Source organism: Calypte anna, chromosome 17 (genome assembly GCF_003957555.1).
Source record: "Calypte anna isolate BGI_N300 chromosome 17, bCalAnn1_v1.p, whole genome shotgun sequence".
In the NCBI taxonomy this organism is placed as follows: Eukaryota; Metazoa; Chordata; class Aves; order Apodiformes; family Trochilidae; genus Calypte; species Calypte anna.
The window spans coordinates 3,333,299-3,477,171 of record NC_044262.1 but is presented as its reverse complement, the minus strand read 5'-3'; the positions used below and the strand labels follow the sequence as shown (position 1 = coordinate 3,477,171).

At 44.3% G+C, this 143,873-nt stretch overlaps 1 protein-coding gene across 1 annotated transcript; it reads left to right on the top strand.

Annotated features, from left to right (window-relative positions):
• Positions 1-55,722: 55,722 nt before the first annotated feature.
• Positions 55,723-136,850, top strand: BRINP1 (BMP/retinoic acid inducible neural specific 1). Its single transcript, XM_008491411.2, has 8 exons — positions 55,723-56,150; positions 82,837-83,104; positions 112,682-112,872; positions 117,461-117,630; positions 118,902-119,007; positions 124,363-124,599; positions 129,367-129,589; positions 135,134-136,850. Exons 2-8 carry the CDS (start codon positions 82,887-82,889, stop codon positions 136,272-136,274), a joined length of 2,286 nt encoding a protein of 761 aa, XP_008489633.1. The 5' UTR covers positions 55,723-56,150; positions 82,837-82,886; the 3' UTR covers positions 136,275-136,850.
• The last annotated feature ends 7,023 nt before the right edge of the window (positions 136,851-143,873 follow it).

The window sequence follows — 143,873 nt, the reverse complement described above, 5'->3', positions numbered from 1 at the left end:
GGTTCAGGGCTATAATAACAGGCCTGGAGAACCAGGCCAGAAGCTGTCAGTGTGGAGAAAATAAAAAAAATTAAAAAAAAATGAGTGCTTACAGCAAGGTTAAAGCAAACAGGATTATGTGTTCAAAGCACTCCAGAGTGCTGATGCTCTCAAAACAAAGGACAGGGCAGGAGCCTCAGCCATCAGCTGTGCTCAGCTGGGGAGGAAGCTGATCAGGAGCTCTTGCTTCATTAATGATTGATTAAGGGAATGGTGCTGGGGTGGAGGAATCCTGCATGTGGTGAGCACTGCTCTGCTCCAGGTGCTTTGCTCTCCTGGGAAGCAGAGGCTGTGAGGTGAAGGCTCTGAGACCACTGACCTGTTCAACAGAGGCTGGGCTTGGGGATCTGGAGGAGAAAGTCTCACTTAGGAAGAAAGTAGGAAATGGATTAATTTTTTGTGGGTTTTTTTGGTTTTGTTGTTTTCCTTTCTTTCAACATGAACATTTTGGGGTTTTATGCTCAACTCCAGAAAAAGAGATCTATATGAAAGTATTCCACTCAGCTAAATACTGAAAACCTTCCCTTTATCAGAAAAAAACAACCCTACAACCCTTTTATGACTAACCTATGTGTTTTGCCACTCTAAGGTATATTTAGCATGCTTTAGGCGTGTACCCTTTCCCAATAAATGAAGATATAAGTTGATGACAGCTGTGACATCAATAGAATCCACATTGTGAGCTCCAATATAACTGTAATTTGCTGTTTGTTTAACATTTATGATCACTCTGCTTGCTGACATTGTCATGTGTGGCAGCCTCTATTCCTTCTCCCACACTCTTGTTTACAAGCCTAACGTGAGTAGTGCTCCCTGGCTAGACCTCCTCAGCATATTTAATTTCCTGTGTATTGTTCCCAAGTCCTTTAATGCCTGGAACAGGTAGGACTGTTTCCATGTGAATGCTGCTGCCTCCCATTTCTCTGTTACAAGTGTTCCCAGAAGAAAGCTTTGCTGACCTTCACTATCAGCCCAGAGCATGGGTTCAGGTTGTTTTCTGTGCAGTTCCTCTAATGTAGGACTTCTAGTCACTGAAAAGCATTAGAAACCCACACATCATCATTTATAGGTGCAATCCAAAACTCATCTCCTTTTATAGGCCCTGGCTTAATAATTGTGGCTGCAGAATGGCCGCCAGTATTATTCTCAGAATAAGAACTACTGAACTTAAACAAGTGTAATGCAATAAGGGGAGATGGAAGTACCAAAGCTTTTATGTACAGAAACGATGCCAGATTGTAAAAATGTGAATGCTGTAAAATAATGTCTTTAATTATATAGGTAGGAAGAAGGTTTTCAGCAGCAGATGCCTAAAGATGGCTCTTGAAACACAGACCCGTCAGTGAACTCTATGGGAAAAAAAAAAAATGGAGAAGATGTTTAGAGATGGACTGACAGGGACTGTGTCAGTTTTCCTTAGATGAATGTGTGTGCCTGTGTATGTGTTCATCCAGAACAGGGGTCTTAATTGCAGTAATTGTAACTGGGAAGAAGATTTAAAAGATTTGATACAAGAGCAGGAAGAATGGACCATGATGCCCAGGGGTAATCCTGAACTCTGCTCTCCCCTTTTGTTTTACACAGTGACAAGGACAGCCCCCCAAAACCAGAGGAGACTGATGCCAAGGCTGCACCCTCTGGATACAACCCTGAACAGTGCAGGTAAGGGCTGATCCACCCCTTGTCCTACAACCTGGGTTCATTCCGTAGCATTCACCCTGAGCAGAGGTGAAAATAGGGGATGGGGACCTTGAGACAGTGGCGGTTGTAGGTCCATTATCAGTAGATGTTAAAGGGATGACAAGCTGGGAAGCAGTGAAGATTTTCTGATGAGGTTAAGACATCTAAAACTGTCTTTAATGAGTGTGTCCTAATTGTCTGTCTTGTGGTATATGATGAGATTCCTTTGGTACAAACTGGAAGACAATGATCCTAACAGAGACCAGGCTGGTGGCCCTTGGGACAGGCTGGGTCTGGGGCTTTCCCAGATGTCTCCCACATATTAAGGAGAACTCAGCTGAGCTCTTTAACAGTGGGATTCAACACATCTCCCATGACAAAATTTGAGGGCACAAAAGCAACCTAAATACAGTCCTAGATTACTTTTTCCTGATTTTTTTTTGGGTCTCTATCACACCTGAACAAAAGTACTTATGTCCAAGGTTTTTCAGTAATTGGAGATGTATGGGAAGTTTCACCCAGCACTTAAATCAGAACAATTGCCATATTTTAAAAATATTATCCTAATGTTGAGCTTTCTTTTTTTTAATGTTTTATAATAAAGTCACAGAAATAAGGGCTGCAGTGTAGTTGTAACAGAATTTGCATTAGCATATTTGGAGAGTTTTTTGATCATTTTTGCATGAATTAGAATGAAATATTCTGTAAAAATTAGACATTATATGCAAATGAGTGCAACAAACCTACATTTTTATTAATAATAATTCATTATTCTGCTCTAATATATGTAAGTGGCTTCCTCTTATTTTTTTTTTAAAAAGAAAATGCACTGTAGACATTAATTCAGCACAGCAGAAGTTTACAGAGGAGATCCACTGAAATTATAATAGAATACATTCCTCATTTGCATAAATCCCAGAATCCCACCTGCCAAAACCCTCCAGCTATTAATAGGTGATATGAATGTCACTTGATGCTCATTTATAATATTGTCGCTGTAATATAATGCATATTTAGGGCAGATTTTAAGAATCATTGTAATTAACAAAGCACACTATTACCAGCAAGTGTTTATTTGTGTTATAGGATAAAGATGTTGCATTTGGAAACAATTATCACTCTAGAGGTGCTGAATTACCCCCTTTGGAAGTGTTGCCTTCTCTTAGTGAGTGCAGTAGATTTCCACAGGCTAGCTGCATGTAAAAAAAAAAATGGTTTAAAACCTGGCACGTCTGTGTATCTGCAATGATAACATCATTTGTGTGCCAAGCCATGTCTGCATGACATGTATTTATTCTTCACCTCAGGGCTGTCTGTGTTTGAAAGCTTTTTTTTTCTCCCATCACAGTTCTTTGTGGGGAAACTGAGTTAGCAATCTGTGTGACAAGGCTCTTTGAAATAGCTTACCAGTGCTAAATGCACGTTTACAGGGTGAGTTACTGTGTGTTCTTTCATGTTCTCGCTGTTTTGAGTCCTCTTATCATATGGTAGATAAGTCTAGGACAGTGTGTGACTTGGGCAAAACTTTCTGGAAGCAGATTGGGTTTCTAATAGAAATTATACAGAAGGATTGCCTTGGTATGGTTGATACTGAATTCTCCAGCTTGTTCCAGCATGAATAAGGCCACACTAAATGCTTTACAATTTGGCCAAATATAGGTTACTTAAAATTTGGTTACCTGCATCCTGTAGCAGATACAACCAACATCAGAGCAGGCTGATGAGGAGCTTCCTGCAGCTTCTGCATCCCTAGACACCAGCAGTGATCCCTCCAGATCTCACCCTGGCTAGGGAGGTGGTGGGAGGCAGAACAAGAAATAAATGCTCTCAAACCTCAAGAAAGGACCCAAACTTTCAGCTTAGTTCTTGCCAGTGAGGCTGTGTGCCTGGGGTTTGCATTGCCATGTGTGTGTGCAGGGGATGGATTTAATGATCTGAGCCTGGGAGTCCTGAAAACTGCTCCAGAAGGGTAAATAACCATCAGTCCCTGTGCTCAGCCTTGCTGTATGGTCTTTCTCCTGGTATCCAGTGGGATTTTTGGCCTTTGTTTACATCAGGGCACCACTGTTCCCTCTACCAGAGGCTCCTGGGGACACAAGTCCCTCTTCTGCTGGTACAGATGTTGTGACAATTCCCACCTAGAGCAACAGCCCCCATGCCCTGGCTGAGGAGTCCTAGAATAAAATCTATTCCAGCAAGAGCTGAGCTCTAGAGAGGAGGCAAAATTCTCATATCTTTTATGCAAGTGGATCTATTAATTCAAATTTGAATTTTTAATGCAAATCTCTTTAAAATTTCAGCTTTTTGAACATTTCTACCTCTTTATAAAACTGGTTTTATTCCTCCTACAGTGCAGGGCTGATTGAGGCAGACAGCCACAGATTTAGTAGTCTCCAGATTCTGCTTGGGACAGATTTCAGTTTAGATTTTAACTGATATGGTAAGAAAATACTGTGACTTTTCCCTGCCCTCCTTTTCTCTCTTTCTTTCTCTCTTCTGAAATATTTCAACAACACTGAAAAATAATCTTCAGCATTTTCTGCAGGGGAAAAAAAAAAAGTTGGATTTTTTTTTTTTGTCAGAAAAACTTAACCAAATTTGATAGAGATACATCTGTTTGGAGACTCCAGAAAAAAAAAAAGAAAAGACAAATGGAAACTCTCCCATCGCTTGCTGGAGCACTGCTGAGAACAGAGACTTGTTGATCCTCAGGCTTTCTGGTTGCCTGAGGAAAAGAAATAATTAAAAACATTAAGTGAACAAAACACTCTCTTAAAAGGAGAGCCAATCTCTTAGCTGAAAACCCATATTGCCTTTTAAAGACCTCCAGATGTCAATCAGCTGGCCAGCACCCACACTTGGGTCGTGGTGAGGACCCTTCCAGCGTTTCACCCCTGCAATGATTTTGGAGTCCCTGCTCCTCCTGCTGCAGCTCCTTTTTCATGTGTCACCCTCTGCTTAGGGAGAGCAGAGTATTATGTGAAAGCAGCAGTTTGATATGATCAAATCCATTTCAGTTTATGCTCCTTCTCAGCTCAGCTGTGGCAATCCTTTGTAACGGATGTTACAAGTCACAATCATTGGAAAGTCACCCCGGGTCATCTGTGGGTTCAGCCGCACTTCATCAGGCTCCTGTCACTCCTTTTCCTTGCCACATCCTCCAGCAGCTTTCTTGTTTTGATGCCTTCATCTAAGTTCCCCACCAGAGCTCACCCGCCTCCGGAAGGGCTGGAGGGAAAATATCCTTCTGTAAGAGTGATCAGTAGCAGAAGAAAATCCTTTGAGCTTTCTGTGTTCTCCATGAAGTGGCTTGTGAAGCAGTCACAGCACTTTAGCCTTGTGCCTGCCCTGGTATCCTGAAGGCTCCCCCCTCCCGACTACCAGGCATGACTTGGAAAAAAAGGGAATTATATTGGGGGAAAAAAAAAAAAAAAAAAAAAAAGAAGAAAGGAATCAAACAGCATAACGGGCTGTCCCCTAGAGAACTGCAGTCTGACTTGGCCAGGAATTAGGCACACGGGCTGCCAGGGGCAAGTCCAGCTCAGGTAGGACAGCAATGCTTTGCAGAGGAGGCATTATTCCATCACAGGTATTTTGTTATTGTAGGTATATTCCTGCTCTTGGGCAGCTTTAACACCTGAAGGCAGAGCCTCAGAGCTGGCTCTTTCTCCCCACGGCAGCTTTCCCCAGGTCTGGGTGCTGCTGGGTTCTTGCCCAGTGCCCACCCAGACGTGGTAGCAAAGGGGCTGTGATGGCAGCAGCAAAGCAGAGCTCCTGCCCCTTCCTTGTGCCTTCCTCTGTCACGTGTGAAAAATGCAGATGCTTGCCTCTAGATCTGCCAACCTGTGCACACCCACCCCTCATGGCTTTGCAGGGAAAGAGAAATCCAGGCTGTACCCACCCATGGACCCAGGCACACACAGGTGTTGCACACCCTTGGTGCAGGGCTGGTGCTCAGCTTTCCCCTGCTGCACCTAAGATCCCATTGCCTGTAAATAAACACCCCAGTACAACTCCAGGCTCAGTGTCAGCTCCCCTCAGCCCTTCCATTTAAATATAGGCGTTGGCTCTCCTCCAGGAGGAGGTACAAGTGGTTTCAGACTCAAACAAATTGTTCTGAATCCCATTTGCAGTGTGGATATGCTTAGTGAATGTTTCTTTCTGCAATGAGACCAAAATAGCAATTAGCAGGAGCCCCAGTGCTACAGTTCCTGAGAAATATACACATTTGTATTTTTATCCTTAAAGTTAATTCTCATCTGGCTTCAAATGCAGAAGCCATCTTGGCTAAACATGTATGTCCCACATCACACCTGTATCTGCACCTTTCTCTTTCACATGAACCACGGTCAGGCCAGGATGTGCAGAGGAAAAATATTAGCTTTGAATCATGGCAGATCCAAGTCCTCATTGCTGGTAAATCTCTGCACCTTTTTTCTTTCCTCTCTGTGTTTTTCTTCTCTTGAAGATGATACAGAAGCTGAGCTTTTTCTCACTGCTTCTTTGCTTGCTGCATTCAGGCTTTCCTATCAAGGTTTTCTTTTTTTTTTTTTTTTTTTTTTTTTTTTTTCCTTTCCCTACAGCCAACAGAGTGGTTGGTGAATACAAAATTAGCCAATTCAGACAGAGGCCAAACATCCCGAGAGAGCAAGAGAGAGAGAGAGAGCAAGAGAGAGAAACATGATCAGCCCCTGCCAAAGAGACTCTCTCAACTCCACTGTGCATTTCTCCCACTCTCTGAAAAATCACATGGAACAAATGAGAATGATGGGGAATGGAAATTCCCAGTCTACTCTGGGACTGGGCACCAGTGACCTTCCCACCTGCATCCTTTCTACCCAGGTGCTGCTGCAGTACAGAGTGTTTACAGCCCAGGCAGCCTTCTGCCTGCTGCTGCCTGCCCTCAAACACCTGCAGACAAAAGGGCAATTTTTATCTTTTCTATAGGAAGTAGCAAGTCTGGCCAAAGCCCTCTGGGATCAAGGGATGGAGAGAAACACTCCTCCTGCTAATTCCACTAATTTACCCTGTGTGTAGGTCTTGTTCGTCATTTACAGGGGGATGCTTGGATCTGAAGTCCTGGTGGGATGGACACTTGAGATCACCCCTGGGGTATGGCAGCAGGAACTGCCAGGTTGTGTCCATGCTGTGGGGCAGTGGTGATTTTTTGATGCTTCCTACCCTCCTGGCTTCCAGCCTGTCCACACTAAGCACCTGCTGTAGAGTATTAATGAAAATCATGAGGTTCAGAGCCAGGTTTTATCCCAGTTGAGAGCTTGGACACATCCTGGAGCTTCCAGCTCCAATTGCAAAGTGAAACCCATCCATGCCCCAGAGGAGGCAATGTTTCTAATGCCAGTGTGATGGGGCTGCATTTGCATCCCCTGAGAGCTTCACTGTGGCACACTGCTTCTCTGAAGAGCTAGGGAATGGTTTGTTCTCCTTAGCTCATTAATATTTGCTTTGTGCTTTGGGGACATGAGATACACTGAAAGTCTCTGTGGTGGCACAAAAGGTGATTCCACTTTGCTTGCCTGTTCCTTGTTTTGGGGGGAACTGGTGATGCCTATTTTGAATAATGGCCTCCAGAAAGTGGTCAGTCAGTGGGGAAACATCAGGACTGCTCTGGAATATTCTTTTTGTGTGTTGCATCTTTCAAGTAGGGGGAGCAAAGAACTTTAAATTGGAGGGGCATCCCAAGGAGACCATCTCCATTGACTTTTTGCAATAACCTTTCAAGGTTCCCATAAATGCCAGGGCATCCAGTACCCTGTAAGGCCAAGTCAACAACATTATGCACTAGTATCAGAATAAGCTCCTCAGGTGTGTAGAGCTGGGACTTTGGTGTAAAAAAAGGGAAATAAATCCATCCTAAGCAGATATCTGCAGCAGCACATCTAGAATAACAGTTCTGTTAGTGCAGAGGTGCAAGGCTACCAGACACCACTGGAATGGGCTTTTAGCTGGACTGGTTTCCAGTTACCTGTTGAGTGAACTTGTTTAGCCTTACCAGAGACCTTGACTTTTCCCATCAACCCTTCATTCCCATTTCTTCTCTCTCCTTTCACCATTCCTAATCCAGCTACATCTCCCAAGAATGGCTGATTTCCAAAGTGCCAGCGAGTGCCTGAGAATTGCGTAATTGCAATATAATTAATGAATTAAAAGAATGAGATGTTTTAAGTGCTTTCAATATGCCAGTCCCTATAATTATCTTCAGAAAATGTGTTCATTAACAATCTTGGAGTGTGAGGCTGTGGCTCCTGCTTCTGAGTGCTTCTTTTTCTGGTGGGGTTGGAGGTGGAGGTGGGAGCAGGGAAAAAGGGCTTTTGCAAACCTCTAGAAAGCTTTGTTTTCTCCCTGGGTTTAAAGCAAGCCAGAAGAGGAGCAAGAATCTGCAGAGTATCTGACAGTTCCCAGCAGATATGGATCTGCTAAGCCAGGGTCATAGGACCTGCATCCAAATCCTGGGTGTCCTATGCATAAACTCAGATGTGTGCATTTTAGAAGCAGAGCTTTAACCCCCTGCCCCAGGCAGCTTTGTGCCATGGATGGGAATTGCAGCCACTTCTGCAAGAACAGAAGATGTTTATGTATGGAATTCAAAAATTGTTTTGCTTGGAAAAGAATTTTAAGATCAAGTCCAACCAAAAATGCAGCACTGCCAAGGCCACCATTAAACCATGTCCCTTAGCACTGCTCCTTCATGGCTTTTAAATACCTCCAGGGATGGCAACTCCACCACTGCCTTGGGCAGCCTGCTCCAGTGCCTAACAACCCTTCCAGTGAAAAAATTTTTCCTAATATTCAATCTAAGCCTCCCCTGGCCCAACTGGAAGCCATTTCCTCTTGTCCTATACTTGGCAGAACAGACCAACCTCCTGTCAGGGAGTTGTAGGAAGCAAGGAGGTCTCCCCTCAGCTTTCTTTTTTCCAGGCTAAGCAACCTCATTTCCCTCAGCCACTCCTCTTAAGACTTGTGCTCTGAGATAAAACATATATAAAATACATATATTAAGTATAAGTAACTTGTACTAATACTACTAATAATATATACATATTAAGTATAAATAATGTTCCCTGTTTTTCCATGTAATATTATGGCTAGTGCTGAGCTGATCAAGGGTACTGCCAGGTCTTGCTCTTACTGGTGAGAAAATATCAGGCATTACCTCTCCTGGGTTTGCTGGGCAGGGCTGAGGAGAGGGGAGTCTTGGTGCTGCTGGAGCCCTGATCAGAGGAAAGCTCTTGTTAGGGGATTTGCTGTGCTTTTAACCAGACATGGTGCTGTTCTTGAAGAGCTTGATTTTCCTTACATGGGTGTAAATCAAGTGCAATTCCTTTGATGCCAACTGAGTGGCTGACATAAATGAGAGGTGAGCATGGCCTGTTGGTATTGAAAGCACTTAAAACATCTCTGGAGGCCACTCTTATGAGGGAATTCACTCTGGGAGACTGATTGACAAGGTAAAGCTCTGCTCATTGTCTGTCCTTCCTGGGCTCCTAAATTGTAAATTAACTCAGCCATACATATGACTAACACATTTTCCATCCATTTCAGTTTCTAGTGGGCTGCAGGCTCCATCAGCTGCTTTCTGTTAAACCTGGGGGATAAATGGGCAGTTTTTTGGGAAGGGTTGAGAAGGCAGCACCCAGATACTGGCTCAGTGTCCAGTTTAGGAAAATGATGAAGGATGAATTACAAGGTTACCTCTGCACTTCTAACAAACCCCTGTGTTTCAATTACAATAACCTCTTCTTGCTGAAAAGGCAATATCCTCCTGCAGACTGGAGCAGCTGAGGAAGAAGCTGAAAGCACAGAACTACAGAGAGGGCAAGTGTTAATGAAAGAAGATCTTTGGTGGGAAAAAAAAAAGCAGCCCTGGGTTGACAGGTTGGGCTGTGGCAGGCAGCAAAGCCTTGATGTTTTCATCAGAGCCACCTATGTCCTGAGTCGTGCTCCTCTCCTTGGACAGAGCTTTCAGCATCCTTAAGAGCTGCCACCAAGGGAAGAGCCAAGATTTGGTGTGATTGTGCTTTTTAAGCTTAATGGGAGAGAATTAACTGAAGGAACACAATTACAGCAAGACTTGGTTTCTATTAGTGTTTTCACAGGGGAGTGGGCAGCAGGCAGCAGCAGCCCAGCTCTCTGCAATTAGCACTGCACATCTCACCCTCCAAAAAGATCTGATTTGACTTTCAAAGCTTGAGAGCCCAAGGAGGCTGCTCCTGTCCTGTATGTGAAGGATTAATCTGTCACTTAGTATTGTAGGAAGTACAACGTTGCAGTAGAACAGGGAGAAAATGTCTTGCAAAACCTTTTTCTTTTTCTTTTTTTTTTTTTTTTTCACCAGCCAGGATTGTGCAAATGTTCATGAAACTGAGCTCTGGAAAATATAATTTAAATAATTTTGAAAGATCGTGCTTTGATTTGGGCATTTTCTAAAAAAAAAACTACTCCAGTTTGTAACAGACAAGTAATTTTGAAGGGGAAATCCAGAAGGCTTTGTTTCAAAGTGAGAAAATGGAAATTTTGGCAATCTTAAAAGGAATAATGTTTTTGCTTCATGTAAAAAAAGTAATGAGAACTGTTTCTTTATGGAGAATATTTCAGTTTTTGACAGTTTGCTATTTTCCTACCAAAAGTGTTATTAGAAACCTCTGAAAATAAATACAGAAGGAAAGAACTGCTCTATTGTAGGAAAGACAGGTAAATTTCTATGAAATAAAATCAGTTTCTTCATGTCTGCTGAGTTCTGCTCTGAGACTAAATGACGAGCACAGGAAACACAGTTTATTGTTTTGTTTGTTTATTTCACCATATCAGGAAGTCAGGCCATATGTAGCATTTCAGTACTACCAAAAATTAATCAAATATATCCTGAATATAAAATGCTCATTAATGTGTAATGGGCACAGAGATCAAGTCCTGACTGTGCTGATTTACCCAGGGGATGAATCGAGTCCTCCGCCCTGACCCAGCTCTTCACCTTCTTTGCACCTTAATTGTATTTCCAGCTTTTGTGTCCATCTGCCAGCAAGGAGCCAACTGCTGGACCAGAGCTGCCAGTGCAGGGGCCCTGGCAGTGACAAGCCATCTGGCCACCCCTGTCCCCAGTGCTGGCAACCAGAGCAGTGTGAGCAGAAGCCAAGTTTGGCTTTTGCTGCAGCATAAGGCAGGAGTCGGCGGGTGGCTCGCAGCTGGACATTGGCTCTTCTTAAAATCTTCAGCCAGTCTGTGAGTTTTCAGGGTGATGAGCTGTGTCCTAAAAAAGCCAGGACATCATCTGAGAATTTCAGTGTGTATCAGAGAAATGCAGTTGTGTGGTTTGGATTTTTTGGTTCTCTCCTGCCATGGCTGTGACTGTTGTGTTTGTGGTAGTATCTGCAGGAAGAGCAGCTTGTGCAAAGGGAAAAGCTGGAGGATAATCCAGAGGAATTTAAGGGCAGACATTTTTACAATATAAAATATCTTCTATATCCAGTAGCATTTTTGATTCTGGATTAGCAAGAAAAAAAAAAAAAAAGACTATGCACAGGACATCTAGATCATATTTCTTCTGCTACAGTTTCAAAGCACAGCTTTGAAGAAGAATTCTAACCAAACCAGGTCTTGTTTCCTTATCTGGGGAATATAAATTATAACACTTTGCTTCCTGACATAGTTCTCAGCAAGCACAATTCATTAACTTTCCTGAAGTGCTTTTAAATCTCCTGTTTCAGGCACTACACAGGTATTCAAAATAGAGTTCACAGAGTTAGCTAAAACCACTTAAAATGAAATTAAAACACCACAATTCCAGCTCAAGCTAAATCACATTCAGAGAAATTCTGATGACAAGTTTGAATTTTTTTGTGTTTGAGGGGGCTGCAGAAGTCCTAGGAGATACAAAAAGCAATTTAAAAAAAAAAAATCATTCTCAGACTGAAAATTCCACAACGTTTTTAGAATTTAAAATTTCAGCTCACTGTTTCATCCAAAGATGGAGAAAAAAGGAAACGAGTGGTGTTCAGACTCTCCACCTCTCCTGCTGGCACTTTGAAATTCAGACCTAAAACTTTCCACAACAGAGTCTGCCCAGACACAAGAACTGAGGAGCTGTTCCTGCCCTGGGGCCCCAGGTGGGACTGTCCTGTGCTCCATCCCTAAAGCCACCAGGGGAAGGTATCTGAGGGGCACTGATCTGTAGGTGATCTGACAATCCACTGGTTAATACTGAGGGGATAGGTAAGCTGTTCTTTTACTATATGAGCATGTCTGACTCTCTCTCTTTCTGTTCTCCCTGTGTTCAATAATGTAAATAAAGTCTTTAAGAAGCCCGTTACTTTCATCTGCAGTTCTGAGAGAATTGCTCAGAGTCTCCCTTGGCAGTTCTGTTTGCCCATAATAACAATATTAATAACAAAACCTTGGGAAAACAACCAAACCAAACAAAAAAGTATAATAACAGTGAGAGTAGTAACAAAGTTTTGCTTTTCAAAGATGTTTTCTCCGTTTGAAAGAAAACAATCTGCAAAGACTTTGCTGGTCTCAAACTCCTCTGCACCTGTAAGTTTAATAAGGGGCAGCATTTGCCTTTCCAGAGACAGGGGACAGGGAATGTGTGACTGAGCTGGCCTCTGGGTGCCTCTGGCCCAGTCCCCAGCATCTGCAGCATCCCTGGGCCAGCTGGGGCAGGCTGCTTGTTCCCCAATTTCCATCTGCCTTTCAGATCTTGGCAGATTCTTTTTTACCTTTCACTCTTTAGGATTCTCTTCTCGCCTTTCATGCTGGTTCCTTTGCCACCTCATCCAGGCTCCACCTGCCATCTGTGTTCCTTTCATTTTGGCCTTGAGCTGGTCACTGGAGTCACAAGCAATGGAAATGAACTTCCCCACTGTGCACTTGTTCTCCCAAACAGTTCTGGAAGTACAAGGCTGGTGGTAGTGAGCTCCTTGTGATGCTGTCCCAAATAGATGAAGGAGACTGCTACGGTTTTTCCTCTCTTGAAAGGAGTCAGAAGGTGTCTGTCCCCATAAATGTAACCCCTGGAGTCCCACAGCAGTTCTTCAGGAGGTTCCTCATTGATGTTCCTCAAGGCTGACAAGAACAAATAGGAGGGACTTGGACTCATCTGGGTTAAGTTGAAACCTTTTCTGAAGTTGTGTAGCTTTGCTAAGATGTTATTTTGGAATGAGAACACAATACAGGAAAATTCAGGGAAATGAAGCAATGCCAAACGAGCTCTTTCCATATTTTCACTGTCTGATGTTTTTGTTAGAGTTTTAAAAACCTTTCCAGTTTGAAATGCATTGTTAGTGCACAGCTTTTGCTGATTGAAGAATAGAATCAAAACATTTTATGGAAATAAGATGTCCACCCAACTTCAGATACATTATTTGCTTGGGTGGGGTTTTTCCTTTGTTTTTTGTTGGGGTTTTTTTTTAGCACTTCTGCTGTAAGGTGAATTTTCAAACACTTATTATTTTCATGCAATTTTGCCCTATGTCAGGTTTTAAAATCTAGATTGAATTTGCAAAACCAAGTTTTCCCCATCCTTCACCAGTGTCCTGAGACCTTTCCTTGCCACCCCGAGAGGAAAAAAAAACCTCTACTCCCATAAATGATAAATGGTGTTCCTTCAACTCAATACCATGCTCCTGTTCTATCCTCACAGCCTTCTTTTTCCTCTGCCTGAACGTTATGTTTTTAAATGAGTCAATTTAAGGTTAGATTTGTTCTCTTACATTTTTTCTGTGTAAATTGAACCAATCTCATCGTGATCCTCACACTGCTTGCTCTCTGGTTTACTCAGCTCACCACTTTGGTCTCTCTTCCCCGGGACAACCTATTTCCTAGGGAAGGAACCTATAAATATTTTATTGTCCATCTTTTTGAGTCTGCCTTTGCTTTGATCAAATTCAGCAAGTTAAGGAACAACAAGCAAGCACTGTTGCAGGAGCAGGAAGCCAGGCAGGGGAGGGATGATCCATCCCCAGCTGCTGGGCTGAGCTCTCAGCAGAGACAGAGTGAAACTGAGGCCTGCCTGTCCCATTTGTGGACCCCTTTGGAGTCCCACTACTCATAACAGCAGGATCTGCAGAACTGGTTAGACAACATATCATCATTTCTGTCTTTGAACATCTATTGGAGTCACACAAGTTGCCAGGAAATAATAAGCCCTGCACAAGGTTGAAACCCCATCTCTGCAGGATCATGCTGCCTGCTGCTTCCACCCCCACCTCCTCTTTCCCCTGTGCATCATCTGCAGCAAGATTATTTAAGGTTTAGGAGAGTAGGTTTGGTCTGTAATTAAAAATAATAGGTTTTGGTTTGGGTTTTTTTCATTGTTCTGCTGAAACAAAAGTGTAATTCTATTGAAACAAAAGCATGTTTCAGTAATGCTTCAATTTCCATCACATTTTCAGCAAAAGAAAGCATCAGCAGAGTTTTGTTTTTCATTTTGTTGAAGTGAGGCATTTTTCTTTTGGCTGTGGTAAAAATATTCATTTTGATGATATTGTTAAAGTCATACTCTTTAAACACAGTGCTTACATTGAAACAGGGAACAAATATTATTTGATGTTTTCTGCTGTGCTAATTTTTAAATATAGTAGCTCAGCATTGTTGGAGTTGAAGATGCTCATAAAAATCAAGCATGATGGTGCTTCCCAGTAATATGTTGACATTTTTGATCTGGAGGAAATTTTGCATTTGCATTTTGATGTGTATCAAACCCAAGTGCTAACATTTCAGGGAATTAGCTCTGCCTGTTCTGACCGAGGGGGATGAAGGATTTCCTGGTGAGTGCATTTGGACAGTTGTTGTTGTGAGAAGCCCTTCTGCAACTGGTCTAGTAAAAGAGGATTTTTTTTGCTATAATTAAAGAGGGTTGGCATCTTAAACTTGTGATATTTAAGAATTAATTACTAACACAAATGAAATGCTTTATTAAAAGAAATATTTCAGAAAAAGAATCTTTGAGGGGAAGATTTTTTTTCAACTGTTCTCTCTCTGTTTAAATTAGAATGAATATCAGGGGAAGAGCCTCACATCCATCACTCAGCTTACCTAAAAATACAGACTTTTTTTAAAAAAAAACAAAACTCTGTCTTGTTTGTTAAATTAAGGTATTAGAACCTGTCTCTCTGCTCATCTCTTCTTCTCCAGGCCAGGATTATGTTTTGATTTGTAATAAAATTTGACACAAATCTGACAATATTTTGACCAGGCTCTGCATTCTGGAGATTAAAATAAGCACCTGGAAATGGCAGCATCCTTTGCAATTACATTCCCTGCCCTTCTCTCCTTCCCACTGCTTCCCTGGCAGGTCACCTCTGTCTCCTACAGCCCTGACACCTCTCTGCATGCCATGGCTTTTCCTTATTGCTCATCCCCAGGCTCTGAGGAGCCTTCTCAGTCCCTTCCCTCTGTCCCAGTCCTTTCTGTCACCTTGGTGAGCAGGACTTGGGCTGCAGTGTTGTGTGGGTCCCATCACTGTCCCTTACATTACCTCCCAAATTGAATTCATCATGAACGTCTGAATAAATCCCCAAGAGAATAAAAGTTCTCAGAGGTAATTGAATCACAAGAGTGATGGGGCTTGCTTTTTTTTATTATTTTTTTTTCTTTCCTTCTTCTTGACTCATTCCCAGCCGAGGTTCAATCAGCATTCATTACTCCCACCTCCCTCCATCTGAAACAGCAGAAGAATTGGGTGAAGGAGGACTCTTAGCCTTCTGATTAAATCTTCCAAACATGATGGCCTATCAAGCCCAGTAATTTGTGAGCCAGGACACATGATTTTAATTCAACACAGATAAAGAGGCACAACCTCTCAGAACCATCTGAGAAGAACAGGGAAAGAGACTCGTATGGAGAGCATCATGGTTTGAAATTTTCTCTTGGAAGGAAAATATTTTCAAGCGTGGAGCCACTTACGGTACAAAAATGCTGAAACAATTAGCAATCAAAAGAGGATCTTTTGATTTGACATTATTGCCCTCTTATTTGATTTTGCTTTAGTTTAAGAGAAATATTAGGAAAAGAAAACCCTAAAATTGAATGGAAGTAATAGCAATATTCTACACATGCATGCCACTTAATTAAACATTTAGATTGCAGTGTTTTGACATTCTCAAATGAAACATTTTGACAATATGAAATGGAATTTTTCAAAAAGCTTGTTTTGATCTTTCCAGATGAAAAATATCCTGAAATTCTCCATCAAAACAGTGTTTTGAGAATTCACTTCTCAGTCTGCTTTGCAGGAATGAGATCTCTGCTTTCTGAAGGCTCCAGCACAGGGAGGCTGCAGCCCTCCCATGTGTACCACCAAGGCTCTGATGTCCTCAGCTGGGATCTAACCTGTGGCCTTCAGCACTAAAACCACCAGACTTTGCCTCTTGAGCTAAAAAATAATCATCTGCAGCTGCAAGGAAATCCTGGGCTCTGCTGAGCTTTTGCCCACTAGAGGGAAGTGCGTTCCCATGCACACGGGGAGATTGCACAGCACTGCTCAGGCGATGGCTTCCTGAGCTTCATCACCACATCGGGACTGAGCTGGATCCAGCAGGAATGCTGCTGGAGCACTCGGCTGCCTGTTGTGATGTCTCTTCCACTGTGCTGATGGTAGCTGAAGAGGACACCAGACATCCAGTGGCCATACCCCACTCCCCATCCCTTGCCACTACACTCGCCCAGGCACAGCCCCACCACTGGCAGCTGAAAAAAAATCCAGTGTCAAAACTGGAGCCTTGCAGGGGGAGGATGGAGCTACGTGCCCACTTGAAGAATATCTATAAAGTTGGGCTTGAATTGGTGGAGGAACACTGAAGAGCTGGCCCGAAGCCATTTCAGCCCTTTCCTGTCTGCACTTGGAAAACTGTTAAATGCACAGATGTAATCCATGCAGATGGGTTCAAACATGAGCAGCCAAGGCAATGCAGGAAAGTGCAGGCAGAGACAGTGTGTGTGTGTGTCAGCAATCAAACACAGGCTGTGTGAAACTGTGTGTGTGTGACCAAACACACATGGAGCAGTCTGACTGTTTGTCCAGCCAGCAAGGTAAACATACATTCTCCTGAGCAGGTTGGCAGAGCTCCTACAAGCTGATGGAAATGTAAGAGAAGGTGTATGTCTGAACACAGGCAAGGTAAACATATTTGTGATATGCAGATTTAAGTGAGCTGCACAGACTTATGGATATAAGCTCCCCAAGTGCCTGGACAGAGCTGGGAATATGGATATGTGACTGTGCACAGAAACACTCACAGCACACCCCAGTTCTCTGAGGATGTTCTGCTCTGGATGCACCCAAAGATTGCTGCATGCAGGAGGGCACAACTCCTCTCTCCTTCTACAAATACACTCCAGGTGTGAACAGCCCCTAAAAAAGTCTACAGGCAAACCAAATGAATCTTTACAAATCCTACACAGGAGTGAAGAAGTAATGAACAAAGCAGGAGAGAGAGGATAGAGCTGAAGAGGAGATGGGAGATCACACAAAGGAAAGCTTCAAGTGGTCTGAGGAACCATGTCCTTCTCCTGGGATGCCCAACAGCAAGTCACAGCTGTGTCCCTCACTTCTTGTCACTTTGTGCTTTCCCTCTTGGAGACTCTGGCTCCCTGTGGCTCCATCTCCAAGGGGTCCAGTAGTGCTGCTGCTGAATCTGGTATTGCACAGAGATGGAGTCTATGAGGTTAAAAGCTTTGCACCTCCACTTTCAGCCTAAAATCCACTTTTGGGTAAGATTGGATATTATGGTGCTATTTCCTTCCTCTGCTGCTTTCCTCCCACCCCTACCCAAGTATTCAAACCTCTATGAATACTTCAGCTATTTTTTCTCTCTTCTGTCCAAAGGGCTGTCTCCATTCCTGGGGAAAGCCCCTTGCTACTTCCACTCCCCTTTTGGCATCTTGTTGCAAAACTTGATAAAACTTGCACCTTTTCCCTAGTTGACTCCAAGGGCTCTCAAGAGCAAATTCTTCAGCCAATTTAAATTTTTGATACCCTGCAGAAGGCAATAGAGATTTAATGAAGCTACTTTGTGTTAGAGCATCTGGCCCCAGATTCTCCAGGGAAGCAGAGTATCATGTACCAGATCAAAGGGCCAGGCTGATGTGTGCTACAAACAGGGAATGGGGAAATTTGTTGAGGTGGAAAATGATTTTGCCACCTGCTTCCTCACCTTAAGCAGGACCTAAAACAAAATCTCTGGCAGGGTTCCTAAATGGAGTTATATTGCAGTAATTAACAAGAATATCATTACTACTAGTAGTAATCTTTGATTTACAGTTTCATGCTTGTTCCTAACTTCTTTCATTCTTTCTTCACTTGAAGAAAGAAGTAGTAGAATATTATGAGACGAGGCTCTTTGATGTCATGTTTTAAATATGTTTGACAGCTAGAAGTACAGAAAACCCATAAAGCTATAGTGAAACTGTCCTGCTATAGTGAAACTGCCAGGGTAATTTTTTCATGTTTGCACACCTTGCTGAAAATTCAGCTCAGATTTGAGGTGTTTCTCCACCAAGAACATCCTAAGTTTGGATCTTATTTTTTGTCTCAGATACTACATTGTCTTTATATCCTGTATCTCTAGTGTAGGATCACTGCAAATCTTAAAACTGGAAGATGTTGTTTATCATTATGTTATTTCCACTCAATAATAGTATGAAGTAGAAACAACAGGGGACATAAGGACTGATTCCTCTGCCTGTACCTGAAGCTTTTTCAAACTGCCTACCCTCTATTAATCTGAAAAAACCCAAATGGATGGACAATATCAGGAGAGCAGGTTTTCTTCCTGATATTTTGTCATTTACTCTTTGTGTATGCTTCAGAAATGCTGCCAGATTTAGCTTCCTTGCTGGTGTTTCAGGACACCTGCATCTGATTCCAGGTGGAATCAAAATGATTGGAAAACATTGAAATGAAGAGTGAACTATTCTTTTAATGAAATGAAGACTCTTGGGTAGGAGTTGGAGGCTTATTTTATTTTCTTTTTGTCATTAATCTGTACCAAGGTTCTTCAACATCTTTATCCTAGCTGGGAAACATGTCTCAGGAGGTCTCCACTTTAGCAGTGCTTCTTACCTAAAGTCTGTCTGAAGTGGAGGAAAAGTGAGGGCATCTGTTTGTGTTTCTTGCTTCCCTTCCATTTTTACTTTATTCTTTTTGTTTACAAAGACTAATGATAAATTAATGGGCTAAACCAAAGGCTTTGCTGGAACAGCTGTAAATCAAAGCAGGAAGTCACTCAAAGCCTCTGAAACCTGGCTGGGTAATGCTGGAGGAGTTAATGATGAAGAACCAAATCCTCAGCTGGAGCAAATTGGCAGAGTTTGCTTGAAATCCATGGGTTTCACTGATTTGCAGCAGTTCAGGATAAGGCCTAAAGTGCCTCACTATTCTGCTTTGTTTGCATTTTAAAGTGATCTCTGCTGGTTCCTTAATGGTTTTGTCTCCTCCCGGTGCATTCACGGGATGCCAGTAACCAAGTTGGTCTCCAGCAAGTGCAGATGGTGAAGCATGGGGAAGAACAGGCTTGGTTTCCTGGGAAAATCTTTTTCTAAGAATTTCAGCATAGCACTGAGGCTGTTCCTATTCCTGCAAAGGTTTCTATGGGCTGACAGCTGGTACTGCCTCAAGATCTAGGAGCTGAGTTTTGTCTGTGCTCTTCTAAACACGAGGCAGTTTAATTCTGGAGTGGCTCGAAGATGGTCTTATGTTAGAGAGGATATTTAGATTAGCTTTCTGACACTATTGAGAGTGAAGTGCTGGAAAAAAATAGCCCAGGAAGAGTGTGGAATCCTGATGATGAGAGTTTGAAGGACAGACTGGAGAACACCCTTTGAGTACAGAATCATCAGTGTTGATCCTCCCTTGGACAAGTGGGATTGACTTGAAATGACGGTTGTGTTCCTTTATAATCTTACATTTTCTAATACTAAAATTAACTCAGTTTGAAACACTGCTAAATTTACCAAGAGAAAAAATGACTAAGAAATGAGTTACACATTTGTTCTTTGGCAGAGCCAGAGCTTTGTCAGTCAGCCTAACCAAGGGATAGTCTGTCTTCTGCTGGCCATGTCATCTGATGGTCTCATCATCATCTGACTCTTCAGTCTGTGAGCAAAAAGTTGTTGGTAGTGACAGAGAATATCCTTTCAACACTTGTTATAAAGATGTTTTAGTGGAGGACACTGAGCATTTAGCTCTGCTTTTGCCTGAAAATGAAAGACTTAAAAATTGGAGGAAACAATCCTGTTGCAATTAAACAGAAACAGAATTGCCCACAGTTATTTGCAGCTACTAAACTGGGGGCCACTCTCCAAAAGCCAGGCTATCAGACAGAGCTGCTACTTCCAATTATATCCGACTGGAGGGGACTCCTAAGCTGCCAAGATTCATGGAGGAAAGCCATTCAGAAAAATCGTGACAAACTTCTCCCCATGGGAAAGAACACTGCTTCATCAAAGCCTAAACATTTCTTGGAAATATACCAAGTAAAATAATATTTCCATAAGGAAGATTTATGAGATCCAAAGAGAAATTTCAAAAAGTGTAAGAGAAAGAGAGACAGATAAATAAACAAACAAACAAACTGTGTGGCAGAGGCCAATTTTAAAAGTGGGAGTTTAGGGAATAGTGATGGTGTCATAGAGAACAAGGCTGAATCTCCAGACTGAAGCTGAAATTTCTGCATTTCTTAATCTCTCCCCTTTATCCAGCAGGGATAAAGGATCTGTCTACTCTTCCTGTTTTTCATAACCCATGTTCAACATCAGCTAGGACATCACCTCAGTCTCTGTTACCCATTGCATGTAGTGTGCAACAGTGCAGTCCTCAGAAGGGGATTAGCATGGCCTCAGTCACCTTGTTTAACATCTATATAACTCGAGGAACCCCCATGGCCTGTCCAGGGGAGGAGATGGCCAAGTGCCTTGCTGAGGACCTTGGGCTTTACTGGGAAATACGGAGTGTCTGGTCAAGGTGAGGCAGCTGGGTGGAGAGCAATAGGCATGCTGCAGTAGAGGAACTGGGGTGGGGTTTGTTTTAATTTTTTTTAGATGGTAATTCCCAAAGGGAAGGAAGACAAGATTTCTAGCATCTGGACCAAAGTCTGTGACCAGAGTTTGCTGTTTCTAAATTGCTTTGGTTCAAAGAGAACTTTAATTTAGAAAATGAGATTTCTATATGGATATATTGTAAAAGGTGATAGCAAGGAGGGTAGGAAGCAAGAATTCAACAGGGAAATTAAATAGAAATCTTTTTAACAGATTGCTTTGTACAACCTGTTCTGATTTTTCCCCCAGATTATTTGTTCACACTGCCCTTAACATTTAGATTTTCATCTCTTGCTCCTTTTTGTGAGAGGAAAACTGTGCTAGGCATCTCATAAATGCTTATATGGAGATGTTTCCCATCTGCTTGCAGATGCACCATGCTTGCTTTCTGCTAAGGACCTGGCAGTTCCCAATGTTTAAATGAAACTGAACCCACTCCATTTGCTGGATGGGCAGAATGCAAGGAACAAAAATGAACATTTCTCAGTGCTGGTGACTGTTACAGCACGTTGAGCTCTTAAAATATTTCCCAACTTCTGCTTCAGGTTTCTTTCTTAAGGAAGAACAGTTAAGACCAAGAATTAGGACATCTGAAGCCATTCAAGAAGCACACATTTGTATTTTCTGCATAAACAAAACTATTATTTCAATTTCCTGGGCCTTCTTCCAGCTAATATTCTTCCTTCACCATACAACATATGTGTCTCTTCCTAACCACAGGACTTGGCCATACATTTCTCAGCACGGGCTGCCTCCATCCCAGGTTGGTTTCACTTCAACAGCACATGGGAGGCACCCTGTTCCCTGTGTTCCCTGAGGTTTTGCTGGGCATTGTTCTGCACTGCTTTTGATACACATGGAAACGCTCAGGTGTTTCGGGCTCTGCTCTACCCTCTTCTCTATAGGTAACCCAACCAACATCCAGCAGTGCCATCCAAACACCCCAAACTTTCCCAGTTCTCTGCTTGTGTGAATCTCAGCTGTCTCTTTCTCTTTTGACTCTCCTGCCTCTGGAAGCTTTGTGCATTTTGCAGCCAGCACTGGAGGCGGAGGGCGGGGGTGGCAGGGAAGATGAAGAACTCAGTGATATACTGAGTGTATAGAACAGTGTATAATGTTCTGAGTGATGTAACAGTGAGAGAGCTAAGTGAATGCTACTGCCTTGTGATTTACTGCTTGCAAATGGCTTCTCTACTTCTGAAATGCTGTTAATTTAATAGACAAACATCCTAGGATAAAGCCTCACCAGAGATGCAACTGATGGGATAAACATCAAGAGATTAAAGACCTGTGGGCAAAGTGTATAATTCTGTTATTAAAATCCCAAAGTGCTCCCTTAAAATTAGACCCTAGTAAAGGAAGAGGAGTGGAAAACCTATGCTTAAAAGGGAGAGTTATTGTGTTGAGCACTTCAGAATCATTTGCTAAGCAAAGTTAAAAGGAATAATAGCACTGAGCTGGGTCTTCTGCTTGTTTTCCTCCCGCTGTCCCTAACTAACAAAGAAAACTACTTATTAGCTATGTGTTGAGAACATTTTCCAAAGGCAGCCTGAAAGCCATCACTGACAGCATTTCTGTGACCTCCTAATTGCACCTTGCACAATGTGGCTGCTGTTAGGCCCAGAAGACAGATGCATTTGCAAAGTGTGTCCCATGTCATTATATCCCAGCCCACGAGCTGGGCTGTGCTGAGCTGTGTCTGTCAGGCTTCATTGTTTTGCAATAGAGAGGGATTCCAGCTGAGACCCAGACTATATCTAAAGAGCACAATCCCTCCAGAGAGACTCTGGAGAACTCAGAGGAGTTGTCACCACTAAACTGGACTCAGAGGAAGCTGAGGCATAGACATCCCAATCCTCTGGATAAACCCAGCCTGTCCAAACCTATCTCTTCTTTCTGTCTTTAGACAATCCCCAACACTACTTTATTTTAATATATGAGAAGGTTAACACCCATTTAGGGAAAGAAAAGTTCTTTAAACTGAAAAAAAAAAATCAAAATATTCTGTTATGACAGACTAAACAGCTGTCTTCTGTTGAAATTTTACTGAAATTATTGTTTGTTCCTGTAGCATGTTTTGATTTTGACAAATCGATGTTTTCCAGTGGGAGAACATCCCATCCAGATGCCAGCAACTTCTGTGATGGGTGGAAATGAAGCTTGTTTTCCATGAATATGTATCCTGTGCTTGAGTTCCTGGGTGTGTAACTAATTAGGAACTCAAACAGAATCAGCTTCCTTGTGAAACTTGTGAGAATTTAATATTTTTGAGGCTCTTAATCTCTCTATCACATTTGATTACAACTGTTCAATTAGTTCAAGAGCTACTGGATAGGACTGTGTAGTGAAGGAGGTAGATCTGGGTATCCTGAAGTGGTGGATCTGGGTATTCTCATACTTTTGCACACCCAAACACAATGATTTTGGTAGGAAATTAGGCCACTAGTGCACTTTCTAATGGTTAATTTTAGCTCTGTCATGTTTTCCAGCTGGATGCTAGAGACATGAAAGGTTTTCCCACTTGGCATCTCCCTTATTCCCCAGCTGCTTCCAGAGACCTCAGGCACACGTGGGGGGATCAGTGCCATAAACCATCCCATACTGACCCATCCTATGGGTCTCTCCATGAGTGGATCACTCCACTCCTGGGTTTGTGCAGGGACATTGTACAAGGACACAGCAATAACAAGTCTCCCTCCAGACACATCTTTTGGAACTGCTTTAGGAGAGAGTGAAAGAGAACCCCCCAGATTAACCATTGTCAGTGACAAATTGCACTGAAATCAGCCATTCATGGCAAAATGCACTTTACTGTGTATTAGTCACATATCACTGATAGCAATATTAGAGTTCATAAACATGCTTTTAATGATCAAATATTATTTAATGTATGCTGAATCTCACAGTAAGTGGAAATTAAATGGACAATTTAGTGTATCCTCTCTATGCATAGGCTCAGAAGCATTTCTCCAGTGGATAAACACTGACAATAAAGCTGTTGTTCAACAGAATAGTACAGCTGCCAGATGTTAAAGGTTTTGGCCTTTGAATGTGCTGTCCCAGAGAAAAAGGTTGACATTTGCCGTTGTATTGACATACATTTTGTGGTGGAAAAGAAAAGGAATTCCAGTTCTGTTCTGAAGGCTGTAGGGTCTGGTGAGTAAGGGAAGGGACCTGAAAGCCCTAAAAGATCCCCATTTCCAAGCCTGTAGTTGGTCACTTGAGTAGCCATGTCATGTTCATCTGCTCTTTCTTTTTTTTTCCACCACCTTTGTCTTCTGTGCAACAACTTACACACTTCTGTATCTGCAGTAAATTATGTCAGCAACTCAGCCAGGTACCAGCTCTGACATTGAGACCAAGTCACAGCAAGGAGAGGAATGATTTATTTACATTTCCTTGGCAAGACTCTGTCTTTTAGTAGTCATACAACCCCTTTCCCACTTCAGAAGAGAAGGTTTCTATCCATTTGCTGCTTCTCACCTGTATTAGTCCTGCAGAGCAACACAGCAATAAAAAGTATTAAGTTAATTTGGCATGCAAGACAGAGAGCACCTGTTAACTTTCTGGTACCATACTGCACTTGCAGAGGTGGCTGTTAAGAAAACAAATTTCTTTTTTGATTTGTAGACTGAACAAATTTAAACTGCAGTCCTTGAACACAGTCACTGAACTTCATTGTGCTTTTTGTTTAAAGACAAAAAAAGGAGACACTCTTCTCAAGAAAATATTTAAATACAATCAACTCTCTGAAATTCTACAGTGCTTTCAGACTCCAGCACATTGCAAAAATACTGTTAAATTCACAGAGTCCCAGAAAAATGCAGGTTGAGTAGCCAGGTCCTGGTATACCTCTTCACTTTGAGGGAAATCAAGGAAAAAAAGGTAGGTTGGGAGAAAAATGAACAATACACCCAGTCAACAGTGCCAGGAATGTCCTGAGAGAGGCTGCATTCACATCAGGATTCCTTCTCCTTAAGTGGTTTGGATGAACACTTGCATTTAAAACTAAACCACACTAAAGATCTTTGTCAGGTCTCCCACGTGAATGGAGATTTCAGTCCCCCTGTACCTCCCTTTGCTGTCTGTGCTGTGATACCAATGTATTATCAAAACCAGAGATTCCAGTGGAAAAAAAATGTTGCAAAAGAATTCCTGCAGACACAAGGAGTGAGGGGTTCTCCTCTGGGGACAATATTTACAACCCAAAATCAAAATAACTGTCTTGCACCATAAAACCCCCTGACTCAAGCTTCACCTTCAACCCTACAAAAGCTGAGGGTGGCACATGATGTATTTCCCACTCTCCCGCTTTCAGAAAACCCATTTAAGATTCTTTGAATAAATATCCAAAGAGGGGACACCACAAGCAACTCCTCGAGCACTGTGATGGCACCTGTGTGAGAAGATGGCCCAGGGCTGCTCATGGGAGGGTGATGATATCCTTCTGATAACCTGCTCTGAAAAAACCCTCTCAGGAGCTTCCCCACTGTTTGCTCAGACAAATCCCCAGTTTATCCATAAAACCACAATGATGAGCCAGGGAGAAAAACCTGAATTTTTGTGCCTCCCATCTCAATATTTTAGTTTGTCCCTTTGCACAGACTTGCCTTTGTGCACAGGAGCCATAAATCTAGCTTGTCACTTTTATGATTATTAGTGGTTAGACCTGATGAATATTGATATGTGGCAAGTGCTCTTTCGACATTAAATACATTTGCCAATTTTCCTCCTCCAAGCTCCACCCGTTAATGCTTCATCCAATATGAATCAATATTGGTTTAATAATTAACATGTTTAAACATTTTTTAATGTATATTTCATGATGAGAAGATCTATGTTTATTTTATGATGATAAAATATTTAGTGCCCAGGGAATTTTACTGTGCTGTCATCACAACGTTCGTCGGGCCCTTCTCACTCTGCCTCAGGGAGCATCTCCCTGTCTCTTCTCGGCAAAGCCAAGGCTGGAAATGCTTCAGCTCCTTGTGCAGAAGGTCTGTTTATGTGGCTCTGAAGTTATCTGAAATATGTGGCAGGGCTGGAAGGGAAGATTGCTGCAGAGGGAGAGTGCCCAGTGTCAGCAGCGGGATGGGGACAGGCAGGGATCTGACCTGGAGAGACTTGTAACACATTCAGTTCAAAAGCTTATTCAGACTGTTGGAAAACATACACAAAAGTCAGCAAGGAAAAAGAGAGAGCCAGAGACTAAGCCCAGCACTGGGAAGGCTTTAAAGAGCCCTGTGTGAGGGCTGACTCTTCCTCTTGCAGGCGGCAGGTCTGAGTCTCTGCTGGGGTTTCTGTGTTGGCAACAGCAGGAGTTACACCAAATTCCCTGGAGCAAGAAGGTTTGGTGGGAGTTGCAACCCTCCCTACTTAAGTGAAGAGGTGAAGAATCACAGTGAAGAATCACTGAAGGGTGGAAAAGGCTTAAAACCCAGGGGTTGGTGCTCTGCTGCTTGGCCTTAGCAGTGTCTGACTCCTCAGACCCTACAGACCTCACCACCACAGAGCCTTGCAGAACACAGAGAGCACAGGCTGCAGATCCATGCCCAGGGTGTTCAGGTGGTGTTTTGGCTTTGCATTGGTTCTTACACAGGGGTGAATTCTGCTCTGGCTGCCCAAAGCCACCAGGGATCAGAGATAATGAACAAACTGGCTCTGAATTCACTAGAATCCAGGTGAAGGTTTCCTATGAGACTGTGATTAATATGATAAAGATGATTATGTTTATGTTTATTTCCTTGTACTTGTTGAAAATTATTCAACCAGTCACAGTCCAGCAGCTCCTGATGTTCCACTTCTGGGCAGCAGAACAAGTACCTGGTAATACATCTGATCTGGCTCTAATCAGGTACCAGCCCTGACACCAGGTCTCTCATGGCTGACTTGGAGGAGCTCTCCAAGATGTTTTCAGTAGGGCTGCTGATTGCAGGAAAAGACTTTTCTTGCAGGATTTGCTGTGGAAAATGTTTATACCCCAAATGGCTTTAAAAACCCAAACAAACACAAAAAATCCCAAATGTGTCAAAGTCATGATGTCTCCTGAGAGATTACCTTGTCAAGGTGTGTTTGTTTGATAGCACACCCAGAAGGTGGGAAACGTAGTGTGGTTTCACAGTTGACTTTGTGAACCCATGTAAACTTCTAGCATTCAGACAAAACAGAGTTCTACAGCTTAACTTTCCCTGGAGATATTTAAAAAGAGACTGGATGTGGCACTCAGTGCCATGGTCTGGTAACTGCAACAGTGGTTCAAGGGTGTGGACTCGATGATCTCTGAGGTCCCTTCCAACCCAGCCAATTCTGTGATTCTATGAACCATGCATTTTGTGGTGCTATTTGATACTTCATGGAAGAAAAAAATCCATCAAGGGCATTATACCCAAAGATAACAGCTCTAGCTCAGAGAGTCCCTGAGCTGCTACCGAGTGAGAAAGGAGAGAAACACGGCCACTCACCTGCCCTGTTTCATAGTTTTTCCTCGTGGCAACTTTTGACTACTGCTGAACATACAATACTGGTCTAGGTGGATTTTTCCTTTCATCTGACAAAACTCTTCTTTCATTCTTATGGAAGGAAACGTGAAACAGAAGGGAAAGTCAGTAGTATGTTGCTTTCTAAAAATACACTGGGTTTTGACTTGAGCTTGAAAACCTTCCTGAAAAATAGGGAGAAGTAGGTGAATGCTTGCATATCCTCTTTGACATCAGGGAACTTCCTGCAAGATTGCACAATTAAATGAATAAATTCTAAAAAGTAGAAGACCCTACCCCTGACAGGTTTCAGGGTTTTTTAACTTCATTGTGATTATTTTCCGCAGCTCTGGTTAGGAGTAGCAATTATATTAATCCTTCTCCTCCAGGTTGTTAATCCTAGTAAAGTAACCAGTTGCTTGGAAGATTGTATGTTGTTAAGGAGCTCCCTGAGAACATTTATTTATGCTTGGGGAGTGCATTCCTAAAGCACACACTTTTCATTGAGGCTGAAATTCTCCCCTAGGAAGGGGGGCTGTGCTTCGAGCCTGGGTATCACTTAATTCACACTTAAACTCTTCAAATCAGAGGATGAAATGAAATCCAATGGAAAACTCTGGTGCTGGGGTTAGACCTCAGTGCAGAAATCAGTGGGGCTTTGGGTGAGAAAAGGAAGCTCACTGAAATTAAAACCACTTCCTCTCATTCTGATGGGTCTGAGCTGGTGTGAGAGATGGGAGACAGAAGCAAGAGGCTTGCATGGTTATATGAGCTTGTATATTTATGCTCCAAACCTGAGTGCATAGTGTAAATCGGATAAGACAAGTAAATTGCACCCAATGAGCAGTGAAAGCAGGCAACAGCATTCATGCAGAATCTCAATTTACACCGCAGCTGGGGTCCAGAAGAGCTTCACTGAGAAAGCAAGGGTCTGAATCACAATCTGCTTTGCTTTTCCCCTCATTTTTCTCCCAGTTACTCAGCACATGGCAGGTATGCTCCAGTGAGACTGGCAGCACAGTGCTGGGAGGCTGTGAACCGTTCACCTGGGGCCTGCAAAGAAGTGTCCCACATCTGAGGATGCCTTCCACATACTGCTAATAGTCTAAGAAAGATTTGCATGGGCACCGTGCTCTGACACGGATTGCTGTCATTTCCATGTTAATATGCTGCTGTTCACCAGCCAGCAACCTTTGTCCTTGTAAAATGCTCCCGTGGCTTTGTCACAGCAGAGTGATTCAGGGGCTGAGCCAAGCAGACTTGCTGCCTAATGCTGATGGTGATATGTGCCCTGACTTCTTCCTTTAAACCTAGCAGGGAAAAATTCTCAATTTTGTTGCTCTGAGCATGTTTAAAACTATTCAGAGCATGGCTGGATCCCAAGCCCTTGCAGATATTTCTCCCACCTGCTTGCCATGAGATGCTCTCCAGCTTCCAGGGCATGACTGCCTGGGCTGAGGGCTGCTGTGGGTATGGGGTCAGCAAGGGGCTGAGAGCTGGAGATCTGCACATTGGGGCTGGGATTCATCTCTTCGGAGTCTCAGCCACTCCAGCACAACTGTCTTTAGCTGAGCAAGCTGGCTGGGCTCCCCTTATAGCTGGGAAAGAGAAATAAGCAATTCTACAGCACAATTCATCTGACTTGTTTTAGATGTCTGCCTTGGAAAGAGATGAATTGGGCTCTGGAAGTGACAGTTTCTCTGCCTTGCTTGGAAAGGGAGGCTCTGGGTATCTGTGCACAGCCAGATAAATCCCAGAGTACACTTCTCATACTGTTGTAGCCCAGGGACCCTCCTCTCTGGGGTGCCAAGCAGCACCCACACTTGTGCCCTCTCCCGAAACAGGATCTGCTCTGCCCTAGAAAGTGTGAGGTCCCAGCTCAGAAGCCTCATTTCTCTTGATCTTGGTGGTTTGCTATGACATATATTCTGGTCTGTCCCTGTATAAATCTCTTCTGAAAAGCTGTCAGGCCATGTAAGAAAGAAAGATGGAGCTCCTTTTTGCAAAGTGCTGACAGGGTGCTGCCACATACCAGCACAACAACCAGGCAATGTGCACAAGCCAGCCACTTCTCTTCCCCCACAAGGGGAATCTTGTCCCCTTGCTGAGCTCCTCCTGTCCATAGCTGAAGCATGAGAAAGCTTTCTGTGTTATTTTTTGGTTTTCCAGTCCAGCAATACAATGCAAATTGTTCCTCCTGATAGTCTTCTCATCATAATTAAATCAGTGCTTGATTCAATTCTGTTCTTGCCAGGTGTGTGTTTATTTTATCTTATCCCTGGCTGCAAATATACTGTTGTTCACACAAGTATTTCCAGGGAAGATTTTATTCAGTGGAAGCAGACACCTTCCCTTAGAAATGCAGGCATCCCCTCCCTTACTGATGCAGGCATCAAGTGCCAACTGTACTTGTGTGTTAGTAACATTTTAGCCCAGTTCTTTACAACCATATTTGTCCCCAACAAGCTCCACTCCAAGTTTCTGCTGCATTTTTCCCAGAAGTCTCATCATGCCCAGTCCCAGTGTCCTCAGTGCTGCCCCAGCACCATGCACACCTTTACCAGAGCTGTGTCACATCTGACAACATTCTCCTAAGGAATGAAGCAGAAGAAGAGAGAAAATATTATTAAACTTTCACTGCTAGATGTGCATTTTCTATGCACACCTCTTTCCACACCCCAGCTACGGTGCTCATGTGTCACTGAGGGCAGGAAGATGTAAGGGAAATAGGGAGATAGTTGAGTCACACCATTTGGGTGCTGTTGACCTCAAGGTGTGCAAGAAATCTTCCTCTCACAGGCACCTGTGAGCACACTGAGAAGGCTGAAATGAATCTTTTCTTTCAGGTGCCTGTCTTCAAAGTGGTGAACTTAGCCAACATCTGAGATTTTGATCATCAGTTGTACCCTTTACCTCCTTACTGATACCCATGGGCTGGGTGTGGTAAGCAATGAGGGATGTGCAGTCAGAAACCTCTTCCACACACATTTTTCCTGCTTTTCCTGCTCACATGCTCTCTACAGGCACACTGGCTCCAAAACCAAGCAAGGTCAATGCCAGACATATCCTGCCATACCTGCAGCATCAGCTGGACATTTCTCTAGGAAATGAATAAGCATCAAAGACACCCATGTAGCATGGGGACACACAAGGGAGGGAATTGTGTGCTCATACACACACCCACATATAAATGCAGTGAGACACAGGACATGAGCAACCATATTGTATTTATTTACTGGCAAGTAGTCCTGTTAAGATCTCCAGTAATCTTCTCTCCAAGTGCAGGTTTTTGTGCACAAACTCTTTTCCCTGGATTTTTGTGCTGTGCAGTCTTCAGGGGTGAATGTACCTGGTCTGTCTCCCAGATCTATCACATTCCAGGACTTTATCCAGACCCCTTCAATGAGGTTTTGAATGTTTCTGTGCATGTTTCAATCAGTTCAGGCATGTCAGACAAGTAAGTGCTGTGGAGGTACCTGCAAATTACACCATCTGGCTGCCTCAGTGAGCCAGACAGGAGGCAGACTGTAAGAAAGAGAGAATGCAGGCATTAAAGGAAGGAGGGGAATGTAACACTAACCATTTGCAGAGGAGGAACACTTTAAAAATCACTCCAAATAATCTTTCAGTAAAGGTTTACCCATTTCATTTTATTAACAAAATCTGATAAGTGTGAAAGAATTTTCTTTGGAGTGAACTCAGTCCAGTGGAAGATCATTTCCAGCTTAACCTTCATGCTTTGAGTAATGCCAGGAAATGTTCTGTGTGGCAGAACCTGCAGAGTCCCACATCTGGTCCTCTGGGGGTAAGAAATGGTTCATAATGGGATTCCAATGGGTTCAGTACAACTGTTACAGGTAACTCTAGAGCTGGGTAACAGATGGCTGGGACTTTTCCCCCCAGACCTGTTTAAAAAAGAAAACAGGTTAATTTTTTGTGCATTGAGTCTGCATGGTACAATGTAATTTCCAGCTAAAGAATGGGCTGTTCAGGCTTTTTGTCTTGTGTACAGCATTTAAGTTTTTCATTAAAAACGAAACTCCTCATACTACCTTTGCAAGGTTGCTTTAAATCAGAACTGGAGCCTTATTATGGGGGAAGAAGTATTTTCAAGGAAAATAAATCGTTTTCAGATAAAGTAGACTTTTTCTTTTGGAAAGTTTAAAAGGAGTGGGGGAAAAAAAGTTTTGTACTAGAAAAATAAAGAAAACCAGTTAAGCAGGTTCAGACTGGGTTCTTAGACTGGGATGGATGGATGGATGGATGGATAACCCTCTGGCTGGGAACAAGTGCTCAAAGGCAGACTCCATCACCCAAGGGACAGGAACAGACAGTGACACAACACCTTGTGTCACTATGATGCCAGCTGTACCTGTTCTGGAGGTAACTCAGAGCTGTTCATCTGCTGAGATGCTGATCTGGCAGTTTCCCTCAGCAAAAAGCTCCTAGTGAGAAAAACAAGGAGGGGAAATAGAAGTGTTTATTTGTTGAAAGGGAAGCATGGTTTTGTTGACTCAACCTTCATTAAATGGCTCTCATTATTGCCACAGTGTGAGCTGCTGGCACAAACCTCTGCTCTGCAACTAAACCCTAAAAGGAAGAGAATGGAAGAGGGGAGAAGAAGAGGCTGAGCACCCATCCCTCTTCCCACACTCCACCCCTGAGCTCACCCCAACTGAAAGAGAGATGCTGGGAGGTGCCAGGAGCCCCATGGCTGAGCTATAAATCTCACTCAGTCAGAGAGGAAGATTTATACTCAGAGCTTGGAAACAAGGCCTGTAGCATACACACACACACACATTCCCACCCAGCAAAAAGTGGCAGCTTTGCTAGAACTGAGACTGAAGACAAGATGCAGTCCCAAGAACAGCTAGATTGCTTTCATGACTTTCCAGCAGCAGTTTGAAGACAAATTGGGGGCTTGTGTTTTAAATGTATCTCCAATTTGCATTTTGATTGGCTAACAGGCCATGCAAATTCCACAGTAAAGTACTGATCTGTCAAAGGCATCTGACAGTTTTCAACAATTGCTGAAATGGCTTTAAAACAGACCTGGGAGAGCTGGGGAGAGAAAAAAAATAATCAAAAAAACCTCTGCCTGATGAGTGAGTTCTTTCATCTGTTAAAAGCTCTCCAAGCCCACAAGCCTGAGGCTGACTTTAAATAGAGTCAATGGAGAAATATCTTCTAGACAGGGGAATGATGAAGCCCTCCCGTAGTCTCTCTCTCTTTCATTCTCACTGTTTCTCTCTCTCATGTGTATTTACCTTTCCTCTCTCCAGAAAAAGTCCTACTCAGGCTGGTGCTGAGTACCCTCACTTCTGAAGGACTTCAGAGAGGTGTCTGCTGTTAAGCATCTCATGGGCTTCAACTTCAGGATGCTTCTGGAGCCACAAGGTCATAGGATCTTCTCCAGCTGGGAATCCTGCTGATGCTTTAAGGTAATTTTATGGCAAGGTAAGGGGATTCTTCAGTTTATAGTGTCTTTAAATGAGTCACAAGGGGTTTTGCCATTGGGTTACTGATCAAATGCAACAAAGTATTTCCTAAGGTCATGTCATGGGGAGGCATTAAACTGCCCTGAAATACCACTTGACAGGGTGAGACAAAGCTGATTACCTGCTCCCACAGCTGGGCACTGCACCAGCACCCAGCCAAGGCAAAAGAGGCATTGAGAGGCAGTGGCAAAGGGCCCATAGGGACTTTTCCCAATTTGCCACCACATTTTCGGAAGATACAAGGCAACAGAAAGAGTCTAGGATTTTCTAGGGTCATACAGTGGTCCTGGGTAATCTGTCTTGTAAGTTAGAAAAATGTTCATAACATGAAGTACGTTGCAAAACTAAAACTTTCAAGTCCTCTGCAAAGTTAAAATGAATTAAAGTCAAAATGAATTAAATAAGTACATTAACCTCATCTCTTTTGGTCAAGTGAAATATTCTCTTTCAGTAGGGTATAAACTTTTTATCTTTTATTTTGTCATGTAGTGACAAAGCAAACAAAAAGCCCTTTGATCCTGAAATTTGCTATGCTACAGAATGAGAAAGACATTGCAAACTGTAATTTTCCACTTTGCACTCCAAAAAACCTTCGTACAGTTTCTAACACACACCCCTGCCAAATCTTTGAGTGATTAAGATGTTGAAACTGGCCCTATCTCCTTCTTTAAAAGTTTTCATTTTGTGTTGAGAGAGTCCTGAGACAGTCACGTCCTGAGAAGCATTTCAAAGAATCATGGGTACTAAAAAATGGAGTTTCAGGCTAACAGGTCTCCAAGCTGTTTGTGACTCCAGAGATTTAAAGATCTCACCCACACCTTCCCTGTCTGAGAGAACTCAACTCATCTTTGGGTGCCTTTTCATGCGTCAGCCCGCCGACCTCCGCAGAGCCCTTAGGCCATCTCCATGCAGGGTGACATAATAATGATGGATAAGAACCATTTACCATTTTGGAGGAGAGGCAGAGCAAAAAACAAGGTTTCCCAGGCCTGCCCCAAACTGTGGAGCTTGGCTCTGCACCAACCTGTTCCCATTCCCAGAGCACTGTGCAGCTTCTCACCCTGACAGCACATTCCTCTCCCCGCCCTCCAGCTTAGCTCTGATACAGAGCACACCAAGATCCCCCAGCACCTCCTATACTTTTGACCTCACCAGCATTGCACAATCTGCCTCTGAGCCTGTTCCTCCTTCTGCTTCATCTCAGTGATGCAGCATCAGCCTTAGGCAAACTCAGCTGTGGAGAAATGACTTTGCCTTGAGGCTGCAGACCTGAGATAGGCATGCAGGCTCTACCAGCTCCAACAGGCACTTTAACCTACTCAGTCCACTTCTCTGGCTCTTCCTGGCTTTAGATGTTATTCAGTCCTTCTGCATGGTTCCTACCACACATCCTTCTGGATGCTGCTGTGTGTCACAAGGTGATGTGTAAATTCATGAATTTATGTAGGGTGGGAGAGATCAGTAATATCTCTGGATTAACCACGTTGAGAAAAGAGTGAGGTAATATGTTTGGGTCATATCTGCGTGTGAATTACAAAGGTGTGGGGACAACCCACACCCTACCTAGTTTGTAGCATGGTGTGATAGACAGGTGCTTCAGGACTTGGGACCTATGTGGCCTATGGGTATGGTGAATATTCCCCTCATGCTTGTTCCAGGTGAGATGATCCCACCAGGGTAAGGAGATTCTGGTGTGGAGGTGTAGAGGAGGAAGAGCTGCACTCACAGCTTCCACCCCAGAGTGATTATCCCTGAAGTGTCTCATTCTGACCCAGCTCTGCACAATGATCTATGGCTTTCCCAGCCTTGCATTAGCAGTGACTGATGAATCTCTGCACCACTTGTCTTTGCATGCTCTGGATGAGGCCTCAGCAAATTCCCTCCATCATCTGCTTCTCCCACCCACAGCTCTGGCCTCACAACATCTCTCCAACCACCTCCTGTTCAACATGCAGCCTTAATTCACTGGTTCCTTCCTCTAGCATTCTCACCCTGTTTAACCCAAGCACATTAGTGACTTGGCCATCTATTTAATCCTTAGCTAAGGCCACTGGAGTTCTATCCTTGAGAGAGGAAAGAGCATGCAAGGTGTTTTCCTCACTGCTTTCCCTCTTTGCCCAGGCCTTCCTCTAGGAGGTTTTCCCTTTGCCCTTAGTTAATCAAATGCTCCAGCTCAATGAGTGGGGGAGACCTGCCTCAGGACAAAGTTTGAGCCTTTTTCTCCTCAACAGCTTATTTGTGACTCAGCCTTTACCAGCACACAGTTATTAATTTTCCATCTTCATCAGGTGGAATGTGCACAGGGATGGCCGATCTTGGGGTTCAGAGGAATTTTCAGTTTGGGTACAATTTCTTTATGGTGCAACCTTTGCCACAAACTGGACATCTCAGTGTCCACAAAGTGTGGACACTTGTGTCTTGGTGTAAACACAAAGATGAGGAGGAGTTTGGAATGTATCTCCCATGTGCAACTCAGTGATCAGAACTAGATTGCTCTTTTCTTGTACTTTGCCACTCTCCCCCCATGCCTTGTAATGGTCATTGGTAGCAATATGTGTCATGCCATCCTGAGCTCTGAAATCCCACAAATCCATTCATTATGGCCCCCAGGAACAAATCCCATCAAATCACCAGTTTATAAACTGCATTTCAGATATGTTACATGAGCACTGATTGCAAATCTGAAGACATTTCCATTTTGCCTGAGGCCAAGATTTTTAATTTAAAGAAAAAAAAAAAAAAAAAGCCCCATCAGGGTCTGTGCAAAGGCTCTTTAGATATTCCAACCAGCACAGTTTATTTAAAAATTCAATAAGGCAATTTTCATGGCAGCAAGGAAAAAAAAGCTGTGCTGGGGTCTTCACACCCAGTAAGGAGGAAGCAGCCAGGACCTCCATCTCCTGGATTCACTCAAGCCAGACTATGCTGCTGCTTCATTTAACTCCAAACAGGCCACTGCTTCAAAACTGGGGTACTCTTTTGGCTTGACATTTTCTGCAGTGGTGGAACAAGTGGTCAGCTTTGCATAGACATAACTATAGGGAGTGGGAGGAAGGTGAGCAGGACGTGCATCACAAGTGGTTATTCTCTGCTGGTTGGGAAAGCAGAGACCAAACTGACTTGCTGTGTTTAGACCAGTGGTGAAACATCCCCAGCTGCTCCAGACCATGTAGCAAAAGCTAATTTTTGCTCCTTTATGGGGGCAAATCTGCTCCTCAGCTAGACAGAGACAACAGTCAAGATTTCTCCTTGCCTTGGCATGACACTGGGGCACAGCCATGCCCAGTCTTTGGAAGTCTGGGACATTCCTATCCTATTGGGGAAAAAAGCAGCCAGAAAGTAGTGGTGCTTACAGAGAACAACAAGACCTCTGTCACCCATCACTCTCCTCAGACCTCATCCCTAATACCCGCTCCAGCAGAGGAGCAGGGACACCTGGGTGACCTCCCCCATCAGAAGCACTCAGGTCTCAGCTGCATGGCAGAGGAGCTGAAGGACTTTCCCATCCTGCTACTAACGAGATCGTTAAGACAAACACAGCGATTACAGGAGCCTTTCCAGTCAGAAGGATGAGGTGGGGTTTTAATTAAGGCAATTATACTCAGCTGGAAAGGCTATTTGCAAAGGCATTTAAAGTCTCCAGGAAGGTGCTGTGCTGACAAACTGGGTTTAAAGATAGCAGTGGAACTTGCTGCTCATGTGGACCACTGGACTCCCAACACTGCTCCTGTCCTGCCCTAGGTACCTGAGGCTACATGTGAGAGGTAGGCAGTGCTTGGCCTGTGGCAATGTTGAGGATGAGTTTGTGCTAACTTGTGTCCATTATGGAGAGGATGATGCCTTCCCTCAGCTCAGGGGTCTTTTCAGAGTGTCAACACTTTTGTTTTTTTCTCCTCTCCAAAAGTGGATAAAGACTTCTAACTTTGGAAGTGTTCCCAGGTCAGTAATTTGTGGAAAGTGGCCAATATCTGTGTCAGGTCAGCTGGCATTTTATTCATAATTGAGTGTTTTGGGTTTGCTTTGTGGTTGATTTTTTTTTTTCTTTATCCCTTTGTGTGGCACTCTACAATTTCTATATGAAAAGCTATTTTGCCTTGAAATTGGGAACTTAATACTTTGACAGTGCCTCCCTTCTGATAACACAAAACTTTTATGAATTGTAGGAGATGGGTTGCAACTGACCCTGGCCTGTAAGGAGTTGAGGTTTTGACAAATCAATGCTTCCCTGGACAGGTCCCCATGGAAAATTTCTAATCAGCTCTGGTCGTGTCCACTTTGTTCCCTTTTTTTTCCCTCTCCCTTTTTCTGACTAAAAGCCATTTACAAACCTCTCCCCCCTTGTTAGAGCCCTGTTCTTTTCTTCCTTTCTAACAGCTTTGCTGAGCACTGGGGGTCTGTAGTGAGGACATCTCATTGTTTCCTTCTCCTGGGTAAGAAAGCCTGAGCAGATCAATGTGACTTACACTTCACCCTTTCCCATTCAGTGCCGCCTCTCATTTTGTTCTGCTTTTAATATCATCTTTATTGCAAGTCTGCTCTAATGCTGCTGTTTATTTATGGCTATTACTGAGACGATGCTTTAATTGTCGGTTCAGCGCCTCCAGTCCATCAGCAAAGGAGCAGGCAGCTCTTTATAAACATCATTTTTTATTTGGCTGTGCCACATGCACACACACATACAAAATCAGGAACAACAATGGTGTTATTCCCAACAAAACCTTGTACAGAGCTTTGTAATTTTAGCCTGTCTTGAAAAGGACAGTCTTGGAGTCTGTTTACTGTTCTTTCTGCACTAAGCTTTTTGCCTTGTAGATCTGGAAAAAGGAAATTTAATTAGAGTGGTATTCAGGATGGTTTTATATATATTTTCTCCCAATTAGCATTTCATTAAGGCAGTTAAATTGCATTTGCCAGAGATTGACACAACCCATTGCAGAGTATTATTTTAAGATCTCATTTCTTTTTTCTCATCTTGCAAGCTGAAAATGAAATCAGGTAGTGATTGATTAATTATTAATTCATTAATGGTGATTGGGTTGGGTTGGAACTGGTCAGGAGGGTGAGGAAGTGAGAGGTGAAAATGCTAAGGCACAATCTTGTTCTATTTCTTTGGACGACTTTCCAGAGGTTACTTGAGGTGGACAGAGTCCTAATGCCAAGCAGAGGTGCTGGGTTGCCTTGGATGCCCAGCACTGTCTGATCCCCAGTATTCCCTCCCCCTGACCTCCCTGCAGGATGGAGATGGTAGATAAAGAGTAGTAATATCTCATCCTTATCACTTCTAAAATCTGGGCAACAACTGCCCTACTCCTTAGTTAGTCCCCCCCCTTCTTCCTGATGATGCAGCCAGGCAGTTGGATGGGTGATAACTTTGCTGTTCTTTTTGGAGGGCTGGTGAAGTAGGACGTGTGCCCACGTGTGGCATGTTCCTGCAGGCTGACATCAGCTGTCCAAATGGCACCCTTGCCTTGCTCTAGAGGAGGGTTGAGCTCTGCCTTCTCTTTTGCTTCTGCTTGCACTGAAGGCTCCTCTCCATCCCTCCCTTGGTTTGCAACGTGGCTTTGTCTCTCTTCATTGCTCTCAAGGTCACCATTGATCAGACTGTGAGTACTTTACAGCTGCAGCCTGGGATGGGCTGAAAGAGAAATTGATTGCAGTCAATCCAGCAGCAGATTGAGCTGTATTGACTCATCCCCTATTCATACAGGCATGGAGCTTTACTACCTTTTAATTACCACAGCTACCCCTTCCCAGTGCAGTGGCTGGGAGTGTGCATGGGACGAGGGGGATGCTATGGCCTTCCAAGAAAGTCTCTGGAATTTTTTTTTTTTTTTTTTTTTTTAAGCCAGCCAGGACCATATGAGAGAGCAGAACTGGTGCTGGTTGGCTGATGAGGGAATCCCAGGGATAGGAAGTCCTCTTTCCTCTGTTTAAAGTGACTCTTCCTGGAGGTGTCTCTTGCCTCCAAAAGTGATTTATTTTCCACAGTAGAAGCCACCCATTTCAGAGAGTGGCCCTGCTGGAGATGTGGCAGCCCCAGGTGATGTCAGGGTGCTGCTCCTTTGAACAGGACACACTTAGCAAGAGGGGCAGAAGTTCCTCTGGCAGAAGTCACACCATGAGGAACATTGCTCCTTCCCTCTCCCTGTCTTTGAGCAGGAACATTCTGCTGCAGATTTTCTCTGAAAGCTGGATAAACCAGTCTCCTGCTCCTCTCCTTTGGCCAAATCCTGAATTCTCTTGTGGTTTTCCCACACCTGGGGATGAGGAGGAGCAGGGATGTGTTCAGCTGACCCCCTGTGGAATCATTTCCATGGAGATGCTCACCCAGGGGTCTGTGCTTGGCTCTGCTTGTGGGCTTGGCCAGCACTGGCACAGTAATTCCTCACTGTCATGGAAAGTGCAGTTGGCATTTTTGAAAGGTGCAGGATTGGCAGCTTTAGAAGACTGAAATCCTCTGTTCATCTACTGAATTGATGCCAGGAGCAATAGGAGCAAGAGAAAAGCAGCGATTCCAGCAGGGCTGGTGAATAACAGCTTTTTTCACCAAATTGAAAAGTAAAAAACCAAACCAGAACAACAAAATTACTTCCATTTAGGGTCAGAGAAGGTACAGCATTTTGATTTTTTTTTTTCCCACTAAAACTGAGTAAGACAGTAACATGAAAGGAAATTTCAAAAGAAAATAATTTTCAAATTGGAGCTAGAAACAATATTTTAAAGGCAAATGGGGCAAAAAAAACCCAAACCAAAACCCAACAATAACAACCCAAAAAGCCCAAAAATTTTTCCTCTGCTGCTCCTTTACCTCCATTCCCTCTTCTGTGCAGCATTCTGAAGTGACCAAATACACCATTTTAGCCTCCTCACTGGGACTTATGTCCAACATCTGTCTCCAGGACTGCCAGTGCTTACACCAGGCACTCTTTGTAAAGATGCTGACCCCAGACTCAGGTTTATTCAATATGTGTCCAGGCACTGGGAGCTGGGCTAAGACAATTAATTTTATGCAGATGATTAAAACACCATCAGCTGGACATGAGCACAGGCCACAGCTTCCCTGAGAGCCCAAACTGATAACCTGTAAAACTCTTTCCTAGAAACTTCCATATCACGTGGGGTGTTTTTCTTGACTGGGTAGGTGATGGTGCAGGGGTCCTGACATAGTGATCTCAGATGAAATAAGCAAAGGGGCTTCAACTTTTCAATTATCTGCCAAGGTTAATAATCTTTTATTATAATCTTGCAGCAGGGAAAGGTACTAAGATGAGATGTGCAATGTGCATGACTAGGCTTTTAACCCCTGCTTTCCACAAGGTCCTTGCATAGAAGTTATCCCCTGTCCTAAAAAAACCAAAACAAAACCAACAAAACCAAACAAAAAACACCAACACAAACTCTCTTGACTAACTAAAAGGGGCTCAGCCCCTTACTTCCCCTCTCTGTGGTGGAGAGATGGGGTGGTTATTGTTAGATATCCACTGACTATTGCAATCCAAACTGAAAGCTAACAGAGATCACCTGAATAGTCTGAAGCCCTCCCTCCTGTGCTGGTAGAGACCCTTTCTCTTTACAGCATCCCAAAGGGATGAAGTGAACTCCAGCAGTTTACAGCTCCCAGAGAGAGAATGTACTGTGATAGTGTCGTCCCCCCCCAGTTTCTAGCTGTTAAAATAAATTCTTCCCATGTTAGTAAGATTCCCCTAAGGCCTCAGGAGAACAGGTGCTCACTTGACCCAAGTGTCACCTGCACCTAATATATCACAGCAGCCTCGGGGGAGAAAAAATGCAGCCAAAGCTTTTCCTCCCCACACCCACCCAGGGGAGGCCTGGCTCAGCACAACCACAGATGGAGCCCTGTAAGTGCACTGGAAACAGCACAGAATGTGCTGAGAGAGAGGTGGGATTTGCTTATTGTGCTGCTGCCATCCCTCCAGTGATGAAGAGCTCATTGGAAAGCTTGGAGGACTCATCAGAGGCTCCTGTTTGTTCATTGCAATTTTCCAGGTGAGGCACGGATACCAAATGTCCTGCTGCCAGGTGGCCATCTGCTGACTTTTTGAAGAAGGCCTCAGGGTTCTTCTGGCTTTGTTGCATAGCTTGGTCATGGAGTTGAACAGATTCCCCTGGTTTTGGTGAATGAGCATTTCCTTCCCTCCTGTGCAAGGAAGTATAAAGTTTTCTTCCTGCTGTAGAAATCCCCAGGTCATCTGGTAACAACAACAACTCTTCTTCTGTCTTCTCCCACAAGGTTGTGTCACTTGGAGCAGTTTGGATGATGATGTTCCCAGAGAAAGACAACTTGGCTGGGGAAATCCAGGCCTGAGTTTGAGTCTAGGGAGAGAAATATTATGTTTCCAGTAACAGGACATGTGTGGTTCTGGCTGCCTACCATTGGGTTCTGGAGGGGGTTTTAAGAGAAAATGAAATCCTGTCTCTTGTAAAGAAGTTGTTTGGGACAGAGATGCCATAAAATGAAGCCAGAGAAGTTTGCCCTCTGTGTTAATCTGTAGAGAATGGTAGAAGAGAGATGTCATTTTATCTGAGTAGCATCAACACTCACTTTAAATTATTCCAACAGTTACCCTAAAGCCACAGCAGCCACGTAATGCAATGATGGGCTTAAAAAATAGTTTACATTCTGATCTTCTTCACTGCCACCCAAACTCAAAGAGCACACATACTTAGGCTCTGATTTTATTTATTTTTTTCCATATTTAATTGTCTGCTAATTATTTGGCAGCTTATTGATTATTTTGCTAATTATTTAGACTGCATGTCACTGGTCATTCCAAATGATGTACAACATGGGTTAATTTCACACTTCATGCCATGTTTATACCAAAGTCAAAAAGGTTTATTTTTTCACAGTTAGAGAGCAATGCAGAGAGGTGGTTGTGGAACAGTTGTCAAACACAAAGTTCCTGGCAACCTCAGCTGGAATTTCCAAGTAGCCAACTTGCTTTGTGCTTACTTCCAGGCTACATGAAGCTGGACAGTCCTATTTAGCTGAATGTAGTGTTGTGTGAGGAATTACAGAAACTTATTTGCAACTAGAGGCTCAAAGTTTGGGAGCCATCATCCAATATAGAAGTAGGTTCAACAGAATCTTAGTTTGAGTGACCAGTTGCTGCATAATTATGATCAGCTTGTGAACACTTCTGAGCATCTGTGACAAGAGGAGTCTGGGCTGTGCTTCTAATGGCTTTGCACAGCAAAGATGCTTCAGAAAATCTGTTCAGGGGATACTCTGGCAGCAGCAGAAGAGTTTATATGTCATGTGAATTCTTCACCAAGCTCTTAGAATAATATCAGCTCATGAGTAAATAGGAATTGGTTTATTTATTTGGGGTGACATGGTGAGCAAATGGAAGCAGATAAGAAACACACTTTAAATACTCTAAAAGACTTCCAAGGGCATTTTTGCTGAGGGGCTGTTAGGAATTTAATTTCTCTGCCTCACTTCCCACTCATTTAAAGATGAATATAGGTCCAGGGGGATGGGATGTGAAGGGAAAAGAGGAAGAACAGAGAAAGAAGATGCCCTTGTGTCCATGTCATGTCATCAGAGTGCTCATTGAGGAACTGGAGAAGACAGCCAGCTCCAGAGCACGGGTGAAAAGGGCATGGAGCAGCTCTTTCCTATGATTCTTATTTCACTCCATTACTAAGGCAGAGGAAAAATAGTCCTCAGCTGCAAAACTGAAAGTGTGTGTGTTCTAGTACCAGCCTTCTCCTGAGGGCCACCTGTAGAACAAAGCCTCCTCATTACAGCCCTCTGGGAGTCACTAGAGCCAGGCTGAGGATTGTTATTATTTATTTCTCTGTTTGCTGTAACCAATTAAACAAAAGCTTGCTCAGTCTATAAAGAGCAATAGCCTGGGGAGTGTGGGAGGCAGAGGCATTGCAGAGAGGCAGCTTCTCTTTGATGCACGCTCCTGGCAGAGGATTGAAGGTCAATGAGTACACATCATACTGGGCTAATTACAGTGTTGACAGCCATTCACTTAGTTTTATGAAATTATCAATTGATCTGTGATTGCAGAATCTAATCCATGCCTTGAAAATCCAGGGGGTGGAAGAGCCAGTGGGGCTGGGTTGTCCTGCTGGGAGAGTGGCCTCTGCAGAACCCCTGCAGGTTCCTGGGACAGGGGTTAATCCCCCTTTCCCTTTCACACTGGGGTTGTAGGGTAACTTTTCCTGTTGGATGCCCTGTGTCTTAGCTGACAGTCCATCCTCTTCTTTTGGGGTGCACAATTTTGCTCACCTGCTACTGAAATGACATAGAATTTGGATCATATTAACATTATGGAGCTACTCCACTTGGATTTGGCTCTAGGTGGATTGTTTGCACAACCCAAAAGGGATCTCTGACTACATTTTGGAGTAGCTAAAGATCTCTGGGCATTGGCAATTCCGTATCTCCAAGAAAGCAGTGCAGAGTTTCTCATGACAGTAATTCCTAAAGGACCTTCAAAAAAATTTTCCCAAAAAGGAACCCACAACCCCTGGCAATGCTCAGCAGGGTCTGCTGGAGCCCAACCATGGGGTCAGAAAGGAGGATGGAGCCTGTGCAGGGGAAAATGTGAACAGTTCTCAGAAATCTGAGAACTTTTTAGCTGGTTACTTAAAGGATCAAGTTTTCAAAGTTGAAGAGTTAGAAAATGTAGTTTGTGACCATTCTGAAGAATCAGAAAATAGAAGTAAAATAAAATGTCCTCTTCTGTTTAAGTTTGGTTTATATTTTACAAAGAGGACCTCACACAGATTGTAGAGGAAAAGGTTGTGGTTTTTTTTTTTTTTTTTTTTTAATGTTTAAACTTATCAGTATTGAGCAACATGGAGGTGGTGTCAATGCATGGATTTTCTCCTGGAGTTTTCCCTCCTGAAGGCTGAGCAGACCTGCTGTAGCACCATTTTTTTTTCTAGCAGGACACAGTATTTCCTATTTATCTATATTTTTTTGTAACTGCTTAATCTAAGTCCACAACATTTCCTTTTCAATTCCTTTGCACTGTCACTGGAAGGGCAGTGGTTAGAGAAATTATGCAGAAATTGAGGTCCAGCATTTTTCCATTATTAATGGCAAAAATATTACTTCTACACTTCAGCCTTCCAGGGCAGGTTAGCCTGACAAGAGCCAGTACCCCCTGTGGGACTGCAGTGATGTTGCCTTCTCTGCCTAACATTCAAAGGGCAGAAAAAAGCCCTGTTAAGAAGTTTTAGGAATATTCCCATTGTTTCATGTAGCAACTGATGAAATTACTCAAGGAAAACATGACCATTGGCTGTGGTATGAGCAATGCAGAACCCTGCAAAGATCAGGGCTCTGTTGTACCAGGGAGGTTCAGACACAAGTAGGGATGTGCCTACTTTCAGGTGCTTCAAGTCTGAATAGTCAAAGAATGTTTTAGAATCCTCAATATTCTAAAATGAAGAGTTTCTTCTCCAAGGTAACAATAATAACTTAAGAATACAAGGCTCTTACAAGTCAACAAAGGGATTTTGACCTATGGAGTGTGCCCTCCCTTTTGCTTAGTAAGATTATTTTATTTTTTTCTCCTGGTGGTGGGATGTCTGGGCTGTCCTTTCTTTGTCTAAAGAAAGAAGCAATTCTCATATGGTGAAAATTAAGCAAATAGACAAGGCCTTGACATTATGGAACCTCAGCTGAAGCTCTGTGTATACAGAGCTTATAATAACTCAGACCATAATAAAAGCCCTTCTCTGAAGTATAAGGGGGGAAAAATAGGAGTTTTTCCCAGTTCCCTACTTTGCAAAAGTGAAGGCAACTGTCCAGCCATACTGGAGGTTGCTCAAGTGATGGAGCTGTGACAACTTAAATTGGTACCTGTGGTCAAACACTTGTCAGAGTAGTTCTCAGGCTGGTGACTTCTAAGCCTCCCTGGTACCCTACCACCAGCTGGCAGAAAGCAGCTGTATCAGTGAAGTCCCACTGCTTTACTTCCAAGATTATGGTTCTTCTCAGAAGGCAACAGAGAAATTGGAGAGGTTGTTCCATGCCTTCTCTTGATCTAATTGAAGTGGCTCCAGCAAACAAACGTATTTCCACTCTCCTTTTAAAATGCTTTACAGCTTAATAAAAGGGAAAATCAAATTGCAAGAGAACAAAATGATTTTCATAAACTTTGGTGTGGGCCAAGGGGTCCTTTGGATAATAGCACTTTTATCTCTGTTTTTGAATCTCCAGGCTGCCCTAAATGCAGGTAATAACAGTAAGTCATTTACAACATGCACATTCTCACAGAATTACTGTATTAAACAACTGTGTTAAACTGGTGGGTAGGAAAGGTTTATCTTTTTTTACTATTATCCCTGCAAACAGGAAGAAGCTGATTGGTAGAAAGTGGTCTTGCTTCTTCGGGTAGGTAAGGTCTAAGGCTATGGGGCTCAGCTTGGACAGTCATAATTTACTACTCTGAGTTGTTTTTTAAGGTGCAGGTGGAGGGATGGAAATAAATGGTGACATCTGGGGAGCCACAGTGGTGGAAAGGGTTTTTTTTTAAATGGTAGAAATCTATACTTGTAGACTACAAGTCAAATTGGAGCAAAGGGGTGAGGTTTCCCTCTTCATCAGTATAACAACTCGAATCCTTAATCAACAGACTCTGCACAACCCTGTAGTGTTACTAAGGTCAGGCTTTGGCAAAAAAGGAAAATCTTTTTGTCCTCACAACTGAGTCACAGCACTGGAGAGCAGAATGAGCTGGTGATGATGGGGCAGGACTATTGTCCTGTCTTAGGTACTTCTGTAATATGTTGTCAGCAAGGGAAGTGCCAAGAAGGAGCACTGTCTCCTGTGGCTGTGGCATATTTGGGGATATCGTGGCTTTGATGGATTGGTCTCTGTGATCTCTGTTATTAAAGGTGCTTCCCCATTTGGACTCTAAGGGATGGAAAAAATTATCCTTACTAGCAGGAAGCAGAGACAGCTTCTTGTGGTGGAAATATTTCTCTCCAAGCTGTGGACACTTTAGCATTACTAAAATTTTGATTGAGAATAATTTAGAATTTTTACTTTAAATTGTAAAACCTTTGCTAGCAGAGCCTCAAAAGAAACTCTGGCAGAACTGGGATGGTGAAAATGAAACAGCCAATTGCCTTCTAGACTTCCTTTATACACAAAGCCATGAAAGTTTATAATTCATGGCATTTTATAAGTCATGGGGGTTTTTTCTGGTTTTTTTGTTTGTTTGTTTTTTGGTTTTTTTAACTGAAAGCTTCCATTAGAAGCAGGTTGATCCAGGGGTTAGGAAACAGGCTGTTATTTTTAAAGTAAAAGTTAAATTTACTGTCTGGACACATCTTTGCTAGGGTACTTCATGGATAAGTCTGTCAAGTTCTCATCTATAAAAATAAGAATATTTCTACCTTATCCTAAGTGTGTTTTGAAATAAATCTAGAAGATTGAGACTGTCTCCCCATGTTCACACAGACATTCCTGCACTCCCTCTCCTTTCTGCAGAGATGTTACTTCATTCTCACAGCAGATTCACAGCAGTTAAGAGGCAAAAGTGTTGCCTTGTCCCTGAATTTTCTTTTTACTGTGCAGAAAAACATTGCAAAGAAGACATGAAATTCTGCCACCAGACAGGAGTTTGTGCTTTCTGTACCTGAGGCACATCCTGGTTGAATATGACTGTGAATAACCTCATCAAAATAGGAGTTTGTCTGTCTGCTAAGATCTGAATCAAGTGGTACTTAATATAGCAGTGTGGGTCAAAACCACTGTATTTCTTAGTTATGTATAATACAAAACCATTGCTCAAATATTAATTAAATTATGTATTATTAATTAGAATTCCTATAATTTCATCTGAAGAAAGATAATCTATTTCTGCCTAAACACCAGTGCTTTTTTCTCCTTTTTAGTCTATAACAAGCTGATGCTTCTTTCTGTGTGGAGAACACAAAGCCTGAGATTTCAGAACTGGGCTGGAAAAAGCTTAAAACTATTACAGTTATTCACAGGGCAATTCTGATTAATTCCTTGACAGCTCTTGCTTGAATTTCCCTACCTGCAAAAGTAATACTGAAACCTTTTCATTAGAGTGAAGCTAAATTCATGGGTTTCAAGTACCTTTAGAACAGGGGTGTTTGGAGCTACACAGAGCAACCAAATGTATCACTAAGGAGAGTCTAGGGGCATGGTTTAGTGGTGGACTTGGCAGTGCTGAGTTCATGGTTGGACTTGATAATCTCAGGTTTTTTTCCACAGAAAGGGTTCTGTGATTTTGGCATCCACTCCCCTTTCTCAGGAAAAGAGGCTGTAATAGAACACTTTGCCCAGTCAGAGGATTTGAATCTGCTTCACCTTCAGCATCCAGGGTCACAACAACCCAACATTCCAACCTCCTGAGCTCTTGTGAATGTCTAGGGAGCACCTCAACCTGTCACCTAAGGATGCTGTGGATATAAAAGCCACATAACAGCATATTTGGAGTTCTCTTGTGCATAATTCTTCACCTTCCATTTTGTTAGTCAGTGCACCAATTGGGAGGCTTGTCTATGGGTCTGATTAGAAACCCACTTGAAATCAATAGGAGTCTTCCTTTCAGCAAGCAGGATTTGGAGGTGATAATTTGTCAGACTGCTTGGGCCTCACTGGGATGAAAAGCACAGCACTGAAATGTAATACAAAAAAAGTTCCTCCTTCCATGCATTCCTATTCACATGAATATAGGTACATCCACCTAGTTCAGTACACTGAAATAATATCTGCTATAAGAATAAAGCTTATCAAAGCCTAAACACAGTACAATCAGCCACTGTACAATCAGCCTTCTATATAGATGCAAAACCTTACTGAGCAGCAGCAAAAAAGAATTAGAAAGACAGAGACTCATTAAAAAGTTATAACAAATCAGTTATCAGACGTTTAAAGAATAAACTTGGAGAATAAACCTGTTAAATAAATCCTCAGCAAAGCTAATTAGGTCGGTGTTACATGGGCACAATGGCTCCCTTCTTCTGTAGGAGACTTAATGATAGCATAAGCCTGTTAAAGGAATACACTAAGTATACAATAAGGCAGCTTTTTAAAGGATGCCTCAGTTCATCCTCTAAACCTGACCTACCTACAAATTGTCACCAGTGAGAAATACCTTCTGAGCTCCCAATGCCTATTGAAAACCTAGGGCCCTGTGCCTTCTTGTTTGTGAGAGAAATATCCATGAATGGGCCCCTTTTTCCAAATAAAGGGACTGCTGATGGCTGTGGAAGAATCACATGATGGAAGGTTTTTTGTTTTCCCTTTTCTCTGTGTAGTACTCAAGGTGCAGATGAACAAACTGAACCTATTCTCAGAGCTTTAATGACAGTATTGATTGTCTATTGGTGAAGCAGCAAGAAAAGAAAGAGAATAAAACTAATTACTTTGCCCTTACATAGTGGCTTTTGTCAGTGCCATGTGTAAGGATAGATGATTTGGAGACTAGAGATGTTTAGCTGAGGCTTGGAATATCTGAGATTGTCCCAATTCTGCTTCTGTTTTTTACATCCCTCTCATAAATAACAAGGTGAACAGCAGAGTGACAATTTCCTCTTGATTTCACCTATTGTGACACTGAGGTCTGCCAGGCAAGCTTTCAATGTCCCTTGGGATGATCTACAAAGCCAAATGAGGCTTTGACAGACTGAGCATTCCAGGGATGGTTTAGTCTTGCTGCTGGGGGTGACTGCAGGAGTGGAAATGTAGGTGCAAACCATGATGCTCTCAGGAGTAGCATTTCCCACAGATCCCTTTCTATGTGGCCACTCTCATGGCTTGGTGGTGTTTTGTAGGCAAAAAGCTGAGTGGGCAACTGCAGGCTGCTCAGTTCCAGCTTCTAGGTGAGTTACATGAGCAGCAATAACCCTGACAAGATGAGCCCTAGACTGCTGTTATCACTTGTATTACATAGGAGCAAAGAAGAGTTCAGTGATTGCCTTGATTAGTGGTGACCCAGCAGCAAAGCCAAAAATAAAACCCAGGTGTCCGAGTCACTCCTGCACCTTTTATGCAATAGATCACTCCTTCCAGAGGTGAACTGGGTTATTTTCCTCCAGAAAGATGGGAAGAGTTAGGTGTGCTGACTGGCTTGGAGAGAATCAGTTTCAAAATAGAAGGAAGAAATGTTTATTTCTGGAGAAGGTGTCACAAGCAAAAGAAAAACTTAAAACTGAGATGAGTACTACATAAAGAAACACTTGACAGCCACAGCTCTTTGCATTTCCTTGAGTCTGTGTGCAGAATTTATTGCTGGCAACCAAAAAAAGGCTGTAAAGACTGAATCTAGGGTATGAATCTACTGTAGCAGCATGGGGACATTGGGAGTGCCAGTGCTCTAGAGGAGACGTTTGGGCTGTTTCAGAGCTGCTGTGGACAAATGAATGCCAAGAGGGGGAGAAGATAATAAATAAAAACCTGCAGGATCCCCTAGACTGAATTTCTGCATAATGTTCAACTCATTTCTGAAGAAATGCAGTGAATGAAGTGCTTGGTATGGAAAGCTGGAAATTGCTGGTACCTGAGTGTGTCTGGCCAGCAGGAGGTGAAGCAGCATGAAGGCAAAGGTTTGCTGTTGTAGGATTCCCATTAGCAGGGCAGGGTAGCTGCTGAGCTCAGGAGTGCTCAGGGAGAGGTGTGCATACACAGAGCAAGTAGCAGGCTTTGCTTTGGGAAGCATCCAAATAAAATAAACAAGGTGGAGTTTTTATACACACTCTTTTAACAGGCTGCTTGGGAAACTGGCATAAACGCTACATCTGAACAGTCTGGCAGCTGTGTTTTGCAGCACACACAAAGCTCTTATTCCTAGATAGCTGGATAGGTGTGCTGTGGCTCCTTCTTTGTTTACTTGTTCATGTTCCTGGAAACATATTCCTTAACATATTGATGTTTTCCTGCTCTGACCACTAACCAGAATACCCTGAGAGGCTGTGCTTATGCAGGTTTTGTAAAGCACTTAAGCCTGTGCCTTTCAACATAGTTCATGGAAATCTATCACATCAACTTTTTCTTAACAAGATGAAAAGTCACTATTGTACATGAGAAATAATGCTGCTCAAGGCATGTGGTTACTGCATGGTAACAATAACCCCACTTCTCAGGGTGCTGGTATGCACCAGCTATCAACCCTCTGACTCACTGAATACCTGAGGCAAAGTGCAGTTATCTTAGAGTAGCAGCATGCTCTAAAACATGTCATTCCTTAGTGATTTAAATTCAAATGTTCTCCTAAATAAATAATAAATGATAGCCGGGAGGGCGGTGGGGGAGGAAAAAAATTACTTCTTACTTCTCTTCCTATATTCAATATTTGCCAGGTATATTGGTTTGTGTAAAGATAGTGATGCTGGTCTGTCCTGACCTAGCCTGATGCTGATGAGAGTGCAGCTTGGTTGCAGGAAGCTCTTGTGAACTGCTGGACTCCCTGCCCTGGTGATATGGAACCTTGGGCTTCAGAAAATGAAATTTCCCCCCTTTGTTGTATGGTAGGTAGCCAGGTGGCTTGGTCATTATTTATCATCTAGAGATGAAAAGGCAAAGATGAAACAGTCTGCCATCCCTTCCAGAAGCTGAAAAAACCCAATAATTTGCCCACACATTTAGGACAGATCAGCATCAGTTTAAGAGTTGTGCTGTCGGGTGTGTGCACGTGTCAGGACTTGATGTGATGCTGTGGGTGGTGCTGTTATTCTGCACTAACATCCCATCCAACAGCCTGAGCACAGCCCTGCTAGGTGTGCACTGGCTTCCCTTGGGTAAATCAGAAAAGCAGCACTGGCACCCTACTTGCCTTTGTGCTTCAGAATTAGCTTAGGAAGACTGTGGATGACAGAGGCCATCTAATTCCTCCAGAAACCCCCTGTTAATGAAGCTAGGATACCTCTTTCTCATTCCTGCTTCATAAAGATCAAGAGACATCAGTGCCTCTTGTTCTCCTGTACCGTGAACATTTTTGGGCCTCTCAGAGATATGAAAAAGATGCAAGAACACAGATATGCTGGAGTGAGGAATAAGGAAAAAAAAGCTCAACTGAGCACTAGTCCTTGCATGAGGGTTTCATCTACCACCACTTTGAGTGGTCTGAAGTGCTGAGTGACTGCAGACAGGGAGGCTTGAAGCCTCCTGTGCAGTGTACAACTCCTGGTGGGTTGGAGTTACAAGTAGTTCCCTTTTGAAAACCTTAGTCCAAGTTCAGAGGGAAACTAAACTGCAGGTGATGAATACTGATGACTTGTATTTGGTACCAGACAATAGTAACAATAGTGAATATGAAGGACTGCCAACAGAGGATAGATTTGTGACTAAGATGGGAAGATCAGCAGATAGAGATTCATTTGCTTGTTCTTCAGTGCACTTCAGCAATCTCTAGAGTGAAGTATTAAACTCCTCTAGTTTCATCCCTCTAAAATTTAGGAATTCAGCCTAAGCTGCTGATCGTGACAGCAGTCTCTGCTGGCTCCTTGCCTCTTAACCCTGAGCCCATTCCCAAACTTCTGATCCAAACAGCCTGGCCACACAGCCCTTCCTATCATCCCTCCTGCTCTGTGAGCAGTGAGACACCCACTCAACATGTTATGGAATACCTCTACCAAATGAATCGTGTTTAGGATTGGATTTCTCTGCAACCAACACAGAGCACAGTCTAAATAAGATCACTGCTTACTGTGATATTGTTTGCAGAGGAGAAAGAGGAAATACATTTCACAAGAGACCAGGAGAGCACCAGAATATCAATACAATGCTCACAAAGCAACTTTAATCCATTTTTAGCCTGTAATAAACAATGAAGTCTGCAAAACCTTGACAAGAATACATTCTGTATCCTCAAGGAGGGCAACACAACAGGATATGTGGAAGGAAAAAGTTTGGTGGTAGCATTAAAAGAACCCAGAGTGGGGTCTGATTATCTTCACGAGCTCCTGGGACTCTGACATTTTTACTGTGGAATCACAGATAGAAATGAAGTATTCACTGTATGCAGATGGCACCTTTAGCACTAGATAATGGCACTTTTTACTGGCCTGACTGGGATGGAGTTAATTTCCTTTACAGCAGCTCATATGGTTCTGTGGTTTAGATTTGTGACAGAGAGTGCTGTTAACATGCTGATACTTTAGCTGTTGCAGAGCAGTTTGCATAGCATCAAGGCCTTCTGTTTCTCTCTCTGCTCCCCGAGTACATGGGTGGAGGTGAGCAAGAAGTTAGGGGGATGACCTGAAACAGATACTCTGTGACATTTAACAATATGCTCAGAAAAAAAGAAAAAAAATAAAAAGAAAAAAAGAAAGGAAAAAAAGAAAAAGGAAAATGTGAATTTCAGTTAGGTTTGCAATCTTTTTCCTTAGGAACTAGGTGGATAATGGCCTACCTGTGAGGTGGTGAGTGAGTAATTGCCTTTCCATCACTTGACAATTTTTCTTGACCCTCAAGTTTTATTGATTTTTTTTTTTTCCTGTCTTTTTTTCTTCCTTCATCCTACTGGGGAGGGGGGTGGAGGTGAGCAATCAGCTGTGCTGTGTTTGGTTGTGTACTGCACTTAGCACTTGGAGCACAGAGTGGAAAGTCCATTTGCCCATTTTTGTGGCAGCTGTTACGTGAACAACATTTGATTGTTTTCTAGATCTCTCAGGTTCATGTAGTGTCTACCTAAACTTCAAACAGTCCCAATGACTGGTTTTGCATCCTCACAACTGCCATAACTTTTTTTTGGTCTGGTCCTTTCAAGTGGGGCAATCTGTCTTTACACCTTGTATGTTGGTGTTCTCCTGAATTTTATCCCTTGACTGACTCGTTTCTGTTTTCTTCATGGTGTTTCAAAGGCACCCACAAAGCACACAGAGCAGTCACTTGAACACTCTGAACAAAGCCAAATAAACCACAAGCAGAGGCACCCAAAAAACCAAACAGAGCACCTACTTAAAATAAAAATTTATTCCAGCCACACGTGAACCAGCACCACAGTAAAACCAAAGTAAACCATAAGTTCAGATGTCAGGCAGGAGTATAATATTATGCAACTTAAGAATGCCTCCATTTTCTGAATAATCCTTTTGGAAAGATGACCCAAAATGTGCACAGAAGTGAAAACCTCACCCTCCAGGGTACCAGAATGACCTCACTCACCCAGAGTGGCTGAGGGATCACTCCAGGATCTGTCCAGAAGGATTCATTTGATGAAGGAAGGGGGTGATCAATCCTGGCAAGTTCTCTTGGGTGCTGGCCCTGCCCAAGGAGAGGGCTTCCCCCCAGAGAGCTGCTCCCAGGGGAAATGCTCCAAGGGGAGCACTGGGGGTTTCCTTTCTAACCTCAAAGGCTGACCTGGGGTCAGATCTATTTGGCTGGTGCCAAGCAGGGACGAAAAAGGTGCCTGGAGCAAAATCATCAGATTGTAAGGGCTGTAAAACCTGATGGATATCGGGGTATTTAGCAGGGTGGGTGCATCTGCCAGCATGGGAAAAAGAGGATAGTGGGGGAAAAAAAATTCTAAACATTGCTTGTAGGACAAGTGTCAAAAGAAGTGAGGTGGGGAAGTGAGGATTGGACATGCTAAAATTGTTACCAAGTCAAAAAGTCCTTACTGGATGGAGAAATAAAAATTCTTGTTCAATGGAGCTTTGCTGATTTGGGTGAAGATCCAGGCTTTGTTCTTTGCAGGGAGAAGGTGAGCTGAAATATCTAAGACTATAAAGAAGAGACCACTGAAAAGAGAGCTACTGAAGTGAAATAATTTTGTTTTTAAAAATGGCATCCAGAAACCTTATCTTTGACACATAAGAACAGACACATAGCTAAATATGCTGTAACCTGCTTAGGTTTCCAAAGCAGCAAATTAAACCAGTGGACTATGCACTGAGTGTCCATTCAGATGAGCAAAGCTCATTGAGCACAACAATACTGTAAGAGAACATGTTGAATACTCAATGCACCAAATAATCCTCTTCTGATACAGAGACAGCAAAAGCTTTTGGGAAAGAGGCAGCGATAGTGTGTGTGAATTTGGGGGGAAAAGAGAGAAAATATTCTAGGACAAGAAAACTATCATGAAAATGACCCATTGCTTTGTTTTCTATTTTCCTATTAGTATATTTTTATGGGATTGGATTGATAGCATTTCTTGTTTCCAAGCAGGACACTGGTCCCAAGAGTTTGTTGACTTTCTAGGAGATGTTAGTGGGGAATATTTGAGTTGTTCTCTAGGTCTGTGTGAAACCTTTGGGTGCTTGAAGAGTTTGACCACAGCAGTTGTCTTTTCACAGAAATATGCAATTTCAGGCTGGGTGATTCCAGGTCCTGCTAGACCCAGTTACACAGCAGCCTTCCCAGATGAGTGAGGAAAGGAATCCACTATGTAGTTTTGTTAGCTGAATCAGTAAATCCCATGTGACTACAAAGCCTTTGCTTTGATTTCAACCCATGTCATGTAGGACAGAAGGATTCCTCTTCCATTTCTGGTAAATCTGAAGAGCACCAATGAAAGAACACGGTACTGATAACCCCAAACATTTATTTGTTTAAGCAAGTGCTTTGGAGATATGTTCTGTTTAAGACAGGATCCCTCAATCTTCTTTGCTCTGGTGTAAACAAGGCTTTGTGGCCTTGTACCAGGGGAATCTGTGAGAATCATTTCTGCCTTTTATTTAAGCCAATGTGACAGAATTGGGGATGGCTTACCAGAAAGTGTGCTTTGTGGCTGAACACTCACTTGGAAAAAAAGTAAGACTCAGGAGCTTTGGGTACACTGTAACTGAGATAAGCTAAGCTTCAGCCCTATCAGAACAGCCTGGAGTTAACCAAACAGCTTCTAATTCTGCTTAGGGAAGATTTGCTGAAGATTTAGCCTAAGACAATGTGTGTAGCCATAGGGGATGGGTGAGAGAAGGACAGCGTGTCCTTGCACACTAAAGAAAGGGGGATGGAAAGAGTGCAGCTCTCCTTGCCCCTCTCCCCCCCCCCCCTCCAATACCCTGCACAAGGTGCCTGAATTTTTTTTTCCCATCTGCCAGCACAGCCACTTGTCTGAAGGCTCCTTGGCTGGAAACCTCACACAACAGCAGGACTTGTTAAACGCTTTCTCTGTCCTGGGTTGCCTTTGAGATTCGTCTGTGTGGGTCATGCCCTTGAGGCATCCCCCCTCCATTTATCTCCATTCCCCATCCCCAACCTTCCCTGAGCCCAGCAGTGGGACTTGTGCCCACCCTACCGGGCAGACCCAGCCCAGCAGCGGGGCCAGGAGAGCCGCCAGCTGCCCAGGGAGGCTCGGTTCGGTTCGGCTCTGCAGCCGCCATCCCAGCCTCTGCCGAGCGCTGCCCGCTGCGGCGGGGCCGGTACCGGTACCGGGGAGGCCGCGGGTGAAGGTACCGGCCCCGCCCGGCGCTGTCCGCGGTGCTGAACCGCGCCCGCGCTGAGGGGCTGGGGAGGGGCTGGTGGTGGAGGAGCAGCTCCCGGAGCAGAGGTGGGACCCCTCCCCAGGGTGGGATCAGCATGGGGGACTCCTTCTCCCCCCACCCCCCTCCCTCCTGCCCTCTCCCCAAACCATCAGCTCTCCCTGCTCGGCGGGATCGAGCCCGCGTGTTGCCTGACGCCGGGGTTTGGGGGCGGAAAAAAAAAAATAAATATATATATATAAAGGTTGTGGGCTGCCTAGAATTGCAGTCGGTTCCGCTGCAGCCTTCTGCCCAAATCAGAAGGGCAAACAAGTTTAGATCCCCCCACAGCCCCTTCCAGCGGCCCTTCCCGGTCTCATCCTCCCTTCCCACGGCCCAGGCTCCGTCTGGCCGTAGCTGAAGTCCCTCCTTTTTGCCTCCCCCCGCCCCTCCCCCTTCCCTAATTATGTACAAAACACTACTTAGAATAAAATGGCCAGGCTGGGGCTCCTCCCTGCTTTCCTCTTCCCCATTCATCCTCTCCAGACCGCTCCAAGCTCCTCCCCTAGTGGCAAGCCCAACCTCTCTCTTCCCTCCTGGAGCCCTTTTCATTTTTATTTCTAACCCCCTCTCCATTCTCCCTGCTGCCTCTGCTCCTTCCCCCTATGGCTACGAACTGAGCAGCAGAAGAGGGGGGGGCACAGGAATAAGGGAAGGTGAAAAAAAAAAAAAAGGCAAGGAAAAGGGGGAAAAGGTTGGTGGGGATTTTTTTGTGATTTTTTTTTTCTTTTTTTTTTTTTTTCCTTTTTAATTTTTTTTCCTCTGCCCTTAATGCCCGCGATCTGGATCAAGGAAGGGTATTTTCTGTCTGAGCATGAAAAGGACTGCTAGAGCCCCAGGATTTCCACGCCTGCATTATCAGCCCAGCACCCAGTATGCGAGCTGGACAGAGAAGCTCTCCCACAAGTTCCTACCGAGCCGAATAAAAGCCACGGGCGATCAAATCTCCGCCAGAGAGGGACATTAGCATCAGGTAAGGCGAGTGCTGCGCTGCGGCTGCAACGATGCCCCGGCCCCGCTGCGGGCCCCCCCGCTCCCCGTCCTGCCTCCCTCGCGTTGTGTAACGCGCCCGCGGACCCCTCCGCCCCTCTCCGCGCACACGTTCGCCTTTGCCATGCACCCCCGCCTTGGGCAGCATGGAGTTACTGGGGGGGAGGGATTGTGTGGGGGGGTGTATGGCAGAAGTCCTGCAGTCCGGGTAGCGATTTGTGTGTGGCGAGAGAGATCAGCCAGCACTGGGAAGACTGGGAGCACTGGTTCCTAGTGGGGAAAGACGCAGCCCCTGAAGGATGCCCCGCAAGAGGGTTTAGACCCCCGGCCTCGGCTGGGCTGGCGGCGATGCGGGGGTGGTGGTGGTGGTGGGAGGTAGCCGGGCTCCATCTGTATTCCGGAGTATCGATACATCCCGAAGGGGGGGAGATCGTCCCCAAGGAGATGGTGTCATCTCCACTTCATCCACTGCTCCGTTTTCGCAAGTGACAAGCCAAAGCGCGGAGGAGAAGGGAAGTCTGTCGCCTTGAATCCCACACTGGGCTGATTGCCTCTACTTCTGGTGGGGACCGGGAGACAGCGGCAGAGCCGGGGGAGGGCAGCGATGGCGGAGGGGGGGGGTGGGGGCTGCATCCCACAGCGCAGGAGATTGGTTTTTCCCGGCTCAGCTCTCAGCGCTGCTTGCAAGGGGTGGTGTGGAGCATAACTTTACCTTCTCCTGTCCATGGGGAATTGGGGGACAGGGGGCATCCCCTTGCCATTGCATCATCCCCGAGGGTCCAACAGAGCCTGGGTCCAAAGCCCCAGGGGATGATTTGAAGCGAAGAGGGCTGAAGGTATGTGTGTGTTTTGGCTTTGGAGAGACCCGCCGTGATTTTTACCTGGGAGGGGGGGAGGGGGTGTCACTTCCTAGGTGCTATGGAGGGAAACAAGCAGCAGATGAAATGCTGGCACTCTTTTTTGGTATGGATTTAGCCTTGCCGTTGACATCTGCACTAGGCAGGATGGAAGGATTCTTGATGCTTTCCTCTGGCTGCTCATCTGGGTGCATAATAATAATTTGTTAATGGCAGCAAAGCTGCTTTTCCAAGAGTTGTAAAGAAGTATTTGGGGGATGGTGAGAGGAGGAGGAAGGGAATAAAGAGGAGATGAGGCTTTGGTGTAAGGAATTTGAAAGGATTTTTTTTTTTTAATACCTTGTAAAAGGAAAATATTGATCAGATCTGCTTGTGAGTAACAGACAGACAGACCCAGGCTCTCTCCCTCCCACACACCACATAGGCAGTCATGGTCTCCCTCACCTTCATACACACGCTAAGCACACAAACCACATGCTCTGGAACTCACACAGTCCACCCCATGCTTAAACACAGCATCTTGGTCTCCCTTTCACATGGATGCAAGCACCTGCTCGAGCTGTGCAACCCCACAGTTCCCCTGCACACAGAGTTGATCTGCACAGGAACACACACCAGAACGTGCAGAAATAACTGCACTGATATTCTTATTATGTGAATCAAACGTTTAGACATTCCCATGAGCATACACATGCTGTCTTCTTTGCAGGGCTCTCAGTAGGTGGTTTGTTCCTCCAACGTAGTCTTCTCCCTTGTAGTTAGATCCAGGCATTGATTTGGGGGTTGTCTTGACTCCAAAGCCCTTTGCAACTCAGCAGAAAAAAAGCCTGCTACATTCTGTGTGTCCATGTTTGTTTCACTGCTCTTTGCACATTTCCAGGACTCGGTTGTGATTTCACTCCTGGAAAGGCAGACAAGCCCCAGCCAGGGGACATGGTGGGGGGGATGGCTGGGGGGAGCAGTGGTGTGCCCATCTCCATCCTACTCCCTCTGCTCAAGACCTGGAGTCTGGGAAGTGCTCTGCTGAAGTTACAGTGGTTTTGGGTTTTTTTTTTGTCCCTTTGTGAGAGTGTAGCATGAGCAAACCCACATCTGCATCTCTAGCTGATGCACACCCGGTGCCAGGCTGCACTTCAGTCAGATGGTTCAGAGAAGAACCCACCCAGTCTCAGGGTACAAATTGCCTCTGCAAACCCCTTCCAGCAGAGATGGGCAGGGGGCAGGTGATGTCAGTGGTCTCAGATGTATTTAAACAACACCTCCCGCTCCCCTCTGACCTTCCCCTCCTTCCGTAGGGCCTAGTGAGGAGGCTCCCACCCTCCAGGATCAGGAATGCAATGAGGCCACTGAAGTCTGGGTTCAAACTTCGGAGGAGGAGGAGGAACAGGCGGTGGGTTGGGTTGTTGCAGGGTCCCAAAAGAGATGAGGGAGAGTGGACCTGTGCTCCCTCCTCACCTCTGCTCCACGCTGCGTGGCAAGGAGGCGTGAGGCTGCTGTGGGATCGGGGCTGGCAGCAGACACCGATCGCTGCTGTCTGTGTGACTGAAATAGTTCAAAGCCTAATCCTTGCGTCTCTGCCGCTCCCTGAGCGCTGCAGAACCCGACCCCAGCTGGGAACCGGCGCGTCCCTGCCCGCCTCCGGGAAGAAATGGGGGTTTCTAGAGTGTGCCCCGGGCTCTCTGCCGACGCGGTGCTTGCAGCTGGTGCGGAGAGCTTAAGAAGGCAGGAAAAAAAAATTAATAAGCATTAAAACTCAGAGAGGGGGTGAGGAGCCCCACAGCCCCCCCGGGATATCGGATTCGCAGGCACCAACCGGAGGGTATTGGCCTGGGCGGGGGGGGGGGGGGGGAGATTGAGCGCTCCGCCGCGGTTCCCACCACGATCCCTCTGGCCAGCGCGGGCCCTTCCGCGGGCGCGGTGCGCGTGGCGCCGCTCTGCCCCGGTAGGGGGCGCTGTGACTCCACGCAGCGGTGCGCGGGGGGGTGCGGAGCGGCGCGGAGCGGAGCCCGGCGGGGAGCGGCTTCCCCACCATCCCCCCCAAACCCCGGGGCTGGAGCCAAGCGGTAATAACGCTGGAGCGGGAGGGGGGCAGGCGGAGCACCCAGAGCGCTGTCTCTGCTCCGGGAGCCCAGGTGCAGCTGAATGGGGCTGAGCCGGATCCTTTCCCGCTGCAACCCCGCGGCTGCGTTAAGGGATCCTCTGCTGAGCATTTGGCCCTGTAACATGCAGAATTTTTTTTTTTTTTTTTTTCCTGGGTGATGAAATGCAGCTACTTCTGGGACAGAGCCCAGCAGCTTTTCCATGCCAGCAAATACTACAGGGGAAGTGAAAAATCACTTCATGCATTAGAAGTGCAGAGATGAACTTAGTGAGGCAGAATATAAATTATCTGGAGCAAGGTAGCTTGTGCCCTGTGGTTTGATTTACACCATCCCTCTTGCAAAAGTATCATGAGATTTTTAACAACCATAAGGACCTTGGCCCGTTTCCTTCCAGGCTACACAGAACAGCTTCCCAGCAAGAGAGAATATCCACGCAGGGAGAGATCTGGCTTCTAAACAGCTCCACGGACCATGGGCTGATCCTGCCATTCTTCCTCTTGTCTGGAAGATGGCTGCTGCCTGGGGCAGGATCCTGAGTTACCAAATGGTGCCAAGCTGAGTCAGGACAGAGCATCTTCCCCCAGGTCCATGTGGTACCTCAGGGTATTCCTGGGTGCCCCTGCACTGCTGTGTGCACCTGTCCTGCTGGGACCAGGTGCAGCTTGTCACTGGGGGGGAGAAGGGAAACGTGATGAAGCAGAGAGGCCTGGGGAAGGAAGCTGGATGTATGCACTGGGTTCTGACTGGAGAGAGGCAAATATGGGCAGAACTGGAGTAGACAAACAAGGCGACGTTAACCAGAGTTGGGGTGTAGGCACAGGAGAGCTGTTGCTGACTTGACAGGCTAAGCTGTGCTGTTTCAGGGAAGAAAAAGCATGGGGAGTAGTGGGAGGGAGGAACAGCAGAAAGAGGAGAAATCAGAGGAGCAGCTGATTTAGAATAAGCTAATTGAAGGAGTTAAGTTTACTTTGGGGATGCTGGATCAGATCCTAAGTAAAGATGGCATAAATTGGGCATAAACATGTCATCTTGAAAAGGAGCTAAGAGCCTGGCCTAGGATTCCCTCTGTGGTTGGGGAGCTTAATACAACACATCTAAACCTTGCCAGACCCCTGCTTAGCGAGCTGTTTTCTTGCAGCCTTCAGGCAGGACCTGCAAGCAGCATCATAGGAGAGAAAGATGCGTATTTATTTTTGTTATTTGTTCTTCTGAAGTCATGTGCTCTACATCCATTTTCCTGGTGCCTACAAGGCGCAGCTGACAGCTTAGCTGTGCACAACACTGTTGCTGTTGCTGCTGACAGGTCCACTGGGAGCTCAGTGCTGGGGGAGAGTGGTACCCACAGTGGTACCAATACCCCTGGGGCTCTGGTGGTGGCACCTCTTGAGGAGCTGCCATAGCATTCCCCAATGCTTGAACTCTGATGTGCACCATTCCCTGCTCCTTTTTCAGAAAAAAACAACTGGTTGTGCTGCTGATGGATCACCTCTTACACTGGCAATAGAAATAACAGTAAGTCAGAGCAGTAGCAACTGATTGGAGCAAATAATCTAAAACAGCTTCAAATGGTGGCCTCCAGAGGAAGACAGAGTGAATAGTCTCTGCCAGGCACATCCTGTTATTGTTCACTGTTTGTATTGGTGATAGAAAGGCTGGGCAGAGGTAGGAACTCGGGTGCCAGGAGCACCAGTACAGCTTTCAGGGCCTGGAACAAATTCCCTCTGTGTTTGCAGTGAGCTCTGCTCAGTGGGGTGTTGCTATCACAGTGACATCTTTCCTTCCAGAGGTTCACAAAATACAACAAATCCATCTCTGGGCTGACATGAACCAAGCAATGACACAAAAGCTTGCAAACCTAGCTATGAGAGGTCCTCACAGATAAGGCAAGCTCCAGAAAAAAAAGCAATTTGCTCCAGGGCTTTTTGTTGGAAATCAAAACAACATAGGAGCAGAGGGAACTCTCGTGTTCCATCCCTTCTCCCGTGCTGCTCAATTTCCAGCAGAATAGCTCTGGTTCTTGCAGTCTCTTCTTGCCTGGGACCTGTTTCATGGCTGTCCTGATAGCAGGGATGTTCTTTCACTTGGTGTTCATAGAGAATAAAGCCTGTAGCCTTGTGACAGTCTTCTTGGACTTTTATACCTGTGCATATTGCAACAGAAATATGTCGTACAACCAGTACCTGTGAAAAGCTTGAACTGCTTGCTATAAATCATCACAGCCTGTCGAAGACAGGGGACTTAACTGGCTTCATGGTGAGTGAGGATCTCTTTCTTAAGGTTTGATTTAGAGTGTGATTTAGAACCTGGCCTACGCTCCAGACTCTGCTGTGTCCATCATGATTTTGGATGGAGTTTTGGCCGGAAGTCCTGAGTCGGCACAAAACGAGCCCATTTAGCCATCTCTTTACCCTGCTGAAGCTGTGTATGAGGTTGTCAGATTCATTGCTAACATTGGAGACCTCTCTGGTAATTTATCCTTGCAGTTGTGGATAGTGACTTGCACAGTGGACGGTGGGGAGGCTGAGTTTTAAAAGCATTGCCTTGTGCAGGCAGTTCATTCCAGATGTGGCTGCCAGGATCAGAAGAGTAAATAAAATAAGTTTGCTCAATAGTTCAGAGCAATAAATTAAAAAAAAAAAAAAGTACAAAGAAACTAAAGCTAACTAAGGAAGGATGAGGAGAAATTAAGTGTAACCCTAGAGAGGAGGTTGACATTTCAGGACAGGCTGGAGAATGAGGACAGGGAAGTGTGAATCTTCTGGGCTTCTGGGATCAGTGGAATAAACAGAGCAGGGAGGCAGGCTCAGTGTGCTGGAGCAGCCTGGCTGCTTTCAGCATGTGACTGCTCTGCAGGCAGGTACAGATGGTGAGCGGGTGAGCAAAGCCCTCAGACATATGCTGGGGTACATATGTGGCTATGGGTCCCTCCTGGCTCAGACCACTTCCATGCTTAGGATATGAGGATGCCAGAGTTATTCCAGGCACTTCTTGCACTGCTCTGTGCTGGGAGACATTTGCAACCAAAATTAAAGGTGTGTTTGAAGGGAGCAGGGCAAGCTTAGGAGGTACAAGGTGAGACTGACCGATGCTGGGGAAACAGTGAGGGGTTCAAAGGCAAGAACTAACAAAGCAGAATGTTTGTGCTTAAACTGTGAATGGGAAGAAAAAAAAAGCAGCAAAGAGGATACGTGTAGGCTTAGCCTTAAGATCAGTGGCTATTTCTAGAATTGCTTGTGTCATGTCGTCCAAATTCAGAGTTGCTTCTGCAAAACAACTCCAGGCTTCACTGTTCTGTGCCTGAGAATGCTGATAATATGTTTAGCTGCCATTTCCACTCCCCTAAAATACAACTATAAAGTATTGGAAAATGGTGGTGGGTTGATCTACCATCCTTTAGGCCAATGAACAGAAAGATCTATTTAGCCAGGGAAGTAAAAGCCACCAATTAGGGTTCTCCCACAATATTTATATAGTGCTGGCTTAAAGTAGCCTAATAGCAGTAATTTGAAGTCTCATAAATATTCTGAAAAAATCTTTTTTTTGTGTATTTAGAGATGCATATGTATCAATCCTCTTATTTGCTTCTTGGGGGAGAAGAGTTACTGCTAAATGCAGTGATGGGAACTGGATGTGCTGCTGAAGGGATTTAGTAGTGATGTGGAGGAAGGAGTGAAATGGTTTGGTGGTGGGACTGAGTCTGGATGGGAAAAACTGAAAAGTGGTCTTACCAAAGGAGTAGGACACTGGAAGGATCATCAGGCCTGGATGAGTGCTGTCACCTTTCAGCTGCCTGGGGATGGGTAAAGTCAGCAGTTGTCTCAGGACTGTCATTTGCAGTCTCACCAGGAAGCTCCTGTGAGTGGTTATTTCTTCATTGAGTCCTTTAAAGTTTTTGGTTCTCATAATGCTCTGTAGCAGTGGAATTGGTTATGAGCTGTGTGAAAAAAAATAAATATTTTGTTTGGGATTTTCGTAGATCTGGTACCACAGAATTCCTTGGAGACACCCAAGGAAGTAGGATGAGAAGGAGTGAATAACCATTTCTCATTGTCCATCTCTGCCCTCTCTGTGACTGGGTTGATCTCAACTCTCTGTCTGGCATGCAGGCCCCACTGCTGCAGCATTTGTGAGTGCTCAGACAGTGCTCAAAACTATCAAATAGAGGCTCAAAACTATCAAATAGAGGCTCAAAAACTATCAAATAGAGGCTTGCTTTCAAACGTGTGCTGAGGTATTGCTGGCCCAGTGCAATCGTGACTGCAAAGGGCCTGATTCTGCAATCTGAATCACACAGAGAAATTTTTAATTAATGGATATAAGGAAACCTCTTTACAGGATCAGAGTCTAAGCAACAGCAAATCCATCCACACGGTGAGTGCAGAGTGAATCATGTTTATGATCTGCTGGAGTTCAGCTGCTTTGTTCCAAAATGCTGGTCAGGAAAGCAGAAGAAATATTCCCTGGGACATTGTAAAGACTAACACACCATCAGAGGGAGAATCAATGGAGATTGATGACAAATTAGATGGATACTTGGGACATTAAAAGGGAGGATAAAAAAAATAGAAGTTACATTATAATTGAACCGTATTAATATATTTTAAATTGCTTGACAAATATTAACAACTTAAATAAGGAAAGCCTGGAATTAATAGTTTATTTAGCCTGGGAAAGCTAGGAATAAGAAAGGGCATTTGGGGTCCAGTACAAAGGTATATGAAGGTTAGAATAAAAAGTGATCAGAAACATTTTAATGCTTTGATGATATGAGAACAAGAGGACACATCAAAATTAAAGGGCACAACTTTTAAAGCAAATTAAAAGGAAGGAGTCCTTTCTTCAGTGTATAGTGAAGCTACACAATTCCCTGCTGCAGGATGTAGCTGAGATGAAAGTCTGGATAGATTTGAAGTGTAAAAGGCTTCATAACTTTGTAGCAATTAATAGCATTTGCAGCTATGCAATCTAGGACAATGGTAATCAGATCTCATGCTTCAAAGCAAAAGCTGACCATCTTCTGGGGTCAGGAAGGACATTTTCTCTCTGCATAGAAAGAACATAATATGGTTGCCCAGGTAATGTGACTGGATATGGTCGATCCCAGTAGAAGCTAAGTCAGCAAGAGATTAGCAAATTGCTTCTGTGGGTGCTGGATTAAGGTATTATAAAAAGGTTTTCATCAATGCTAGACAGAATATCAATCCAACAATCTCATCCTCTGTGTCAGCTCCCACAAAAGTAATTTCACTGATTACAGTAGATATTGAAGGAGGACATAGAATGGGTGGTTATAAGCAGCTGAATGACCCTGAGCTGCACATTTCAGTTCCCTCTATCACCACTGCAATCTGCAGGATGGTGCAGAGCTCAGATGATCCTGGAGGCTCCCAGTGTGGGTACTGTACAGATGAAGCTCCATGCCCTGGTGGGCCTGCAGTCCAGACAGGAGAAGGAGGAAAAGAGACAGGGAATGTCATCACCTCTGCTCTCTACCAGAGGAATTGCAGGACAAGGCTTGGGGATCAATTCAAATCCTATTAGAGCCAGTGGAAGCATTTCAGTTTACAGGAACAGGAGCTCAGGCTTGGCCTTGACAGAATGTGAAAGTAGTCACTGGTGAGGTAGTGGAACATCTTGAAAAACAGGACCTTAAATATCATAGTGGGTTATGCTGAGCACTTGGAAAATCAACCTCCACCCTGTTTGTAAAATGTCACCTTAAAGAATTTGCTTGTGCAGGAAGGCTGTGGCAGAGATAAATGCCTGAGTGCATCTAGATACAACCAAACAAGCCTGGTTGGAGTAACAGAGTGGAGAGGGACCAGTTAAGAAGCTCAGTAGTGTCCCATCTCCTCTCCTGATGTTTTCTCTCCCATGCCACAGCCTCATGAACAACAAGGTTCCTCAATACCCTCCCAGACCCAAGTCCCAGCCTGTGTGCCATCTACTGGGCACACTTCTGCCCATGCCTGCCACCTTCCAGCATCACTTGTACTTTGGTGATGGGAGAAAAGAGGAACCTGCCTTTCCTCTTGTATCAGCCATTTTGTCCTCTTGCCATAGTCAGATGTTTGTGGGGAGAGAGAAGAGGCTGCTTTATCCAAACACAGGGGTGCTCAGCTTTGGCAGGTGAAACTTTCTGAGGGTCACTTGCCCAGTGGCTACAAGCATCCCCAGGTGAGCAGAGAGGAGACTGCTCTTCCACTGCTGCTGGGACTGAGACAGGGCAGAAAGCTGCATTTCCTTAAGAAAGGTGGGAAAGCTGAAAAGTTGATGGCTGCAAGGGAAGCATTTACTTTAGATAGAATAAATCTCTGAGAGGTGGGTGACTGGGGCTGGAGGGAGGGAGGCTTGGCAGGTGGGAACTCAAAGTTCACTGGCAAGGCAACCATGTGAATGCTGAGACAATTTGCCACCTTGGGACAAATGATTCCTGTGATTCCTGAATTGCAAATGAGGAAGATGTGACTGTGCAAATCCACTGCCAAGGTGCTGTGTAGGTGTGATGGTGACTGTGCTCACAGGCTTGCCTGGAAAGGGGAAGGATGGACAAGGGAGCTTTCAGTCTGCAAAATGCATGAGAAAGGGGCATGCAAAAATAAAAAATAGCTATGAGGTAGGACTGCAGTTTACCTGCATTATTGAAAGCTTGATTTCTGATGAAAGGAGCAGAGAAGGGCGAGAAATAAAATTTTATAGATGGCAAGAATGGAGATCAGAGCTTTAAAATGGCAGTTGTGAGTTAGTATTCTTGAAGGATTGGTTCAAATGTGACTGCAGAGACCAGGGCTAGTTTCTGATTTCCAACCATCTGCATTTAAAAAAGAGAGAGACCAGCAGACTGGCCTCAGTGAAATTCTTCTGGATTGCCCCCAGGGAATCAGAATTGTCCCTGAATTTCAAGTACCCGGAAGACTTAAAACACCGAAGAGGCTGAAAGGTGCGGTGAGGGTTGAAAGGGAGATTGGCTGGCAGGAACAAACAGATTGTAGACTGGGCTGGATAATTCAGGGAGCTGTAATAAAACTGCACAGTGATGGATAGTGAATAAAAGACTGTAGGTATATTATGGTTTACGGAGCACAGGACATATGTGTCTCTAAGGAGACTGATAAGGAGTGGAAGGCAGCAGCGGACCGGGAGCCGTGGCTGTTTTGGGATGCAGCAGCACTGTGTGAATAAAGCAGCACTGTAGCAAGATAGTTCAATCCCTGGGCTGTCACCAACAGGTTATATACGACCTTGGGCAGGTCACTTGGGCTGCTTTCTTTCTGAAGACCTTTTAAAATGCATGTGTTTCCATGCAGAGGAGCTGAATTTCTTACAGTCAGTGCTGTGACTCTGGGCCCTGCAGCTCACACGCTGGACGTGAACCACTCTGGGAACTCAGCTCCAAGTTGGGCATGAGGAAAAATCTGGATTTTTTTTTTTTTTTTTTTTTTTCTTTTTTTTTTTAGAATTCAGCAATCCATGTCCTCAGGAAATATAGCTCCCCAAAGGCTGATCCTCAGCAGTACGGAGACTTTACCTTTCCAGTGCTGGGCAAAAGCAGCACTGGTTTGCATTTAAGTCCTCTCCACTCCAGCATAATGGCTTGGTGTTTAGAAGCTTGGCTTGGATTAATTAATCTTCTCATTGCCTAAGACAACTAATGAAGTTAGCCTTTTACTAGAACTGATAAGGGCAGAATATGTTAATTGTATCTCTTTCCTTCTCTTGCACACAGATGCAGGGATTTGGCTTACACACCATGCACAGTGCCAGCCTGCATGTGGGATTCTGTGGGTACTGGCGTTAAGAAGCCTGAACCGAGGCTGCTGGATCAGTGCAGCACATTAGTCTTTTTTACTAACTTCAGCATTTACAGTAAATAGCAATTAATGATAAAGCTGCTTAGATTAAAAAGAAGAGCAAAAGAGGCTGTTAAGTCCTCCCTACCAGTGGATTCTCCTGCAGTGCTTCGTGTCACTTTGTTAACGAGTCTGCAGACGGAAATTTTGTCCTTTTATTTCATTTCTCGCTGCTGCTCTTCCACAGAGCTGAGGTACAGTCCCCAAACCCTCCCTGCCTCAGGTGACAGGCATGATCCTGTGATGCTGGGGGCATGACCCCCCCTCAGGTGCCATACCAGAGGTGGACTGAAGGGCTGGGGACAAGCACACACCCTGCTGCCCTTACCCAGCGTTGTTGCTGTCTGCAGACATCCCTAAATCCGACTTGGAGCTGGGGAAAATCAGCAGGAGAGCTGAGATGCACTCTGGGTTTGATTTTTATACATAATTTTAAAATCCCTGGCTTTTGAAAGGATATGAGGGCTGATTTCCAGCTCAGTATTTTTGCAGTATTTTTATGGTAAGATGCTCAGGATGCTTTCTGCATGCCCTGTGGGCATGTGCAGAGTGTTTGAGTGTGCAGTGTCATCCAGGACAGGGCTAAAGGACTCTGAAAGATGAAAAGAAGCATTTGGAGAGTTTGTACTTGTTCATATTGCCCACAACTAATGTTAATATAGCAAAACATACCCAGAAGTGGGTTTCATCTTGGTGGAAGCTTGTTACCTCACAAGAAACCCTTATACCAAATAAATACAAATGCAGTGGCCAAGAAACCCAGAAACCAAGTTTTTTGACAATGTCTAAACACCCAGAGACATTTGGATGCCTAACTCCTATAAATCTGCCTAATTTACTTAAAATCCACTGAATGAAGGAAGCTAAACAGGTGATTTTGTACTTAATTTCAGACACACTTGGACATCACATATTCCCATTTCATGTAGGGAATTCATGCCTGTTTGTTTATATGTTAGAGATAGTGCTGCTTAAAAAAAAAAAAGGGAGAAGTGAAAAGAGAATTCAGAGAAATAGAGGGAAAAAGGAAAAAAAAATTCTCTCATTTTTGATACAAGGATTTGTTCATTGATTTTTTTGTAAATTTGATTATTTTGCTTTAAGTTTTCTGTTGAATGCAGGTTTAGACAGGAAAAGAGCAAAGGACTGTGAAAGTCATCAGCTTAAGAAATTCACAGAAACTCAGCCTTGCTGAGATCCCTCATGTTGTTATGAAGATCTGACAGACAGTTATTGTAATTCCTAGTAGGGAGAGGAGAATAATGATTTTTTTTTTCTTTTCTTTTTTTGTCAGTTTGCTTCTGAAACAAAAGATGAAGGGAAAATATTAATGAAAATTAATGTTAGCAATTCAAATATAATTGGAGTGGGGGAAGACTGAAAAGATTTTGTTTTTAATATGTGAGACTGGAAGAAAAGGAGAATAGAAAGTCACTTAAAAACTTTAAATTTTGCAGAAATGCAGAGCTTTTTTTACAACTATATTATTTAGCTTTTTTCTGTTTTGGTTTTTTTTTTTTCCTCATTACCTTCTAGATCCATTTTGTAAACACTTCAATATGAAACATTTAAGTTAGGAAATAATGCAGTCATGGACTGTAATTATTTTATATATTTCCCATCCCATTTTTTGACACTAACTAGCTAATGGATTCACCATGAATTAATAAACAGTGTCAGTCAATCCCCAAGCACTTTTTTGTTCTTAATTTTAGTATGTGTTAAAAATCATGTCTTGCATCTTTAGTGCCTCTGCTGCAGTTTCCTTTATGCTGCACACGGTTGAAGGCAATCGGTACCTCAAATAAAATACATTCAAAGGGTACAGGGCAGTGGGAGATAAAAGGAGCAAATAAAAAGATTTGTCTGAAGTCAAAGAGAAAATTAGCAGCAGAAACACAGAGGGAAGTCTGTGGTCTTTACTCCTATTCCACGGCCCTCACTAGACTGGGGATTGGTTATAAATCTCTTTCTCACCCCTTAGATTTTTCTCATGCTACTTCTCCTGCACTTTCTCATTCACACCTTCAGTTATTCTTTATTTTCCTATTATTCCATTTTCCTTACTCTCTAGTTTTGCTTGTTTCCTCTCCTCCTGCAGGTGGCTATCGAGGAGGCAGCTGCTCACCCCTTGTCCTGGCTGTGCTGGGTAAAGCAGGAGCAGGGCTGGGAGAAGGTGGAGAGGGAAGGGGGGGATCTGGGCTGGTTTCAGGCTGCAGGTGAAGGTGTGCAGGAGAGCAGGGGACCCAGCAGTGAGCTCAGAAACCCTCCCTGCAATGGGAACAGAGTCCAAATGGAATATTCTAGGAGAGGCATAAGGCTGTTGGAAAGGTGGGACACAGGGAGAGAAAGGAAAGCAATGGTTTTTGGAACTGGGAGGTGTGTGGGTGGAGGGAAACCAGCAGGTTTCTCCTCTTTGCTGTGACAGGATGTGAAACCCAGCTGTCTCACTCTTGGTTCCTCTGGATGAGTTTGTGCACGGGGACTTGGAGTAAAATCAGATGGGAAGCTGATGTTCAGTCAGACAGGGGTTACAGGTGTTGCATGCTGGCAGGGATCAGACCACCATCTGCTCGGTACAAGGCACATCACAGGGTCTGTACCTGCATCATGGATGCTGCTAGAATTCCTGCTGACTTCCTCCAGTCCTGCAGAATAACATTTTAGTCACTGGAGCCTCTGTTGTGTAGTCAGTGGACAAATCTGCTCAGAATATATGGATTTAAGGAGCAGAGGCATTTAAGGGTCAGACTGGAGAATTGACTGACAAATCCAGGCTTGGGGCTGATACCTCCAGCTCCCTGAGGAGCCAGGCACACAACAGCTTCTGGGGGGAAACTGTGTTGCTGGTGTGGGGATGTTGTCTAGCATACAATCCAGACAGGAGGACGGAGAAAACAGAGATGTAAATTCAGGAGGAAGCTTCCTTGAGCTGCTTGGCTCTGAGAATTTTATATGAGGGATAAAATGGCCAAGAATAGCTGTCTGTCAGTCACATCACACGATAGATAACTTCAGGCTATGTCTTCATGAGCACAGTCTACTCCTAACATGCTTTTTCTTTGGAAACTCCTTCCAAACACCTTTGATTTCACAGGGATAAGCCAGTTGTATTCCTGTTCTGCATTTGATTTATCACTCATAGAAAATTATTTCTCTAGCTAGCTATTTATTATCTAATTCCATGGCTGCAGTTGAGGAAAGTCTGTTTATTCTTGTTCCACAGCAGTGTCTCTTTCTCCAGCAGCTCTGCCTAGCTGCTGGGTGCCCTGAGGAAAGTTGAAGCAGAATTAATTAATGATGACCACTGATGGAGGTATTTTTCAGCTTTGGATTTGGCCAGCTGATTGCACAGGATCTCTCTGGGAGTCAGGCAGTTGGAGAAACAAATGTGACGCCTGCTCTGGCTTGCTTTCAAACTGAGTCACTTTGGGAGGCTGCAGAGGCATGGGAGATCTATCAGGCAGTGGGGAAAATCTAGCAGAAATCAGCTGCCTGTGTCCTGGTGGAGGGGACTGCTCTCTCCCTTTGGCAGGACACAGTGCCAGTGAAACTGTGAATTACAGTTTAACATGTCTTGTCTGGTTCCTGGCCTGCAAGGGGTGAATCTTTCAGCATCCACAAGAAAGCCTCCTGGGCAGAGTTCTTTTCTAAATGTCCCCTTTGGAGCAGGAGGAGTTGTGATGGCACCTGGCTGATGCCAAACTGGAATTCTCCTCTTCAGTGTGGCCACGAGTGATGGGGATGCTGGCCAACTGCACAGGTTGTGCTGAAGCAGCAGTGTTTGTTTTACAAATAGCTCTGAATTCTTCCAGACCCTTTTTTTCTGGCTTTGTAGAGCCTAGCAGAGCATGTGCTATTCTTCCTGGTCAATGATTTCCTCCTGGCAATGGAGAAAGGTCAAGTGTCCAGCCAATTCTTTTTGATCTGTCAACAGCCTTCAAATCCTCTGGCAGTGAAGGACTAATGATTTGCATTGTCTGGCATGGGTGGGCAATCTCTCCCTGCAGGAGCATTCCCCATTTCCAAAGAGACTCCATGGCATGGCATGGAGTAATGAAGCATTTCCTTCAAGGACTCTTCCAGGGGGTAATTCCATGCTCAGTTGGGCTGTTGCTGTCAGAGGGATGGGGCTACAGTGTATTGAATGTGCTGATGACAAGAGGATAATATTAAACTTCCAAGTAAAAAATGCACAGTTTTCCACATTTATCCTCTTCAAACATCTTTTTGTGCTTTCAATTCTCTCCGTTGTTGCCTGGCACAGGAACAAATGGGAGGCACTTTGCTCCTTTCCCACCCCAGCAATGAGGTGTTACAGAAGTGTTGTCTGGGATGAACATTTGTGGGGCAGGGAGGTGGAAGCCTCAGCCTTTAATGGGAGTCTCAGGCTCAGGCAGTGCTCACTATTAGCAAAATCTGTAATCCAGAGTGACAGACCAGCTGGAGCAACAGGAGAGAGCAGGAATCTGCATGCAGAGGGACACTTCCAGCAGCTGCAGGGGGAATTTGGATTTCAGACTGCAGTGCCTGCAGTAGCAGTGTGTCCCTTTATGACAAAAAGCAGTCAGAAAAGCCCCTGTTCCCCACTTCAAGTAAACCTCCAAAGATTAGGGATGCTTCTCCTTATTTTATTCCCCTTATTTTATTCCCATTGCACACACCAGCTCACCCTGCTGGGATCTGAGCCCTCTCTCCCCCTGGCAGCCTTGCTGTGGGGAGAAGCAGCCCTCACTCCATCTTTAAATTTGGCTTTTACCTGCTGGAAGGGAGGTTGGTTGTGCAGAACCACATTCTGCCTCCTGCTCCATCCACCATCACACCCAGGTTTGTGTTCCAGCCCTGCCTTTGTGGGTCTTGTTCTGGGTCCTTTTCAAATGGAGCCCATCCTCTCCCTCCAGCCCTACTGGGGCCTGGACCTGCTGCCCTCAATCACTGAACAGCAGTCAATGTGCTAGAGCTGTTGGGGACATTTTTATCCATGAAATGAAGAATCACTCGAGTCACCTCATTACAGGCTCTGCTCTGTGCTGCTGTTCTCTTCTTCCCTTTTGCCACTTGCCTGCCCTTTTTTTCAACCCACTTTTACCACCCCCTACACAGACTCAATGGTGCAAATTCACGGGCAGCAATTCCCCTCTGCTATGCACAGAGCAGCAAAAATATGGTATAAAAGAAAGGGGAAGAAAAAAAAAAAGACTTCAAGAGGAGGTGGAATATATCTTTTAAAAGTACATAAGTGGTTTGGAAGCCAAAGGCCCCAGGAGGTCAATGGTATTCAGACTTTTAAATCCCTTATGCTCGTGAAAACATTACACACAAATTCCACCCTGGGAAAATCTACATTTTTTTTTATTTTTTTTATTTTTTTAACAAGCTGAGCAGTTTGTTTCCTGATGTGCAGAGGGAAGTGAAGCTGTGCTATGTAGTCATTGAGCTGACAGAGCTGCTTGGAAAATGGACATGCTATTTCCTTTGGAGCTTACCTTTTGATTTGTGGTTGGTCTTTTGGTTTGTTTTTTGGTTTTTCTGAGAGCTCTTCTTTGGATGAGAACCACACCCCCACAAAGTCTTGGTGGGCTAAATATTTAAAAGCAAAAATAATTTGAGACCATCAATGTCTTCTGTTTCAGTGCTAAAGCCCTAAAATACTGTGGGAAATATTTGTCCTTGTGTAATGGTAATACAGATAATAAATAAACCACCATCAAATATTTTACACAATATATAGTGTAGTTTAAACAGCTACCAATACAGTGTAGAATATGTTAAAATGTCAAAACAAATTAATTGAAACAACACGAAAATAATGTGTTTACCTCCTCAAAATGGAACGTTTCAGTGTAACCGAAATGAAGAGAGAAAATCAAAATGAATTGTTTTGACACTTTAAACAGAAAAAAGTTTGTCAAAATTGACATGTTCCCATGCAATGTTTCGATTTCAAGAGAACTGCGTTTTCCTGCGAAAAACTGTTCTGTCAAAATTTTTTGACCAGCTCTACTTGCAGTCTATCTAAACAGACAAGCATCACAGCCAAGACTCTCAAACGCTCCAGGTGGTCTGAAGATGGATTTAGCACAGAGCAGAACAGTCTCAAAGAAGAAATAAATAAAACTCACAGCTAGAGGTGGCCTTAAACTCGGGTACCAAACTGCTTTAATGTTTGAAATGCTCAGTCCTGAGTGGTTTGAACTCTAATCCCAGCAAGGACTGAGTCCCTTCATGATTTTTTTTTTTTTTTTTAGGAAATCTGTGTTGCAGGAACAGTGTGCTGATGGGAGAGGCTGTTTGGGATGGTCAGGTGCCAGTGCAGATTCTCAATGTCCTCTGGGGTTTTTCAGTTCTTGGCATTTTTGGGGTCTAGCTAGTAACAGTCCTCTGTGTTTGACAGTTTAATATTGGTAAGTATGAGATGGTTTTATTTCCCATCTATCCTTCAGTCTCAGTGGAAATCCCAGGCTTAGGGTTTAGGGAATAGGCTGGAGTGAAGTGCTGCAGGGAGATTGGCTCTGGGAATCAAGGCTGATGAGAATGGCTTTAGCTAGGAGCTCTCCCACCTTCATGATACACAGATTTTAAATCTTCTCATTATATAAATGCAGTTTCAGGTTAATTTGAGCTTCTAATTTAATATGCTGTTCGGAATTAAGAGTTAATATGATATTTGATTATCTTTTTGCAATGAGATCCAACCTAAGGCTCATTGACTTCAATAGACCTTCTAGCAGAACCTGGGACTGCAGAGCCTGTGTTGATGTATGCTTGGAGCAGGAGAACTACCTATACTCAAGATTTCTGGCTTGCTCCAGAAGCTGCCAATAAATGGCATTATTTGGGGCTATTACACCTTCTAGCTCACATTTCTAGCCTGAGTTTAAGCTCCTGTGTGTGTAACTTCCCCTAAATGAGGAGGCAGGGCAGTAGAAGGAGCTGAACCTGAGTGTTTTCAGCTTCAGACTGGTGTCCTATGCACTTCTTAAAAGTCAGCAAATGGTTCAGGTAACACCAGGCAGCACCCCTCAGGTGGTATCCAGCCCATGTCAGTGAGTGGTTAGCCCTGCCCTGGTTCTGGTCACAGCACTGTTCCTCTGCTGGAGTCTGAGCCTGAGTCTCCTGGTCCCTGGGCTGACCTGGCAGGACTTGCTCAGGGGAGCAGGAGCTGGTCTGGCTGAATGCACAGGAGAATCTTTATGGCCAGAGAAAACTTGTCATCAGCTCACTGTGATGAGAGAGTTGGCTCTTCCTGGGGACAGAATTTGCAGGAACCAGCAACTCAGGGTCCTCTTTCCCTCCTCTCTTTGGCTGCCTCTGGTCCCTTTGGTTTCATCCAGCTTGAAAGGTGGCAGAACCTGGTGGCCCAATGAAGCTGAGCTCAGTGGTGCTTTGCATCCTAGCAGGCAGGGCTGTCATCCCAGCAGCAGGAGCTGAATCAGAAGAAGCAATGGGCTGTGGATTTTAAACCCTTCTGCTCCTCCAGTTAGGGCTGAGGAAGATAAATCAGATCTAAGAGCTCAGCTTTTATCTGAGAGACAAGAAAACAGGAAGGTATCTCAGTAACCTCAGCTTCCTACCACACCAACATAAGCATCATTAGCTTGCAATTCCCAATCCCTATGGAGCTGGGATCACTCCATGTGGTTGTGGTTGTGAACTCTCAGCCCAGGGATGAACTTCAGAACAACAAAAATATTGCAAAGAATGTTAGGTGTGGATAAGAGTTGACCTTTTGGATTGAATGTCACATTATTGCTCTTCAGGGCAGTTTTGGCATAGATATTTTTTTTCTTTTTACTATAGAGCTCTCTGCTTACACGTCCAAGTTGTTGCAATGGAATGTGTTAGAAAGGCAAGTCTGGCACATGGAATTGGACAGGCATGAAAGCAAAACCCAGGGTTTCTAGACTCTGACGTGAGCCTCTTTGAACTTAGCTTTCAGTTTACTCTCTTTCTCAAATCTCCAGTAAAAGTTGCAGGGAATAGTATGATTTTTGTTCAGCTTATTGCATATGGTTTGCGGGTGTGTCTTGTTTCAAAATGGAAGAAAAGTATTAAATGAATTTGGACATTTCCTTTTTCTGCATAAATTACAAAATCTATTTTGGCTCAGTCAAAACATACCATTTAAGAAAACACTTCATTTTGATTTTAATGTATATTACTCAACATGCAATGAAAGACAAAACACAATCAGAACACTCAACATGTTCTATTCCAAAGAAAAGCTGACTTTTAAAAAATCCTTCTATTTTTTTTTTTTTTTACCTTAAATCAATGAAATCCTACAAAGTGTTTTGCCTCTGATGAGTTGGCATTTTTCTGACACAAAATGAACAATCCAAAAAAATTCTTAGCAGCTCTGTGGCAAGTCTTAGCTAATTCTGGAACAGTAGTTTGAAGGTGCGTAGGAAGGGTACTGTAAGGAGACATTGCATTGAGCTGAGACTTAAGAGATTTGGGATGAGTTCCTGAAGCAGATATAAAATGATCCAGGCCAAGCCATTAATCTACCCCATGTCTCAATCCCCATTCTGCAGAATGGGAAAAACAGCATTTCCCAATATCCTAAAACTACTGCAAGGATGAAAACCTATTAACATTTATGAGATGGCTGGACTTTGATATGAGGTCCATAAATACTGGAGAAGACAGAGCTGCATTTGTGTAACTTAGAATGAAATTATGGGGAAGTGGACTAGCTTGGACAATCATTTCAAGTTCAGGGCAGTGTTTAATAGAAATCGCTCCTCACCACCCACCACTTTTTAATTTTTTTTTTTAATAAGCAGCTCAGGAAAGTGCAATTTATCATTATTATTATCATCTATATTCATTCTATCTCTGCCACTTTACAAATGAGAGGAGATCCTCACAAACATCTACAAAGCCAGCTCATTATCCAGCCTCCCTCTTTAGAGCTCTCATTTATGACAATAGCTCTCCAACCCTTGCCAACAGTCGGGCTGCTGGTGTGCTGACACCACTGCTGCACAGCCCGCTGAGCAGCATTATCTCACTCTTCCCTTGCCTTCCCCCATCTGTCCCTGGCCATCTGCTGTCCTTGCTCTTCTAATTAGATTGTAAGATTTTGGGGGGCATTTCTCTTCCAGTCTCAGCGTTCAGCAGGACTGTCTTCAAAATGTGATGCTTCAAGAGACCTCTGTGCTCGTCCTCTTGAGTCACTTTCCAACCCGCTGAGTGCTGGTAGATGGATCCTGGGTGGCTGTTGGTGGTGGGTTTCAGGATGGTGGACTTCAGTGGTGGCTTTGGCACCTTGGCTACTAGATTTATGATGAGGACTAATGGAATCTAATTCCTTCTGCCCAGCACCACCTGATGGAACCTGATGGGGGTTGTACTCTTGATCGGTTTTAAGCCACCTCTCATCCTTGTCATAATAACACCAGTAATTTATAATTAGTTGAGGTGCAGAGGCAAATGAGCTGAAACCAGGTACCTGGTTCTTACCAGTGTGAGTCTTGCCTTGCAGAGTTTCTGCACCAGACCTGTTCCTTTTAGGCTGCATTCTGAACTGCATTAATAACGGAGGGTTGGTAAGGGTGGGTTTGGTTCACTGAATATTCTGACAAGTTGTAAGCAAAGCACTGACAAACTGAAAACAACCTTTTCTACTCTAAGTCATTTGGGGTCAAAAGAAATGCTTTCGTAAGGGTTCTCTCCTAAGAGGCTGGAGAGATGAATCAAAAGCAAAAGCTCTAGTAGTTTCAAATGGAGGCTTGGAAATGTTTCCCCTTGGTGCCCTCACAATCAAAACACTGACATATCCCAATCATTACTGTTTTCAGCATGAGCAAGTTGGCAAAAATGCAGTGGATTTGTGGACTGTGTTGGTAGTTTTGGAAAGGTACTTCTCACCCTCTTTCCTTGCTTTTCTCTTCCAAAAATGTTTCAGCTGATAAATATCCCTCAGATCTAACTACTTGTGCATACTTTAAACTGAATTTTCTCAAGAATAAGTGCAAATTTAGACACTGATCAGGGCAGAATTACCAAGGTTTGGGGAGGGATTCACCCATCACTGCCTGAAATGGAGAAATGCCACTTCCATAAAGAAATAGCCTTACAGTCATTTAGGATTTTACAGTGTTACGTGCCACAGTCATCCAGAAAGTCAGAGCCACTGCTGAACTGCAGCTCCATCTCTGGCTCCAGCCAGATATCAGCATCTGTAGCTCGAGCTAGAAAGACATCGAGGTCAGAAATAACCAAATTCTGTTTTTCCAGGGCTCAGGGTTATCCACAGAACTTCATGACTTAACAAACCTTGAAAGATTGGATTCCACATCCATTTCCATCTGTGTTTCCTGACATCCATTTTCCCTCAGCCCTGCCACACCAAAGGTGTCCTCAGCTTGGTTGAGGACAGCTAAAGCTGCTTCAATGGGCAGTAGCTGTCTTCCAGCACTTCCATGAACCATCTCTGAATTAGGTGATGGTTCATAAATGTTATTGATCCCATTGCATGCAGTGACCTCCCAGGAGTTAAATCCTGATGTGCAGGGCAGGAGGTACCAGTCTAGCAGGCATGTGAGGGTACAGTTACCTTACAGCAGGGATGGTTGGCTAAAATCTAGAAGAGCTTTTCCCATACTTAAAATTAAGGATGCACTTAAGCCATTTGTAGAAATGAGGTCAGATGTTTGTCACTTTGCAGGGTCAAGCTCTGAGCTAACAGAAGCTGTTTCATCTCTCCCTTGACACTTCAGTCTTTTACTAATTTATCAGCCTCCTAAAGCAGCGTGTGAAGTCGCTGCAGAACAGAAGTGTTTCAGATACAAATAGCAATTGTTAGCCTCTTCCCTCTGGTAAATGGCAGCAGGCAGAAACCTCTCTCAACCTGCCAAGAACCAAATGTGGGACACAAGAAAGAATTATTGGTGCGTGAAGCTTAAAGAGAGAGGGGACTTATTCCTTCAGCACAAATAACGTGTGCAGTAATTTCTCTTTCCTGAGTCTGCGTTTCTGATGGAAATAGTTTGCAACGATGGGCATAAGAAAACAGAAGGAATGTGAGGAAGACCAATTTAAATCTAATTGAAGGGATAAATGAAAGGTACAGGGGTTAGAGGAAAGGTGGGAAATCCCAGGAGGCAGAGGAGTACTGGAGTGCTTACAGCAAGCAATGGAGCATCAGAGCTCCTGCATTCTGCCTTCCCATTTATAGCAGGGATCTGGCACTGCACAGCCTCCCTCGTATGAAACAGACCTTGCAGTATCATTTTGTGGAAAATCTATCATTCTGAGCTATCCCACTGTATAAAAATTACCTTTTAAGTGGCTAAGTAGACACCCAGCTTTATTCCTTTCTTCTTACTTCAAGAAACAATGGGAGTAGCAGCACTTGCCTGCCTTACTAGAGTGCTGAGAGCTTTAATTAATGTCTCTAATTCAATTTGAACTCCTTGGATAAAAGGCACTGCCTTGTGACAGCAAAGGTATTGCCTAAAATAGAATATAATTAACACACAGATATCAATCACAGTGAAATTAAGTGTACATTCAAATACAACTTGCACTTTACAGAAAGTACTTGCCTATTTTTCCTCCAAGAATCCTGAAGATTCATAAGACAAGGAACACTTAATGTTCCAGGCTGAATTCAGTTTAGAATAAGGCCATCTGAAACTGCCTAACAAGCTAAAAGGTGTTGTAACAGCAATCTCTGCATTGATGGATGTGGCTTCGTGATGGACCCTGCTGGAAACTGACTGTAACGTGGTTCAGAATGAACACATCTGACATTTTCTTCTCCCAGTTCTTGTTTACTCTGAACTCTGGACTCTGTCCTAGCTCACCCACTGATGGTGTTGATTAACAAATGTTGCATGGTTGTGTCTGTTGGCATGAAGCAGAAGGACCCAAAGAGCTGCACTGGTCTGTAGTGTTCATGAGTGGAAATGGGCTTTGTAGCTTTTTGGGTTTTTTTGGTGGTTTTGTTTGTTGTTTGATGTGTGTTTTCGTTGGGGTTTTAAGTTTGTTTTTTAATTGTTTTTTAATTGCTGCATGGCAGAGCTTGCTGCCATCTTGAGATGGTTGACATTCACTGCTTATAGGAGAGAACATCTGGTGAGCCATGAGGGCAGAGGACTGGGTTTTGCAAGGGGCTACCCAGATGATGGCTTCTTCAACAATTCTGAGGAGTCAAATAGTATTGTGTCTCCATGATGGAAAATGAGGCAAAAAAACCATGGAAGGGCACTGCCCAAAGTCATGGAGAGAGTGTACCTGGGGCAGAATTGGGCAGAATGCTGCATTTCTGGATCAAAACCCAATGTCTGACTCCCCCAAGCCTCCCCTTTAATGCAGAGGTTGCTTCTGTCCAGATTTAGCTTTTGTTTAGTCTTGGGCCTCCTACCAAAGGGCTTTATGCTTGGTGACATCACCTCTCTGCCCCTTCTTCCCTTTTTCCCCCTGTCCCTTTTGTCAAATCCCCAGAATAGGTCTTATATAAGTGGAGCCCCATAAAGGCAGCTAACAAATTAATTTCAGATTCAAACTTGTTAGGAGTTAGATTGAGTGCACCTCACAGTATTGCCTCACACACAAAATAATCCCACTTCAGTAAGCTTTATGGCTTCCATGGGGACCAGCCCCATGGTGTGCATAAATCCTTAATGTGAAACAACATCTCTACAGCAGCTACAGGGGGAAAAAAGATACTACTAAAAAATTAAAGTTGATGGTGTGATAGTTGTCTAGACCCACTTGTGCTTTACCATCCTCTGTTGCCTCAGGCACCGTTCCCTGCTCTCAGCACTGATACAGGCAGCTTCCTGACTGGAGATGTGTCCATTCCTTCCAGACACCTTCAGGCATGTAGTTAACCCTTGGTTAGGAGCCATCATAACTCCAATCATCCTGACTGACTTTGACCTAAAAGGAAAGGTAGGGAGGATGAAGAGGTGCATGGGGGAATTAGTGAATATCTCCTCTCTTTTATTAGTTGATGTTTTCCCAATGTGTGATGCTCACATGGGGGAGGACACACTGGGGTTTCTCAGGAACCTGAGTCTTCTGGGTTTTTCTCATATTTCAGCTCACACCAGCACTGTGGTGGGAACAGGAGCTGAGCTCTCACTCCTCTTTGGTATGTAAAAGCCCCCCTGCTCTCTTTGCAATAGATATTCAATAGAAAGTGCAGTGTTTAAAGGGAAAGTGATCCAAGCTGGCTGCTGAAGGAATTAGCCATGGATAAATTTAATGAACAACCAAGCGAGTTTGGACAATGTGTACAGAACAACTGATTGTTATCAGCAGCAAATCTGCAACCCGTCTAGTGGCAAATGTGCTGAGCTGGCAGCTGCTTACTGGGATGGGATGGTGTAGAACTGCAAAGAACAGCAAGGCAGAGGAGAAACAGGAGAACCAGACTCCTGAACTGGAACTGGGAGATGCTAAGGTTGGGATGTAGCTGGAAGCATTTCTCAGTAAGCACCTCGGGTCCATGGCCCCTGTGAGTGGAAACAGAGCTGTATTGTAGCTCATTTGGAACATTCTCTGTTCCCCTCAGTGTGGGAACAGAGGGGACCAAACCCTGGGTTTGTGAAGTAAAGCAGAAAGACATCTTTCTGAGACGTGAGGGACTAAAGCATTGAGACCTGCCATGTTTATGGGTGAAGTAGGAGTCATTGACAAAGGCTAATAATAAATGTGCCTCCAGAAAAGGAACAACCTCCTCAGGAGCTCCAGGTACCAGGAGGTTTAATAACAGTACCACTCCATTTGCAATGGGGAAGAAGTCTGTAGGTGCCCAACAGGAAAAGCAAACATTCACTGACTTTCCTATACTTAATTTATTTCCTTTCTTCATGTAGTGCAACAGCTGACTGTCAGTTTTAACCAGACTTACCCGACTTGAGTGCTGCAGCTCCCCAGACACATGCTGTGCACACGTGCAGCCTCCCACACACCCTGTGCACACACGCTCGGCACTTCTGCTCCTCACCACATCTTGGGCTTGATCCCCCTGTGCTGGCTGCCACGAGCTGCTGCTTTGCCATCCTCCTGGTGGAATCTCAAGGATCTGAGGAGATGGCCACATCGACCTCCAGTGTTGATGCCCTCTGCTCTGCACTCTGCTGCTCACAGCAGGCGAGGTCTCACGTTCACCTACAGTGCTGTCAATACGCATGGCACCCTCCCACACATCTTCTTAGCCTCTCCCCTCTTAGCAAAAGCTTTTCTCTCTGGGAATTTCAGACTTACAGAGTGCTTATGCTGAACTCAAACCCAGAAAGGTTTCTGCAGACTTAAATAGAAGGCAGGCATTGAATCTTCTGTAGCAGAGCTTTGCATAGCCTAACTTCTGCTTTAGAGGAGCTCCTGTACTCTGCAGACATTGATGGGTATCACCTGTCCTGAGCACACCCTTTGGCCAGGTCTCTGCTCTCAGAGGAGTGGATGCAGCCTCAAGGTCTCACTGCTTACCCAGGCATGCCCTCTGTGTTGGCACATGCCCTGAGAAACTCAGCAAGGCAGCATGGAGCTGGGCAGGAGCAGGACTAGGGCCACACACTGCTCATGGAGAAGCCTTTTCCAGAGCAACATCAGCAGCTCCCAGCCATGAGAAGCACAACCCAACATGTTGGGCTGCCATTGTAGCTGTCATGCTGTTCAGAAGCAGGAGGGGGATGGGATCCATGGGCACAGAGTGCCAGCTAAGGGAATGTCTCACCATACCCCACCGAAGGACTTGTTGGGAGAGGGGCATGGTGCCAGCAGCACGGCTGCAGGGGTGGGTGATCCAATACTGCAACACTGGAGATGGGAGTCAGGAGGTAAGGGCTCTCTTCCAGCTGTATCTGCAGCTTGCTGTGTAACCTTTGGTGAAGCATTTTCCCCTCTTTTCCCCTTCCCACTCATCATATGTCTGGTCTGTTTAGGCATGAAACACTTTGGGGAGAGGAGCTTGTGGCAGGGCTGTTGGCAGCATCGTTTGTTGAGGTAGGGAGGGGGGGGACAGTGGGACAGAAGGTCTCCCATCATGTAGGTGACAGCTTGCCCTGCACAGCCCCTTCAGCTCCCCAGTAAATCTCCAATATCATGTTCAGCATGCCACCCCACTGAGCCTTGATCTCGGGAAGAGCCTCAAGGTCCTACTGTGATGGAAATACCAACAGACCCTCTCCCCCTCCACCAGACAGGCACCTTCTAAACACCCAGGCAGGCAGGAAAGCAAGTTGAGGTGCTTTTTTTCTTTTTCTCTTTCAAAATTTGGCAGGATTTCACAGCCTGTGTGTGTGTCTGTGTGTCTGTATGTGCTCGTCACTGAAGCTTGGGCGATTATTTTTATTTCTTTTTTTTGGCTACACTTTAAAACAAGAGCTGGGTCTTTATAGATTGCTCAGGTTGCACAGAGTATGGATTACAGATCATCAGACAGACATGAAAGCAGAAGACACGTTTCTCTGGCTCAGCATTAAAGGGACAGTGAGGGGGTAATTGTAGCCTAGGGTGAGGCCACCTTCTGTGCCCAGCCTTCACTTGCCTTTGGGGCACTGCAGAGAACTTCAGAAGGGAAGTGATGGAAAAGCTGGGGTGAGGATGTTTCAGGTCAGGACTTGGTTATTTTCAAAGGTGATACAAGCTCAGGAGGATAAGGCACCACTTAGGTACATGAATTAAACACTGCCAAATACCCTAAGCTGTAACACAACCAAGCTGAAGTGTTTTATAACTTGATTTTTCATGTCTATTTTTCACCCTGAGACATGGTTGTCAAAGGATCAAAACAATTCCCAGTTTTAAACTCTCTCTTTCTCTCCCTTCTCCCTCTCCTCCCCTCCCCTCCATTTTTCTCTCTCTCTTTCCTTCCTCCTCTTCCCTCTCTTTTTCAACAGGACTCCACAGAATGGAGCAAGAATGAGAGGAAAAAGGCAGACAGAAAAGCATGAACTGGAGGCTTGTTGAGTTCCTCTACCTCCTGTTTATATGGGACCATATACTAGTACAGCCCTCCCACCAGGACCCAGCTGCTACCAACCAACATGTCTCCAAGGAATTTGATTGGCTTATTTCAGACAGGGGCCCTTTCCACCACTCGAGGAGCTACTTATCCTTTGTGGAAAGACATCGTCAAGGATTTACAACCAGATATAAAATATACAGGTATGTTGGGTTCCTACAGCACCTGTAGCTTGGTTATGTTGTTAGGTGGTGGGAGCTCAGCCCCTTCCTGTGGGCTCGAGGGTTGGAGTCAATGGGGAGACACAGCATTCCTCCTGTTCCTCCTGAAAATGTTCCTTTGGTTCTTCATGGGCCTCAGCTAGCAATGCAAAGTGCTTCAAACCCTCAGATGCAATGCTCTAGGAGTGAGCTGAAGGCACTAAAGTGCCATGGCAATGTGCACAGCTTGGATTGAGAGGAGAAGGGACTGGGGGCTGGGTTGTAGCTTATCTGGGGAGGCTGATAAGTTTGTAGGAGACTGTTAGGTTTGTAGGTGTGTTCACAAATGTGCTTCTCCAATCAGTGTCTCTACAGGCAGACCAAAGCTCTGTACCAAGCTCAGACATGTGAACTATCAGTAGCTTAAGGTTCACATGGGCAAGAACAGACATAAAGGTGTCAGGACACATATCTGTGACAGTTCTCACACAGATTATCTCCATGTACCAGTTGGACTTGCTCCCAGAACTGTGATCTTGCTTTAAAGGAATTCTGATTAAAAAGAACAGGCAGAATTAGGATTTTCCTTTGCAATCTAGGTTTTGGAGCCTTTGTTGTTGCTTGTTTTGAGCTCTTCTTGCCAGCAGCAATATCCAGAAACACACTTTTGTTTTTCATTTTGGCATGAAAAGCTGGGGTGCTGATATGAGCCCCCTGTTAAAGCAGCAGGGATTTGGAGTAAAGGGCAATAAGCCAGTAAGTGCCATGAGATTTTGCACCAAAACCCAAAGGGACTGTAAAACTCTCACAGGTCTGTGCACATCTGCATAATTCTATGGTTCTGTTGTGTTTCAGAGGGACACTTGCAGACCTAACAGGCAGATGGTAGGTAGGAAAGTACTGGTATCACCGGTAGGTTTACTGGTGACGTGCACAAAGATAGGTGATGGCTGGGGGGTGAGGCAGTTCTTTCCCATGGGCAGAAAGCCAAAAGCACTTGGAGACTGACAGAGACATGTGAGACATCATCTGTGCATGGAGAAGAAAAATGAGTTGTGTCTGTCCCAGGGCCTTCAGGGGGTGCAGCATCCCCTCCCCTCACACCAGCCCAGAGCAAGGGCAGGTTAGCATGGGTTGAAGATATTGTCCCAGCTTGTCCTCTGCACTCTAAAGAGCTCAGGGGGAAGACAGCCCCAAAAACTAGAAATCATGCTGCCAGATTTCCACTAAGGATGTCTCACAGTCTTTGCTTGCACAGAGGAGCAGAGAAAGCATGTCTTTTTCAAAAAGATTTTCTTCCAGGCTGTGGCTATCCCCAGCTCTCCTCCTCCTCTGCCTGACAACATACACTGATGGAAACTGCAAATCTCTGCTCCATGTGATGCTCCTGGCAGTGGCTCTGCCCTTTGCTAAAGAGCTCCTCAGCCCTGAATGCCACCACAGCAGTCTGCAGGGGCTGTAGTGGGAGAGAAATGCCTGCAATGGATGTGTTCAGACACATCCCAGAACTGTCACTGTAGGTCAGGCCAGAGATCCATCAAGCCTGGGATCCTGTCTCTAAGAATCATGGAGAAATGGGTCTGGAAGGTCATTTAATCCATGCCTTTTCCCCAAGGGAAACTCAGCCATACCTGTGTCACATCTGACAGAGATTTATGGGCAACCTCTCCTGAAAGATTTGCCATGACAGAGAATTCACACCCAGTGCAGGCAGCCTGTGCCATCCATGGCTTTGCTTTTCCCACCTCTGTATAGCAGCTAAAACCTTGTGTGCATGTGAAGCCTGTGGGTTCCAGCTTTATCTGCCATGGGGTGAGGAACAAATTCCCATTTGGTTTGTAGGAGACTGCTAAGAATTTGAAGGCTTACCTCAGCCTAGGATGAACTTTACACGTGGGAAGTGGAAAGGGATTTGGTTTTGTCTGTTCCTGCAGGATATTGCCAAATACCTAAGAAAGACACTTCTAAGATGGGGAGGACACAGTGTCCTTCTTCCAATGTGGGAGAAATGGGACAGCAGCATTCTGCATGCACAGGAGGCTCACAGATGTGGGGGGTGATCTGAGAAGGGTCTTGCAAGTTGGCCATAAAGATGGAGAAGTCATTATTCACAAAAGAAACAGGAGGTGAGATGGTGTCCAGTGGAAATAATTAGGGCAAAGAGCCTGTTCAGTCAGCAAGGCTGTTCCATACATGGCAGAAGCAGAATCAGTGTAGAACAGCACAGCTGCTGCTATCTCTTCCTAGGATGTCTGAATCCCAGTCTGTCCTCCTAGCATGAAGAGACAGTTCAGTGTTACAGTCTCCAAAGTTTCCTTCCCTCCTTCTTTATATTGCATTTTAGCAGATTTCAGGCCTCTTCCTCGTAAAACTTGAACTGTTGATTTTCCTGATACCCTCGGTCAAGGTTTGCAACTTGCATGTGATATTAGCAGGATGGCAAGCAAAGGGGGAGATGTTGTATATTAAATTATGGACAGTTAGGGGTAGATACAATTGCATTAAGGAAGCAAGTTAATCAGCATCGATTCATACTAATGAGGGTGGCTTAGGGGGGCCTCTGGCAGGAAAATGCTGCTTTGATCATTATCTGTGCACTTGGATGCTAATGCAGATAGGATGGCAGATGCTGAGAGTGGTTTGTGGGATGTCTGAATATTCATTATCACCATCCTCCTTGTTGTTTCTAGTCATGAGAGCCTTGGGTACTAGGTACTGTATGGGCTGGAAAACACGTGAAGCTCAACTTGGCTTTGGGATTAGGGCACTGCTCAGACCAGAAAACACTCCTGTTATCACAAGACAGTAGTTAACAGCTTTTGTCTGCTTCTTTGAAGTATTTCTTGTGTTGTCCTTTTTTTTTTTTTCTTTTCTGTCTCCTGGAAACTGATGATTTAGCTATAAAGCAAAGCAAAAGAAATAGTGTACTGAGCACTGGAATACACTGCATAAAGCCAGGCAGTAGCACTGCTGCACTGCAGCAGGCATTTTGGTAATGATGCTTCTCAATCAAGTTCTAGAAAAATTAATTTTTTTCTAGAAAAACTGAGGCTTTCTTGTTCAATGCCAGAGGTGTGACATGGGAAGGAAAGAGGGAAGTGGTGAGATGGTCTCTGCCAGCTTTCCTGCAGCAAGGCAGGGACAGGAGAGACTCCTGTGGAAAGAGTGGCTCAGTTTGCCTGGCCCAGAGGTAATGCAAAGAGGATTTGTATTTTTTCTCCAGGCTTGTGGTGTGGCTGTGGGTAAACTCATTTCTCTGTGCCTCATTTCCCTCCCCACTCTCTGAGAATGGGAGATGACAGCAGTTGCCTGCTCTGTGTTGCTGGGCAGACTTAATTAAATGCTGGAAGATATCTGGACGTAAGGGATGGCAGCAATATAAAGTGGATGATCACACGGGGCTGGAAGGGGAATGTGCACATGCAAGAAGAAATGTGGATTTTCCACGTGTGGGAGTTTTAATTCCATTTTCTGAAATGACAGGAGGGACAGGGAAATCTGGCTCTCTGTTGCAAGAGAGCAGGGAAACCCTGGGGTATAAAAAGATCTGCTCGCCTTGCAACTTCTCCTGCAGTGGGACCATTTAGAGGCTGCCTAATTTCAGGAAAGCTGCAAATGCAGAATACTTCTGAGACCTCTGCCAAGTCTGGTTAGAATGCAACAACAGATTCAAAACTTAGTGGGGGATGTGACAAGAAACCAGCCAGTCCTGTCCCATCCCTCCACCTGCAGAGTGACAGGACAAAACTGATTGCTTCTGTGCACTTGTTACAGTGAGGTCCCTGAATATATAAAAAGGAAAAAAGACAGGAAAGGTTGTGAGCAAGTGGCTGCATGAGCTGGCTCTGAACTGACTGGGATGGTGCCTGAGGAAAAAAAGCTCATCTTTTTCCCTTAAATAATTGTTTCACCTGGAGGGTGATGCAGGTCTGGGACAGGTCAATGGAGAGGTGAAGGTTGTCTCCATCCTTGGTTTTCAAGGCCAAAGCCACAGCTGATGTGCTCAAGAGCTGGTGATTGTCCTGCTTTCTGTGGGAGCTTGGATTGGGGACCCTCAGGGTCCCCCCTGTCAACATTCCTGTGATTTCCTTGTTTCAGAGTGGACACTGGGTGCATTTAAAGGGTTTAGCACTGCTGGGTGGTTTTGGCCACACCAGAGATTTTTATTTACTCCTAGAATACCCACAGGTTTGAGTGGCTATGTGTTCTCTAACTGTGCCATACCCTTGGCAAAGAGGAAGAGAACTATCATAAAATGAGGACCTTTGCTGTGCATGGAGGCACAGGCTACAATTGACTTAGAAACATGTATTCTGTTCTGCTGCTTGAATTTCTCTTTGAGAAATAAAGTGGAATAGGAGAAGAAAAAACGGTCTCAGAAAACTTAAAATTTTATGGCTCCACTTGTTAAAAACAATGAGCCAGATTCCCTGTGACATAAATGTGTGAAGCTGTTGGCTTCAAGGAAAATTCACCATGCAATAAAGAAAAAAAAAAAAGAAGAAGAAAGTGAATTTCAATTCATTCACTTCTCCAGTCTCTATCATTGTGTTATCAGGGACAGGATTCCATGGATAGAGGCAGGTGGGGACTAAGGGCAGGTGAGATGCTGTTTTCAGCAGCAATGAGGATAAAGTTGTATTAAAGTGGCTTTGAAAACACAGGCTGAGTTTTAGCTGAGGCAAGAGCTACTTCCACCATTTTTTTTAGTCCATTCTTCTCCCTACTCTCCACTCCTCATTGACTCCTTTTGCTGTCTCTCTATTGTATTGAATTTAATCTACTGGTCACTAGAGCTGTACAAATAACTGACTTTGTGGCTCACTGGTTGTAGGGGAAAAAACAGCACATTAAGAATTGGTTGATCTGAAATGGATGTTTGTTCAACTTTTCAGTAAAATGAAAAAATCAAAACATTGCATTTTAGGCTCAGTGAAAGGCTCAAGCTTTGCTGTTTGTTTTCCTTTTATTAATCCAGTGAAAAACTTCTTTTTTTTCCATTTTTTTAAGGCATAAAATTTTATCTGAAGCCATAAAGTCAAGCAATGCCATGTAAAATATATCGAAGGGGAAACATTTTGATTTTGGCTGTTTCATTTGGCTGTTTGCTCTTCAGCTTGCTCATTCAATTCATGTTGAATTTGCAAGTAGTTTTTATGTCCTTGAAAGAGGAAAGGAGAGGAAAAAAAAAACCAAACCTAGCTGTCCTTAGTGTTCACTCTGAGACTTTGATATCTTAAAATTCCCTAGGGTATAGCTTTGACTTTCCTTGGGTTCAGCTTTTAATATCTTTGGATAAAAGAAGAAAAAAAAAAAAGAAAAATCATTTCCCCAGCACCACTGGGCAAGGGAGACCCAGCCAGGGGGAGCAGTGGGATGGCAGCTGGGGGAAAGCTCCTGCATCTTCAAAAAGAAGCTGGGTGCTGAGACCTGGGGTGCTTCTGACTGAGAGAAACTGTACAACACGGGTGCAGTCATAGCTCCTCTTGCTCACACAAACCCTGGCAAGTTTTCAGTCCTGTTCCAGTTGTTTGGATGCCTGAAGCATCCAAAAAAGCACCGTGAAGGTTCTTCTCAAACAGCATTAAGGTGATTCTTTGCACTGGTACAAAATGATAGGCACTGTTGGGCTTTTTCATCTTTGCTTTGGCTTCTTTAGTCATGCTGAGCTTCTGCTGACAAGGTTTTCCTATTAGGATTTTATGCTATCTGTTTAAAGGGGACATCAACTTTTATGTTTTCCAGTCAGAGGCAAGGCTTTTTTTTGGGGAGAGGCAACGCAGGAATTGAAGGACAGAGGGAAGTGAGATGAAAGGAGGCTCTTGCCTCTGTGTGGAATGAGCAATGGAAATCTGTACAGCACTGAATGGCAAAAACTACAAAATCTCCATAGTTTACATTATGCATGTAAACAAGTGATGTACATTGGTTTGTAATCAGTAAATGCCTCGTAAATAAATGTGTGTAAACCAAAAATTTAAATCTATTTCCATAGTGCATGTAAACAATGAGGCCTTCTAGTGTTTTCTTGGATGTAAATGTAAATCTAAAAATGACATTACTGCAAGTTTCTGCAACTTTACAAGGGAGCCTTAATTTACATTCCTGTCTCACCAGCTCTGGTTCAGCTGCCTGGGACACAGGAGCCACTCAGTGATGGGTCTAAACCAGCTAGTTCCATCAGGGAGCATCTCTTGTAGCCACAACCTTCATTCTTCATGAAATATGGGTCTCCTGGCATATGGGAAGCTTTTAATATATTTGCATAAGCAGAATGAAGGCAGGAGGAGGGGGTGACAGGGAATGGCTGGGGCTGAGCTGTGCTGGGAGCTTGGTCCTCATCAGGGCTGGAGGAGCAGCTACTCCAGCTGTGTTTGGATCCAGAGATGAGGGCTTGGGAGCATCACTGGCAGCTGCAGGGCATGACAGGAGGATACACCTCTCCTTCCCTTTGATGTTCTTGAGAATAGAGGGCACATGGAAGGATAAATGGTACCAGGCTTTGATATGCTCCGAGCTGCTAAGATACAGGAGGAAACATTTGGCCCAGCTGTGAGGGAGGGCAGAGCCTCGTCTCAACATAGCAGCTCCCACCCAGGCCATGGGGAATGGTGCAGAAATTAGGCAGCTGATGGGTTGTATTCTGGTAGGGAGGTTGTGGTGAGGTCTGTTCCTTGGGAAGAACACCTGATGTGTGCTGGGACCAGCAGGGCAGAGCTCCAAGAGGTTACCTTGCCAGCTGACCCAGGCAAGCTCCTGGATGGGCTGGCAGAGCCTGATCACAGCTCAGAGCATCAGAGCTGCATGTTCAAGCATAAAAATTCCCTTTCTGAAACCAGAGTGAAATGCTTTCCCCATCCTCCCAAGGAATCCCAGAAGCAAGACAGGCAAATGGTTTTGGTTGCTGAACCTCTCCAAAGAGATCTGCATCCTGCTGGGCCAGGAGGGAGCTTTCTGCACAGACCCCCCCAAAGACCCTGCTTGGTGGAGAATCTTTTCCTCTCTGCATGAGCAGTGGAGGCTTTGCCCTGCAGGTCTCCCAGGGCTACTCCCAGGCATGCTGTGACAGCAAGGGCTCTGCACATTCAGCTCAGATTTCCTCAGACCAGCAGATTGTGGTCCAGTGGCTTGGGAGCATATTCTAAAGGCTAACAAGCCAAGGAGAAGTCTTCACTTTTTTTTTTTTTTTTTTTTTTTTTTTTTTTTTTTTTTTTTTTTTTTTCCTGAGCAGATTATTAATTCTGCTTTTAAATCAGGCAGATGCTTATTTCAGCAGAGAAGCTGTTACATTTAAAAAAAAAAAAATCATCCTGCTAGATACATGGAATAATTTTGCTCTGGCACCAGTAGCACGGGGAGATGGCATGACTGTACCTATTATAGGGTTTTTACTATTTCTGGATCCGTCTAATGTTTCCCTTGGGTCCCAGAAAGTATTTTTTTTTTCCTGTCTTTTTTGCTGATTGCCACCCACCAGCCTCTGTAAATGGAACAAGATGCATCCCCCTGGGACAGTCGGTGCCATCCAGGCTGGTTCCCCCAGTTAAATTCAGTGCAGGTATGGAACCCAAGGACACATCTTTGTGTCCAGGGATCAGCTTTGCCTGCAGCAGGGAGGGAGAAGTGTTTGGGATGGCCCCTTTGTGCCAGGATCTTCTTTCCAGGCACTGTGAAATCAAAGATGCCCAGTGATGCTTGTGGTTCCTTGGTGTGCCACTGTCCCAGGTGAGAGTGGAAGGTCTTAAGGTTGCTTAAAATGATCACTGACTAAGATATTGCAAAAAGGTGATTTTTAATGTAGATTTATGAAAGTGCCACTTCTCAGGGTCAGGCAATGTTCACTTTAGGTTGGATATTTGAAAAAAAATTTCACAGAAAGAGTGCTTAAACATTGGAACAGACTGCCCAGGGAGGTGGTGGAGGCACCATCCCTGGATGTGCCCAAACGTTGGGTAGATAAGGTGCTACAGTGGATGGTTCAGTGGTTAGGGGTTGTAGGGTGGATGCTTGGACTTGGTGATCTCAGAGGTCTTTTCCAACCTTGATGATTCTGTGATTCTATTACTTAACACGTGGAAGGGACATGTAGGGGTTGGAATTGGATGGATTTACACAGGGAAATAAGTGGGGAAGGGGAGACTGGGTCAGGAATAGGTTGGAGCAGTTTGCACAGGGGTCAGGGAAAATAATGAGAAAGATTCTCCCACTGAGTCAGGAGGTTCAGAGTTGACCCCCTTGCCTTCTGAGCTCCTACTCAGAGAGCAGTGTGGGTGCAGCTTGGTCCTTCCCCTGGTCCCAGAACCCAGAGGAGAGGGGTAGGGATGGGAGCTTCAGCTCTCAGTGGCTTTCACATCCCTTGAGCTGCCTGGGCAGGGGGCAGGTGCTGCCTTCTCCTCCTCTTTCCCTGCCAGACTCCTCTCAGCTGCCTGCCTCCCAAACCACTCTGTTTCAACAGGCTGGAGATCTCAACCTCTGCTGGGTGGGGAAAGCCTCGGACCTGCCCCGAAAGGCAAACCCCGAGATCTGACACCCACAGCTGCAGCAGGGCCAGGCTGGGGTGTCCTGATGGGATAGGATCCTCTGAAGTATCTGCTCTGCTTCTAAATCAAAGTCCCCCTGACAACACAGAGCACTAAATGCCTGCCTGGAGCTCTGCTCCTCCAGTCGCGTGGGGATGTCAGAATTTAAGCTTTAATTAAGAAACCAGTGTGGGGAGGGAGGGAAGGCTCTCTAGCCCTGATGACTGCAAAAGAAAGCTTGGAAACATGACCTGAGTGCAACCAACATCTGCTTTAATGCACAGACAGCTCCCAGCAGAGGGGTAAGCAGCCAGGAGAGGAAACCATTGCATCAAATTCCCAATCAGGCCAGGCCTGCCTGGGCTGCTGCCTGCTATGAAAGCTCCTGTTTGGAGAAAGGGGAGGTTCCATAAAAGCTGTGATATGGCAGAATTCCACCCTGATGCCTTCCCTTGCTGTACACAGCTCCTGTGCTGCCTTGCAGGGCCAGAACTTACAGTGCCACAGCTGCTGCTTATGCACAGCTCTGGTCTGGAGGTGGCAAGAACCAGCTCAGTGCCACCATGTTCCTGCAGGCTGGATTCTGCCCATGGTTCACAGTGCTTTTTAAGCAGCAACATGGAAATTCCCTGCTCTGGGATTATGGAAGGAGGTTTTTTTGCCTTCTGGAACTTTGTAGCCCAAATTGAAGTAACTCTGTGGTTATGCCTATATGGTGTGCAAGCCTGCAGCATCTGCTGACCCCAAAAACCATGCTGTGCTCTCTCCCATGATCAGTTTTAGCAAGGGCAGGGAGCAACTAGATGTTTTTTCCCAATGATCTTGAAGGTTCTTTCCAACCATGATGATTCTGTGATTCTGTTTGGGAACTGATTTAGTGGTTAAGGTGCTGTAGGACTGATGGTTGGACTCAACGATCTTGAAGTCCTTTCCAGCCATGATGATTCTGTGATTCTATGATTATTTTTGTAGACATCAGTTAAGGTGAAGCCTCTGGATGTTCTCTATCTCCCAGGGATACACCTTTAGCAAGCTTCATTGAAGAAGAACCTTATTTGATGGCCATGTTCTCAGCCACCACACCAGGGTCTGGAGCCTCAGCCATGCCTGATGTTGCAACAGCCTTTCACTCCCATGAATAGCACAAAAACACAGTGGCAGAGCTGTTTTCTCTGTGGCTTATAGCTGGGCCCTGTCTCTGGACTCTGACTGACCCTGTGATAGCTCTTACAATCACCTGCTGAGGTGTCCAGACATCTCCTCGTGTCTGGAATACAAGTGCCCATTGCAAGCTGCAGAGAAAGGATTTTTGGGCTGGCAGTGAGTGGCAGGGCTGCAAGAGCACAGCCCAGCTCTGAGCACAGGTTTCAGTGGGATGGCAGAGGTGTTTTTATTATTTGTTTGTTCCTTCCCAACCTCATTTTCCCTTTCCTCCCTTTTCTTTCATGCTGCTTTTTCCCCTCTCAGTAAAGGCAAACCTGCCTATTGAGTAGCCAGCATTAAATATTTCAGTGTTAGCTTCCAGCTCTTGAGCAAAAACCCAGAAAGAACATTACTTTTTACTCCATTCCAAATGTCTGGGGCTCTCCCTGGGGAGTGCACAGCCTGGGTAAGGCTAATAGGGAAGCCCAGAACACAGGAAGAGCTGCGTGTTGCATGATGAAGAGCAAGCAGGAGAGGCAGGAATAAGAAAAGCAGGAATAAGAAAATCTCTGGTTCAAGCCCAATAAGTTGTCCCCATCAGACTAATATATTCTCTTTGCATTTTCCCCTTCCTTCCCCCTATTTTCCTACCCTTACATCCCCCCTCCCCAGCCCCCCAGTCATGCAGTGAAAGCCTCAGATCCATCCCTCCCATCCCTCAAAGGCTCCCGACTGCTTCCTGGGAGGGTTTGGTGTTTGGAATCTGGGCTGCACTGCTTCAGCAGGAGAGACACAGCCTAAACTCTATCTCAAGACTATTTAGTGTCTCTTCAAAGCCCACACTTCCAGAGCTCTGTGATTAGGTAAGAGCCTCAACTCAATTTTTAAAGTAAGTTTACGGCCCTCATAATTGCAGAGGAAAACTTGATAATGTGACTCCTACATAGTCAGAAAGCAGAAGGCAAAAAAGAAGAAGGGGGAAAAAAAAAAATCACTCTCTAACTCTGAAGTTTATCAGATTTTAAAAATCTCATGAATTTTAAAACCAATTTCTTAATTCTTTTTTGGAGCCTGACTCATGATTTTCAAACAGTTAGCAATATGGCTGTAGGGATTGTAAGGATGGTTTGTTATCTTGTTAGATAACTTACATAAAATATCCAAACCCATGGAGACCCAGAGATTGAGTATTGCACTTCAGTACACAGCTGGAGAGAATGGTGTCTTTTCCTCTGTAGAGATGCTGAGGATCTCCTCTCCTCTAGTCACTACTGCAGCATAAATGGTTCTTAAAATTATATTAGTGCTAATCTTATGAATGAGAATAGCCATAATATTGATCTTTATAATACTTTGGTTATTAAATTTGAGTTTGAAGGTAGTTTTGTGGGACAATTCATAATAGTAAATCTTGTCAGCATGCAGAAGCAGGGAAAACAAGCTGCAGAGCAATAGCATTGCAAACCCAAAGAGAAACATATTCTAGATTCTTCCATCCTCCCACAAGGTTGCACATCAGACAAAAACCTGGGAATGAGTTTGCAATGCCAGAACTGAGGTTTTGCTAATCCTTGGATTATCTCAGATTAATTTAATAGATCTGAAAGGGGAGAAAAGCTTTTTGATGATGAAACAATTGGTTCCAATGTTTCTGTGAAGCACACGCACCACCCAGGAGCACTTTATTCCTGGAATATTTGCCCACACATCAAGGTTGGAGTGCTGCTGTGATAAGAAGAAGGGGGAATCACCACTGTCACCTGCAAGTGGTGGCTTTGCCTTCTACATTTACCCAGGCTTTCCATATTCTGCTCAGAGTCACGCATGCTGAAGAGTTAAGGAGGTAGCAAACCAAACCAGGCTTGTACCTGTTCCTGAGCCTCTGTGCAAACAGGAGCACTGATTTCTGAGGTGCACACAGGTACTGGGGTGGCTGAAGCTTCTGGCATGACTGATGGTGGATTAAAGGAAATCTGAGAATATTTCCCTGTGAAATATCTCTATAAGAGGGAACAGAAAAAGTCCTACCAGCTCATCTTGCGTGTAACAAAGGAGAAACGAAAAGTGTGGAAGGGCTGAATGCTACTTTATAATAAGCTTACAGGATAATTGCCAGCTGAATTTGGACTTAATTTTCTTCTACAGAAGATTCATAAAAATAAGTTTATTGTTTTCACTCCTGGGGACTGAGATATTTGCATCATGTCTTTTAGAAAAGACAGTGCTTTATCTGCCTGCTTGGAAATACGAACCCCATTGGTGATGTCTCTTGTATGATTGTGAGTGAGCAGCTGAAGGGAAAGGCTTTATTTGCAGACCTGCTGGCTGGAAGAGAAGCAGCTCAGCTCTCTGTCATGGTCCTGCAAGTGTCTGGAACACTGGGGTGGGATTCTTGTTCATCATGGTGGGGATTGTGCACTGAAGGGGATCAGCTCTGGAGTGACTGCAAGAATGGGGGAAGGCAAATGACAGGATTGCAAAGTCTTTGCATTTGAGGTGAAATAAAATTGTGCCAGTGAGTTAGAAAAAGAATTTCTCCGAAGTAAGACTTTGTCAAACTGCTGTGTCTTATTAGTAGTATAGTGTTTCAGGCTGATGAACTGGATTCAATAAGTTTTTGAAGTTCTGGCCTCTCTGGTCACTAGTGATGATGGCAAAACAGAGAGTTCTAAGAAATGAGCTATTTTGACAAAATTTTATCTAATGAAAACATTACAAGCTGTTCCAGATCCTTCCAACATGGAACAAAGCCAGACTCTGCAGCCCTGAAAGTCTCTACAAAGAGGAATAATCTCCTGGACAGCTGCAGCCACAAGTGAAGTCAGAGCTCTCCCAAATGTGAGCGATTTAAGCTTTGTCTGGAGACACAAAACTGAAGCCCTTACCAATTACAGATGAGTTATCATCAGGTGCCACAGGGACAGTGCAAAGGGACTGAGCAGTAAAGGATGAGCCAGTACGCATAGAAATATTGAGCAACTCACTACTACCTCCTATTGTGCTCCTGCCAGTGGAAATCCTTCTTAGAATGGCATATTTTATTCAATTTTTAAGAGCTCTCAATTTTTCATTTAGGAAAGGAAGTCAGAGCAGCGTCCAATCCACAATCAATCAGTCCCCCTTTGCAGGAAAGCTCTGAGGAAGTGCTCTTGCTCCTTTATCTTCTCTGTGAACTCACAGAAATTATATTTCTGAATGGGATTAGGAGTGAGGGAGAGGGAGAATTACAGCCTCAACAAACTCTTATAGACTGCCACCCTCTAGTAACTGGCCCTACTGAAACTGTCCCCAGCCAGCCACAACATTTCTGTCTCCACTCAGAAGCAGCAGATGATGTTTCAGATAAGCTTGGCCTAGGCTTAAAAAAGTTATTTAAGTGTTTTGTGTGGGTACTTAACTGCCTAAGTGCCAAAGTCCTGTAGAGTTTAGTGGGCATTATAAAATCAGGAGCTATGGAACAGGATCTGCCACAATCTTAAAGAGGCTGTCCATGACATAACCATTGATTTATTATCCCTGGTAATAAATCATTAGAAATGCACAATGACAGAGGAGGAGTAACAGACACAGCTCATCCAGGGGTCTCAGAGCCCTTTGCAGCAATTACTTAGGGCTCCTTATGATGGCTGAGGGAAAGACTGAGTTTTTGTTTGTTTCGAAAGTATAAATTAATCCTTAGTAAAATATGTAGTTCATCAAATATATTATTTGCTAGCTATTTGTCAAAATAACAGCTCAGTCATATATTATCAGAACTAAGCATTTATCATGTGTATATATCTAGTCATCAGATGATTTACTCAGGCCTTGGTGGAATGAGTTAGTTATTGACCAGTTTAAATCACTGCTCCCTTGGGAGGCAGGGAAGTATTAGGTTGTGAGCTCTTGGTGAAGTCACACCATCTTTATTTGCTGTGTTGTTCTGCAGCATCTGGCACCACACACAGAGTCCTGAGTACAGGTTCCTTTTTGATTCAATTAAAATAGTTATAATTCTGTTTATCTATAGCCAGGTCTGTCCCAGGTAGGAAAATTCAATCACTGATTTGAGATCAGACTGTGATCTGAGTTCTCTGTGTTCTTATAGGACCAGTGCCTGAACTTAACACTAAGGTCCTCATCCCTACTTCGTTATCTCAACTGTTTGGTCCCTCTCCACCTCCCAGCTGCAGGAAAAGAGGGTTTAGGAATCCCAGCTCAGTGCTCCGTGTGATAAATCACACCATTTCAGTTAATGCTGGGAAAGAACAGAGGAGCCCTTTACCAGTTCCCTCCCATCTCCCTCTTCTGTGCCAGCAAGCTGGCCTCCTTCCAAAAGTGCTTCAGTAGAACGAAGCTACGTGACCAACACTCACTGAGTCCCCTTGTCATTCGTGACCAGCATCCCAGAGGGCTGCAGCCTCTTCTGTGGCTTTATTGGTGTCAAACATCACAGCCTCTCCTCTGGGTTTTATTAGGGAAGCTGATGCCAAATCACCCAGCTTCCTCCTACTCGATAAAAAATGTTTATAACCCAGTAAATTCTAACATATCAGCAGCTTGTTACGGAGGGAAAAGGTCATTGGGAGAGAAAAAGAGAGGGGAAAAAAAAAAAGAGGTGCCCTTCCATCAGAAATTCTGTCTGGGTATATACGGAGGAGTCGGCGCCAGGAAAATATCTTTTGATATGATAAAGTCTCATAATAGAAAATGTTGCTGCAATACAGGCCTTGTTTCTTCAGATAAATATTTAATATAGATCACTAAAGATTAATCGAGTACAGAAAAGAGTCTCTCCTATGGTTGGTGCTAACGAAAACATCTTCTCGTTAATTTATTATGGAGCCTGAAATGAGAAAAATCCTATAGAGGGGAAGGCAGGGCCTGGTTTCCATAGAGAAGCAGCGCCGCACCAGAATTTATTTAGTGTGTGGGCAGAGACCTTCCCAGAACCAGCTGCAGCGTGGCTTTCGCGTGATAAAAAATCCCAGTGTAGGAAGAAGCCTCCCAGACTCACCGTGTTTTGCTGATCTGACTCCTGCAGATCCCAGGGTTTCCAGAAATGAGGAGAGTGTAGGACTCGTGGGCTCTGGAGAGCGTGTTCTGCCCTGGGTGCAGGTGGTGAGGTGGCACCTGGCACATCCCAGGCTGCTCCTCCAGGAAGGGGTGTCCAGTCCTGGTGGGGTAAAGGTGATGCTCTGAGGTTGCTGCAGGGAGGAGAGGCCCCAGGCTGATCCTGGAGGATGTTTGCTTTAGCCAGAAGTCCCCGTGAGCATCTCCTTGGCAGTTTCTCAAGACACTGTGGTGATTTCACACTGTGCTCCTGGCTGGATTGGGCAGCAAAATGTCCGTGGTGCTGGTGTGAGATTTCCATCCTCCACCGTGCTGTTCAGTGTTCAGTCAGCAGCTCCACTGTGATGGATAAATGACAGGACCTCTGCTTTCTACAACATCATCCACAGAAGCCATCTTCCCAACCGTTTTGTAGGATTAAATAGGACAGACACAGAGAATAAATCACAAATAGCAGCAGTGACAGTATGAGGGAGAAAATAAGAGAGTCACAGACAAGGGAGGAGAGAAAAAAGATACAATTTCAGCTGAGACCAAAATGAGACAGTCAGTGAGACAGAGAGATACATGGATGTTGTTCCAGATAGCCAACCTCACTGAGGTGAAGCCTTTTTGCACCACCAGCACCTGAAAAGTGGGGTCAAGGGGGAGGTGCTGAAAAGTAGATGAGCAGTGGAAGTGGACAGGAGAATCTAGCAGCCCTGTCTGCTCAGGGATGGGGGGAACAGAAGAACCCCCTCCTGAAATCTGTGTTTTGGAGGCCAGAAACACCTCTGGAGGGAGGGAGGCTATAGCATTTTTCCACCTCATGCCCAAGCCATGTCAAGTTGTCTCTCCTGAGGTGATACTTTGCTTTCTTGCTTGACCTTTTCTTTTGAAAGCCTTTCCTTCTTTTGGGAATGCTTGAGACAAGCAGTAGACAAAAGGCTTGTCCTTGTGTTCAGCCCTCCAAGGGACAGGGAAGGTGGATCCTGGGCAGACCCTGGTCATAGCGCTCTGTGTGTTTCTGGGAGGCATCCAGGAGATGTAATTAGGAGGAAGATGGGAAAAGCATTGTTAGAAAAGGGTTGGCTTTATTTTTATGGCATAGCCTGTGCAGAGTGTCTCCTCTTTTCCTGCCATGCCAAGCTGCTCTCACAGGGCACCATTTTTGGGGGCTTACAGGGAAGATGGTGGAAGGACAGAGAGACTTTAGCATCTGATATTACAACCCAGGGAACACAGGTCTAAAAAGACTCCCCAGGGTCACTGGTCCCCTCTCCCACCCTCCCAGCCACAGCATTTTGCCATTTGAAGCACCTAAACCTCCAGACCACGTGCAGTCCTTTTGCAGGCTGCATCTCCCAGGCCTTGGCTGCTCCCAGAACCCAAACAACACCTGAAAACAAGAATAATGATTCTCTCAAGTTCTACCACAGGCTGTTGGGCTTGATCCAGGTGTAACTGGATGGCAGGCTCTACCCTGGGGCTATTGGGAGGAAAGACTTCACAGATTTTAATAGCAGCAGGGACTGTTGCATTCATCTAATATAAAAGGAAGCTGTGTTTGGAACCTTTGTCTGTGGTGTGCAGCACAGAGCTGGTCAGGAGAACTGCAGCAGCTACACTGTCCCCAAGATAACCCAGGGCTGATCAGGGGGCGCCTGTTTTCACCTCTGCAAACACTGTTTGGCCCATGTCACCTTGGCAGGGGCTTTCATCAGCCGTGTCCATCTGACTCCATCACCCCTGCCCCTTACTCCACAACCTCCCCAGCCAGTCCCAGGTATAATCTATGGAACACAAGCATAATTTTATAATCAGTTTTCTATGCAGCCACCATAAAATGCCAAACAGAATCAGCAAACAATCTGTCAGTGAAACTCTGAGCTGCTGATGAGCGAGCTGCTTGCAACGCTCCAGTGCCCGGGCAGATTGAAGCTTTAAATACAGCCCCTGCCTGGCCTGACACTGCTGGGCAGGGGATGAGGCTCAGGGAAGTGGGAATACCCGGTAGATCTCCTCTTGTTGGGAAAAAGCATAAACAGGAGCAAGAGCAGAGCTGCAGGATGACCCCTCGGGCTGGACTCGCTGCTTCTTGCGAATTCGCCAGCATCTGGGCTTGGGAAGCAGCAGAAGAGGGAGCAGGGACAGGCAGGGCTGCTGCAGGGACAGGGTTTGAGAGAGATGAAGGTGCATTTATTGAGGAGGCCTCTGGGTGATGCTCTTGCATAGGACCCTATAGTTGCTTCCTCCCACTGGAGGCACTTCCAGGGTCCTCTCCCCCCGCACCAGGCTACAGCCCCTGGACAGGCTGGGGCTTACACCAGGTTCTACATCCTGCCACAGGGATATGGGCTTGGGACCCTAAATCTGTGCTGCCCAGCACAGTGCAGAGCTGGATGAGAGTAGGAAAAGGAAGGAGGGCTGGGAAGCATGAAGAGGGGAAGCAATTCCACCAGCCCCTCCCCAACGAAAAAAAAAAAAAAAAGGGGGGGAGAGAGAGAAGGAAGAGATCTGAATGCCTCAGCATGAGGACAGAGCTGCAAAGCATCCTGCTATCCTGCTGGCCTGAGCAGCAGCTCAGCTACCGTGGCATTTCCCCCCAGCCCAGGGGACAACTAAGAAACCCATGGCCAAGAGGCAGACTTGGACCCTGGGACTTGTGAGTTTTCTAGTCAGCAGCAGGAAACATTGAGACCAGCTCTTTACCAGACAGCACAGCTATTTTTTTTAATTATTTTTTTCCTCCAGTATTTGTAAGGGCTGGGGATTCATCCTAGGTTTTTTCCTGTTGTCTTTAAGTACTCCAGGCTCAAGCCATATTATTGTATAACTCACAACTTCCATTTAAAAAATAAGAATAGGCTGCCTTTTAGGATTACAAAGAAAAGCCAGAAAATATGAGTCTTTAAGTCTCAAAAGCCAGAAGGCAAATAGAAAGCATTGCAGATATTGTTGTTTTGTTCAGTAGACAAATATATACATATGTATGGGCTTCAGAATTCTGGGGTCCAGTTCATTATTTCTGAGCAGAGGCTCAGATGTGCAACAGCAGCAACTCCTAATCCCTTCTTCAGCCAGGGGCTCAGCCAGGGCAGGTGCTTTTACTTTGCCCAATCCCCTGAAACAGCCAGGAGGGGAGTCCTTCTCCTGTGCTTTTCTGTGGTGTCTGATCCCCCCAGACTCAGTTCCCAGTCCCTTGCCTCAGACAGGTCCTGACTTTCATTTAGCACAAGCAATAAAGCCTGGCATGAAAGCAAGCAGTGCAGGCAAAGGGGAAGAACCAGCCCCAGACTCAGCAAAGGATTTCTGAGCCAGGATAAAAGCCCAGAGCTTTTCCCTTTTGCTGTGGCTTGGCACAAATGAAAAAATGAGATGTAAGAGCCTTTAGGAAAGAACAAACCTTCAAAAAAAAAACACCCCAAAACCTAAAACCAAAACAAAACACCAAAAAACTACCCAACCAAAAAAAACCCAAAAAACCAATCACCACTACCAGACAGACAAACAAACAAAACCTTAACATAAACCCAACCTCCCTCACACAGCTGACTAAATAGACCTTGAATGTAGAGGCTATAAATCCTTGCAGCTGGCCTCATCCTGCCCTGCAGGAGAGGGTTCTGAGTTCCACGTAGGGGCAGGTGCCCTTTGCTTAGCAGCAGAGCTCAGCTCCAGGTCTCTGTCCTAACCCCTGGATTTTGAACCACCCAGAAACCTGCTGGGCCTTGAGTTTGCCTTTGCTGGATGCTGTCTGCACTGAAGTTGAGGAGGTTTTGCTCTTAATTTCTCCAGGACCTGATGTTCACACTTGAACCTTTGCATTTGAGGGGATTTTCCTTTGTAGCTGACTGCAGTGATTTGTGCAGCCAGGTTCTTCTGTGGCTCCCTCTGCATTGTGAGAGTTTGCAGTTTGCATTCACTGCTCTTTCACTGCACTCTTCCTTCTACACTGCTGCAGGATTCATGCTCACAGCATGGACTGAACAAACCTTCTCACCTCTCTTAGGTGTGCTTGTAGCTCAGTGAGCTCAGCAAGTGCTCTGGTGGTCCTTTTTATACTAAAACAGCCTCCTGTATTGCCTGGCTATGATACATTTGTAAAATGCTGGGCATTCAGACAGACCCAACCTGAGGTGGGGCAGGCTCCCATAGCTGGAGGCATTAGAGGTCTTTAACCTTCTCTTCCAGACTATCCAGCATGATTTTCTTTGCTGATTTGAACATAACAGAGTCAGTAATCAACCTAACCTTCCTGAAGGATGTGGTCTGCATTTCATTAGATTGATTTTGCAGCCTTTAGGGTCCTATTACTTAGCAGAAGATAAATGCCAGGGGTGTGCATTTGATATCTCTCTCTCTGGCTGTAGAACATGTCCAGCACCCTTTCTGTGGTGTGGGCCAGGCGTGTTTTGCAGAACATGGCTCTTGTGTCCTCCCTGAAGGACTGGGATTTGGGAATTGAGGTTCAGTGGTGATTTTTTTTTTGGTGATTTTTGTTTCTTTCTGCCCCTTCTGTCCTCTCCAGGGGGTGATGTGGGGTTCCTTTTGCACATCACCACTGCTCCTCTTGGCAGGACAGAGTTTGATGTGGGAAGCAAAGCACCCAGCAAGCTGAGGGGCTATGGGTGCAGGCAGCTGCCAAACTTGCCCATTGCTCTCCCTGAATCTAAAATGTTATGTTAATGTTTGGATGATCTTAAGGCTCTTTTCCAACCTGACCAAGTCTGTGATTCTCTCTGTTTCCATCTTCACTGGTGAAATTCTTTGTCCTGGCTCCAGAACTGGGTTAATTTTGTTCATGGCTGTGCTGTATGCTTGATTTCTTCCTTGGAAAAGTTGTTCATCTCTTGCTGTCTTAGCTTCTCTGTCTACAGTGACATATTTGTTTAAAAGTGCTTTGAGATCCATGTATCAAAGTCACAAACATGACTCATGATGGGGAAATTGCTGAGCACCTGCCTGCATAACCAAGTGCTTCCAAGCTTCACAAACGGATCCCAGAAACCCAAAAGCATTTGCATTTGCTTGTCTGTACTCCCTGGATAGGAGAGGACAAAAATAAAGCTTTTCCTTCATGAAATGTTGCATGAAAGCATGGTTGTCTTTTTGTTGCAGGCCACTTTGCAGCATGCAAAATAAGACTGCCTTTCTTCAAGAGTTTGTGAATTTCTATTTTATTGAAGTCTTTTTATTTCCTCCATCAAAACATGTCTGAGCTTGAAATGGCATGACTAGGAATGAAAATTAAATACATCAGAACTGATTTTTGTTGAAATGAGATTTTGGTGCAACCAGGGAATGTTCAAGGCTTTCTTACTTCTTGTGTTCAGGTTTTTTTTTTTTTTTTTTTTTTTTGCTAAAGATGGATGTAGTCTGAGGAAATGGGTCACCTTTTTCCTTGAGAAAATTTTTGTCAATTTTATTGTAATTCTGAAATGTCACAGGCTTTTGGGGACGGATTTTTTTGTTTAGTTTTTTTGGTTGTTTTTTTGGTTGGTTGGTTGGTTTTTTTCATCTTGAATAGAGCACAAATGTCTCTGATAATGGATGTCTTGAATTTTGCTGCAGCTATACTCTGCAGCCCAATTTTTCTAGCACTTCAGTGATCACCTTATGCCTTTTGCTAATCATTTCAGGCCCAGGTACCATCTCAATCTTATACTTAGAGGACCTGCTATCCGTGCTAGTTGGATGTCACTGTTAAAATAACAACCTTTGGTGGGCTGAGTGCAATAGCACAGCTTGAAAACCAAAGGGATGTGGAGCCAGAGGTCTTAGGGTGAAGGCACAGAACTGGGTGTCCTGAGGAACTGTGAGGAGGAACCACTGTTTTCTCCTAAACTAGGTTGGAGGAAATAATGTCACAACATTGTAGGAAGAAAGTAGCAAGGACAGTGTGGGAGGGTGGTTTTATTTTCCAACAGCAAGACAGATTTTGTTCACTTGCACTCTCCTTCCTCCCCCATGTACTCACAAATGTTTCCTGCAAGATCCCTTGCAATGGTTGGGGAAGGAAGGATGCCAGTCCTCATCACATCTCCTGGGTTATTCTGAGGCTGGTGACCAGGGGCTGGATCTGGGTATGCCTTTAAGAGCAGACAGTGATTGGTCCCTCTGTCCTGTTGGATTTTTGGAAGTCATAATTTCCCTGGGCAATCTCCTTGTGGAGCCTGGAGCACCTTCTTCCATCTGAAGGGTATGGTCCCCCTTCACTCAACGCAGATAGAAGCCCCTCAATTGGTCTATTCCAGGAGCTCCCTGCTATAAGCAGGTGGCTTTGCCAACTGGATGCCTTTAGGCATCCAAGCTGCCCACCAGCACCTGTGTTGTGTGATCACTTTTGTCTTCATCAGCTGAGGATGACTCAGGGCCGAGGGGGTGGGCAGGAGGGGACAGTTTTCCCTTCACTGCCTGCTCTTGCTGAGCCCACAAAGCTGGTGGCTGTGCCTAGGTGGCTCTGCCAGGGCTGCCTTGAGGGCACAGCTTGGGTGTAGGAGGGATTTTGGATTTAAACATAATTTCTTTTTTTTTTTTTTTATTACTATTTGTTTTCTCCTGCCATGGTGAATTTGAGCCTTTGCCAAGTGAGTAGCACAACTGACCAGAGGGGGGTGATGGCTCCATTTTCTAACAACAGTTCAGGTTTAGAAACATGGTTTCATGCTGTGTTGGAGAAAATTTTGTGCTTTTTTTGAGTAAAAGGGCAATCAAGGCTAAATTTCTGATGCCTTCTGGGTATTGATAAATTCTGTGTTTAAGTTGCCAGTAGTGCTGTAGTTAGGTACCCTGGACTGGAGCATGAGAAATGGGGGTTCAAGTCCACATTCATCACAGTTTTTCATCCAAATGAAATATGAATCATGATAAGAGCAAAACTTGGGATTGTGGTGTCACAGGCTGAGGTTATCAGCTTGCTACAGCTGACATAAGGAAAAAAAGCCTGTAGTCCACACACCTTTATTTGCAGGAGCTGATGTGAATGCAATGTAATGCAGTGACTTGTTCCTAATTATGTTCTTCTTGCAGCCTTTGATCCACAGAGTTGTGCTCACATGAACATTTACAGACAGTTGTGACCCAATCCAGACAGTGAATTAGGGCAGCTCGAGCTTGCTGAGAGGCTCCACAGGGTAAAAACTGACTTAGCATGGACCTGTCCTCCCCTGGGTGACTTCTCTGCTCTATAAATCTCCCTGTCTTCTATTTCAAACTCACTTTCAAAAGTAACAGAATTAAATATTTTTATGTGCTATTTAGCCATCTAAGGAAGGACTTCATCAAGAGTTTAGTCCTCCAACCTACTAGAGCCCAGGCACTTCAGTGTGGAGAGGTCTTTGGGTTGGTTGGTTGGGGGCTGTGTTTTGTTTTCTCCATAACAGTTGCTACAGCACAGGACAATTTGGAACCCTTTTCTCTCCCTGCCCCATGCTTCTATATAACCTTAGTTACCTGTCTGACCTTCCTGTGTCTTGGCTTCCCTTTCAGCCTGCTGCTGGCTGATTTTTGATGTATGCCATCAGTTCTCTGGACAAAGATCATGTGTTGAGTGTACAGGAAAGGAACTGAAAGAAGCATGGAAAAGACAACCCAAAATTGTATCTGTTATCCCAGGCTTCCTCAGGACTGTCTAAAATTTCATCTCTGACTCAGATATTTCCATCTAAAGCACTGTTCTTTGAAAGCATCCTCTTGATGGCTCCTTGACTTCCCAGGATCTTCTTGATCCTGAATTCTGGGTCAGACTCGTGGAAACATAAACCCAGGAGACAACGCTATTAAAAAATATTGGTGTAATAATCATAACTGCAGAGTTTAAAATGCCTGATTCATAGATGAGTTTCTCAAAGCTACCTCAGGTATTCTGGTGGAGAATTTCTCTGGATGCATCTCTTGTGATTTTTATCATAATTCACAGTGAAGGAATGGGTGTCTCTGACCATTCCAGTGCTTGCAGCACAAGTCCCTACAGCCTTTTAGTAGCTTAATAAGCCATGTCTGGTCTAGGTAACCTTTTAGGAAGAAAACAGCAAGAGAACAGAACCTCTCCTATTGTTGGTAATGTTTGTTAAGCTGTGGTGGTGCTAACAACGCTGGGAGCTCCTGCAGAGATGTCACTTTGGCTTCCAGCAGCTCCTATCAACCAGTGCCTAACTTGTAGTGGCTCAGGAGAAGTGCCATCAGCCCAGTGCTGAAGTGGTGTTAACAGTAATGGGAACTATTTACAAGTAAGTCTGGAGGGTGGAGAAGGCTGAAGTAGGCTGGTGCTGGCAAGGGTTTATCTTTTGCCTGAGTTTTGCAGGGAAGTCTGCAAGAGGAACACGATGGGGAAAGCTGAATGGAATAAATGTCCCCCAAGCAGTTTGCACTGCAACCTGCTGGATGTGATGGGAGTTGTTGTAGCTGACTTAGGGGAAACAGGGGGAGAAATCAGTAAATGCCAGGTGAAGGTACATGGTGTGTTTACTCTGTTGAAGAAGTTTAGAAGTTACTGTGTGTTAGCTGAGGATTCATGAATATGGAACTTGGAGGTGACAGCTGAAAGGATGGTAACCTACCATGTTTGCTTCTGATTGCCTTATTGGACTGGCAGCTGTGTCTGGAGTTGAATCTGAGCTAGGAATCAGTGCCATGTCCTGGCTATGATCAAATTTAATAATAAGCAGACTTAATAATGAGCCAATTTAATGACCTGCCTTTTAACGTGTACTCACCTGTGCTGAATCACTATGCTTTGACTCTTCAGTAGTAAATTTATTCCAGCTTCATCTTATTTTAAACAAATTGATCTTTTCAGCACCCAACAATTATATGTTGCCTCCTAAGAGACCCAAATGTAGTCCCTTCCTAACAGAGAACACAAGACTGAGAGTCATGTCTATCTGATTGGATTTTAATTTGCTGCTGGAACAATCTGTTTACCCAGATACTTTCAAGGTCACATGAAATCCTCCTAACTTGGAAGTCATCTTCTTTCTTTTTCCTCTTGTAGACTTCATTTCATTCTGGATTTATTATTTAGCTCCAGCTCCTACAAAAAAAAAAAAAAAAAAAAAAAAAAAAAAAAATCTCCATGTTTATAACCTTGGAAAAAATTAATATTTTAAATAAAAATATCAGAGATATAAACAAACTGTAATAGGAAAAAGCAAGAGACTCACATGATTGCCCAGAAAGGGGGGAGTAGTTGAGGTTTTAGCACCAAATACACTGCCCAAGTATGGATCCAGGAAAAACAACAGCAGATTCTTCCTTTGGCACATGGAGACAGGTGAAGGAGTAAGTAATCCAACAATGCTGTTGCCTTTCTGCCACATGATCCTGTTGAATGATCCAAACACCAAGGGTCTTGTCCTTGGGTTCAGTCCTAGGCAGGTAAATGCCCCTGTAAGAATAAAACTGCTGCAGTCAATAGTCAATTTATTTATCTTGTTCACCTGCCAGCTGTCATATGTCAGCCCTTCTGCTCACCTGGTTGGTATGCAAAGTGCTGTCAGATTTTCAGCTTAAGTAATTTTTTTTCATACTGCTCTGGAATTAGATTTTTGTTTGTTTGTTTGTTTTGGGGTTTTTTATGGCAGAGCTTCACCCTCTGTTAATTTGGACCTAGTTTGAATCTAAAGACTGGAGTTTTCTTAAATAGATTAGGGGGGATGAGTGCCAAACCCGCACAGGAAACTAAATCTTGTAGGTCCTTTGAAAAGCTCAGCTTTGAAGACTGATTCTTCATGCTGGCCTAGATAGAGAAACAGCCAGGCTGCTGAGGAAGCTGCTCCAGGAATATCGTAGTGCTCAGCTTGGGGCTGGTGGCATTTTGAGGGCACAGACTGGAGATGAAACATCACTGACCCCATCAGAGTCACTGAGACCCTGCACAGACACCACAAAGGGTGATTTGGCAGGGAAGGATGAGCAGTGGATTTGGTGATAAGCATTGGAGAGGTGTTTGCATGCTTGTACCCTGCCCCTGTGGCAGTGTTTGCTGAGTCAAGGGCTCTGGGTAACCTGGCAGAGATGTCACCTTGAGGAGTGAGGAGAACTGATACTGTGGGCAGCCCATGATGGGACAATTAAGCTGAGAAATGCAGAGATAAAACAAAACAAAACCCTGAAACCAGCAGCTCTGTTTAGGAGCATCCGGGAGGATTCTGGAGGACTCATCCTAAAGTTCCTGATGCTAACACAAAACTTGTTTTATACCTGGGCAAAGCCTAAAATCTGTCTGGGTTGGTTCACACTCATTCTCACAGCTAGTAACACTTGTCTGCAAGTGGGCACAGAGGGGTGCCCAAAACTGTCTTGGTGATTGCAAGGTGCTTGGATGAAAACATGGGGCAGAGACATGTTTAGGATGGTGCCATTGCATCTGCAGCAAAATCCAAGAGAGCAAGAAGGCTCTGGGAGTTCTCTGTCTCTGCCTGGGGATCCTCCTGACATGCAGGCAATGCATCCAGCAGTTGGAAGAGGGTTTTCTAGTCAGCATGACAGGTACAGGCTGCTTATTCTGCTTCCCCCCTCTTCCCCCCCATTTTTTTCAAACTGACTCTGTCTTGATCATTGTTTAATGCATTAAATTTCTTTTTGGTTTCAAGTGCCAGACCCTGAGGTCTGTACTGAACTTGTTTCCTTACTTCCATCCTTTGGTTGTCTTGGCCATTTGAAGATGGGGATTTTAATTTCCTCTGATGGCTTCTCTCTTTCAGACTTCCCTCCCTGGGCAGAGATACTCAAGTCCTTGGATTCCCCCAGCCTCTCTGCTGATGCAGTGGGGGGGGGTCCTGGGTGATTCCAGGCTTTTTTACTTTTTCTCCCTCTTCAGTATGTTTCCCCCTCTTTTTCTGTTTCCCTGGAGAGGGTCATTGTGCTAATGAACATTGAGACATCCCCAGAGGCTCCCTCTGGCTGACATTCATGGCCTTGGTGGCCAGCTGATTAACACAAGCTCTGAAGGGGCAAGAACTTTCTCAGCTATAGCCATATGCACAGAAAATCCATTCCTTTGCTTTGACAGGACTGGAATGTGTGCATCTGCCCCCCTGAGGCAGCTCTTCATCCCTCTTCTCTCCTTTAGACATCAGCCCTTCCTACCTCTTCCAATCATTAGAATTCTGGGTTCCTTGGTGTTTTCACCAAGCATTAGAGAGCATCTTCTCCTTCCCACCTGGCAGGCATTTCCCTGGCTATGTCCCACATCAGGATGGGCTGTCAGCCCTGCTGAGACCTGAGAGCACAAGCAGTGCCTCTCCCCCAACATTAGGTCATGGTTGTTTCTTATCCCATCTCTACAACAGGAATCCAGGCTCTTCCTCCTTGCTTAGAGGTTTTATCAGCATTCCCAAGCCCTTAAAAGCTTCCCTGCTGGCAGAAGTTCAGATCCTCACTTGGAATTTCCCCTGAGGGTCAGAGGAATCATGGATCATGGGGTGCCATCATAATCCTGGTCAAGTCTTTGCAACTTCTTCACCTGGGAAAGGAGCAAGCAACAGGGCAATGTTTTTTTTCTTCTGAAGTCCCCTGAGACCTTTGGAGGTCTCACCCAGGCAGTGGCATGGAGACTGTGGTGTCACTGGTGGCCTGAGAAGCATCCTGAGAAGCATCAGTGAAATGGCCTCCAGTGATGGTTCTAGGAGCAAAGATTGCAGAGCCCTCCTGCACACATCATTGCTGAATCTGAGGCTTTGGTAGAGTTTCAGAAATCCAAGGATTCAGTGGTGGATTCAGTTTGGGGCAGTTAGCAGCTACTTCTGCAGAAAATGCAATTAATTCTAGCACAGAAAGTTAATCGAAAACCTGTTCTTGGAGGTGTTTCTTCAGACTTCAGGAGCTACAGACTAGATCATTCCCTGAGGCTGGAGCTGTACTGTTTCTGCCAGAGGTTTTTTTCTTTTCTCAGTCACCTCAATAATTCTAAATGGTTTCACTAGCCATATCTATTCTAGTTAAGTCTATTCTCCAAAATTACCATAATCTTGGCCTTGGGCACATTTTGCATCTCTAGGCTGCTTGGAAGCTTGCTGGTATTTAGAGAAGTGCTTGCAATGTAAAATATTCTGCAACTGGGGAAGCCAAGTTTAAAATATATTGTATCATTAATCAGGGAGCTTAACAATACCACATCATTTACTTGACCAGTTCCAACCAATGAACAGCACACAAAGTAAGAGTCCAGCCAAAGAGGCTGCAAAACTTTTATAAAAAAAATATACAACTTGAAAAATGTCACCAAGTAAATCCAAATAATGCATAAATTAGAGGGAATTGCAACTGGCTCATGGATATTCTATGAGCAGAAGATAAATATCTAAGTTAGTTGCATAAATTATTCATCCTAACATATTTGCTCAGCTTTTCTCATCAGCTATGAAAGCCACAGATCCAAGCACTTGGAGAGTATAATAGAGCTGGGCTTCCACCTCAGTGAATGCCCTGGGAGTAGAAGCCCTGGGGAGGGTTGGCACACAAGAACTGAGTGGAAAAAGTCTCCTGCAGTTTGATGCTGACATGTGGATTCTGCTAAGGGCATGGAGAGTGATTAGAATTGTTCCTTGGCAGCAGGCAAGGTTGAAAATATGGCAGTGATTTGTTTTAAACTCTTCTTTTTGCCTCTTGTTAGTGGTGTCCTGAGATGATGTTGGACCTGATGTAAAAAAAAAAATTACACCATTTTCTTTTGAACATTCTGCTTATCAGCTTGGGTGCTGATAGCTCAGGAGGGTCTCACTTGGTCAGCTGCCTGTTCCGACTTTATGGTCTTTGCTTTGGAATAGGTAACTTGGCAGAAATGAAAGCAAATTCTGTACTACTTTGGGGAACAAAAAGCATCCCCCAGCCCCTTCTGAAACCAGGCTGGCTCTGGAGGGCTCTAATCTTCCCAATAATGCTTGTGGGAAGCAGTAATATGAGAGCAAAAGTGCTTGAGTTTTACAGGAATAATTACCTTTTCATAGGTGAAGCACAGATGACAGGATTTCTGTGTGCTTGCCAGGTAGGATCTTTCTGATAGGGACATGGGAACCTCTGTTGTAAAACCTTGGTGCCTTTCAGCATCCAAATCTGCATCTTCCCATGCAGTGTCACTGTGGAAGGGACTCGTTCCTCCTCCATGCAAAGGGAAACTCCTTGAATAGCAGGATTTGGGATTGCTACCTTGAAAAAAATTATTAGAGTAACCCCTCTGTAGTGTCAGAAGCTGTTTGCCTTTACTTTTAAGGTTTTTTCTATCATTCAAATCAATGGTGGGACCCCTAAACATCTCTTCTACAGATACTAAGTACAGGACTCTTACACTATTCTGGGACAGCAGAGAAAAAAACCTCTATACAGTGACTGTGGGGACATTGGTAATGTAACTTGTTACCTGCAGACAACTTTAGAGACAGTGGTCTATGTTTTCTCCACAGCTGGTATTAAGATGCTGGTGTATGGGGATTTGGGGTTTATTTGGCCTTTTGACAGAGGTTTTTTTAGGAAAGAGCAAAGTTTATGCAGATTTCAAGGTTTGGCACTAAGGACTAATAAGATGTAGCAACAGAGCTGTTTTGTTTTGGCTTTTTTACTTGTGAAAGCACAGAAGCTACAGAGGGGGAATTAGCTCAGGTGTAAGGAGATATTTGGAGTCAAAATGCTGGTGGTTTGTTTTTTGGAATGAATGCAACTGCTGTTAGGCAGCCTGGGGTGTTGTGATGGGGTGCAATCAAAATAACTACGTAACCCCCAACGTGGACTGGGTGTAGAATCAACCTGGGCAGGAAAAATCTGATTTGGAATCCTGGCTTTGCAACTCCCAGCATCTCCTAAATCTGCCTGCATGCAAGGATCTCTACCAGCAACGTGGGATTGTCTGTGCTGGTTGACACACATTGATAGAAAGTGCAGTGTCAGTGCCAGGTATTGTCATTCCTGTTATTTAAATTAAATTTTTGTCTTAAACTGGAGTTACAGGAATAAGTGAATGAAAAGTGACAGAAAGCCTGTGACTCGATTATCTGGGAGATGGCTTAAGATAGTGCAGGTGCATCATAGGGGAATGGTGATAAATAATATCCTTCCCTTTTCAGAAGGCTTTGCTCAATATTTTTCAAAGGACATTAATAGTTTTCTCATTTTTTAGGTGCTCAGCTGGTGATGCATTTGAGGCCTGACTTTTAGATAGCAGGTGTGCAAGGTTTTCTCTAGGCATTTCCTCATGTTGTTTCAAAATAGATACCTACAATAAAGAACTGCTTTTGCAAACATCTTTTTTCTCAGATGCTGTCAGTTTAAAGGAAGGGATTTGAAAATCACTTTATAGGTTTTTAAAAGAAAAGAAAAAAAAAACAAACCCTCAATTTCCATCCTGGCCTCTGCTCCTATCGGAATCGATCCTTTTAGATGGTTTATCAGAATGTTTTTACAAAATGATCTTTTGCTATACTCCCTGGTGCTGAAAGATTAAGATGTTTGGAGAAAGTGTGTTTCCTTCAGCCTTGCTTTGCAGAAGCAGTAGCTACAAGGAAGGCTTGTTAGACATGGGGACAAAGCCATGATCAGATTGGTCTGCATTTCAGTTGAACTTGACCAGCTCTTTTGCTGATAGACCCCAGGATTTGTTGCTTTATGAAGATCTCAAAGTGTATGAGGGTGAAAGGCCCAGGCTGTTTTCTTTGTAAGGGAACCCAGCCCTCTGCCAGACATCTCTGGAGGCTGTGCCCCCATCAGCAACGCTCCTGATTCTCAAAGTCTGCTATTATTGTGCAGTAATGTCTTTGCTTTTCCTCTAGCCACATGGGTATCCATGTGGAGTCTCCAACACAACTCTCCCCTTTGCCATCCTTCCCTCTGTGACTCTCCCTGCCCCTCCAGACTCGAAGCTTCACCTCTGTTCTGTTCCTCTGTTGTCACACAGGGAGTTTGCCCGTTGGAAGGTGAGGAACACAGCCATCGAGCGGAGGGACCTGCTCCACAATCCCCTGCCCCTGATGCCTGAGTTCCAGAGGAGCATCCGCCTCCTGGGCAGGAGACCCACCACACAGCAGTTCATCGACACCATCATCAAAAAGTACGGCACCCACATCCTCATCTCTGCCACCCTGGGAGGTAGGTGGCAACCTGGGCTCTTTGCTGCTCTGGCAGTGATGGGGGGGGTGGGTGAAGGCACCTCGGGCACATCGTGTGGAGCTTGAGTGGTGGCATCGAGCCAGGCTGCAGCTTTCCCAACCAGAGCCCATCAGATCTGTGTTAAAAAGCAAACAAACAAACAAAAAACCCAAGCAACAACAAGAAAAAAGCCTGACTAAACAAACAAAAATCCCCCACCAACCCAGAGCTTTTGCAAATGAATTCAGTATCTGTGTAGGTGTGCAGCTGGGCTCCTCCAACAGCATCCTGTGTCCACACGTGTGTGGAGAGATAACCAGGGAGCCTGGCTGGCATTTCTGTGTCCCTGCCCTTCATTTGGCAATAGAACATGATGATGCCTCTTTTTTTCAGAATGAAACCAGAAAAAGAAATAAAAAATAGAATAAAATAAATCCCTTCTTGCTAGAACTTGAGGGATTTTAAAGAGCTCCAGGAAAAGGGAGTTCAAGGAGCTGGGCAGGGAGCACAGGCCAGCAGGAGAAGAGATGGCCAGAATGGTCTGTTCTGAATGTGTAAAGTGAAAGTGGGAACATGAAAGTAGACTTTTGAAAAAACAACAGTTAAGAAAAATTCAAAATATATATGCAAGGGCTAGAGAGATACTCGTGTGTGTGGCAGAATGTGTCAGTGATGCCCCAAGACTGTGTGTGTGCAAAAACTCATCAATTTGAGTACCAAGTAGTGAAAACGGGTGAAAATCAGTGATACCTCTTGATATTTTCTGCTGATTCCCTTCCATCCCCTTGCACTCTTTTTCACCATTCTTTTTTTCCCCTTTGGGGTGTGCATTTTAATGCCTTTCTTTTGAGAACTATGAAGAGGGGCTCTGCAGTGGTAAAAGGTCTTCATTTTAGTAGTTTGTTGCTGTTGCTTCTTCTAAGGTTTCTGACCTCCAGCTGTGCCACCCTGAGAATTTTGGAGTGAACTTTGAGAAATTTCTGGCCATCTGTCTGTTCCCAAAGCATTCTGCAGACACTTGGATGAGATGTAGATGAGATGAGATGTGTGCATATGATTCATGTACAAATGAGGTGGTAGGTAAATTGGCGTGGTTCCACTGAAGTCAAATGGCATCTTGTGTGCTAAATGTCCTTCAAAGAACCTCAGGCTGCTCTTCCAGCCCAGGCATCCAAACAGTCTGCTCCATCAGCACAAAATATGAGAGAAAGCAGGTTTCTGATCACTGAAGAGTCTGAGCAACTGCCTGCATCAGCTCTTAATGAGTTCTACACAAAGATAAATTCCTTTTTATTCACGACATCATTTTCGGGACCCAATTTTACAAAGCCCAAGCCAGCCAAGTAAGAATCCAGGAAAGTGTTGAGAGGTTTTTTTGTGGGTTTACTTCTTTTTCCATTGATATGCCTTTTTCTTGACACATCTGTGGAGGTTCAAAATAAGGAAAACGTTTGATGGTAAAATATATTTTTAATTTTGCCTGGGTGAGGTTGTAAATTATTCACAGTGGCTTGTTTCTACTCCTGATTTTACAACACCACAATTTTAAATATGCAGAGGCTTGTAACAAGAACTGGTGTTGGAGGGGAGTGCTAAATGCTCCATCAGCCTGGAGCACGGTGAGCAATGGTGGGAGAGAAAACAGGGATTTATCTTGGCAATGGCAGTCCCAGAGAAAATGTGGATGAAGCTGAGCATGCATTATGCAAGGAGGACACTCATCCCAGTCTGTGCTGAGCAAGACCACTGGGATGCAAAAGCAGACATGTCCTGGCACCCTTGCTCTCTGAAGACCCCTGGTCTCCTTGGAGTTACAAGAATTCTGCTGTGGGTTGCAGTGGTTTTGTCCACCCAGACTGATGTCTTACTAGGTTGTAAACAAGTGATAAACACACAGGAATTTGTTCTGTATTTAAATGCCAGGTGTTGCATGGACCCCAGGAGGCTGGGTGATGGATCAGGCCAGGCCACTGGAGCACAGCAGCTATTTTCACACCTGGCCACATGAGGAACAGCTCTGATGCCTTTCAACATACAGAGCAGCCCAGTCCCCCTGGAGCCTAATAAAAAAGCAGCTCTGCTCCAGTTTAATTCTGACAGAGGGATTGGTGAAGGGTCAGTTTGAGGGCATCTGTACTCTGGGACGGAGCACACAGAGCTGAGAGCCAATTTGCAGGGAAAGCCCTGAAGGAAAGACAACTTTGAACATAGCATCCTCTTAATAAATGAGAAATTAAGACTTAATAATGCAGCAAAAGTCTATTAACCTCTCTTGATCTAAGGGTTACTTTCTCATGTGTGCTCTCCATGGGGACGCTGTGCTTTTCCAGGTCTGCACACATCAACACAGAATGGGTTTCCAGCAACATGATTTCTGCTCAGCACCCTTCACTCCTAAGGGGCAATATTTGTCCTTCAGGAGAAGCATCAAATATCCTGGGCTGAATTGTTCTGTTTTCTTCTTCATCCTTACAGTGGAGGGGTCTAAACAAGTCAGGGAGGAAAAATGCCAAGGTTTGCAAGGATATCTCTGCTCTGCTGCCCAAGAGCATGGGTTTCTCCTGGCTAGGAGAGTCATTGCATCTGCTCACTGCCTTCTGTGTATTATCTGGTGACCAAAAACCAAGGGATGCTGTCCTCGTGAGCTGAAACCAGGAATATTTCCTGATGCAATCCAACCCATGCTTCCTGGATGCTGGAGGGAACTCCAGTCTCAACATTACTAAAAGGAACATCTCTCTTCTGAAAAGATCCTGATTTTTGCTCCTTGGCTTTTAGAAGCCCAGGATGGGATCAAGTCCCATGCAAGCATCCTTTTGGTGGCAAATGAGTTATCTTATAAAAATTCACAGGGTTTGATCTTCCTTCAGATCCTGTAAAACTCTCCACAAGAGTCTCCACACAGAGCTCAGTGCATGGGAATATGAACAGCAATAAAGGAAATCAAAGCTTGTGACCTTCCAGTGTTTTTGGGAGATGTGACAATAGTGATGCTGTTACAACTACAACTTTGTGGTCAAAGGATGGTTTGTTGTTTTTAAAAATACTAGAAAGTTTTACGTGCCAAGCTTTTCCACTTGGCTCCCATAAAGCCAACAAAGATTTGACCTGATCAAGTTTCTTGGTGAAAAGTATCTTTTTTCCACAATTTTTTTTGTTTTTCATCCTGGAACTGAAAACAATTCTCAACATATCGATTTCTTGAAAAACTGAAATAAAATAAAAATATTTTGATTTTCAGACAGAATATTTTTGGTTTGGTTTTTGGGCATTTGGCTTCTAGATAAAAGCTGGAATATTTCCAGGCAGAGCAAAGCAGAGAGCTTACTGCTTTGTTTTTGTTTTGTTTTGTTTTTTTGCATGAATTCAATGAAAGATATTATTTGGACAAATCAAATTATTTCGACTAATATGAATTTTTAAGAAAAAGAAAGTTCTTGTTCTCTTAAAAACATACAAAAATGCTGAAGAGCAAAGTATTTCTTGGCCGAAAAAGTAGTGAATTTTTTTGACTGTTCTCCCATTGCCACAGGCAGTGTATTCAGCAGTGGTTGATCTTCAAATCAGAACAAGTTCTCATTAAGAGAGCTATGTAAAAATGGCACATTCCTACCCCAGGTATCTTTTCACTTATTAAAATCAGAACTTCAGATGTTAAGAAGGGTGATATTCTACCTTGTTTTTTCTCCTTCTCTAATACCAACCTTATGTTAAGAATGAACTGGGTCTTAATCTGGCTCGTACAACACAAATTGAACTTCTGGGTAAATATTACTTCTCAGCTTTGTGTCCTTTTCATAGATATTTTGTTAGATTCAGGTTTCTGCTAATGTTATGATGTATGGTGCTGCTTCATTCCCAGATCCTGGGATTGTTGGCTCAGAATCACCTGTTGTTCCTTTATCTTGCACACTATTTTTCACTTAAATTCACTAAATGAAACCCAGGAAAAGAAAAAAATAAAAGCAGAAGGGATGTTTGGTTTATCTTGATGTCATTTGTTCTCTTTCCCCTGCTTGCTGTAGTTCACTGAAGCTTTTGCCCTTAGCAAGTGGTCACTGGGAGCTGAAGAGGTACAATGAGCAGTTGTTTGTCCTGTGTACCTGTGTCCTATTTGCAACTGAAATCATCATTTATTCCTTCCAGAAATCAGGTCACAGAACTGCATATAAGTGACATCTTCTGTGGTCAGGTTTGCATCTCTGCAGAGACTCTACCCACAGAGAAAAGTGTTTCCCAAGTGGGACAAGTTGTCTGAATCCTTTCCAGCAGCTGTGCTAAAGCTGTGCTGGCTAACAAAAGTCCAAGATGTTATCAAAATAAAAACAAGCAAACAAAAAGTGTTGTCCAAAGTGTTCTCAGTTCACTAGAGATGATCTGCAAATATGATGGACCTGGTGAACAGAGAAGGATCATATGGGCTACACGGAGGTTCTGGCAGTGGTGCAAGGAAGGGTGGGTTCATTTAACAGTGCTTTAGGTGTCCTATTTTTCTTTAGGTGCAACTTGTGACATCAATTTGTTCATGTCATGGGGACCCTACCTGGCAGCCTGGGTCTTACTGAAAGCTCCTTCTCTTTCTCTGCAGGAGAGGAGGCTCTGACCATGTACATGGACAAAAGTCGCCTCGACAGGAAGTCAGGAAACGCCACCCAGAGTGTTGAAGCCCTGCACCAACTTGCTTCCTCCTACTTTGTAGACCGTGATGGCACCATGAGGAGACTCCATGAGATCCAGATCTCTACAGGAGCAATCAAGGTACTGTATTTTGCCTTGGGAAGAGAAAGGTGATGGTGTGGATCTACCAAAGCTGGGGGGATTTAGGGCAAGACTTCGCCAGCCCAGTGTGATGGCTTTTTTTTCCCCACAATCATTTCCTAGGGTAAACTGTTCTCCTGGTCCTTACAGAAGAATTTATTCCCCCAGAGCCAGTAATATTTGTAAAGAGATGGGCACCCAGTGAGATGGTTATCTGGGAGTATGGCAGTCACCTCTGGGAAGGAGAGGGGACAGATAAACCAGATCAGCATTGGAGACTGGGAGGGAAAGAGGGGTCTCTGAAATAGGCAACCCTGTGCAGCACAGAAGAACTTTCCTCTTGTGAGTGTGAGGTTGTAAGCATCTCTCAGATGAATTTACTACAAGGAAAAGGTGAAAAAACTCAGTGTGGCATTACTGAGGCATCTGAAATGAAACAGACTGGGAGACAGCTTGGGGGCTACAGCAGGAAGGAAGGGGAGCTGCTCAGAGCATACAAAATAAGGAAAATAGCTCTGCAGACAAAGGCTGCCTTCTCTGAAAGCAATCATCCTATACTGGGGAGGGATTTTATTGTTACAGAGCTCACTCCAGGGAAGGTGGTGTGGATGGAGTCGTCATTGTTAGCCATTTCTGAAAGGTTTCAGCTCTTGTTATTGTTCTGTGGTGTCTCATGGCTGAGCCTGTTCCCTTCTGGATGGGAAATCGAATTGAGATATTGAAACAGTGACAGCAGATAATCACCCTTTGTGAATTCAGGAAGGGCAGCTCTCCTCCATGGCTGGAAACCAACAGCAACAACCACAACAACAGCTCTGCAGGTCATCTGTGCCTCCATCTATCCTCAGCACAAGGATGGTGTGCGCATATGTTGTGGGAACACCAGGCACCACTGTGGGCTGGCAATCCATCTCTCTATTTTGCTTTCCAATAAGAGAAGCCAGGGTATAATTCCTTTACTGGCTTCTGATGTTCTCCAATGGAGATCCTCTATGAGAAACATCAATTTGCAGGACCTCATTGCCAAGTCCAGAGTAACATGCAGTACCATAAGGGAAGAAGATACAATTCATTCTCTTTTTTTTTTTCTTCAGCTTGTGAGAGTGCCAAACATTAGCTGAGGGACATTTTTCTCCCAATCAGGGAAGTTGCATTTTGGATTGCATTGGTTGGTGATGAGGGGTCATTATGTTCCAAGGGCTGAATCTGCCTGGGGAAGATGTGATGGTGCAATCAAAGGGAACACTCTCTCTTTTCTACATCCTCTGTAGGTAACAGAAACTCGGACTGGCCCCCTGGGCTGTAACAGCTATGACAATCTGGACTCTGTGAGTTCTGTCCTTCTGCAAAGCACTGAGAGCAAACTCCACCTGCAAGGTAGGGATGGGGGAGATGGTAACACAGGGGAGGTGAAATCAGATGAGTTATGGGCTCCTTTTTTCTAGCCTCTCCCCCTCCTCTTTGCTGTGATTGATACATTCACTGTAGGTTCCCTGCACCAGGGACTGGTGGTGGCTTCATATGATGCTGAGCATGGCAGAGCCAGGGCTTAATGGGGCCTGAGCTAAAAGCACAAGGAACTGGACCCCAGTAAAATGTCTGCCATTTAATTGTTGTTGGACTTCTGTGTGATCTACAGACACTGATACAGATAAATGACTCTTCCCATGAATATGGAAGGGACATTCTGTCCACATCTCTTTGTCCCTCCCAAATTGCTGGTTTGCATAAGAGGTTTGCAGATCAGCTTTTGGGACTCTCTAATGACCATAATCTTTGGGAAAAGTCAGAGAGGTTTTATTTGGATGCTAGGAGCTATGGCTTTAGTCCCAGTTGGGGAGCCAGTCCAGAAGTCAACAGATAGAGGTCATGACTGAATTATTAAATAAATTCATGCTGCTTATCAAGGAGTCAACTTCAGTAGAAGGAGGAAATTCACTGGGTGTGTAATTTGCTAAGGTTATTCCCAAGTTTTTGACAAAATAAGGAAATGTGGGATTTAATTGCTCATTTGCCCAGATGGTTTTATTTCTGGAATCCTTGTACTTGCACAAATTTTAATTTTTCAGATGAATGGGCTACATTACAGCTTCCGCTTTGAGTATAATTTGGCAAGTGCTGCTTCAATCTTGGTTTCACAGAACCAGGGTTTCATTTACTGAGTCATGTTGCAGATATATTGTTGTTGTCCTTATTATTTGCATTTTAAAAATAATAGGCAGGTTGTTTTCACGATTCCAGTGATTATCTAAATCACTGAGCTCTGGTTCTTACCTAATTAACAATAAACAATTTGTGGCTTTTTATATACTGTGATGGTGGCTGGTGGTAATGAAAAAACCCAAAGATAACAAGGTAAATAGCTAAATAAGCAGACAACTTGCTTTATAGGCAGGTAGGTAGATAAATCTATCAAACTCTATTGGCTTAGCTGATCCTATAAGGGGAGAGAGAGAGAGCAAGAGGCTTGGGAAGGAGAGGAAGAGGGGAAATTTAGGAGAAAGAGAAGATGTGAAGTGGAAGAGGCTGTGATTTCTGATGGGAACAGGCAGAGGACCCCAAGGGTCAGATACACTTGGGTTTCATGGAGCTTCCTGGCATAATCCCAGCATAGAGAGAAGCCAGAGCCAAGACAGGAGAGGCAGCAAGGTGAGGGAGGAAGGCAAGGGCTCTTCCCAGTAGAGCAAAGTGACCTCTGAAGCTACACTTGAGTGTTTTCAGCCTAAAGTGTGGTTCTTGGGATGATTACCCAGGATTCTTCTGCTTGGAGAGGCCTCATTAGGAATTAGTCACAGAGCTGCAGGTAATGGATCGTGACCGAGGCTCCTCAGATCTGATCAGCAGCCAAGCCCAAGCTGCTGACAGAAATCCATGTTACTGCCTCTGTGTCACTGTGCCTCTCAGGCTGGCTCGATTAAAGAGCAGCATCTTTGTGACAGGGAGAATTTCTGGTTCTGAGCTCACTTCTTGCTGCCCAGTCCTGAGAGCTGTGGTTCTCAGTGCTGGGATGCTGAGCAGGAAATATTGCAGGTTAGGTGGTTTCTTGCATCAAAAATGGCAATAGAATTGTAAAATTTGCATTACAATTGGTATTAGTGTTTGCCAAGATGGGCAGAACAGTAATGATGGCACAAAACATTTCAGTTTTTCAATGAAAAGAGGAAGTATGAAGAATACGTGTAGACCTTTCCCTGTCAAAAGAGCTTTTGGAGGCAACATCTCTCACAAAAGGCTTCAGTGAAACTCTGTGTTGAACAGAGAAGTCTTCTGTGGAAAATGTTTCAAATAGCTCTAATTTTGAGCAGGGGAAATGTAACTCTTTTAATGCAGGAGGCCTTTTATATACAGTCCAAAGCCAAACATTTCTCTCTAACAGTTTTTCTAGGGGAATTAAGGACATGTTCCCTTGTTATACTCTGCCTGTAGTTATTTTAGACAAACATACCAAATTTGTCCTCTTAATTTTTAAAGGGGAAGCTTATGCTTCATGGAGTGGCAGAATTCTTCCTTCTGATGAATAAGTTACCTTCAAAACTAAGATATTCTCCTTAGCACTTGTCACCAGCACAGTTATCTTCAGCTACTGAGGCTGCTGTAGAGATTGGACCCATTCCTTGTACTCCCTGGCTGGGCTTGAGGTGTTGACCCCATAAAAATGGTCAAGTATCAGGCTTTAAGACCAGATTACACCCCTGCTTGGCTGCTGGCATGAGGTTGCTTTATCACATGGAAGATTGATTTTATTTTTCTTAATGTTTGCTATATTCCAAGAAAATTCTTAGTGAACAAAACAGCATATTGGGATATTTTATAAAGCTGGTGGCTGGTAGCAAAGCTTCCCCAGCTAGCATAGCTGGCTAAAAGCTGTTCTGTGGGCTGCTGTGCTGCTACAGCCCATGGTTCTACTGCTTTCCTGCTCTAAAAGGTGGCAACAGAGGCACCCAGAGCAGTGATCTTATCCACCATGGCCTCCTTACAATCTCATGTTTGTAAAGATTACTTTGAAAATGATTAATCACCTCTGTGCTTTACTGACAGCTGTAATCAACTCAATTTCAGTGATATTTAATCACTGGCCATGGTAGGGAGCTACATAGGAATGATGGAGGGGAGCTGCAGAACGGAGATGCTACTGGCACATTAATTGTAAAATATCTGCTAGCATCTGGTCACAAGGACAAACCAAAAATATTGATATGAATCTGCAGTTGTCTGAGTATGATAAATATGTGGGTACTTCCATATATATTTATGCATGTCAAGGTACCCGTGTGAAAGTGGGTTTGGTTGTATTTCGGTGGCCTCAAAGCTGATTTAATTTACAAGGAAATTCCTTGCTGGAAGATCTGACTTGTTTGTAATCCCTTCAGCATGTCTGCAGTTTTAAACTGAGGGGTTTGCTTTTGGTGTTCACACACTTGTGTTTAGATGAGTAGCCAGATTTGTGTGTCACTTGTGTTCCTTGGTTTTTGTTTTGTTTTTCTTTTTGTTTTTAAAACTCCTCTCCACTCCAGAAAAAGTCTTCGAAGCCATTATCCTTTGTAGGTGGGACTAGATAGCATGTCTCTTGGATAAATTAAAAATAAAAAAGAAAACATGGTGAGCTGGAGAGCCTCCAGGCACTTGAACCTCACATTCAAAGGTTGGAGGAGCAACCAGGGCAGGTTGGTCCTCTATGAAGCAAAAAGTGGAAAGATTTGCTCATGGGACTTGGACCATGAATAAATAGGGTCAGTGCACATCAAGAAGCCCACCCTCCTCTCCTGTGAGCTTGCAAGCTCAGTGAGTACAGAGGCCTTCAGGCCCTCCAAGACCCTTTTGTAGATCTTTCCATCCTGAAGGATGTCTGCAACCTGGCACATGAGACTTTCCCTAACAGCAGAGTGAGGGCTTGAAAAGACCATCCCTTGCTTCAGATAAATCTCTAAAGGAGACTGAACTTCAATCCTTCTTGGAGACAAGAGGAAGAAAACTGAGCTGCTTATTGAGAACTGGCTCGGGAATCACTAAAGGGGCCTCAAAGAACTGATCCTCATTAGCCTGGTGTGGATGTGTTCTCAGGGATGCTGCAGCCTGAGGTCAGACTCTTACGTGTTCCCTCCCTTCCCTGCTACAGCCCTGCAGAAAAGGCAGCAGGATCTAGGCAGACACAGTGCTTCTAAGTGTCTTCTTCAGCTGAACTTTGCTCTGAGCTCCTCCTGGCTCTCACAGCTCCATGCAAATGAGGACAGACAAGGGGGCAGCAGCCACCAGGCATGGTGCTCCCAGAGACTCTGCCCTGGCAATAGCAGGAGGAGAGGAGGAACAGAGGTCCCTGTGCCTTCATCACTTTCCTCACTCTCCGTGCCTTGTCTTCCAGAGGGACCCTGTCAAGGCTGAGGTGTCTCAGAGGAACCCAAAGGGTAACAGGGGTCCCTGGGGCACTGCCAGACATTCATCTCTTGCTTGAGGTGAACGTGACCCATCACAGAGATGGGCCTGAACTCCTGGAAGGAGTACCAGCCCTTCCTGCCCTTCCTGCGCGTTTTCATCCTCTGAATTATTGTCTTATTTTCATTCCACTCCAACGAGATGTCAGGCACCAAAGCAATAACTCAGTGCAATGGAAACACAAGCAGATGGGTAATTGACCCCTGTGCCTTCAGTACACTGGAGCTCAGCACTGCTGCTTGAGCCATAAACTCCTTTATCTGCTGCTCTGAAAAGCCCTGGGCCTTTCCCAGGGAAGGTGAAGCAGGTCAGGCTTTCCATGAAAGGCTGATGCACTTTTTGGGGTCTCTGCCAGATGTGCTGCAGAGGCTGACCAGGTCTGCCTGGCCAGATAGAGGGAAACAGCTGGGAATCCTCAGGGACAGCTGTAGGGAGCCTGGTGACAGGGACTGGAGAAAAACAGGATGGAAAACCATGTACAATGTACACCAGGCAAACACCTGAAATGTTCTCTTGTCCTCTGGTTTCTGAGCCAGTGTTCATGGGCACAGATGGATGGATGAACCAACACCCACTATGGAGAGAGACATAGGAGTGGGGCTCTCAGCTAATGAAAATCCCCAGAGTTCCTCTGAAATCTCTGGCACTGAATCCATTTGCACTTTTATAGGATTTGCCAAGTCTCCTTCCTAGCAGGGAGCAAGCTGTGAAAACTCAGGTAGCCAGCTCCTGTATTTATCCTGTGGGAGCTGAGCACTTAACTCTGAGAGGCTCTTTGAGAAATCCCTGCTTGGATTATTTTCCTTTCTCCTGCTTTCCTCTCTTTCTTCTTTTCTCTTTCAGTGTGTACTTTCCTTGTTTCTGTGGCACCAAACCTATTTAGTCTCTCTCAAAACAAGTCAGAACAACAGAACACTTCTGAGCTAGCACTTGGTTGCAAAGTATAAAGAAAACTCTCACCTGAGGATATGGGAGGCTTTGGGTTCAGACACTTTGTGCTGTAGTGGGATCCAGGATTGGGGTGAAGGGGGTACAGTTTGTATTGGGGGGGGGGGAAGTTACTCATCACCCTTCTGTCATGGAGCAGATGGGCTCTGCTCACTACTTGCACTGCAGGCATGAAATTCCTACCCCACCTTCTGTACCCATGACAGCTCTGAGAGAGATCCCAGCAGCTTTTAATTCCTCAGCATTGCTTTTCCAAGCTTTTAAAGAGCCAGGTTTTGAAAAGAAGAACAGATAGCTAAATGACTGTTTTTAATTTTTTTTTTCCCACGTCCTTGCCCCATGTTTCCATGCCAGGTCTCCAGATCATCTTCCCTCAGTATTTACAAGAGAAGTTTGTCCAGTCTGCCTTGAGTTACATCATGTGCAATGGTGAGGGGGAATACGTCTGCAGGAACAGCCAGTGTGGCTGCCAGTGCTCTGAGGAGTTCCCCCACTGCAACTGTCCCATCACTGACATCCAGATCATGGAGTACACCCTGGCAAACATGGCCAAGACCTGGACAGAAGCCTATAAAGATCTGGAGAATTCAGGTAACTAAGTAAAACACTTTCAGATTTTATTTTTTTTTTTCCAAACAAAACATATTGGGTTAGACCTGTTGAGAATCCTTCCTTCTCTTAATATCATGTTCCAGTTGGGATAAAAAGTAAAGGATGTAAAAGCTAAAATTGTGATCTTAGTCTGACAGAGTGTCTTATTCTCTCTATACATGTACTGAGACAACCAAACACCACGCACAATTTTATGTCTAAGGAGATACTTTCCATAAGAGTTTGTTTGATTAAAAATCTGATTTTTCATACTAAACCCACTCAGAATCCTTCTTTTATAGTTCTATAGAGAAACTGCCACAATATGAGTGATGCAGAAATTGCTGTTCAGATTTGCATGAATGATTTATTCTGCTTTGGTGAAAGGCAATTCACAGAGGGAGAGCAGAGGCCAGATGACACCTCATTTTTGAGTGAGAGAGGAGAAGGGAAAATGACTTTCTCCTACAGTGCTGATGTCTGCTGGTGGAAACATTTCCCTTCTCCCTTCCCTTTCTCCCAGTGTGACACTGGGGGTGTCAGAGGAGGATGCTGGTAACACCTGAAGTAGGAACACAACATCACTGTCAAGGGTTTGAGGTAGGAAAGAACAATATTATCAGTGCAGTTCCATCCCTTGAGCAAGTGTTCTGCCAGCCCTGCAGCAACTTGGCAACTAAGCAGAACTTAATTGAGAACTTCATACCCCTGTGCTCCTTCTCTTAGCCATTAACTTCCCAGCACATTTTCTTTAATATTTTTTGTCCTAACTGCCCGTGTCTCCCTGTTAGAGAGGAAAACTTATCAGCAAGGGGCCATCTAGCTCTATTCAAGGCACTGAAGAATTCTTCAGAAGTCTTCCCAGAAGCAATTTCTTTCTTCATCTTGAAGGTCACCTTAATCCCCTTCATGGTTAAAATGAAGTGGCCTGTGATGTTTCCTCAGAGGGCTGTTGAGGATTGCTTCACACTCCAATATGTGGACCCTGCTGTTGTTGCACAGATTCTGATTTACAACTCAGAGTCCACTTGGTGCTCAGCTGAGCAAAGTCAGAGTAGCAGTTTATGGATCAAGGCTAATGACAATTTTGATATGAGGAGCCACAAGGCTGGGGCAGATCCAGCAGGTGGTCACTAGGTGAGGAGGTCAGGGGCTTTCTGGGAGTTTCTGTAGATTTTCAGATGGGGCAAAGAGAAGTGGGGACTTCAGAAACCTCTGTAGCTCAGTACTACACACAGGAGGGTTCTGGCAGTGCCTGCAGCTCTGCCACCAGTTAAGTGTTCTACTTGCTAGTTCTGGGTCAGGATCTTCAGACAAAAGACTCAAGAGCTGCATCTTGGCCACCCCTCTTTGAACCCCTCTTCCTCCCCAGGGGATCTAAGTTGGACACTTAGATGAGAGGCCTGCAAAGAGAGAAAGAATTACAGTTCCACAGTGATTGTTTTACTATTACATTTTGTACTTGTTGCACTTGATCGAAGCAAAGTCTGTGGCAGATAATTATATTCTGTCTCACTTCCCTTGAGATTTCAACAGGGGAAAGTGTTTTTCATTTGCAACATTAAAGTGACACATTGCAGTGCAATTCTCTGCTGTGCTGTAGCCATATTGCACCCAAGGCTGGAGACATTTCAGGGCTAGATAGTCCTGTGTCAGGACTGGGATTCTGGATTTTAAAATAGCCTTTTCATTAAAAGTCATGGGTTTGTTTTTGGGTTCTTTTTTCCTGTATTATTGTTTCCTGGGAAAATTTGGATTTTTATTTGCTATTTATTTAAAACTGAAAAGACAAGTGCTTGAAAAATGAAATATCTTTGAAAGAGATGTTTGCCATGGCCATTTAGCTATGATGCCACCCTTATCCAGGGGTTGGACCCCCTTACCCATAGCATCTGTGCTGAGCCTTTGCCAGGCTCATGCAGGGATGGGCAACTCTGCAAAAAAGAGAGGTCATGGTGTATTATGGGAGATGTAGTCCTAAAAATCATCAAATATTTTCTGTGCAGATGCATAAAGTAAAACCAAACACCACCACCTTTCTTAATTAATGAGAAATTCTTAGGATTAAGAATCCACTAGTCCCAGAAAGGCAGAAAGCACAATGCAGCCATAGTCTTAGTTGGGCCCTTTAGGGATAGTTATAAATAAATAATGAAAAACTATTTATTTTTTGTTTAAAAGCATTTTTTTCCACCCCTCCTTTTTTAAAAACAACCCCATGAAGCTTTCAGTTGGCTCATTTGTTTTTCCCCCAGCATTGCTCTGCAGCCTCAGGATGTGCACAGAGCACTGAAATCCCTCCCTTTGCCGTCGCTGGGCAAAATGCAGCCCATTCATCATCAGAGGGAGCAGAGCTTGGTCTTGTGCACAAGAAGGCTTTTGAGGAAATTGATTTATAAGGGGTGGGAAGCAAATGCAAGGCTTTTACTGCTGAAAGGTACCAGGAGTAATCAGCATGGTCAACAGAAGCAATTATACACGATGATAGTTTCAGAGGACCACTGAACAGGAGAGAAGCATTTCTGGGGAGGAGAAGGGCACAGAAAGCAGATTACAAACGGAGTGAATGCCTGAGAGATGACTTAAAAAAAAAAAAAATTAAAAAAAATCTCTTATCTTTGGGGAAGAAAGGAGAGCAGCAGATGTCCTGTGGATCTTGATAGTGCAATGATGATAATTATTTTTATTAGATGCTTGGTTTCACCATGTGATGATTACAACGTGAACATTCATTTACCATCTAAATAATGATGGGTACTGAGTAATGCATAGAGATTCTTTGTTGGGCAGTTAAGCATGAGCTGCAAGTTGCTGAATAATAGGAAATCTGTTATGCAAATACATATCAGCTTTGTAGAATGGGTTGTAAATTATCTGGTCTGATTTTCTCCAATAATTCTACAGATTATTCTTTTTAAAAAAAAGATATTAGACTTTAGAAGCTTTCATTTTTTGCCTTTTTTGGGGCTATTGTCCTCTTTTCCTTCTGAAAGTGGAATAAAGGATTTAAAAAAAAAAAAAGGATTAGGAAAGGAAGGAAAATTATTTAGATACTTTTCAGGAAAAGATGGTTGCATTTATTGTTGGATATTTATGAGGTTTATAGCAGAGCTCTAGTCCACCTCTCTCTAGCACTAGATCAGGTCAGCTGTGGTTTTGTGTAGCAGAGTCTAAAATGAGATTCTTCTACATCTGGCAGCATGTTCCAGGGCTGTGTTACCTCCAAGTGAAGAAGTTTTTCAATAAATCATTTGAACTTCTCAAGCTGCAAACTGTCTCCTACTCCTTTTTATACCATCTGTTTCTAGCAAGAAGAGTTTCTCTCCTTTGTATTTGTAAGCACCTTTTAAGCACCTCTAGGCTGTAATTAGATTGTCCCTTGGCTGCTTTTTCAGCAGATGAAACAAGTGGAGCTCCCTCCATCCACCTGATCTTGTGCTCCAGCCCCTTGACCATCTTGGTGTAGCCCTCATCTGCACTGTCCCCAGTTTCTCATCACCCATCTTTAACTGGGTGTCCCTAAAGCTGGCAGGTGCACCCTCAGCCTCCTTCCCCAGCCTCCTGGATTTAGCTCAGGATGCAGTTTGTGTTATTTCCACTGAGAACATAATCTTGATCCACCTTCAGCATGGTGCCCACCATAACCCCCAGGACCTTTCTAGCAGCTGTAATATAAATGGTTGTTTCCAAGCCTCTACTGGCATCTATGGGGGTCCTGCCCTGGTGCAAATATTTGTTCTTTTCTTTATTGCACTTTGTGGGGGTTTTGTTGGCTCACTCCTCACATTTCTCAGGGTCTCGGTGTGTCAAACACAGCTTTCTGGTATCAAAATTTGAGTTATATTCTGCTGAGAAAGTTGGAACCATCTGTTTTTCCATAGAAAGTTGTCTCAGCCTGGTAATCAGAGTTGAAGCAAATTATACTTGTCAGTTAGGAGGAAAGGGTTGGTCATAAACAGAAACAGTGTCAGGTTTTGTTTTGTGATGGAAAAAAAAAACCTCAAACAAACCCCACATAATGTTTTTTTTTCATTATCAAAATAAAATGGAAATAAAGTGATCACAAAGCAATGTTTAACTACATATTTCTGGATCATTTAATTTTTTTCCTTTGGCTAAAATTGACACGTTTTGTTTTGACTTTAGTGCTGCAAAGTACTTTATTTTATACTCGTTGTTACATAAAGCAACTCATTTAACTTCATTTGAAGTTAAATGAGGAAAAAAAGGATCAGAACACTCTTTTAAAAAAAGAAAGCAGGACATCTTAACACAATCCAAACCCTTCCCCTGAGGATTTTTTTAAAGCTCTTTTTTTTTTACCCTTCTTTTTTTAACAACACAGTCAAAGTAATTTGACTTCAACAACAAACAGCATTTTAGGAGCAGCCAAGAAACAATTTGAATGAGAACTCTCTAACTGACAATGATTACAAGTCACTGCTTTTTGCTCACATGCCCTAGACTATAATCCCATTCCCCAGGGAATTTGCTCTCTTTTTTGTTCCTGCACATAAACCATCTTGTTTCACCCTAATCCTCCCCGGGTTTTACTTCCCATATGGGAGCAGGAACAGCCATGGAATTGTTGAGCATCCTGGGGCAGGATGACAGAGCAGGGAGTTAAATGGACATCACTTCCCTTTAGCAGAGCCCTGATGGTTCCATCCCTCCCCACTGCTTCTCCATCCCGCATCCCAGGAGCTTGGTAACTTCCTTATATTTCAGAAACCTCTGTATCTCTCCCCCCGTTATTTTGCTTTCCAGATGAGTTTAAATCCTTCATGAAAAGGCTACCTAGCAACCACTTCCTGACCATTGGGAGCATCCACCAGCACTGGGGGAATGACTGGGACCTGCAGAACCGCTACAAGCTGCTGCAGAGCTCCCTGGAAGCCCAGCGCCAGAAGATCCAGCGCACCGCCCGCAAACTCTTCGGCCTCAGCGTCCGCTGTCGGCACAACCCCAACCACCAGCTGCCTCGAGAAAGGTACCTGCCCCTTCCCTGGGCTGTGCTAAAGGAATGAGCCCGGGGTTGGACCTAAACCAAACAGCCCCCATGGGTGGATGTACAGAGTGTGCTAGCGTGGAGGTTTGAGGGGAAACGGTAAAAGCAGGGAGTGGACTGAGGTTTCTGGAGTTGTGAGGAAGCCTTATTGCAGCCCTAAGTGGTTTCATATCCCTTCTGTGTGGTCCTTCCCTGCTGCAGGAATCCACTGATTCTGTGGTGTTCTGCAAGACTATCCCAGGGCTGACATCAAACAGCCAAGCAGACAAAGCTGATTTTTAAGTGGTCTTTCAGTGTGTACCACAGCCAAGCTTTAAGCCTCTGTTTGCTGTTGAAGGGGACAGATGGAGCATGAGATGCTTCAGCCTGGTTTTGAGTTGTGTTCCTCCAAGAATGTAACCAGAACAAAAGAGAAGGCTTAGTTTCATTCAAAATAGATCACATCTCCTATATAAAATGCAGAGTGAACCTGCAAACCTGCACTGACCAGAAGCCCAGCAATATTATTACAGCTGGAGAGAGGAGATTTTCCATTACAGCTGCAGCAACTATTGATGTCCAATAGTCAGCTCCTGCTGGCACCTTTCAGCCCTGACCTATGGCTGAGTTTAAGTTAGCTTCCAATCAGTTCCGGAGAGTTGCATCCGTAGATTTTTAATAAATGTTTCTTGCTGTTTCTTTCCACATTCTCTGGAGTGAAGTTACACTGAAAACCTAAGAAAAAATTAGTCCAGCTGCCTTTTCTTCCACCCTTCTCTAGGAAGGGTCAGGAAAAGTTAACATTTGTAGAGGAACTGGTTTTTTTCTATCTCCTTCATTACATAAGTATTCAGTCTCAAGAGAAAATAAACTGATTTCTCTCTCCTGTTATCATCCAGTCCCCTGGCCCACTAAGCACTCTGAGTTTTCATTTCACCACTGTGCAGCTCAGGCAACAATCCCAGGGCTTAACATCTCTTTAATTACCAAGAAATCTCATGTTTCTGGACAAAGACTTGATAGGCTTAGTAGGGAGGAGGAGAAATATCTATTAAGTTTTAAGAGAACATGAAAAAGGTCTGGAGTGCATCCTAATATTGGTCCATCCCTGCCAGTTGGCTGAGTTGCTATAAACAAGCCAAATGGTGGAGTCACCAACACATTCAGGCATCACTGTGAGTTGTGGCACAACAAGGCAAAGCAGCAGCAAGCAAATCCCCAGCCAACCATGGTGCTACAAAACATTCAGAAAAATGTCTTCAGCATTTCTCTGTTTTAAGAAGTCAGCCATGCAGAAAGGGAGCCTCCAACTACTACTATAAAATCTAAGGGAAGAAGGATGAAATTGATGATGGCAGCTGGGTTTTTAACTGACTGATGTGTTTGATTTGTTTAAGTCAACACCACAAGGCATATTATCATTTCTTTTCTTATTTGTCATTCTGCATTTGCAGCTAGGCAGGGGAGGGGCTGGGTAGACAGATGTGTAGCAGAAGAGGTATATGTTTCATCCTTCTTTTTCACAGGACTTGGAAATATTCTGATTTTCTAATTGTTACTCTACAGAACGACAGATGCTTATCAAGCATGCCAGTGGCTTTGAGAGGATGGAAAGGTTCTGTTAAGAGCAAGCTTCTCTCTCTTTAATACACATAATAGTAAGCCTACTTTATATATTCAAAAGCAATGTAAAAAGGAAACAGGATTGCTGTTGGTTGTCCTCAGGGAACGGAAGAGGTCCCAAAGAAAGGATGAGTAGGGATTTTGGCAGCTAGGCTGATCCTCCATGACCTTTTGCAATAGCTAAGAAGTAAACATAAATACAGATATTTATTTGCTCTGCACTGCTTTTACTTAAACACCCTCTTTGCAGGCAAGTTTGTTTAAAAAAGAAACAACTCCTCAGCTGTTAAAGCTTTAATTGTGTGTGAGTACCTATAGCAGCATCTGAAAACTCTGGATGCAAAATGGAAATAACATCCAAGGATGTGTGGGGGGGGTGATACATGTTCTGGGCTCCAGCCAAATTGTCATTAGTTTAGAATCCATCTCACAGCTGCTGAAATAAAAATAGCAATTTTTCGCTCACTGTTCAATGCAGAAACCCAAAAGTACCTACACAGCAGCCTAATAATGGTAGATGGAAAATGAAAGGTGAGCTTGCAGAGGAAAATCTGTTAAATCCCTACCTTTTTTCCTTGTAATTTAAAAAACAAAAATATCTGTCCTTCTGGATTGGTGCTTTGACTGGGCTTTTTTTTGTTTGTTTGTGGTTTATTCAGTTTTTGTTTTGGTATTTTTTTGGTTTTCTAATGAGCTTGGACACCATCTCAATAAAGCTGCATCTTTGTCTCAAGGGACATCCATCAGCCCCTCCCCAGCCCTGATTAATCCTGAAAGATGACAAGGCAGGAGAAGAGAAAATTATTCATCAACTTTCTGTAGAACCTGCCCTCTGCTTCTGAATCTGAAAACCCAGCACTGACCTGCAAAACATTTCTTTGTCACAAGAGAGAGGTTTTCAATTGTAAAAGAAAGAGCTCTGCATGGTTACCTGGCTCCAGTTCCCAGCATTGCCTGGGGACTGCGTGGCTCTGGTGAGCAACAGCAAGAAAACACTGCAAAATCACTCTCACAGCTTTGCCTGGGTATCAATTTTTTTTCTTCACTATCTAATATTCCAAACTAAAATGAAGTTGCATAGAAAATTGCTTGACAGTGACATTTGAAGACATAGTTTTCCTTTTTCTTAAAAAAAAATTCACATACTCTGGTACTTTATACTTTGAACAGGCAGAGGCAGCAAACAGGCAATATAACTTCTGCAGTGGTTTGGAGAGAAAGATAAACTGATGAATCCTTAATGAAACAAAATAATTAAAATGAAAACCAGTGCTATCCTGCCACTGGCTTTCAGCTTTTAAACAGTGGCTCTTTTCAGCTTCCTGGTGCCCTGACATCTCTTGGTTGCATTCACACGGGGCTGAGCCATCCCCAGGGTGTGTTTGACAAAGTTGCCTCCTGTCAGCTGAAGGGCTGTGACTGCTCCTGTGTAATATTCTTATCCTGTCCCAGTTGTGAGACAAAACAGGGTAATTTAGACCACTTTGCCTCTCTCTCACTCTTCCCATTGTTGTGTTTGTAGCCGATGCCCAGCTCTGCCCTGGATTCTGCATTTTCATTTAATTACATCCTGTATTGCTGCCATCAGCAGATGGTGGGTAGTCACCTTTTTTTTTTTTTTTTTTTTTTTGTCCTACTTGTGTCTTTGCTGAATGCTAAGATACATGAAAAAAAAAAATCCCTCTTTCTCCTTATCTCCTCCCACCCTTTCTCTTCAACGCTGATCTGGGGAACAGGAAAAGCACTCATTTCAATTGGAAGATACCAGATGAGGCTCCTTTCTGGGTTTGCTCTGCCAGCTGCTAGTAGAATAGGATAGACAGAATTTTTTTCACCAATAAGGCAGAACACACATGAGACAATCAGGACACCTGCAGCAGGCAGGAACCTTGTGCTTCCAGTAAGCAATTCCCCAGCCCAGTGAGCAGTCAGTGTGCCTACACTGGAGAGTTCCTTTGATTTTAGCTCATCCTTCACTTGCTCACCAGCCCTCAGCTCCATGCTCAGACTAGTAGTGGTTAGAAGTCAAGTAAGAAGCTTTCAAGGAGGCACCTGGAGGGACCAAGGTGGGCTCAGTGAGCCTTAGGAAGATGGAAAGTTGGAGCCTGGGTGCCTTGCAAAACTCATGTGCCTTTGGCTGGCTTTCCAAACGGGAACTTCAAGGCTTCAGGTGGGATGAAGATTCCTTGTATTGCTGGGAAAGTGAGCAAAAATTCACCTGTGAGCAGAAGGCAGACTCAGCCCCCAGGGGATGGTTTTGAGAGTCACTGTTGCTGTCAGAGATGTATCTTGCAGTCACCCTGTGGTGTCCCCTCCACTCCAAAGCAGAGCTGTCCTAGAAACCAGGAGAGGCTCTGTGCTTTTTCTATTGACCAGAGCAGTCACCATCTTCTGCAGCAGATGCTTACAGAGGTCACTACCTTGCTCCCAAGCTTCTCAGCCAACCTTGTCTTTTCCACTAACAGAAGAGCTCCTGTGAGTTGTGAGTGGGGAGAGGAGACCCTGGCAGCTTGGCAGGAGCAATGTTAAAAGTATCTTTTCCCACACCCAAGGCTCCACATTTCTCCTGACAATGCTCATTTTTTAATTCATTGTCTCATTTTTTCTTTTCACTCAGTTTCTGCCCTCTTCTTTTCATTCCTGCCTCTCCTCTGTTCTTTCAGTTGTTGCTGTTGTTTCAGTTCTCCCCTTTCTCCATCCCCATTCCTCCAGCCCACTGCATTTCTCTCTCATTTTGCCTTTTACCTGCACATTTCCCCATCTCATTTCCCCCTCCCCACTCTGCTTTTGCTCCTTGATGATTTCTTTCCTTCTAGTGCTTTCCTTTTTTATACTCTCATCCCTCCACTTGCTCCCTCCCCCTAATCAGCTTGCTGTTCTTTGCTGCTGTATCATTTAATGCCTTCTTTGATACAGCCTGGAGCTTAATGATTATTCGGAGGTCAGGCGATGCAGGTGCCATGAATTTCACTAATCCAGCTCTGAGAGCCTCTGTCCATAATCACTCCTCCCCTTCGACAGGCACTGAATCCTAATTTGTCATTAGCCAGTCCTCTCACTGCAGCTCTACCAAGAACTTTTTGCCCAGAGGAGACAATGAAGTATTCATTAGCTGGGGGAAGGAGGAGGGGAGGGAATGAACCCTTCTGCTGAGAAAGGAGTTGCTGTGCTGAGGGGTCCTGGGGAGGGGGGGGATGAGGGGGCACTGAGGCAATGGTGCAAGTGGTTCCCACAAAAAGCAAAGGTGGGTTAGGGTGTCGTGTTAGGAGATGTTCCAGGGCTGCAGGATGTGGAGGTGCTGATACAGCAGTTACAAGAGTGGTGGGGCTGCTTGCAAAGGGGAGAGGCTGTAGGAGGAGGTTCCCAGCTGTCTGTGCTGATGGAGAAGCTGTTCTGGCAGCTTTGTCTCTATTCCCCCTGCCCTCCACCCTCTTCTCTGCAGTTACTGAGCTCTGCATCATAAGCAGAGGTTCCTATTGGCTTTGCCTCATCCCATTAAAGGTTTTGGAGAGCAGGGGAACTGCTAATGGCATGGAGTTTATTCCTCCTAGCATGGACTTATGAGGCCTGATAGCACCTCAGCCTATGCAGGGCTTTAGCAGCTCCATTCCCATGGCTGAACTTTGTTCCTGTAGCACTAGGGGAATCCATGGCAGGAGACTGTGCCAGTCTCAGCTCCTAGAACACTGTGAAGAGAGAGACCTCAGATGATCAATTCTAACTTCTAGCTATTTCTTAGGGGGCCTTTGTTCTCCATCAAAAACAGATGAAAGATTTGGTCCCCAAATAGACTGGAATAGCTCCCAGATGCCACGGCAGGGGCAGCAATGTTCTGTCTGTAAACACTGTGGATCCAGTAAGATTCCAGTGCCAAAGACTCTGCGAGGATCCACAATGCTGATGATTTCTTCTTCCTACCTGCAGGACAATACAGGAATGGCTTACTCGAGTCCAGTCCCTGCTCTACTGCAACGAGAATGGGTTCTGGGGGACCTTTCTGGAAAGCCAACGGAGCTGCGTTTGCCACGGTGGCACCAGCCTGTGCCAGCGCCCCATCCCCTGCATCATCGGGGGCAACAACAGCTGTGCCATGTGCAGCCTGGCCAACATCTCCCTCTGTGGCTCCTGCAACAAGGGCTACAAGCTGTACCGGGGTCGCTGCGAGCCTCAGAACGTGGACTCGGAGCGGAGTGAGCAGTTCATCAGCTTCGAGACAGACTTGGACTTTCAGGACCTGGAGCTGAAGTACCTGCTGCAGAAAATGGACTCTCGCCTGTACGTTCACACCACCTTCATCAGCAACGAGATCCGCCTGGACACCTTCTTCGACCCCAGGTGGCGCAAACGCATGTCCCTCACCTTGAAGAGCAACAAGAACCGGATGGACTTCATCCACATGGTGATCGGGATCTCCATGCGCATCTGCCAGATGCGCAACAGCAGCCTGGACCCCATGTTCTTTGTCTACGTCAACCCCTTCAGCGGGAGTCACTCCGAGGGTTGGAACATGCCCTTCGGGGAGTACGGTTACCCCCGCTGGGAGAAAATCCGCCTCCAAAACAGCCAGTGCTACAACTGGACCCTGCTGCTGGGCAACCGGTGGAAAACCTTTTTCGAGACCGTCCACATCTACCTACGCAGCCGGACTCGGCTGCCCTCCCTGCTGAGGAACGAGACCGGCCAGGGGCCCGTGGACCTTTCTGACCCCACCAAACGTCAGTTCTACATCAAGATCTCGGACGTGCAGGTGTACGGCTACAGCCTGCGCTTCAACGCCGACCTGCTGCGCAGCGCCGTGCAACAGGTCAACCAGTCCTACACGCAGGGTGGGCAGTTCTACTCCTCCTCCTCTGTCATGCTCCTCCTGCTGGATATTCGGGACCGAATCAACAGACTGGCGCCTCCCGTAGCCCCGGGGAAGCCCCAGCTGGATCTGTTCTCCTGTATGCTGAAGCACCGCCTGAAGCTCACCAACAGCGAGATCATCCGTGTCAACCACGCTCTGGACCTGTACAACACCGAGATCCTCAAACAGTCAGACCAGATGACAGCCAAACTCTGCTAACCCGGACTTTTCAGTGGACATGTTGGTGATCGATCTTTTTGCTGTAAAAAAATAAAAATTAAAAAAAAAAAAAATAAAAGAGAAAAGAAAAAAAAAAGTAAAAAGAAATGAAGAAAGAAAAGTTGGGGGGGAAGTAAAAAAAAAAAAAAAAAAAAAGGAGGGGAAACCCAAGATTTGTAAAATGTAATTAATATACAAAAGAGAAAAAAAAGAGGAAATTCTTCATTTGTTGAAAACTAAACCCGTTCTAGCAGCTGTATAAAACTGTCAGGCATGTTTGTTATTTCTATAATCCGTCATAAAGGGTGACACCTTACTCTCTCTTGACCTTGGGGGTGTTGCTTGCTGGGCCTCAGGGGCAGCAGAGTGAACAAAGGGAGGAGCAGAGAGAGGGGCAAACTTCTGTACTGAACTGTAAAGTTTTCTGCTATGCAGGTGCCAAGACAAAGAGACAAACAAAAAAAACCTATCAAAGCAAACAAACAAGAGTTATATGTAAATGTAAACCAACTGCCATTATTCCTATAGTGGGAGTAAATGGTTAAAGATAAAAGATATTTCTTCTGTTGAGATTTATGCCAGCTTTATGTTGAATTATTCACACAGCCTGTGCTGAGCTTTGCTGAAGGACAGAAGGGGATGGCAACTTTAAGAGTAAACCCAATTCCTCATGGGTGAGAAGACACATAAGAGGTGGAGGGTGGGGGCAGGTCTCAGGTGTCTTCACTTGGGAATTTCCATCGTGGAAGACTCATCACCAGGGGTAGTCTCAGCACTTGCTGAAGTTTGGGACATATCAGATCCCTTGCTAGAGTTCCTGCCCTGTGCCAGACCTGCTGTTGCCTTCAGTGATGTCAGGGCTTAACCCCTCAAGGACCAGCACCCAGAAATCTTCAGCCACTTCTCTATAAGGTACTTGAATTGAATCTCTACATCAAAGAAAACCAAAATTGGTTAAGCTAAGGCTAAAAGGCAAATCTGAAATTGGATTTTTGCTTCAGGTTCTGGGTTTTTCAATAACACTGAGAAACCCTCATCACCACAGAAACCAAAGCACAAGGCAGGAAAAATACATTTCTGTGTTTGTGAATGATATCTTTGTTTCACTTACACTGTCTTTGTTCACAAAAAAGAAAAAAAAAAAGCCAACAGAAAAAAGATGAAAAAATTTTATTAAACCATCTGCAAAACTGGTGAAAAAGAGGGATGGGAGGAAAGAGCATAATAACCAAATTTACTCTGAGTTTGCAAGGGTAAAGCCAAATTAAAAAGATTTATAAAAAAAAAATAACTGAAGTTACTAAGAGGTGGGTAAAAATTTGTGGAGTGTGTGCTGGTGTGTGTTTGGATATTAAAAAAATAATATATTGAATGTAGGATCAGCTGAGCTGGGTGATGAAGCCTGAACAGAGTGGGAGGTGAGTAGTGAGTTGTTTCTCTTAATCTCACTGTTTTTTATTTAAAGTTGATTATGAGAATTGCTAGTGAGAGACGAGAATTTCTGCCTTCCTAGAGGGGAGAAATAAAACCCTGATCCTGCTGTTTTCTAGAGCTGGAGGAGTATCCTGGGGAAAATCAGACCTGGGCAGGAGGGATGGTCCAGATTCAGATCTGGCTCAAGATTTTATGTGTTGATTCAATTGAGTTTAAAATAACCCCGTAGAAATGTTGACTTTCTTATTTGGAGACTTTGAGTCAGATTCATCAGTTCTTCTGAAAAGAGCTAAATGCATTGTGGGGTTATTCATGTGACACCAGGGACTTAGACAATTAAGTTTGGCTTGAGGTTTAGTTTAATTTATGTGGGTTTGGTTGATGCTCATCCAAACTGAATTAGATACCTGAAGGAAAATACACATTTGCTGAACTCTCCTGCTGAGATAGCCTTGAGGGCAGAAAGGAGAATAACTGAGTAGTTAGTAAGAAAACAGAAAGAAATCCTAGTTACAAAAGCAGACATCAGTTCCTGTCTGTCTACTAAAAGGTGGAGAACTGATTGCATCTGAGGAAGAGCTGAGTAAACTAAACAATAAAGACATTTCTAGGGACATCCATTGATATCCAGTGGTAGTAACTTTGTGTTTGCCACTAACTTGCATTGAGAGGAACCACTGGTCAGTCCATGTTGCAAAGGTGCCTTCTTTTCCAGGTTGTTCATCTGTTTTTCCTTTGCTTGGCCTTTGCTTTGTGCAGTAGAGGTTCATGCACACAGACCCCAACATTCACCAAAGTTTCTTTAGAACTGTGACATTCCTGTGTCAGCTTTCTGATAAAAGAAAACACTATGCATAGAAGTTAATTTTAAGCAAATAGTAGAGAATACTCATGGGAAATGAATGTCAAATTTGTAATTATGGAAGGAAATAATGTTCCTGACAATTACATACATCCAAGCAGGGAACAGAAATGTACTATTTAACTTACATATATGACCTAAAGAGCTGACACTGAAAAGAACTATAGCTATTTCTTTAAAAATACTGAATACTACTTATGAGTAGTATAGCCTGAGATCCTGCCTGCATTCAATGATGGGATTTGTTCATGGCTGGGAATAGTGAATCTGCTAACTCAAAGCAGAATTAATTTGATAAATTGCTTTCCTATGAGATAAGTATCCAGCTGTAGTGAGTAGAAGCCAAAGAAGCTGCAATTAAAGCTCAGATCTCATGGGTAACTAGAAACATCTGAGCTACATCTTGCCCTGTATTTTTGGGACTGGTAGGGAGCAACTGAGTTGCTCCCAAGTGTCCTCAACGATGTTTTGGGGGGATCACCCCTCTTATTGGGTTTCAGCAAGGGCCTAGGGGCAACACTGCAAACTTTAAGGAAGAATAAATTCCCTTGTCATTCAGAGGAAAATGAAGCTCTCTGGCAGCTCAGCCGCCATTTGGGTTCAAAGATTGTCACACAGAAAAAAGGAAAAACAAAACCAAAGAACCTAATTCAATGTGTTCTGGACCATGCCACACTCTGCTTTTGATCCTAGAAATGTCTGTCACAACCAGGACACAGGCTCTGCTTCCACTCCTCTGTCCCTGAAGCCCTTCCCCAGGTGAGGGGACAGCTTGTGGCCACCAGACCCAGAGCCCAGAGGTTTGTGGTAGTGTATTTGTTTGTGGTATTGTATTTGTTCTGCAGGCATCTGCTGTACTTACTTCTGTCTTGGTACAAGCAGGTAGTTCACATCCTCTCAGGGAGGCCACAGAGATGTCAAAGGGCTTCTGAAGAAATTATGTCCAAGTCCACCACTTGGTCAGAAAAAGGTGTTTTACAAGATTGCCTAGAATGGGGGGTAATCAATAGAGGTCAATTAGATGGGGCCCAGAGAATCCTTTCACCCATAAAACAAGGGTCACACAACTGCATGATCAGTGTTGTTACAGACATTAATGATAAAAGGGACATTCAGACTGTGAAATATGAGGAACCATTCTCTGTGCAAGACTGAAACTCAGCTTTCTTCTTCTATTCAAGGAGTTAGGGAGCAATCCATAGGATTTCCCAGCTCAGCTAGCACAGAGATGGTCCTACCAAACCATGGCAGATACTTGGCCCTTGGTACAATTAAACTGAGGACTGCATGAAAGCTGGAGCCTCCAAATAACCCAGAGGGGAAAAAAAGAAAAGCCAGGTGCCTGGTATCTCAGAGAAGCAGCAGGGCAAAAGCAGTGGGTAGAGCTGAATCTCCTGCTTCTTCCCTTCAAACGCAGATGAGTTGAGGGGTGAGTTTCTTCAAGTCACAGGAGAGAATACACTGGGAGCTTACTAAGAAAAGTGCTTTTCTTAACTTATTCAAACTTAGCCTTTCCAACCCATGTGGCAGAAAGCAAAAGACATCAGCAAGTCTTCTTAACATGCTGCTGGGGCTTCCCAAGTGTACTGAATGCCCATTTGGATCAGGGCTAAGAGCACAGTATGGAGTTGCCATGGAAACGTGGGGAAGCCATTAATTAGCTATCACATGAAATTATCAGAGAGAAACTGGACCTCAGCACCTCAGAGGTAAAGGGCACAGCCCCAGTGACCTCTCCCCAGCTCCAAGAACAGCTACATCCTGGAGCAGATGTTCTCTTGGAGGCAGGAGAAATGGGTGGATAAGTAAGGGGGAGGGGGTGGCAAGGACAGAAGGCAGGAGAGTAAATAAGGGATGGAGACATTTTCCCTTCTTAGTTCCTCCTTCCCAGGAAGTCCATTTGGTTTTGCATAAAAGAACTCAAGAGCTCTACTGCTTTTGGAGCTGATGGGACACATACCAGTGACCTCAAACAAATCAGGACTGGCCACAAGGCCCTGATGACAATAATTAGTGGAGTTGGTGTCTTATTGGGTGGGCTACACCTGGGATGAGTGAATGCCAATGCTCCCTGGTGCCATCCTGTTCCCCAGAGCCAGCCCTGGTCATGCAAAGAGAGACATGGGCAAGTAAGAGCAGCTTATTGGCCACTTGCCCAGCCTCCATTCAGAGCCAGAATCCACCTCCAGCCCAGGCTGTGTGTGTGTGTGTGTGTTCCTGTGACAGCTGTGATGGACTTCAGTTCCCATGTACAGGATGTTCTTTTAAGCCCACTTGCTGAAACAGCCCTCAGGAGGACATTTGGCAGATGGCATCTCCTACACCAGGGTGGAGCCAGATTCCCTGCCTGCTCAGCTCCCAGTGCTGAGTGGCAATGGAATGCTTCTGTCTCCAGCTAAAGCACTTTCCTTGAAGTATCTACTCCAGTGCTCACTGCCAAGCAAAACTGGCCCAAGGATTCAGTGCTGCCTTTGAAAGCTGAGGCAGAGGAGGGTGGTGAGTGATGTGTGCCAGGGGAGAGGCAAAGAGAGATGGATGTGAGCCAAGGCATAAGGAGAGAATGAGGGAGATGTTTCTATGTTTTTCTACCCTGGAAAGTTTGAAATGATACATTAGATCTGTTGGACCCACTCAGCTTATAGGTTGCCTTGTCCAAGAGACTTTTTCTAATCCAGCCCCTCACATTTTCTTTGTGACTTTTTTTCATAATCTTAAACTGCCATCTCTTAATGTGATCAGGATTATTCTTCTTCTGTAAATTAAATAAATATGAAAAACAGCAAGGACTAAAAAGCTATAGAAAAACTTTGTTGGAAATTTCAGACTTTCCTCCTAAGTTTTCAGCTGACAAAAGATGGGTGCTCTGTACAAATACATTATTCAACTAAAAATGACTTTCCTTTTGTGTAACAAGAAAAAAAACCCAAAACCAACCCAGAAACAGTGCCAGATTATGCCCCTTGGGTAGAATTCTCTCCCATATAACAACTTCTCATACACAAGACTGTCCATATGATCCCTGACCACAAGAGCCAGGCCAGCAGCTACCAACCCCATGGCCTCTCAGGTAAATACAGGCAGATTAGGGTCTCCCAACAGGAATATCCTTCCCATCTCAGCTGGACTAAGTTTAGCAGGACACACAACATGAAATATTACTAACAAAAATGTGCATTTAGTGCTATTAAAAGCCATCCCCAGGAGCAGCTCCAGGTACAGCATTTAATGTCCCCACCTTTGGTGTTTCTGGGTACCACCATGCAGTCCCTGGGTGGTTCCTCTTGGCCTCCAGCACTTGATTTTCAGAGAAGAAGGAAATTCGACCTTGTGTAGAGAACTAGAAAAAACAGGCCATGGGTCCCTCCCCAGGAGAACTGCAAAAGGTATTGCTAGAAAAAAATAATCACAGCAGCAGAAACTGTGGAGGAGTGGGATCTGGTTAGGTGACCCTGAACAGATATAAGCAGGCACAAAAGAAATTGGATTACTGACCTCACAGCTCAGGGAGGACTTTTCACTCCCCAGACTCATCCTGTCTCTCATTGCCTCCTCAATAATGAGCAAACCCAGAATATTAAAGATTATATATATATATATGCATATATATAAGGAACATCATGTTAAGTGCAGCTTAAAATAGTATTTTAATGCCACCAAAAAGTCAACCAAACTGAACAGAACAAAGAGGCAAAATGAAATGATTAAAGCATGAAAACTCATTCTGTTTATTAGAGCTGTTTTGCCAGTGATAAATTGCTGTGAGATGCCTTAGTTTTTAACAGCACAACAGCTTCCAGTAGAAAGTAATTATTTTGATTCAATTTTAAAAGAAGGTCTAAAAAAGAGAAATTTAAAGTCAAGATATCCTGATTGAAACACATAGGATGGGTACCACTTTTTAAGTGTCTGTTATCCCTATTTTTTAATACTGTCATTCATGTTGTCTAGAGCATAAATTTGTCTAAATAAGAAAAAGATATTCAGCTGGGATGATTTCCCATGGTGCTCACAGATCTCCTTGAACAAGGTGTGAAAATGGGACCTGAAGGTCACGAGTTCTTAAAGATGCTGCCAGGAACAGAGGAAGTGCTGCTAAATTCAAGTGAGGAAGCCAAGAGTGACATCACAGACAGTGCCACCACTTATACCTTTTGTATTTCTCTATGCAGGTAAGTTTTGATATATTTATATTAGATATCTTTAACTTATTTATAGACATCTTTTAATTCCTCTTGAAATCTGTATTTTTGAAGTACTCATTACAATCCAGGTCTCATTGTGTTTTGTCCTGAGCATGCAGTTTTAATTGTGTTATTTAAATAGACACAACCAGTTTAGGATCAGCCTGATTTTTTTTTTCCTAAGTGGGAAAAGGAAATACAGGACAGATAAAGACTGGCTTGCTATGGCAAAACCTGCCCAGAACTGGGACCAGAGCCTATCTTGAATCTCTGTCTCAAAACTGAGCATTGTATGAAGAAAAGAGCTGGCAGGGCAGGAATATTGTATAATACATACCATGTATTATGCATGCTCCCATGATGTGAATATTCAGACCACTCCAGATGCTTAGGTCTAGGTGTAAAGGGGTCTTTGCTTGATTTTGGTGCAAAGAGAAACCCCCAGGAGAAGTTGTCTAGAGAAGGAATAGTCCTTATTTCAGTCTGTCTTCTGGAATAGGTGTCTTGACAGAGTACAGAATCTTCCTGAGTTGGGCTGGGGTGCAGTTTAGGACTGAATCTTGTTTTGCAATGTGATGACAGAATCCTATTATACAAATGTAATGAATCCAAGTACTGAGATCTGTTTGTCAAACTTCCCTAATATATTTAGACTCAGAGTTCTGCTAAGAATCATTCCAGGATGAGAAAGCAAAACCTGAATATTGGCTGGGTTAGATTTAGACATTAATTCTGATTTTTTTTTCTTTTTTTTTTTTTTTTCCTGGCATGTGTTTTTACAAGCTTCTCAACGAAGGGAGTTCACTCCTGACTTACTTAGGGAACTATCTCCATACTTTCAGTCTCTCTTGATATGAAAATCTAATCATGTTCATTTCTCAAAATCAACTCTGGTTGAAGACTAATGCAAAAAGGCTCAGACTAAGCAAGCAGCTTGTTCAGGAAATGTAGATAAGAAACCCTCACGGGCTGCTTTGAAAGTCAATAGGCTTGGGCTTAGAAGGATTAGTGAAGGGCTCAGTCCTGCAGGGTGCTGAGCACTCTGGATTGCAGTATGGAGTGTCTGGATGTGTGCAGGCAGATGCATGAAAGTCAAAGGGAATGTTCAACTGTGAGTTAAGA

What these genes read in the sequence shown, in the direction of transcription:
- BRINP1 (XM_008491411.2), top strand. Translation starts at nt 82,887, where the DNA reads ATGAACTGGAGGCTTGTTGAGTTCCTCTACCTCCTGTTTATATGGGAC. An exon ending in ACCAGATATAAAATATACAG is followed by an intron (nt 83,105 to 112,681) that starts GTATGTTGGGTT and finishes GTTGTCACACAG; the next exon opens with GGAGTTTGCCCGTTGGAAGG. An exon ending in CACCAGCTGCCTCGAGAAAG is followed by an intron (nt 129,590 to 135,133) that starts GTACCTGCCCCT and finishes TCCTACCTGCAG; the next exon opens with GACAATACAGGAATGGCTTA.